The sequence below is a fragment of the Sminthopsis crassicaudata genome, chromosome 5 (assembly GCF_048593235.1).
Source record: "Sminthopsis crassicaudata isolate SCR6 chromosome 5, ASM4859323v1, whole genome shotgun sequence".
In the NCBI taxonomy this organism is placed as follows: domain Eukaryota; kingdom Metazoa; phylum Chordata; class Mammalia; order Dasyuromorphia; family Dasyuridae; genus Sminthopsis; species Sminthopsis crassicaudata.
This window is the reverse complement of record NC_133621.1, coordinates 301477574-301597650: the sequence shown is the minus strand read 5'-3', so window position 1 is coordinate 301597650 and position 120077 is coordinate 301477574. Positions and strand designations below refer to the sequence as shown.

The following is a 120077-nucleotide window of genomic DNA, read 5'->3' as shown; positions in this document are numbered from 1 at the left end:
GCATCATCTCCCAAAAATGTCCCCTTCTCTTCTCTGACCCTACCATCAATCTGATGCAGACTATATATATATATATATATATATATATATATATATATATATATATATATATATATATATATATATATATATATATATATATATATTTAAAATAATATAATAAAAATCACATCCAGAGAGAGAGCTGTGATTGTGAATGCGAAACAGTATTTTCACCTTTTTGTTTCTTTGCTTTCCTTTGGGTCTGATTTTCCTTGCACAAAATGGTGAATGTGGAAATACACTTAGAACGTTTGCACATATTTAATCTACATCAAATTACTTGCTTTCTTGTGGAGGGTGGCGCAAGAGAGGGAGGAAGAGAAATTTAGAACATAAAAGTTTTACAAAAAATGTAGTTGAAAACTATCTTTTTCAGAGACGTCTGGAGAGACTTATAAAAATTGAGACTGAGTGAAATGAGCAGAACCAAGAGATCATTTTTGTACACAGCAACTACAAGACTTTACAATGATCAATTCTGATGGACATGGCACTTTACAACAGTGAGATGATTCAGGCCAGTTCCAATGATCTTGTGATGAAGAGAGCCATCTATACCCAGAGAGGGGACTGTGGGAATTAAATGTGGATCACAATATAGCATTTTCACCCTTTTTGTTGTTTTTTTTGCTTGTATTTTGTTTTCTTTCTTGGTTTTTTTTTTTCCTTTTCAATCTGATTTTTCTTGTTCAGCAAGATAATTGTATAAATATGTGCATATATTTGATGTAATATATTTTTTTTACCATGTTTAACATAGATTAGATTACTTGCTATCTAGGAAAGGGAGTGGGAGGAAAGGGAGGGAAATTTGCAACACAAGATTTTCCAAGAATCAGTGTTGAAAAATTATCCATGCATATGTTTTGAAAATAAAAAGCTTTAATAAAAAAAGAAAACTATCTTTACATGTATTTATAGAAAAATAAAATCTATTAAAGAATATTTAAATATATATTTTAAATAATATAATAAAAATAAATGCAGCTAAGAGGTGCAGTGTATACACTGTATATTTTATATTTCATATAATTTTATATTTTACATAACTTTAGCAAAGTTGCAGGATACAAAATAAATCCACATAAATCATCAGCATTTTTATACATCACTAACAAAATCCAACAGCAAGATTTACAAAATGGAGAAATTCCATTTAAAATAACCTTCGATACAATAAAATATTTGGAAATCTCTCTGCCAAGGGAAAGTCAGGAACTATATGAGCAAAACTACAAAACACTTTCCACACAAATAAAGTCAGATCTAAACAACTGGAAAAAATATCAAGTGCTCTTGGATAGGTCGAGGGAATATAATAAAGATGACAATATTACCTAATCTATTTATTTAGTCTGTACCAATCAAACTCCCAAGAAACTATTTTACTAACCTAGAAAAAATAACAGAATTCATCTGGAAGAACAAAAGGTCAAGAATTTCAAGGGTACTAATGAAAAAAATGCAAATGAAGATGATCTAGCTGTACCAGACCTAAAAACTATATTATAAAGCAATGGTCATCAAAACCATTTGGTACTGGCTAAGAAATAGAATAGTTAATCAGTGGAATAAGTTAGGTTCACAGGACAAAATAGTCAATAACTATAGCAATTTAGTGTTTGACAAATCCAAAGATCCCAGCTGTTGGGATAAGAACTCACTATCTGACAAAAACTGCTGGGAAAATTGGAAAATAGTATGACAGAAACTAGGCATTGATTGACACATACTTAACACTGTATACCAAGATAAGGTCGAAATGGGTTCATGATCTAAACATAAGAATATTATATCATATATATGACATAGGATAGTTTGCTTCTCAGATCTGTGGAGGAGGAAGGAATTTCTGACCAAGGAAGAACTGGAGTTCATTATTGATCACAAAATAGATCATTTTGATTATATTAAGTCAAAAAGTTTTTGTACAAACAAAACTAATGCAGACAAAATTAGAAAAGAAGCAATAAATTGGGAAAACACTTTTACATTCAAAGGTTCTGATAAAGGCCTCTTTTCTAAAATATAGAGAATTGAATCAAATTTATAAGAATTCAAGCCATTCTCCAATTGATAAATGGTCAAAGGATTTGAACAATTTTCAGATGAAGACATTGAAACTATTTCTAGTCATATGAAAAGGTGCTCTAAATCACTATTGATCAGAGAAATGCAAATTAAGACAACTCTGAGATACCACTACCCACCTGTCAGATTGGCTAAAATGACAGGAAAAGAAAATGACGAATGTTGGAGAGGATGTGGGAAAACTGGGACACTGATACATTGTTGGTAGATCTGTGAATGGATCCAACCATTGTGAAGAGCGATTTGGAACTATGCTCAAAAAATTATCAAACTGTGCATACCCTTTGATCCAGCAGTGCTTCTACTGGGATTATATCCCAAAGAGATCTTAAAGGAGGGAAAGGGACCCACATGTGCAAAAATGTTTGTGGCAGCCCTCATTGTAGTGGCAAGGAACTGGAAACTGAGTGGATGCTCATCAGTTGAAGAATGGCTGGGTAAATTATAGCATATGAATGTTATGGGATATTATTGTTTCATAAGAAATGACCAACAGGATGATTTGAGAGAGGAAAGACTTACATGAACTGATGCTAAATGAAGTGAGCATTGTACACAGCAACAAGAAGATTATACGATGATCAATTCTGATGGGTCTTTCTTCAACAATGAGATGATTCAAACCAGTTCTACTTGTTTAGTGATGGAGAGAGCCATCTACACCCAGAGAGAAGACTGTGGAAACTGAGTGTAAATCACAACATAGCATTCTCACTCTTTTTGCTGCTTGCTTGCATTTTATTTTGCTTCTCTTTTTTTCTTGTCTGGCACAATACTTATATAAATATGTATACATTATATTGTTTTTAACATATATTTCTACCATGTTTAACATGTATTGGACTACTTGCCATCTAGGGGAGGGTGTGAGAGAAGGGGGGAAATTGGAATACAGGGTTTTTCAAGAGCTAATGTTGAAGAATTGTCCACGCATATGTTTTGGAAAAAAAAAAAAAAAAAGAAAGATAACTGTCCAATAAGTTGTTTGCTCTCCAGTTAAGTTCCTCTTAGCCAGAAGCAGGAGGCAGGAGCAGTCCAGGCACAATCTATGCTCCCTGCTCTGGCCTCAGTGTCACAAATGCTAAATCATAGGATTGCAGATTTAAAACTGAAAGGGACAATAGAAAGCATGGAATCCATTATCCATTTTTCTAATAGGTAAAGCGAGTAAAGCTCATACTGGTTACACATCTAGTAAGTATCAAAGGTGGGATTTGGGGCCTTCCAGACTTTAAATGCAGTGCCCTATTCACTATGCCAAGTTGCCTTATGGGTTGGAGTAAATGCGCTAGATTTTAAGGAATTTGGAAATGGAACAAGGAAGAAAGGCATTCTAGGCACAAAAAAATGAGTTTGAGCAAAGGTCTAGAGGCAGGAAAGCACAGGAAACAACATATTCCAAATATATCTCTGCAGTCCTAATTGACAGAGCATAGAAAAAAAATAGAAAAGTATGAGAAATGATTAGAAATATACCATGCTTTCTGCTGCAGCACCCTTGAGACTTGCCTTCTGCCCTGCAGCAGAACCTCCTATACTATGCTTTCTACTCTCAATCAGAATTGAAAATGTTTAAGAAACTGTTCCATTTTTTTGGTATCCTCAGTATTTAGAGCAATGAATATTTTTCCATTTCAATTCCTTTTTACAGAGGTACAAGAGAAGGAAAATGATTTGTTCAAAGTCATTGATTGAACCTCACCCCTCTGACTCCATTGATACCCTCAGATTGTGTGTCAAAATCCCCTCAACACAGTTATCAAACTGGACTAAATGGCAAAGGAGAGCAGATAAAAGGAAGAATACACTATTGTCTAAAATGAGGAAGAAGGAAGAAATTGCCATTTCATTTGATTGTGAGGGAGGAGACAACCATACAAACATGGATGAAGGGATGTGGAAAGCGGGGGTTTGATGAACCTCACTCTTACCTAAAATCAAAAAAGAGAGTTGAAAACACACATAGAATATCAACATCAACCATCTCAACCCAGAGGAGAAAAGGTGGGAAAGATTAAGAGAGAATAATGGTGGAGAGGAAGTAGTCACAAACCAAATCAATATCCTCATACTCCAAGAGATTAAAATTAAAGAGAGAAAGAAAAGAACAGAATCAGAGGGATGTGAAATGAGACATACATTTCTGTACATAGCTATGTGAGAATTTTTTTGTCTGATTGTGCTTACTTGTTGCAAAGCATTCCCTGCCTTTCTTTTTAAGTGGAGTGGGAAGGGATGGCACTTGAAGAGGAGTGAAAGAGGGTTAGCAAATTGATTGGATGCAATTAAAACATTTCTTTAAAGGCACAAAGAGTTCCGAAGAAAGTTCAAAAGGAAGTCCAGACAACTTTGAAAATAACATGTGATATAGAACCTATTATCAAATTATCTTCTCAAAGAGGGAGGTAGGGATGTAGGGAAGGAGAGAATTTGGAATTCAAAATTTTAAAAGATGAATATTAAATTTTATTTTTGCATGTAATCTCAAGAAAATAAAATACTAAACAAATAAAAAATGAAAATAATGAAAATGACATGTGGCATTTATTATGTACTTTTATTTATTTTTTGTTAAAGCTTTTTAATTTTCAAAACATATGCATGGATAATATTTCAACATTGACCCTTGCAAAACCTTGTGTTCCATATTACATATTTTTAAAAACAAAACAAAAAACCCTCAGTGTTATGAAATAGAGATTTGTGGTTTCATATACAATTCCATTTGGTTGGCAATGCTTTTTTCATGTGTTGAAGCTCAAAAAGGAAAAAAAATGAGAAAGAAAACAAAATGCAAGCAAAAACAACACAATTTTAAAACAGGAGAAAACATATTATGTACCTGTAAATGTGTAAATCATTTCCCCCTGAAGAGAATGTTCCATTTTGTCTCCAGAGTCTAGAGGCTAACTTAGTATTGCACAGTAGGCATTTAACAAATGCTTGTTGATTACCTTTTATCCTGGCTTTGCTAGTTACTCTCTATGAGTGGAGTTCTCTGTTGGCTCTGAATTCTGTGTTTCAAAATGATGATGATGATGATGATGATGATGATGATGATGATGATGATGATGATGATGATGATAAAGATCAGCTCAATTCACAGAAGAGAAAATAGAGCAACATCTCCTCCCCTAACATTGTAATCATTGACATGGAAGCAAATTGTGAATCTGATCCAACTTCTCCCACACTGGTTGCTAAGCAATGGGTGTTCCTTTTGCCCTATGAGGCTGCTGTGTGGAGCTGCCTCCAGGACCAGAAAGGATGCATCTGAAGCTATAACTTGGGCACTCATTCCTTTGGGCTTGGCAGAAGTCAACCATCCTGAGTAATGAGCAGGTCTCATCTCCAACTCCTCCCACAAAGTCCCCTTCAGAACTTCTGGCTTCGCTGTCTTTCCTTTGTACTTTCAGCACATTTTAAGGGTTTAAAAATGTTGACTGACTGGTCCAGGATTTAGTACGGAAAGTGATTCTAGAAATTATCAAGTCCAATCTGGCCATTTTTCAGATGAGGTCCATTGCTTAAGGTCACTGGGCCAATTATCAGGAAAGTTGGGCTTGGAATAAATTATTCAATCGATAACTATTAATGAAGGCTTCAGAGTCACATGAGACATGAGGGGACAGGATGGGAATAGAATGGTGATTATAATTTGTTCCAGCTGGAAGCCAGGTCCTCTAATTTCAAATCCAGTGCACTGTCCATTTAAGGGAGAGGAAGAGAGAAAAGGAAGGAACAAACATTTATTAAACTCCTAAGATGTGTCAGGTACTCCTCTAAGTACTTTACAAATACTGTCAATTGATCTTTACATCTATCCTGGAAATAGGCTATTATTATTTGTATTTTGCAGAGGAAGAAACTGAGGAGATGTGCTCATCAGGGGTCATTCAATCCAGCTGACATTACTGAGAGAAGGTAGTTAAACTTTGCCTTGTAGGACCAACTTGGGGGGGGATTTGAAGGGAATAAAGATACCTGCTAGTTCAATTTGGCCAACTAAAGATGTAGACAGTGCCAAATATTTCTCTTAGTGGCCTGTTCTTGGATTTGTGTGGGTATGTTTTAGTCACCTTGTCTATCCCTGAAGAAACAGGACAAGGCAACACAGTGAACTTGGAATTGGGACATCTGTGTTCAAATCCCAGATACCACTAGCTGTATGACCTTGGACAATCATTTCTTTTCTCTTGCTGCCTCAGTACCTCAACTATAAAATGAGCCAGAGAAGGAAATGACAAATCATTCCAAGTATCTCTGCCAAGAAAACCCGAAATAGGATCACCAAGATGAAGAGGTAAAATAAGCACCAGGAGCAGTATATAGAAATAGTTTTGGGAGAGCAATTGATTGTAAAAAGATTATATTAAAAAATAGCATAATAGAAATTCAGTTCGCAACATGGAGCAACAATGATAAGACATCTATCATAGATTACAAAGTTTTGCTATTTATTGTGTGAATTAATACACAGGAATTATCAAAGAAAGGGGTTTTAACAATCAACAAAGAGAAAGACAAGTTCCCCAATAGAACTCCCAGTTAACCAGAAAGTAGATGCTATTAAAGGGAATATACCATGAAGTGGTATTGACTGGCAGGCTAAATCCAAAAGAATTAGCTATAACATTATGCTCTCTTCAACAATGAGATGATCCAAATCAGTTCCAATTGTTCAGTAATGAAGAAAACCAGGTACACCCATTGAAAGAACTATGGGAAATGAGTGTGGTCCACAACATGGCATTTACACTCTGTTTGTTTGCATTTTTGTTTTCCTTCTTAGGTTATTTTCATCTTCTTTCTAAATCCTATTTTTCTTGTGCAGCAAGATAACTGTATAACTATGTATACATATATTGGATTTAACATGTATTTTAGCGTATTTAAATACATAAATAAATATGAGACTGTCTGCCATCTAGGGGAGGGGGTGGGGGGAAGGAGGGGAAAAGTTGGAACAGAAAGTTTCACAAGGGTCAATGTTGAAAAATTACCCATGCATATGTTTTGTTAATAAAAAGTTATAAAAAAAGAATTAGCTATAACAAAGAGAAAGATACCAGAGGCAATATGGAGGGGGAGGAAAGAAGAAAGACACCATGAGGCAAGATGCCATGGCAGGCTAATCCTAAAAGGGATTTAGGGAAGATCTACACCATGAATGGATCTTTTATGGGAAAGTATAACTTCAGGGGTTGACATCATAACTTGGATTTCTGACTGGATAAAGATGGGGTTCTAAAAACTCCTACTTGAGGTAGGACTGAAATAAAAGTCCACTTGAACCAAAGACCTAACAAGAACAAAAGGCTCACTTAAGACTGAGCTGATCCCATCAGAGCCCTTCTTGATTGCCCCAGAGAGTATCTGCTAATGCCCACCTAACTACCCAGGACCTCATGAAAGAGTCAGACAGAAGCAACAAAAACAGATTTTAACTGTTAAATAGAAAGAGTGAGATAGAAAACTTCGAAGAGCCTTTGTATCCCTAAATCTATGACCTCTGATCAGAAATACTAGCAGAAGGGGAAAAATGGGTGAATTAGATATTGAGGTTATTGATAGGCCTGGAGAAGTGATAATCATCATATTTCTGTGACTTAGAATGTGTCTTCCATGCAACCTTGTGGATTAATTTTTGACTGACATTTGCATAGTACTTTAAGGTTTGCTAAAGGTTTCTATGCATGTATCTCATTACCCCCATTTACAGATGAGGAAACTGAGATGGAAAAAGATTGCTTAGGGTAAGCAGATATCTAAGGTAGGATTCAAATTCAAATTTCCCTGAGTCCAAATTCAGCATTTTTACCCAGAAAGGCAGTTTTAATAATTCTAGAATGCCATTATTTATTTCCTATGTGAGAAATAATTCATTTGAATGCCTACTCTATTTGAATAAACATTAATCAGTTTGATATTCTAAATAAATTTTAATTGTAAGAATTGGATGAGGATTTAGTTTCCACCGAGTTAAATTTTTCAAAAATCAGAAAAATGAAACTTAAATAAGAGAAATGCAACTTGAATTGGAGAAATAAAACTGAAACCTAAGAAATAAAACCTAAAGGTTAGGCTGGTGTGGAACAAAGGAAATGAAACTTATAGAGGAAATTAGAATAAAAAACAAACTATTGGTAGGTACAGAAGGGTTGTATACACACTCAAATATGGGTAAAAGAAAATAAGGGCTGGGGTCACTGAAATATGGGGACTAAGAGTTATAATTGGGAGAGGGACTGCCAGTATAGTCACTTATGGGGAACTATGACCGAATAAGGTAAATGCTGATAAGAGACGTATATTAGAGGTTGGAATTCACATTCACCTGGAGGAATCAGGAGCTCCAGAAGGATTATAACCTCTGTAGCACCCAGTCAATGGGAAATCAGGAGAATTTTATGCTTTAGTTTGTCTGTGTCTTCTTCAAGTGTTTGCTTCTAGACACCCTTTCTTGTGAGATTATGAATAAAAATCGTTTCCTGGCTTTAGCAGCGAGTCTATAGAGTTCTTGGTAAGGCCTTTTGTTTCTTACAAGAATAGATACATTCCTTTGGGGGCCTCCATCCTCAGAAGATCAGTGCAGGACCAGGAGAGCAAGCACCACACTTTTCCCCAGATCAGATAACCTTGGAAGTACCAAAAACTTCCAAATCTACAGAACTAGCTCTGAAAGCAGCTGTGTGAAAAATCCAGAAATTTCAGACACTGCCTCTCCATTCTCCATGTACAGAACAAAACCAAACATTAACATAAAGTTCCAAATCAAAAAATAGAGTGGGAAAATAAGCAAGCAACAACAACAACAAAGAACCTGACCATAAAAAGCTATTCTGAGGACAGGGGAGATGAAGAAACAGAGGAAAACAAGAAAGTCAAAACAGCTAAAAGTAAAACCTCAAAGAAATATGTGAATTGGGCACAAGCCCAACAAGAATTCTTGGAAGAGCTGAGAAATGATTTTTTTAAATCAAATAAGAATGGTAGAGGAAAAATTAGGCAATGAAATGAAATAAAAGGAGGAAAATTATGAAAAGAATTGACAATTAACAGGGTAAAAGAGACACAAAAAATGCTGAAGAAAATAATTACCTTAAAAATTGAATTGGCAAAAAGGAAAAAGGTACAAAAGATCACTGAGAAAAAAAACTATGAAAGAAAGAACAAACAAAATAGGTGAAAATACATGATTTGATCCACATTCAGTCTGTATAATTCTCTCTGAATGTGGAATGTGAATGTGGATTTTCCAACCCAAGTTAGACAACTAATTTTTTTTATTCTCTTTTTACATTGTACACAGAAATAATAATATTATTTGACAATCTACTGTGAGGAACTTGACTCATTTTCAACGAGGTAATTTAAGACAATTTCAATAGACCTATGATGTAAAGAACCATCTGCATTCAGAGAGAGAACTGTGGAGGCTGAATGTAGATTGAAGCATAGTATTTTCATCTTTTTGTTGTTGCCGTTGTGTGCTTTTTTTCCCTTTTTTTTTTTTCCCTTTTGATCTGATTTTTCTTGAGCAGCATCAAAAATATGGAAATATGTTTAGTAGAATTGCACATATTTAACCTATAAAGGATTGCTTGCTGTCTTGGGGAGAGGGAAAAGAGGAGAGAGGAAGGAAGAAAAATTCAGAATACAAGGTTTTGCAAAGATGAATTTTGAATTATGAAATGCAAAATGGATAATTTTTATTACATTAAATTTAAAAGGTTTTGTGCAAAAAAAAAAAAAAAAAAAAAACCCAAACCCAAACCCAAAACCAAAAACAAACAAACAAACAAAAAAAAACTAATGTACCTTGAATTCAGGAGGACCGGAGTTCAAATCTGGTCTCAGACACTTAACACTTCCTAGCTGTGTGACCCTGGGCAAGTCACTTAACCCCAGCCTCAGGTTAAAAAACAAAACAAAACAAAACAAAACAAAAAAAACACTAATGTAACTAGGATTAGAAGGGAAGCAGAAAGCTAGGGGGGGAAATTTCACTTCTAATGTTTCTGATAAAGGCCTATTTCTAAAATATATAGAGAATTGACTCAAATTTATAAGAATGCAAACCATTTCCTAGTTGAAAACTGATCAAAGGATAAGAACAGATAATTTTCAGATGAAATGCTCTAAATCACTATTGATGAGAGAAATGCAGATGAAGACAACTCTGAGGTACCATTTCACACCTCTCATATTGGCTAAGATGATTAAAAAAAAAAAGATAATGATAAATGTTGGAGGGGATATGGAAAAACTGGGACACTAATGCATTGTTGATGGAGTTGTAAAATGATCCAACCTTTCTGGAGAGCAATTTAGAACTGTGCCCAAAGGGCTCTCAAATTGTGCATAGCTTTGATCCACTCTGTCTATACTGGATCTATATCCCAAAGAGATCATAAAAAAGGGAAAAAATGTGAAAAAAATTTTTGTAGCAGCTTTTTTTGTAGTGGCAAGGAACTGAAAATTGAGTCAATGGCCATCAGTTGGGGAACAGTGATGATATATGAAGGTAATGGACTATTATTGTTCTATAAGAAATTATGAGAAGACTGATTTCAGAAAAGCCTGGAAAGACTTATGTGAATTGATGCTGAGTGAAGTGAGCAGAACCAGGAGAACATTATACATGGCAACAACAAGATTATGTCATGATCAATTTTGATGGACTTGGTTCTTTTCAGCAATGAGTTTGATTCAGGCTAATTCCAATCGGCTTGTGATAGAGCCATCAGCATCCAGAGAGAGAACTATGGAGACTGAATATGGATCAAATAATAGATAATATTTTCGCCTTTTGTGGTTATTTTTGTTTGTGTGTTTGTTTTTTTCTCTTTCTCATGGTTTTTTTTCCCTCTTTTTGATCTGATTTTTCTTGTGCAGTATGACAAATGTGGAAATACGTTTAAAAGAATTGCATATTTAACTTATCCTGAATTACTTGCTGTCTAGGGGAGGAGGAAAGTGGGGAGAGAGGAAGAAAAATGTTGAACACAAGGTTTTGCAAAGGGAATGATGAAAACTATCTTTGCATGTGTTTGGAAAAATAAAATACTATTAAAAAAAAGTTCTCTTTTATATTTTTTAATCAGAAAAAAATCTGCTTTTTCTCTCTCCCATCCTAATCCTATTGAGAGTGAAAGAAAAACAAAACCTCTGTTAGAAACACATACAACCAAGCAAAACAAATTCTCACATTGGCTATGTGGAAAAAAACTTGTCTTATTCTGAAGCTTGAGTCCTTCACCTCTCTATCAGGAGATGGAAACCTATTTCATCATGAGTCCTCTGGAATCTTGGCTAGTCATACTCATTAGATTTCTTGAATCTTACAAAGTTGTTTCCTGGATAATTAGTCCTACCTATCTCATTTTGGGGTAAATTTCAATAAGTATGGTCCCAGAATGTTCAGACCCATAGATATTCCTTAAAATGATGAGAAATAATTAAAATATTTTTAATTAAAGGTTCTTATTTTCAAAACATATGCATGTGTAATTTTTCTACACTGACCCTTGCAAAACTTTATGTTCCAATTTCCCCCTCTTCTCCCTATCCTCTCCTCTAGATGGCAAGTAATCCAATACATGTTAAACATAGTAAAAATATATGTTAAATCCAATATATTTATATAATTATCTTGCTGCCCAAGAAAAATCAGATCAAAAAGGGAAAAAATGAGAAAGAAAATAAAATGCAAGCAAACAACAACAAATAGAATGAAAACGTTATGTTGTGAACCACACTCAATTCCCACAATCTTCTCTGTGGATGTAGATAGCTCTCTTCATCATAATATCATGGGAACTGACTTGAATCACCTCAATGTTGAAAAGTGCCAGGGCAGGGCTAGGTGGTATAGCAGATAGGGCACCAGTCCTGAAGTCAGGAGGAACTGAGTTCAAATCTAACCTCAGACACTTAACACATCCTGGCTGTGTGACCCTGGGCAAGTCACTTAACCCCAATCGCCTCAGCAGAAAAGAAAGAAAGAAAGAAAAGAGCCACATCCATCAGAATTGTTCATCACAAAATTTTGTTGCTGTGTACAATGATCTCCTGGTCCTGATCATTTCACTCAGCATCAGTTCATGCAAGTCTTCCTAGGCCTTTCTGAAATCCTGTTGGTCATTTCTTACAGAACAATATTATTCCATTACATTCATAAACAATAACTTATTCAGCCATTCCCCAACTGATGGGCATCCACTCAATTTCCAGTTTCTGGCCACTACAAAAAAGAGCTGCCACACTCTTTTGTTGTAGCTAGAAGCTGGAAGATGAATGGATGTCCATCAATTGGAGAATGGTTGGGTAAATTATGGTATATGAAGGTTATGGAATATTATTGCTCTGTAAGAAATGACCAGCAGGAGGAATACAGAGAGGCTTGGAGAGACTTAAATCAACTGATGCTGAGTGAAATGAGCAGAACCAGAAGATCATTATACACTTCAACAACAATACTGTATGAGGATGTATTCTGATGGAAGTGGATATCTTCAACATAAAGAAGATCCAACTCACTTCCAGCTGATCAATGATGGACAGAAACAACTACACCCAGAGAAGGAACACTGGGAAGTTAATGTAAATTGTTAGCACTACTGTCTATCTACCCAGGTTACTTATACCTTCCGAATCTAATACTTATTGTGCAACAAGAAAATGGTATTTACACACATATATTGTATCTAGGTTATATTGTAACACGTGTAAAATGTATGGGATTGCCTGTCATCGGGGGGAGGGAGTAGAGGGAGGAGGAAAAATGAATACAAGGGATAATATTATAAAAAAAAATTACTCATGCATATATACTGTGGAAAAAGAAATTCTAAAAAAAAAAAAAAAAAAGAGCTGCCACAAACCTTTCTGCACATGTTAGTCCCTTTCCCCCCTTTAGGATCTCTTTGGGATACAAGCTCAGTAGAAATACTGCTGGATCAAAGGAGATGCACAGTTTGATAGCCTTTTGGGCATAGTAATAATTGAAATCTTTATATCTTAACTCCTAATTTTTTCATTGATTCATCTACAAACATTTATTACTATCACCTTGTGTACAGATCCCTATGGGAGACAGAGTTTTGTCAAAAGCCAATCCCTGTCCTCACTTAGCTTTAAACCTAGTAGGGCAATGCCAGCCTTAATAAAAGGAGATAATTGCTTATAAATAACTTTAAATAAACAGTTCCATTCAAGTCTTACCTAATCAATCTCTTCCGGATGTTGAAGTCTTTCTGGATCATCATTATTAGTATTCTTGCAAGACACCCATTCTTTTCTGGTCCCAGGCATGAGGTTGACTAGGGTTAGTCCTGTGGGATCCTGTTCTCTAAAGAAAAGCGTTAGGTCCCCTTTCTTATGCTTTTTGGTTTGTTACATCCTCACTCTAAGGACTTAGGAAATATAATTTTAGACTTAAATATTGGTTCATACCTAGGGAGTCTCTAAAAGAAGTAAAAAGCTACCAATGTATCATATGGAGCAGGTATGGGACAGCTATTTATTTCCTCCACAAAAAAGTCATGCTAAAATAAAAATACTCTCACAAAATTGCTTTAAAAAGTAATAATAATAATAAAAAGAATTCAGTAACAATATAAAACTATGGCTATCCCATGTGTGTGTGTTTGTTGTGTCTGTCTCTCTCTGTTTCCCTCCTTTCTTCTCTGCACATTCACCTATGTTGTATGAACAGAAGAAACCAGTAAATTTGTTATGTCTGAAAAAGAAAATGACAAATGTTGGAGAAGAAGTGGGAAAACTGGAACACTAATACATTGTTGGTGGAGTGTAAACTGATCCAACCATTCTGGAGACCAATTTGGAATTATGCTAAAAGGGCTATAAAACTGTGCATATTTTTTGGTCCAAAAATGCTACTACTGGGTCTGTATCCCAAAGAAATCATAAAAAATGGGAAAGAACCCACATATACATAAATATTTCTGGAAGCTCTCTTTGTGATAGTAAAGAATTGGAAATTGAGGGGATGCCCATTAATTGGGAAATAGCCGAACAAAATGTGGTATATGAATGTAAGGAAATATTGTGCTATTAGAAATGATATGTAGGTTTATTCCAGAAAATCCTGGAAAGACTTATGGGAACTGATGTTGAGTGAAGTGAGCAGAATCAGGAGAACATTCTCTACAATGATAGCAAGATTATATGATGAATAACTTTGATATCCAGCTCTTCTCCAAGACAGTTGGCTCATTATGGAAAATGCCATCCACATACAGAGAAAGAAGTAGGGAACCTGAATGCAGATTGAACATATTATTTCTTCTTTTTAATTTTTTTTTGCTTTTTTATGGTTTTTCCCTTTTGTTCTGATTTTTCTTTCACAACATGACCAATATGGAGGTATGTTTAATATGATTGTACATGTATAACCTATATGTCAGATTTTTTTGCTGCCTTGGGGAGAAGGGAAGGAAGAAAAATTTGGAACTCAAAATCTTGTAAAAGTGAATGTTGAAAACTCTACACATATTTGGAAAAAATTTTTGTTTAATTTTTTTGTTAAAGTGGAGAAAAAAATTGTTACCTCCAAAGAGTCTACACACATGCTCCCCAAGACAGCTCTATTGTCAATTCATTCCCACTGTACTGGAAAGCCAGGTTTGGGCAAAATTGTGGTGGAACTTGAATGACAAGTTAAGTACACTCAGCGTACGCTAGGGAATCACTAAAGGGCTCCAATTAGGGAATGATATAACTGGGCTCAATTGTCAGTCACCTAACATTTAATAAGCACTTACTATGTGCCAGATAATGGATAAATTGAAGAGAGGAATGAACAGATCTGAGAGAAAGTGATAGGGATCTACTTCAACAACCGAGAGCTGGCTAGGGTGGCCATATTAGGAGTGGATTGATTCAAGAGATATGGAAGAAGCAGAATCAAAATGGACCTGATGAGTGGATTGTAAGGGGGTTGTGGTAGTAAAGGAGAGCATAGTCCCAGCTGATGCTGAGATTTTTAAGCCTTCTAGACAGGAGCAATGGTGGTGGTCCATAAAAATGGGAGTGGCAACCTATATATAATGTTCATAGAAATAGAGGAGGGAAGGAGGGAAGGGGAAAAAAAAAAAAGACAGATTCAAGCTTAGGTCTGTAGACTTTGAGGTTCTGGTCACCTGAACATCATCTAATAAGTGGTTGGAAATAAACAAGTGGAGCCCTGGGAAGAGATTGGAGCTGGAGATAGAGATTTGACGGTCATCTGCCCAGAAGTGATAACATGGGATATGGGAAGAAGAGAGAAAGCAGTTGCCTAGGATAGAGCCTTGGGGAACAATCACCTTCAATTTAATCCATCATCTCCAACAGGCAAGGCCTTGGGCAAAAATGGCTTTCTGCTTTCCTCCCCCTCCCTAAACCCTTTTCTGTATTCTCTATTATCTTCCCATAATTCAAACATCATTCTGTTATCCAACAGGGTGAAGGTCAAGAAATCCTGAATACTGAGGGCTCATTGGTCCTAGTAAGGACATTCTTCCAACCTTTGTAGTGTCCCACCTCCTCCCTACCCTCCCCAAAGTCCCAAGGCTGGGTCCGTCCTCATTGGCCCAGAAAGGAGGAGGCAGCCCAGAGGTTCCTGGGGTCCATTAGGCTTTGGTGTTTTGCTGAAGCTGTTGGTGCAAAAGGCCTCCTGTTTCCATAGCAACTGCTTGACCAGAACAACCTTTCCTGTAGCCTCTCATAAAGATTTTTCAAGTTTTTATAAAATCCATCAGGATAACACAGACCCATGTACTCATATCACCATCACTATAATATTTAGGATAATCAAGTCACAGAATGCTACAGCTGAGAGAGGTAGCCCTAGCTACCAATTTCTTTCCTGTATCTCGAGTTCAAATCCCAACTCTGTTGCTTCCCACTTGTGGTCTCAGTTTCCCCATCTGTAAAATAAGAAGATTGGACTAGAACCCATAAGGTCCTTTTCCTGCTCCAGAGCTTTGATTGTATGATCTTCGTCCTTCTTTTTATTGTTAATTCACTCAAAAGAGGAGATGAGATGGAATTAGCCAGGCTCATCATATCTCAAGGTGGTCCTCGATGGGCTCAAAGGGACAACATCCTCCCTAAAGTCAATTGATTTAACAAGCATTTTAAAGTACTTCCTGTGTGTCTGGCACTGTGCAAAGAGCTGGGGATACAAAGAAAGGTAAAAAATAATTCCTGATTGCAAAAAAACTCTCAGTCTAATGGAGGAGAAATGTGCAAATAGTCAGGTACAAAGAAAAGACTGACAGGAGAGCTTGGAAAGAGTCTGAGAGGTAAGGTGCTAGAATGAAAGGGGATTGGAATAAGGCTTCTTATGGAAGATACACTGTTCGTTGGGACTTGAAAGAAGCCAGGCAGGGAAGTCAGGAGGCAGAGCTGAGGATGGGAGAACATACCAGGCAGGCCCCAGCCAGAGAAAATGCACAGATATAATAGTCGCATTGACATTGGCTTGTATGAAAGCAGGATTTGGGGAGGAAAGATGGTGAGCCTGGCACAGAACTCATGGAGGAAAAGAGAGCATCCTGGATGTCAGTAGACAACAGCAATCAGAATCATTGATTCTTGAGGATTCTTAATCACCCATCTCTGGAATGAATGAAAAAAAGCAGCCAGTCCTTAAAGGATGGATGAGGAAGCTGTGTCAGTAGGAGAAAGGAAAAGAAGCTGGAAGGAATGGCAAAGGAAAAGATTTGGTAAAAGTCAGTTTGATACCTATGGAACATACATTCCAGAGGGCACAGGACTACGGAGATCTGGAGTGAGATGTGGTATAGTAGTTCATGGGAATGGAGATGATGAGAGGCAAATAGGTTTAAATCAGCTGAGAGTCCAGAATTTTGAGAGTATAGGAATAAATGGACTTTTCCTTCAAATAATCAGTAGCATCTATTTAAAACCAACAGTAAGCATCATATGTAATGGGGATAAACTGGAACCATTCCCAATAAAATCAGAAGTGAAACAAGGTTGCCCACTATCATCAATACTATTCAATATTGTATTAGAGAGTCCAGATTTTTACTGTATGACTTGAGGTGAGCCAATAAAGATCTCTAAATCTCATCCATAAAATGAAAGGCACACATGAGTTTTCCAGGGTTGCTTCCCAACTCAGGACCTCATGAATCAACTAGTTGAGTGAGCTGGAATAAATCACTTCACCTCTCTGAGTCTCAGTCTCATCATTAATAAAATGAGGTTGTCACTCTGCCGTAGCACCATCAACATCTTGGAGAGCTGTGAGGGGCACACGAACGGCTGCTACTTATTATAGAGTGAAAAGTGTTCTGGTCTTTGAGGCAGACATGGCTCCATTTACCAGCTATTTGATTGGGAACAACAAACTTGCTTCTGTATTGTATAGATAAGACTTGTGATTTTCCACTCAAGTCTTCCTCCAATAATTCCTCTGTGTGGCCAGTGACCCTGGCTCTTGGAAAACTTGTCCATGAAGCAGAAGAGTCCGTCCTTTCAGTCCCATCCAGTTGGAAAGTGTTCAAGGACAGATCTGGCAACAGTGTTAGAAGAAGCTCATCACCAGAAAGCAGCCTGAGGTAGGGGGTGGGGTGAGCTGCCATACTGGGTCACTGATTGTTCTACTTTAGTGAACTGAAGATAATTTTTAGAGCATATTGTGATAGAGGCAGGTTGGTAAACTGATCATAAAGAGCTTCATCAAGAGCAAGTCTCCTTTCCAGACCAACTCATTTCCTCTTCAGCAGGCAGTTACATCAGGAGCAGAATATCAGAGATAGATTTGCTGATGTTGGCAAAGCATATAATAAAAGCTCCTAGAAGTCTTTCTAGGTTTCTGTGACATTGTTCTTTCCTGGTTTTTCTGTTGCCCATCTGGACACTCTTCAGGCTGCCCTTGGCAGGACTTTACCCATAAACCCCAAATGTCTCCCAAGACTGCCTGGGACCTTTTTTTGCTCTATCATCTACCCTGGTGATCTCATCACCTTTCATGGGTTTAATTATAGTCTGGGTGGAGGATTCCCCAATCTATCCAATTCTCATCTCATTTCCTAAACTTCCTAAATGCTTTGGATATCTCCAAGAGGCATCCCAAGTTTAAGAGTTCCAAAACAGAATTCGTCTTTCCCTCCCCAGCTTCCCCTCTTCCCACCCCAATTATCCAGGGTCTCAACCTCATATTTTCACCTCACTTCACACAACCAGCCTCTAGTCAAATCCATGGGTACCTTTTTGTTTCTCTTCATTCAGAAGGTGCTCAGTGCAATAGTCTCCAGGTCTCCCTGATTCAGGGGCAGGGAGCACTGGATTTAGAAGCATCATTTTGAGTCCAACTCTAGTCTCCTTCACTAGCTGTGTGATCCTGGCCAAGTCACTTCACCCTCTCAATTCTGCATCTGTAAAATGGGCTAGAGATGGAAATGGCAAAGCACTCCAGTACCTCTGCCAAGAACGCCCCAGAGGTCATGAAGAGCCGGACACAATAATTTTCCGTTCCAATTCACTCTCCACTCAGCTCTATACCTATAGTCCTATTATTTCCATTAGAATTCTGAGCTGATTGAGGGCAGCGACCCTGATTTTTGTATCCCCAGCATGTCTGGTGTGTAGAAAGTGCTTAATAAATGCTTGTTGTGTAACTTGACGGATTGATGATAGTACAGTTAAGGGGGCTCAAGACTAATTGAATATCCTAAGCAGTAGGATTATCACCCTGAAAAGTATTTGTCTGTGTAATTCCAAAGATCTGTGCTTTTTTAATCAGTGAAAGGCATCCATGACTTGATCAATTTTGGAAAATACAGAACTGGGCTAGCTAATCCAAGGAAATTGAGTTGGGATGCAAAAAGAAATAGATGGGGGAGATCATCAGATGGAATCTAACAGGCTGAAAGAGAACAAACATCAATAAATTTTATAGTTGAATAATAGTACAGTTAAGGGGATTCAAGACTAGATGAATAATCTAAGCAGTAGGATTATTACCCCAATACCTGCCATCTAGGGGAGGAGGTGGAGGATAGGAGGGGAAAAGTTGGAACAGAAGGTTTTGCAAGGGTCAATGTTGAAAAATTACCCATGCATGTTTTGTCAACAAAAAGCTCTAATAATATACATGTATGATCACCCCCCAAAAAAGCATTTGTTGGTATAGTTCCAAGGATATGTTTTTTTTTTTGTTTTTGTTTTTTTTTTTTTAATCAGTGAAGGGCATCCATGACCTCAATCAGTTATAAATGATACAAAACTGATAACCCAAGGAGATTGAGTTGGGATGCAAAAAGGGATGGGGGAGATCATCAGATTGAATCTAACAAGATGAAAGAATAAACATCCATAAATTTCATAATTGGACTCAAAAAGTGAATTAGAGAGTGGGAAAGTGGGCTTTCAAAGCTCAATGGAAAAGATATGGTTGGTTGGTTGTTGTCCAAATGACATCATCGTGTCCCGGTCAAGACCCAGTGTGTCCGACTGTGGCTGAACAGACCATTATGTGCTCGGAAAGCTCTACCACAGCTAAGGCACAAATTGTTCACATGAACGTTTGGAGCAGAGATGTCTCTATATTTGTACATCTCCTGTTTCTTTGGAGTTACTGAAAAAATATTTGAAGACCATCGTTACCAGAGATTTTGAAACGATCCCCAAGCCGACACTGGATTACAATTAAACACTCTAATGGGGTCTTTGGAACGTCCATAATGAGGCGAGTCCAGAAGTATTTTTAATTCTGGGCACTGCATTTTCCAAAGAGCATTAATGAACGAGCTCACCCAGGAGGGCAATCACACGAAGAGGTTTGGACTACATACCATGTAAACACTTTTATTCTGGAAAAGATTAGGGCTGGGGGGCAGGAAGACGTTAGCTGCCTTCAATTATTTGGATTCTCATGTATCTCCAACCATGGAGATACTGGTTAGAAAAGCAAACCATTTTCTAACACCTGGAATATAACCACTTTTCACTATTCTGGGTTTGAATTCTGCCTGGGACGCCTTTTTGGAGTCTTCATTCATACACTATTAATCTTGGGGTAGAGTGTTTAAGTGGTTTGTGGACATGCGAAACTAGTAGAGGGGATTTTGGCCCTGGAACCTGGAAGACCAGGTTTAGAATTACTCCATTACTAGCTATGTGATCTGGAATGTCACCCTCCTTATAAAGATCCCTTTCGAGTTCAAAATCTGCAATCTCATCCAGTTACATAGAATTAGCCTCGGTTAAGAGAACGTAGGGCCTGGAAAGCACATATTCCTAACAACCATACAAAGTTTTAGAGGTATCTAATAATGTTACTATTACATTTATTAAGCACTTCCTATGTACTCAGATCCTTTGCTAACTACTGGGGAAACAGGACTTTTGTGGGGCTGCTTTTGAAAACAAAGTGTTATAGAAAGACTGTTAATTCATGTTCACATCTGCTCTCGGAGAGGCCACAGTTGTGAAGATCTCTTTGGATGGGCAGGTGACCATGTAATCTTTAACTGTGGTCTCAATTTTTTTTTTTAACCAGTTTTGAGCCCACCTCAGAGATGGACCATCTTCCAGGTGACAAGGATATCCTGAGATACTCCACCTATCTATGGTCTATCCCAAGCTATTATTAGAACTACCTGAAGGGAGGGAAAAGGCACAAACAAAAGAAAGGAACTTGGCTTAGTTCTTTTCTTATTCGTTGTATTCATCATGGATCCTGGAAGTATTCCTGCCCCAAACCACCTGAAGGCGACTCCTCAAGAACAAGGGAGTCTTAATGGTCTGGCACCCAGCAGGTGAGGAAGGTGCCCACAAGGGACTTTATAATGGCGGAGGCCAGTCTTGGAGAGAAACATCGACCACGCTATTTGCATTAGGTTTCCTAGCTGGCCAACAGGGCTACTATGCAGCACGACCACAATCACCCTGACTTCCGTTGGAGGAGAAGCAAAAATATTAAAAATCAGGTAGTCTGTCTCACACAGTTTATTTAACAATAGGTAATAAGAAATCAATTTTAACAGTCTATACAGTGATCGAAAGTTCATATTTATAAGTAATCAACTTTTAATTGCATGATTTACAACATTTGAGGGTTGTTTTTTTTTTGTTTTGTTTTGTTTTTTTGCTTTCTATTTTCAAGTTTTACAGAAAGTGGAAGAGGGAGGGAAGGAGAGGGGAAAGAAAGCAAGCGTAAAGAAACCCCAGGGACATATTTGCATGTTAAAATCATCCCCTTGGAAGTCTTACCCTCTTTTTTTATTTTTTTCCTTTGTTAGATGTAAAAATAACGAAAAAAATTCTTTCAAGAAACAAAACCACAATATATATCCTAGATCCACGTGGCAGCTGCCCCTGGATAGTCTGAAAGCATCCTTGTTGTTCTCTCTACTTGTAAGAATCGTTTTTAATACTTGAAGTTTTACGCTCAGCCTCTCATACAGAAAATGTCTGGAGGACAAAAGTGGACTCAAAGGGGGACTGGACTATTTCATCTTCTTTTTAAACATTTTTAAAAGAATGAACATCTTTGCACCCAAAGAGGAAAAATTGGTATTTTTAATATATATTTATATATATATATTTATATAATATGTATTTTTTTTTAAAGCAACATTAACCCCTTTTGTCCTCTGGTTTAAGAAATGTTCATGTGTTAACTTCTCTGCCATGGTGTCATGAGGAAAAAGAATGGGGAGAAATGTCAACCATCTGCACCAGTAAATAATAACTATCAATATTACATATTTTCATTAATTTAAAAAAAATAATAAACTGTAATGCAGGTGCAAGGAAAAAGCATGTGGCCTTGACTCTGCACTGCACACACAGGAGGAACGGGAAGGGGAGCACAGAAGGGGAAGAGGCGGGAAAAAGGGCGAAAGGGCGGGAAGGAGGACTGGCGGGGAGCGGCCATAACAAAAATAGATTCTTTATATTCTGTCATCCCTCAGGTTCAAAGTTTGCTTTTTGTTTGAAACCACAAGCTTTTGCTGCCCAGTTCAGATGTGTTCCGGGGAAAATTGTCTTTTAAGCTAAGAAAGATTCAAAAAAATTTTGTCTTCAGTACAAAAAGTCTTAAGAGAAAATAAGTTTTTTTTTGCTCCCAAAATGCTACAAGGTATCTCTAGTGTATGTCTAGTGTACTCTGTGAAAGGCTTGAATTCAAGTCTGAGCTGTCGGCGCTCAGCCCCAGGTCCGAGGCGCCTGCCCCGTGGAGACCCGCCATGCCGGGGTTGCCCGCCAGCTGGGAGAGCATGGCACTCTGGTCCGGGCTGGCAAAGTGCCCTTGCTCCATGGCGTTGGCCTGGGCAGCCACCAGTCCTGGGTGCGGGGAGCTGGTCTGTGGGGACACGTGGTGCGGGGACGGCTGAGGCTGCATCCGGGGGGAGGGGCTGGAGTGGGGCGGCTGGGACTGGGGCCGGGGGGACGGGACGGGCTGGGGGGAGCGCACTTGGCTGCTGAGCGACGGGGGGATCTGCTGGCCCTGGGCCTGGCCCGGGAGCATGTGCTGCTGGGGGCTCATGGGGTTCGGCGGCGCCGGGGAGCCCATCTGCTGCTGGAGCAGCCGCTGCTGGTAGGCCTGCTGCAGGCTGGCCGCCGGCTCCGCCCCCATGGCCTGCGGAAGCTGGCTCATCTGTCCCATGGGTCCGGGCTGCATCTGCTGCATGTGGTGCTGCATGCGCTGCTGCTGCTGCTGCTGGGGGTAGCCCAGACCCTGGGGCTGCGGGAACTGGCCGTGGTTGCCCATGGTGGGGCCCACCCCCTGCTGCTGCTGCTGCTGCCGCTGCTGGTCGAGCAGCTGCTGCTGCTGCCTCCTCATGAGGAGCTCCCGGAATTGGGCCGACATGCCCCCGTGATTCATGTTCATCTGCGGAGCCTGCGGGCTCACCCCTCCCATGGCCGGCGGGGGTTGCGGCTGGGGAGGCGGCTGCGGCTGCGGCGGGGGCAGGCTGGCCCTCTGCACGCCGGCCTGCATGGGGTTCATGGCCTGCATGGCCGGGTTGGGGTGCACGCCCTGCTGCACCTGCATGGCGGGCTGGCCTTGGGGGAGGCCCTGGGGGTTCTGGGTGACGTACTTGGCCGCCCGCTGCTTGATGAAGGCGGCCAGCAGCTGGGGGTTGGCGTGGAGGATGTTGAGCACCTGCTGCTGTTGCATGGGCGAGCTGGGGGAGCGCAGAGTTCTCAGTAGGTTCTGTAAGGCTGCCTGCGGCAGGGAGCCTTGCTTGGACTGGGCCACGGCGGGGACCTGGCCCAGGCCCGGCTGGGGAGCCATGTTCATAGGCTGCCCGGGCTGGTTCCCCGACATCATAGCGGGCCTCTGCATGCCCGGCTGGAACTGCTGTGGCTGGGGCAAGCCGCTCTGGGCCCAGGGGGGCTGCTGCTGCACCCCCGCCGGCCCCAGCCCTTGCTCCAGGTGGCCGCCGGGACCTCGGGCCATGGGGGGAGGGTTCATGCCCATGGGGGCCATCTGAGTCATCTGCGGCATCGGGTGTTGCATGGGCCGCTGGAAAATCTGTACGTGAGCCATCTGGCGCTGCGTCTCGGCGGCCCTCTGGATCTGCATGGCCATCTCCACGGCCGCCGGCGGGGGTCCCTGGACGGGGGGCTGAGAGGTCTGCGGTGGGGTGGGAGGGGTCACCTGGCCCCCTGCCTTGCCCTGGGACACGGCCCCGGGCGGCTGAGCTCTGGGCATGCTGTAGGGCGGCATGTTGTTGGGGGGTGTGGGCTGGGGCTGGGAGACGGGCTGGGGCGGGGGCTGAGGCTGCGGCGTCTGGGGCGTGGGGGGCTGCTGGCCGGTGGGGGTGGTGGGCGTGGCCGGGGTGGGCGAAGGCAGGCCCTGCTGCTGGCCCACCACGCCAGTGCGCTGCATGCTGGCCATCCTCCGGCGCAGCATCTGGGCCTGCTGCAGGCGGTGCTGCAGCTGCTGCTGGCGGAGCTTGTGCTTGATGTTGAGGCAGAAGGGCACCGGGCACTTGTTCTCCTGGCAGTGCTTGGCGTGGTAGCAGCAGAGGGCGATGAGCTGCTTGCAGATGGGGCAGCCACCGTTGGTCTTGCGCTTGCAGCCCTTGGTGTGCTGGACCACCCTCTTCATCTTCTGGCAGGAAGGCAGCGAGCAGTTGGCGTTGCGGCACTGGCAGGCGTGGACCAGCGACTGGATGCAGCGCTGGATGCTCAGCCGGCGCGAATCCCCAGGGCTCTGGGTTGCCGCCGCCTGCTGGTTATTGCTCTCGTCGTCCAGGCCCAGGCCGAGCTTCTCCATCTTGTGGTCGTGGTTCTTAGTGTTATAGCAGGTGATGCACAAGTCGTAGTCCTGGAGAAGGGAGAGAGGCCCGGTCACTGGGGAAGTCTGACTCCCAGCATCCTCCCCCCCAAAGCCTCGCCCTCATGGGGCACCAAGGTGTATAGAAATACGGGCGGTCCCGGGAGCCCTGCCCCTCTCCACCCCAACCCACATCAGGTCTGGGGGCTTCCCAGAGGCTCCTGGCACCACAAGCTTACCTCGCAGACCGTGCAGTGCCATCTCGTCTCCACGTGGTGCTTGCACTCATTGCAGGTGTAGACAAAGCGATCTTGGCTCTGGGTGTGCAGCTCTACCAGCATGCACATGGTCGACCACTGGGCCCTGCGCAGGGAGGAGAACTCCAGGTGTTTGTCTCTGGCCAGGGTGAGGAAGGCGTCACGGCCGTCCATCAGGTCACATGGGATGAGCGGGTCGGGCTCAGCGATGGGGGGCAGAGAGTTGGCGGCCGGGGCCGGCAATGAGGCGAATCACAAAGAAGACCTGCAAAAGAGGACAGCTGCCGGTGACACATTGAACGGACACTCCCACATGCCAAGTGGGCATCCCTGGTGCCGCCTCCTGCGACTTAACCCACTGCTAACAATTCTCTGGGGACTGCCTCCATCAGTGAGCTCAGGACAGCAAAGCACAGCTGCTCACTGCTCTGAACGCCAACATGGAAAGAAAGGCTCTCCTGTTCCCCCCTGCCCGAGCACGCGCTCCCTCTCTGTTCCATTGCAATCAGAAAACAAAGGTGTATAAAAAAAAAAAAAAAAAAAAAAAAAAAAAAAAAAAAAAGGTGTATAAAAAAAACAGAAAACAAAGGTGTATAACTAACAGGCTGAGACAGGAGGATCCTTTTCCAAAAAGACAGGAGGATACTCTTTCCAAAAGAGTAGAAGGACATGGAACAACACTCTCAAATCTTACAACTTGTTTAAGGGGACAAACTTCCAAAGATCTGCCTGAATTGTAACAGAATTTTGGCAAAGTGAGCAGCGCTCTTAAAAAAAAAATTCTAAACCAGAACTTTTTTATCATCATGGTTTTGGTAGTCTATGTTTACTGTGAGATCAATATTTCTCTTTATCAGTGATTTTTTTTAAAAAAAGCTTGTTAATTTCAAAATATATGTGAAGATAGTTCAACATTCACTTTTGCAAAACTTTCACGTTCCAAGTTTTTCTCCCTCCCTCCCTTTTCTTTTCTCTTGTCAGGTTAAAGGTGTGCAATTCTTCTAAACATATTTCCATTCATCATGCGTTCAAGAAAAATCAGATTAAAAAAGGACATTACTCACATCATCTTCCAGCTTGGGAAAAAAAGAATCAAATGGCAGCATGGTATGTTGGAATTTAGTATCATTCAAAGATATCTTGTCACTAGAAGCATGGGGAACACTCTCATTCTCTGTCTCTCCAACCAACACCCACACAGATACACACGCACCCACTCCCCCACCATATATATATATATATATATATATATATATACATACACACACACACACCCCCTCCCTCCCTGCTGAAATGCTGCTCTAGAAAGTCACAAGTAAAATTCCCTAACAACAACAAAGCTATTTCCTCGAAGTCAGAAAATGGACCCTGAAGATCACACAGAACCTAATGTTGTTGGAATGGACGATTCTGAAAAACAGGCATTTTCTTTGATACTTGTCCGCGTTCAAACAGGCAAAATTCAAGCTTGCCCCACAGCCACAACACCCACTCAGCATTTAATGGCCAAAGACCAAGGCCCTCAAACTGGAAAGAAGCTTTTAAAATGAAGCCTGTTACTTCTCTGTTGTGCTGAGAGAGCAGGGGGACAGAGGCAGCCAGGCAGAGAGGGGTCTCCTGCAGGAGGAGCCCACTCGTCTCACCTCTTTGTGCTTCTCCATGGTGGCGTACAACTTTTGGGAGAGGTCATTCGATACATTGGGCATGCCTGGCTTCTTCTTGTTTCCCCGGCTCAAGCTGCTTTTGTTTTTGCTGGTTTTCTTATTATTCTTCTTTTTGGCGTTCTTGCTGTCTCCCTTTGTCACCTGAAGGAAACGTGAGACAAAGGTCAAGGACTTATGGCCAGAGAAAAAGTTGGAAACAAGCCCCTCCTGCTGTCCAATGGAGAGGTGTGCTGAAGGACAGTGAACCTTTGTAGTCCTGTAGCCCAGGCCCGGGGTCCAGACTGACCCCTCCTGGAAAGCTGCAGAGCCCCACAGCACTTAGAAAAGGCTCACATTCAGGAGATTGACAGCATGGAGGGGGTCTGAGCTTTCTCAGCCGCCAAAGTAACTCAGGATGGCTCCCCCAAACTGGCACTCCATATAGCTGCAAACTCCTCAGGACCAAGGGAGCCAGCACCAAGTCCCCGACAATGACAGGATCTGACGTTTGCCCTGCTCTAACAGTCTATAACAGCGCAACAAGGAGAGAACCACCAAGCCCCATAGGAGTGAAGGCCACCCTCCAAGGAGGACAGTCCCATGGGCTCCACTGCTGCCCCGTCTCTGGGGAAGACTTACATCTGTGCTCTCATTGCTCGTGTTCTCTTCTCTCTTTCTCTCTTCTTCTTCCTGCTCTAACTCCTTGATGCTCTCCTCCAGCACGTTGGGCCAGAAATCCCCTTCAAAGTAAGGAAGCTCCTTTGCACTTGTTAAACGATCTTCTGTGGCTTGTTTAAAAATGTCCTACAAAACACACATGTAGTTAATGACCGCCCCTATGGAAGTGGGCCCACCAGCATGATGGGAGCCCCGGCCTCCGTTGGCTACCTCTGCTCCAGCAGTTTTCCCTCCTTTTCAAAATTCTGATGAGGGATGGTTTCCTGGGAGGGACATAACAGGAAATGGAGGCAATTTATTGTTTTTTTCCACCTAGCATCCAGTGAGGCGGAGGTGTCAAATGCAACACTAGTGCATCCTGGATCAGAATAATACATCAAACCACAACAGAACTGTTGTTAACGTGTATTTTTTAAGTGAACATGTGGCCAAGCAGGGATGCTTTGTCTGGGCCATTATTAGCCAAGTTTGAGACCCAAGCACTAAGTCACCATCGACAACAGGACTCACCTTGTAATCATGCACAATGCGCTCAGACACAGACTTGTCCAGCATCTTTTTGTACCATTCCTGCAGTCGTTTGGGTTTGGGGATCTTCTGATCGGGAGGATGGCAGTGAAAGATGTAGTCATCGCCTTCGCTTGGGGGGCAGGCCCAGATGTGCCCCGTGGTGTAGCTAGCCAAAGAAGGTTCTCAGTGAGAAACGAATGGATACTTAAAAGCCAAAGTGACCTAACGAACCACCACAGGGATGACACTGTGCCCATGATATCAAACACCAAGCATGACTCCGGGGGGTTGCTGGTAGCAGCGGAGCAGGAAGAAAGGGCAGCCAGGCCTTTTGGTCACCCTGTCACTGCCACAAAGAAGCCCACACCACCACAAATTCTTGTAGCAGAGGATCATTCATGTACAGCAGGAAGGTGTGGGGTATTCCTGAAAATGCCGTTTAACATGAAGGAATCAAAAGTGGAGAGAGAGGTGACTGCCATTTTTACTGGGCGCAACAGAATGTACTTTTTTAAAAGGATCATCTCATGAGGATCCCCCCACATTCAATAGGACAAGAAAACCTAAATCAATGGGATCATTATTTTCTTTGAAGGTAGGAGTGCAGTTGAAAAAATATCCTCAATGTTCATTTGATTCTGCTATTGTTTGATTTCTTGAATGCTTAAGATAAATTTATATTAAAAAAATTAAAAATAGGAATACTGATATACTTACCCTAATTTCTTAACATATTCTAAGTAGCCAATTAAGATTTCATGATAGACTGCAGTCCTGAAGCATTTGGGACGGAAAAAATGAACACTGTCGAGGTAAGATATATATACTCTCCTAAAAAGACAGGAAGGAAAAAGAACAAATCAAATTTTGCTGAAATGGTCATTCATATCGGTATAGACACTCCAGCAGGCATTTGAAGAAGAGAAATTCTCCTATCTCCAGACTACCTAGACCTATAGAAAGTAGGTTTTACATCCCTAAATGTATCTTTTAAGTCACAGCAACTTTTCCTAATGAATGACTTTTGCTACCTGCCATGATACTCTACACTGCTCTGGATGACATTCCCCCTCGCTGGCCAGACAACAATCAGCTTTAATCTCAGTGCTCTTCTGACTGTACTCAGGCCCTTTCTTTGATAAATGGAACTTCTCAGGTAACTGGAGATGCCAAAAATTGGACATTTTGAATTTTAAATCATAATATACCTACTTCAGGGCAGAATTTCTCAGTTAGAAGGAAGGGGCCTCTGGGCCACCAAGATTAGACCAGGCAGTCCCCTACCTGGTGACTTCCTTCCTTTTTTTTTTTTTTTAAATCTCTCTTTTTTTTAAAATTAATTTTATAATTATAAATTTGTTTTTGACAGTACATATGCATGAGTAATTTTTTAATAACATTATCCCTTGTATTCATTTTTCCAGATTTTCCCCTCCCTCCCCCTAAATGTCAGGCAGCCTCATACATTTTACATGTGTTACAGTATAATCTAGATACAATAAATGTGTGTAAATCCAATTTTCTTGTTGCACGTTAAGTATTGGATTCCGAAGGTATAAGCAACCTGATAGACAGTAGTGCTAACAATTTACATTCAATTCTACCTGGTGACTTCCAAGGCAGTCTTTGTGGAAGAAAGTTCTTGACACCAAATTTAAATTTGTACCATTGCAACCTCTGCTCCTAGGCCAGCCCCATCCTGGGGCCAAGCAGGATGAGATCTCTAACAGATCACAGTTCTTGAAGACAGACAAGAGGTCCACTTATTTGCCCTGATAAGCCTTCCCAATTCCTCCAACTTTTTCCCAGGGCATGAATAAGACATAGAAAGCCTTGCCCTGCCTGCTCACTCTGTACATCCCAGCATGTCAAAGGCGCCCCTTACCTCTGATTGGGTGGAGGGCAGTCAGATCCATACTCCTGAACATGCATGCCAAAAAAGCACAAGTCAACACCATCTATCTCCTCGAAGGCGAAGAGGGCCTTTGTTCGGTAAGGGAAGGATTCTGCCATTTCACCACTGTCGACAAACCTGCAGGATTCAGAGCAATGCGTGGCTGGTCAGGTGGAGGACACACATGTGCAGAATAAGGCAGAGCAATGGTCAAGAACTCCCCCCAAACCCGCCTTAAACCGAGACCTACCTTGCTTTCATGCCCGGCTTCACCTCGACGGTTTTATCTGAAGCATGAACAACCCGAACTGTGACCTCTCCTGACTCTGGGTGATTCTGCCGTCTCAGGAAGTCATTTACTCGGTTTTCGAGGAAGGTACCAAGCCTGGTGGTTGGTAACCCTAAAGAAACCAAAGTGATCATCGAAAACCATCCACAAGCACATCTCTTACAGTTCTCCAGAAAAAAGGACCATTGTCAGCGTGTGAGATTATTAGGACCACCCAAAGATCTCATACTGGATAAAACACATTGCCTTCCCCCCATTCCTATAAAATTTTAAAAAACTAAATTTTTATTGGTATCTTTTGCTTGCACATAATACTCGCTTCTAAATTTATCCCTACTGTAGGGAGGGGGCCAATATAAACAATAACAATCAGCAAAAAAAGAAGAAAAAGAAAAAAGAGAGACTCAAAATAAACCGATGTGCCAGTTCTGGAATACGCCATTCACTAAACTTGGACGACGCTGACTTGTTGAGGTTGCCCTGGCCTCTGGAATAAACAAGGTAAACGAGGTGCCCACTGGCACTGACGGTGATTCTCCACCAATAAAACCCCAAGTCTGGGCCAAGTCCAGCAGGAGTGAGGAGCTGTCACAGCATCCTGTGGTAGTGTTCACCTACACTTTGCCAGGACTAATTAGGTGAAGTTCAGTTACCGAGAAGGAGGCGACATACTTTTAGCTGAAAACTTGTTTTCCTTCCGAGTTCGTCCAGTTTTCTTCAGACACCCATCACAGACAAATCTGCAGGTAGAACAAAACCAAAAAAGATCACATGTGGTTACTGAGTCTCATACGAGCCGGAAAGGAAATTAAACAAAAAAGAGAAGGCATATTTTCCAACAGTGGAGAAGAAAAGGGACCTCCCTATTCTAGTTGTATAAAAATGGGATCCTGCAAAGGCACCACTCGTGGCTACTGGGCTGGGAGAGAACATCAAGTCCCAGCTGAACTGGAGAGGCCATGGTTTTTTACTCTTGCAATAGTCTTTCCTTCAGGCCACTTGCCCGCCAAGGGAGCGGCAGAGGGCTACCCTGTAGGGCAGTGCCAAAAACCACTTTGGGCTTCGGAGGGAGCACCCTCCCCCCCACCCCCGGAGCCCAGAGAAGGAAGATTAAGAACTCAAGATGTTACAAGAGGACACTAATCATCTAATCAATGAGATCATGAAAAGAAACCAGCTAGGAAGCAAGGCCCTAATATGGAAATAAAGAACAATGATCTAAATGAAGTGTCCCAGGGAAGGTCTGGGTCAGAATTGAGGAAGACAACCTGACCCAGGTAGTTTCAGGTGGAAGGTCACCCAGCCAAAATCTGAGGAAGAGGAGGTGTGAGAGAGCTGCTGCCTGTGGCTGAAACAGCCCCAGTCTGGTGCCTCCCCAGGCACAAACGAACTGCCAGGGAGAACCAAGAAGAGGCCTGAGGCGGGCTTCTCAATTTCAGACCATGGCTCTCCAGGGAAGGCGCATCAGGAAGTGAACGGCTGAGTCTGAAAATGTCTTTTGGATTGTGGATGACTGGCCCTAGAGGGTAGGGTAACGCTACTTGCACTTGGGTCAGACCAATAGTAACAAGGTAAAAAGCAATGGACAGATACGGCTCCTGACCCATTCTGAGGGGGCAGCCGGGGCCTTCTGACTTTATAAAGCCAATAGAACGTGCCAGCTCTGTCTCCATGCCAAAAAGTTTGACTTCAGTTCCAAGAAAAACTGCAAAGGGCTCATCTCAAGATGGTCAACATCTAGAAACATCTCTGGGAGATGGCGGGCTTCTCTTCCTTTCCTGACAACACCCCCGTCATGGTTCTAAGCCTGCTCTGGGCAGGTGTGACTCGGCCACCTCAGCATTTCTGTGACCAGAGACCCAGAAACCAAAGGTGCTCATACCCAAATGTTTCCAGTACCACATTAAAAGCCATTCACCTACCACCTGCTTTTTTTTTTTTTTTTTTTTTTTTTAAATCATTGTAGTGCTGTTCACCAGGATTCTGTAATGCTCATGGACAAAGAGGGGAACTGGATGCTAGAACCTCATCTGATAACTTGGAACAGGAGGCCAGATCTACAGAGTGGCCTTTCTCTAATGGAGAGCCACAGCAATCTCTGCTTTAATTTGGAGGTTTAGAAACACCCTTTAATTAAATTAATTTAATTACGCAGATGTCACAAAGCTGAGAAAGGCAGCGTATGTGTGTGCGTGTGTGTGTGTGTGTGTGTGTGTGTAAATATAAATAAAAATATACTCTACAAGTCAGGAAGACTCCAGTCTAGGAGACAAAATTTCACAAGGATACATACCAACTCTTACAATGGATATTTTAAAAATTGTTTTTCTGACAAGAAGACAGGACAAGCATGAAAAAGAGACAAGCTAAGAGCTCAGGTAGGTCCCATGTTCAGCCCTGTGGCCCACTTCCAACTCTGGAATTCTGGGAATGATCCCAGCTCTGCCACAACTCCCAGTGTAACCCCAGCAACTCACTAGGTCTAGGCCACTGATCTCCCACAGGCACCTCGAGTGGCAGGGGGGTCAAGAGAGGATGAGTACAAGGACAACTAACAGCATCGCAGCTTACCCGGAGGGCCAGATGACTTCGTTGTGAAGGACACAGATCTGGTGCATTTTCCGGCCACATTCTATACATTCAACAAATCTGGAAAACAAAATAGCCAAAAGTCACAACTCAGAAAACACCCAGAAAAGAAAGCCACGTCCAGGCCCACTGGTGATCGTTGTCAAGGGAGGCCTGCCAACTACGACAGAAAGTGGCCCCTTGGTTAGCTACATCCAAAAGTCAGTGCATTGTGGCCGCTAGGATTTGGAAAGGTTGGAGACGACCAAACAAGTGGGGCTGCACCTGCCACCTTGGGGCCCCCCAAAGAGCAGATACCACCTCTTGTCTCCTCAAATTCTTGGGGTGACACAGAATATCTGCATATTTCAATACCCCTCGTTTCTCAGAGTCATGATACAAACAGGCCAATTACATGAGGCCTCACTCTAGCACAATCATTTCTCAGCTCTTGATCCAAGTGAAAGCATTAATTGTAGAGCTGTGTGGTCGACCAAGAGATAGATGACAGCTCCAAGATATGCTCCAAGGCTACCAAAACATCACGTCACTGAATGGCACACGGATCAAAACACAGTTGGATCATTCATCAGTTCACTGGTGGTCTTAGCAGGTAGCTTAGTAGCAGGTTAAATTACAATTCAAGGAAGGGGTGGGAGAAGGAGATTTTATTAAAGGGTTTCTGGAAAGAGAATGATAAAACATCCATCAGTACTTACAGTTCAGGATCCAGTGTGTCATTCTTTCTTTTGGAAAACTGTTCCTTATTTATTGTACTATGGAGAGACAGAGAAAGGGACAACATTAAGAAAACACTCTTCAAAGGAATGACTATTTTTTAATCTACTCTTCTAGCCAAAATAAATAGCATAAATAGCCATCAAAGGCGGTCTGCTGAATTAATTTGTCTCCGTTTAGCATTTGTAAATTGATCCCTTCTACGGTATTTAAAAAACCAATAAATGACAGTGGAAAGTAAGCTAAAAGGATTTCAACTAATAATGATTGTATTTATGATTCCATCACTAATACCCATGATGTCAATGTTTAAGAATGACTGTCACAGAGACAAGTAATAAACGCTCGTAAACATTTAAGAATGTATGAATAAATAAGAAAATGGACCCCACATGATGAGAGTTGCTTTGCGCCTGTAAAATAACTTCTCATAGACATTCATACTCACTCATCCTGTCAGGTCCATCTTCAAAAGACCACAGGGACCAATCTCCCAAAGCAAGGTAAACAAGTCCTCTCTTCCATGTATGTATGTATGTATGTATGTATGTATGTGTGTGTGTATGTATGTATGTATGTCTCCTCATGGGAATTTTGGGAGTAGAAGAATCACTTCAAATGTACAGCACTTATCCCAATCATTACTATAAGGTTCATGATAGATTTTGCCTTAGACTTTGTTCCCCTCAACAATATTCATTGGTCTCAAAGCATTATAGTGATGTTCACTTGGACCCGGCAGCGCTCTATTCTGAATACAATTCGTGGAGTAATAAATTGAGTTCAATCTTGTTGGAAACTTTAGTTTCAGTCGTGATTTGGATCAAACCTCTGAAGATGTTAGCAGTGGCCCCTCCTTAGAGGTCATCCTCCTCTTTCCTTTCTATTTGAGTCCATGGCTCAGAGAAATTACTTTTCTGCTCTCTAGTTGGAGTCTCCGAGAGAGGTCAGACCACACTTGTTTCCAAGATAAAGTGACGTGTACAACTCACACACTGGTCTCAACACGTATTTATGATACTGACAGACAGGACTAAAAGGGATGACTGTTTTCAAATGAACGAGGTGAGATGACAACGCTTTTCCAAGTGAAACATTCACAGGCACCGATCCTAAGCCACAGATACTTACGTTTGAGGCTGGGATGGATCATCCCCCAGAGATACGCTCTCGCCCTGGATTTCATTGAAACACTTCTCACAGAAATGATACCTGTCGGCAAGAAGGCCATACTGGGGTGAACTGTTCCGGTCACCCAACACAGCCCAAGCCACGCAACGATGCCACCAATCACAGCAGGCCAAGGAGGGGGACAGGAGCAGAGAGCAGGTCATCAACGGCGACAAGGACAGTCAATGATGGAGGTACATGGGCACCCACAGTTTGGGTTTGGGTTTGGGTTTGGGTTGGTGTTTGCAATCAGAGCCAAGTGCAGACAACGACAAGCATGGGAGAAAAAAAAAAAACAACACACACGTACACACGTACTCAAAACAAACGTGGGATCGCGGGACAACGGACAACACGGGGCCAGACAAGACAACACAGAGCAGAAAGCCAAGGCAAAGCACAGATTAGCATTCAATCTCTCAAATGGGATTCCCCAAGCAGCAAATCAATTCCAATGAAGTCAACCCACACCCCCCATGCCACTTGAAGCAAAGGATCCGGTTGAGGAAGGGGAAGGGGAGAAATGCTCCTGTGTCCTTCCCTTAAGTAGGGCAATCCTACTTTCCTCTATCCCTCTTGTGACAATCCCGAGGTCATCATGGGGAACAAAGTCTGACCTTGGCCAAGTTGGGGGCTGACTATTGGGGGGTCCTTACTGAAATAGGGTGGAGGCCAAGCCCCCGGAGAGTTGTGCGCCTGCATGCAGACTCACACACACAACTTCCGAATGGGCTGGAATTTAGAAGCCAAAATGGTGTCAAGACAACATATTGGAGGGCAAGGGTGGGGAAGAGCAGGACAACGGGGAATGCTCCATGCCAACTATCATTCAGTTATTCTAGCTTTAAAAATTTCACTAAACGTAATCAACGGAGCCTCAACTACCACCAAAATGTTAATGAGAGTGCGTCAAACTTTGCTAAAGCAATCATTTTTCAAAATCAGAACCTTGGTAAAGGGCCATCACTACAAAAAAAATGTTCTTTCATTTAAATTTATTTGTTTTTCCAGTTTTGCCATCACATATCACGGCATGCCAGCATGAAAGAGAATACAGTGAGCATAGTTATACTATATGCTGGTTCCTGAAAAGGCAGACATACAATTACTACGGATAAGAAACATTTGCTGATGGCTGGTTAGGGCAAGGGGCTCTTCTCTATATACAAAAAATAAACACGCTGAAATACATATTTAATCTATCTGGATACCAAGAACTTCTCATGGATCTCACTGCAATAAACTTCTCTGTGAACAGAGAAGAGCTAGTAACATAAATTGTCTCAGAGAACACTCGCCTTTTTTTTTTCTTTTGGGGGGGGGGGAGGCAACTGGGGTGCCATGGCTTGGCCAAGGTCAAGGAACTGTTGGGTTCCTGAGGCTAAATTTGAACTCTGATGCTCCTGATATCAGGGCCGGTTCTAGCTGCCCCCAATTCTTTCCTAAGAGACCTGAACCCACCCTTTCCTAGATGTCTGGAAGGCCTCTCTGGGGGCAGGCTTACCTGTTTTGGTAACTGTAGTAAGTGGCATCTCGAGGGATTGTGCACAACTGTTTGCCATAGCAACAAAGTGTTTGGGGTGAAAACTCCAACTGCAAGGTAAATGGGACACATTGCAAAGGTTTGAATGACAAGCCAAAAGAACAAATCAACTGCTTTTAAGGACCTTCTACCCTCCAAGCTCATAACTTTAACTTCTCTTCACCTGTCTGTTGATGTTCTACTTTTAAGGAAATAAATACTTAAAAATAAATAAATAAATTTAAACACACATACACACAAATTTATATATATATAAAATAGCCCACAGCAAGTTTCTGATTTAGTACGGTGCAGTACAGTGAGGGAAAGTTATTACTAATTCAATAAGATGCAGGAATAGCGGCAGTAACACCACCAATCATCCCAATCTCAGCTATCCTCACAAGTGGCCAACCACCGGAGACCCATCCTCAGACAGGCCCACGGGAGCCCAGGGCCAGAAGAGACCCCCGAGGGAGAGCCCATTTCTCACCTTTCTGCCACAGCAATAGCCAAGGCTCTGCATGACAGGATCAATTTCTTGCTCAAAGACCTCGGCCAGCTTGGAGCAGTACTTGTACACCCTCGATGTCTTTCGGTTATAGAGCCAGGCATTGTTGAACATAAGCCATATGTCATCCACATACTGCCAGGGCTCTTGGTACTGTCCAGTGTCTAATTTCCTCTTAATGGTAGAGAGATCCATTGGACTCTTCACGATATCAAAATAATCCTAGTAAGACACAACAGACGTAAGCCATCATTATTCAGAGACTTCCAGGACAAATCCAAGGAACAAGGGATGGCGGATCACTTATCTGTCTTTATTCTAAGAGAATAAAACTCTAAAGGCAACATTGGAACTCTATCTTATTCTATAGCTATTAAGAGACTTTCCAGGCAAGAGCTGCAGATGCATTTTCCTGTTCTACCTGCAGCTAAGTCTGGATCCAGAACTCCCAGATGAACAAAACATGACTCAACTACCTTATGTTCTTGGGACAGCACTGTCCCTTTTGATGTTGTCTTACTACCTAGTGTTTTCTGCCTCATTATCACTTCTGGTCAAATGCATGGATTTTCAAAGCTACAAGAAAAATTAAAAACATAGCCTATATTCATTGAGCATCTAATGACTAATTCCTCAAATTACGGAATACCAGAGATATAAAAATAAATAAAATAAAAATATTGTAATAGTTCAGAGATAGGAGTGGGGCTAATGGGAGGGCAAAGTCACATACGTACCGGGATTCCTAGAAGCTGGGGGTCAACAGGCTGCCGGAAGGGAAGGGATTCTGGATCCTGACGGTAAAGGGCCTCCAGTGTTGGCATAAGTGCCTGACGTAATTCTTCTGGCTTGAAAACTTCAAAAAAAAAAATTTAAATAGAAATAACTAAGTGCAGATATGCACACATTTTTTATGTAAGTTAGAGCACTTAGAAAATGTGCACAAAACAAAAACAAGCCCCTTCAACCTCCCTCTCTCCTCTCTAACACAGCCCACCCCTACTAATGTAAGGAAATGACCACTAAAGCCATCTCTCCCAAGGGGGTGAGGAGTTAGCTTTAGGCAACACTACATAGAGAGGGTCCAAGACACCTTGAATTAGGTCAATTCCGTCTGTGATGAACTAGTTAGAAGTGCTCTGAAACAGGGGATGTGTCTGCAAAAGCAGGACTTATCAAAACAAGCCCAGAATGTTCAAATAATATTTTTATTAATAGATGTCATAAACTATTGAAGGTCCTAGGAAAACTTGGCAATGGTTTACGAATCTACTAAAACGTAATGACAAAAAAAGAGTCCTCAGGTTTTTTAAGACGAACCGTGCCCAGAAAATGAGAAGGGGGGGAGGGGGGAGAGGAGAATAGGAAGGGAGACAGCAGCAGGGAGCCAAATGCAGAAAGGGAAGAAGGGAGATCTGAGTGGTGGGCCTCTGCAGGCCCTCAGGCCACTCCAGACCGGCTTGCCCCTTCCTCCCCATTTTCCACAAGGGAGAAGCTGACCTAGACTTACTTTTTTTCTTCGACTGTCCTGGGGCTGGAGAAGACTGAGTGGCTGGAGTGTTTGGCTGCTCCTCTTCCTCCTTCACTTCCACTTTCACTTCTCTAGGTTTCTCTTCGGTGTCCATGGCATCCAGCTTACAGTCTTCTGCCGCAGCCACTGCTTTGGCCTGAAAGACAAGCAGGGAGTTCTGTCCTAGAGCATCCTTCATTTGCTAAGGAGGAGACACCATCGTGGAGTTCATTTAGTGAGATGCAAACAATCAGAACTGGAGTCTGAACTTGCTGCTTTGTCAAATGCTTTTTATTATATTTATTTTTGTTCTAAAGAGAAGACCAAACTCATGAGCCATGGTTCACTGCTCTTACCTCTGTCTTATCCTCTGGCTGGGGGTCTCCGGGTTCTGATGGATCCTCCTCCATTTTGGAGCCAATCTTAAGGTCCTGAGAAGGCTGCTGCTCAGGAGCAGTCTGGGAATTCACTTCCGTGCTACTAGTTGATGGAGGGTTTGATACCTGTCCTTCGATGCTCACAGCAGGCTGGGAAAGCTACAGACAAAGCAAAGGGTCCAAATTATATTGGAAATGTATGTGGAGAACACTTGTCTGGGGCATGAAGTTTCAACTTTTGTGAATTCAGTGCAGTTTCCATTATACTTTTAAACTTTTCTCACTGAACCACTCAGGTGTTTAAATTTACCATTTTAAAAAAAGTATAGACATCCAAGACTTGTAAATATCTGTTTATTTTTTCTCCAACAAGGACTGAGTATCTAGTACACAATTTAAGATAACATGCCAGGGGCCTTAGAACAGTCTAAGAGACTCCTGAAGAAGCTTCTAAATCTATGAGGAAAAAAAAAGCAAATAATCTAATCTCTCTCCAGTGAAATGGCTGCCCCAGGAGGGGCCCAAGTTTCAAGCCCATGGTGACCCACATGTGTACAAAGGCCCTTCCCCTGCTTTTGGAGATGAAGACCCCTTCCCTTCCTACACATACTCTCCCCCACCCCACAGTTTCATTATTCAACAAAGGCTACAGATGCTCTGCTCTCCTTTCTCCTCTTCAGGAGACGTCTGTCACACACAGTGGAATGTTCTACACAGTTGGTTTTCTACAATCATAAAAAAAGGATGCTAGGATGTTTTAGATCCATTAAATACATGGGATCATTTCCATAGTAACTACTATGTGTTAAGCACTACACACCTATGATATATTCATGGATCCTCCCAACAAGCCCGAGAGGTATTATTATCCCCATCCTACAAATTAGGAAATCTAGGCAGACAAAGGTTGCCTAGGTTATCCGTCCAACATCACACAGTTATTAAATGTCTGAAACTGATTTAAATCCAAGTCTTTCAAAGTCTAGGCCTCTCTTCATCTCTTTATGCTTTCTTTCCTGCATTCTGTACCCCATGACATTAAGGTATAGCACCAGGAGACCCCCTAAATTGGTGGATTAGAATGACCCTTTTCCAAGCCATTCGGCCAGTGGCTTTCCTAGTCGATGTCCTTGCTGCACCCCTCTGGCTCTCCTGCGCATGGTGGCAGGAGCAGCACAGAAGGGACATTTCCTTCAGCACAAGGACTGAAGACATTCCTGACTATTTCTGTTATCACCAAATGTACTAAATGGCTGCCGGGCAGTCTCAGGGCACCCACAACAGTCTATTTGTCAGTGGTCATGCTAGGTAGAGAAGAGAGAAAAGTCAGTTCTGTACATACTGGAGTCGTCGGCTGTTGAGGCGGTAGTGGGGCCGTTGGGGTGGGCACCGAGGGTGTGGCGCTCTGCTGGGAGAGGGGTTGTTGCTGGGGCGGCTCAACCGAAGGAACAGCAGGAAGTGGAGGCTGTACTTGGGGAGGAAGCTGTGCCTGAGGAGGTGTGGGCGTCTGTCTCGGAGTAGGGTGGAGAGCAGGGGGCTGTGGTCCAGAGTTCATTGCTGGGGGTGTTGGAGCAGGGGCTGAAGCTACTGGAGCTGGAGGCTGCTGGGACCCCATGCCTGGAGGAGTATGATGTGGTGTAGGAGTCCGACTGGGGACCGGAGAAGGTGAATTCCGATGCAGCGAGGGTTGAGGGAGAGGGGGGCAGTGAATGTGGTTCCCCTGAGAACCGGGAGTCATTGCAGGAGAATTCACAGGACAGGAAGAACTGGACATCTGTGCCTATTGAAAAAATATATATCCATTTTATAAGTTCACACAAGGAATACTTCCACCTGAATTAAGCAAGTTTAAAATGAGATGTTAAGATTGTTATACACAATAAGACTATACCGATGATCAATTCTGATGGATGTGGCTCTCTTCAACCATGAGAGGATTCAAATCAGTTCCACTTATTCAGTGATGAAGAGAGCCATCCACACCCAGAGAGAGGACCGTGGGAACAGAGTATGGACCATCACATAAGCACCCCTATTCTCTCTGTTGTTCCTTCTTGCATTTTGTTTTCTTTCTCAGTTTTCCTCTTCCTTTCTTCTTGATCTCATTTTTCTTGTGCAGCAAGATAATTGTATAAATACAAATACCTATATTGGATTTAACATATTTAACATGTATTGGACTACCTGCCAGCTAGGGGCAATTTGTAGGATTTTGCAAAATCAACAAAAAGGTTTTGCAAGGGTCAATGTTGGAAAAATTACCCATGCACATGCTTTCTAAATAAAGAAATTATTATGAAAAAAAAATTTAGTTATACCCAGTGAAATATACCAAGGGGGGGAAACAAAAGGTGTTCTCCCTAAACAACATCTACAATACATAATGGGTTTCCCAATCAGATGAGCAAAAAACACTAAGTCACTACATGCTCCCCTGAAAGTTGAAAATACAGACTCAGAACAAGCCTCATACGTACTTGAGACACTGGTGCCTGGCTGTTGGGCTGAGCCATAGGCATATTTGCAGCATTCAGTCCTTGAGAGGAAGCAGAAAACTGATTCTGTTGAAGGAACTGGTTCTGGCTGGAAGGCTGACCAACTCCTGGCTGTTGCATCCGTGAAGCAAAGGCAAGAGACTGCAAAAGAGCACACAGCCCCAGGATAACTTGAGATGATGCCGTAAGGATATGTGGGCAGAACTAAAAAGGCTTAGCTTAGGATTCATGATAGCTGGATTGGAATTTTCCCAGTTGGGCCCATGGGGCAAAATGGCTTTAAATTTTATGGAAAGAAAAACCTTCTAATGAATAAGTACAACTCTTTAAGAACAAAATGAGCTGCCCCATTTTCACTCCCTAAAAAGGATGATCAAGGAAAGAATAAATGTCAACCAGTGGAGACAATTAACAGTTTCAACTAAGTTAAGGTTTTGGGAAAACAGGAATTAAAAAAGAAAGGAGGGGGACAACTAAGGGGAAAGCGATGACAATAAAGAGGAGCCGATGTCCAACTACTGCCTCAAAGGCCTATCCCAATTGTCATCGAGGTATGATCCACGTTACTGGCCCAGGGAAAAGAGAAGGTAGGAAATACTTCCTTGAAGATCCGAAGTGATTAATGGGAGGGAGAGCAAATCTGCCAAGTATTCAGCAGCACTGGGTACAGCAGCACAATTTCTCCCCTCTAACACCACATACATTCATTAGCACATCAGGCAGGTCAATAGACTAAATCAACGATGACCTTTCTGTCCCACAGGCAGAAGCCAAGAAGGCCTCCACACGCACCTCCATGCCTGTGCACACACTATAGCCAGGGACGGCTCCAGTTTGATCCTCCCTTTTGGGGGGACGACCACCTACATTTGGTACATGACCCTACGACACTCCCCCCTTTGATTCTCTTCCCAAAGTGTGACCCCATGTTTAAAGGAAAGATCACCAAGCAGAAGGCCCCGCCCGACCATCTGGAAGTTGTGCTGATGACCCCCACCAAGGCATGGGGAGGTGGGGGTGAGGAGAAGGGAAGGAGGACTCCTTTCAGACCTGGTTCATGGGCCCCGCCTGGCTGAGCTGTCCAGGGTGCTGAAGAGGTGGCGTCTGTCTGGGTCCAAGAGAGGGCAGCTGCATGTTCATCTGGCCAAACTGATTCATTCCTGCTTAAAGAGACAAACTGAGTCTGAATGAGGGTGACTAAAGGAGCCACATAATCACAGGAACTTTCCAAAGAACAAAATATTCTCTCTGCTAAAAAAGAAGGAAATTTGCACAGGAATTGATGCTCTTTAGCTGGATGAGAGGATATGGGGGGAGGGGTGTTATAATACAGCTAGTAAGTGTTAAATTTGAACTCGGGTCCTCAGATTTCTGTCCATGGTGCCATCGGGCTGCCCCAGGAAGACATTTTACAACGTGCAGTTCTGGTCATTGGAATGGCCCTTTATTAGGGGGTGTGTGCAGCCAGGGGTTTCTCCTCACTAAGACCACTGCGGGTGACATACCTGTCTGTGGAGGCATCCGAGTCATCATCTGGGTCGGAACATTGGCACGGATCATGGTTGGGTCTGGCAAAGGACCATCTGAGGGAGAAGAGAGCCCAGATTAAGCAAACACCTTCCTCCCAAAAATGGAAATAAAAAGACTGAAAGTCTTCTAGGGGCTCTGTTAACTTAACCTTTGGTCTCAGGTGGTACCGCCCGGCCCAATTTAACAAGCTCTTTCCTGAAACTGGCCCAGCCATTTCCTTCAAGAGAATAATTATACTACTATATGGTGTGTATGTACGGGGGTGGGGAGGGAAGGAAAAGAGGCAGAGAGGGCAGGAGAGGGAGAATAAGCAAGGATTTATTTTTCAATTAGTCACTCATTTCAGTCCTGTCCACTTTTCCTTGACTGTTTGGAACTCTCTTGGCAAAGACACTAGAGTGGTTAGGATTTTCTTCTCCAGGACATTTTAAAGGTGAGGAAAAGGAGGCAAACAGGATAAAGTGACTTGGTCAGGGTCACACACTGGGGTGTCTGAGGCCGATTTTGAAATTGAGGAGAGGAGTCTTCCTGATTCCCAGCCCAGTGCTCTATGCACTGTGCTACCTAACTGGCCCCCAAAAGGTCTCCTAGTGGGATCACTGCACAACTTATTAGACTGATAATCTCATGTGTTATCGCATCCTAATGAAAAGGAAGTTACCTTGGGGCAGCTAGGTGGTGCAGTGGATAGAGCACCATCCTGAAGTCAGAAGGATCTGGTCTCAGACAAATTACAAGTCCTAACTGTGTGACCCTGGGCAAGTCATTTAACCAACTGCCTCAGGAAAAAAAAAAGTTCCCTTTATAAAATTTGTGGAACTAGAACTATTAATAACAAGCACCAACTAAAGGAAACAACAAAAGTAAAATGAATATAAAATAGCTACACACTCATTTCACCTAAATCCCTCAAATAAAGCAACCCTTCTTGCAAAACTTCCTATTATGGGAAGGAAGCTTTCCCCATCCTCCCTCTCCCCAAACCCTTCAATACTGGGAAAGAGCTACTATTTGCCTTATATCTTCCAGGATAACCATCCTCAGAATTGTGTCATGGTTTGCCGAACCTCCAGGCTACTTTTCCCTCCAGTTTTCAAATGATTTTCTTTAAAATGGGACAAAATGACAAGAACTCAAGAACACACACAAATTATGCTTTCATGACTATGGACTATACAGTGTCATTCCTTCTCTGGAACTGGACATTGAGCCTGTAATTAGTGAGGAGGGTTGACTGGATGATTTCAAAAGGGTTTTCTAGTTGTTTTTTAAAAGGCTATTTAAAAAAAAAAAAAATCCCCTATTTTCATATTAACTGCACTCCTTACCAGCACAATTGTGAAGGGAGAGATGGACAGGATTTTCTTTCTTAGCTCCACAATAAAGGTTTTTTAAAAAACATGTAAATGACTTGTGGGTCAGACAAAAGTAGGTGGTGTGCATTGCTGGTTTGCTGATAAATGTTTTAAGTTTACATTCTCATTTACCCACATAAAACTTGGTAACTACAAGAAGATATAATCCAAATTCAATTCAGTTCAATTCAAGGTTTGTTGTAACAGCTAAGTAACAAAATAGCGGCTAGCTTTCCTGTGGGGCTGGACTTCTTTGTCTTTATCTGAGAGACCTGTGGAAGGCCACTCAGACTCTTCCAGGGCACCATCACAATATTAAAAAGCATTTTCGTTTTTCACAGAGCTGTAAATCAAAGTAATTTCCTCCTGTTCCCCCCCTCCATTTTGTCCACAAGGCTATCTGACCTTACTATAATTTCAGCAAATAACATCTTAATTCATTGGTAATGAATGCCTCCTCCTCTACCTCCTCTACGCTGACTGTTTACGAAACTTCCCAGCTGAAATGAAAGCCAATCTGAAATCATTCCTCGATGATGAACAAGCATTCCCTCTATCCTTATTCCCACATCATTCCCTGCCCCCTAAGACCTTAAGTTTACTTATTTCATGCCTTACAAATTCCCTTTCACCTTTTCCTTTGCTACTTTTTATCTCCCATACTGTGCCCACGCCCTGATCAATACCCGACCACTCAGGTCTTCCCTAGGACATCATCCCTGCATTTTTCACCCCCTTGACTATTTGGTGAACCAGAGGCATCCCTCAGCTGAGCTCCTTGCCTAGAAGGTATTATCTCCCCTGAAGATGTGCCCCATCTCTTTGTCATGGCTCATTTCCACTATCCACACAAGCAATACTTTCCATCCCATCCCGTCTTCTCTAGCTGACCAGCCTCTCTGCTGCCTTTCACTGAAGGCTCCATCCTTTCAAGGCTAGTTTAATGCATTTACATATAGAGGGGGTGGGTCCTCCACTTACACCCCCCTACTGTTCTCTCTGAGGTCTCCCAAGTTACTTATAATGTCTAATCTAGTGGTGTTTTTCCAAGGCTTCCTCCTGTGAACCTGCCTGCAGCCTCTGACCCTTCAATCACTCTCTTGTGCTAGCTCCTTTCTGGCCTCCTCCCTGCCTGACCCTTCTGGCTCTGGTCTTTTTGGTGAATATGCATTTAAATCCTGCTTGCTAAGGCTGGGCCTTCTCTCTGCTCCCTCAGTGGATTCATCAGTTCCCATGGACACCAGTGATTCTCAGACCAATGTAGTCAGCCTTCACCACTTTTGAGTCTGGTATTTTCCACATAACTATACTGAAACTCACTATGTCCAAAAGTGAACTCATTATGTTGCCTCTCCCTTTCCTAATTACCTGGGTGTGAGCCTTTGTCTTTTTGCTGCCCCCCCCCCAATTCTCTGCCATGTACCATTCTATGCCCCTTCTTGACCTCCAGGATTGTAGCTCCAACTCAACAGGGGACATCATCTCAACCCAGTTGTGTCCAAGACCACTTCAATTCATTCTACTTCCCTATTCCATCCCTTCTCTGACCCCAGACTATTGTATTCCCGGAGCCATTAAAAATGATGAGTTCTGTCCTCACTTGCCAGAAGGTACAGACACAGCTTATAGTAGCCATCAATTCTTGTAGTTGTTTGGTAGTAGCACAGATAACCTTCAAACTTAAGGCATGCCCACCCAAAAAGTCAAACATGACCCCAGAGAAGCACTCACTGGCAGCCATGGTGGGCGGTGGGGGCCCCAGGCTGGGCCCCTGACTCATGGAAGGGGGCGCTAGGCCGGGGCCAGTAGGCATCAGGTTCTGTTTTTGGAGCCTAGTACGGCGTTTCTCCTCCAGTTCCTTCTGAATCTTGTAGATCTTTTCAGCGAGAAGGTGATAGTACTCAGCCTTTTCATCGTTTGAGAAAGAAAAAGAGAACGTTATTCAGTGCCAGTGAGGAAATGGGAAAATAGACTGAATAGATCTATCTAGAGGCTGACACAGGCCAAGGGAAGGAGTTTAGACCATGTTCCTTCAGAGCAGTGAGTGGGTGCAGTTTTCCCACCAACATGGCAAACACTTAGTAATTGGCTTTACAATGTGCATTAGTATTTAAATTTGGAGCTTTAGAAAGTAGCTCCATCTTCCACGTGGGATTTAGAGCACCTGAAAACACACCTAAGTGCTAACAGAAGATGCATCTGCTTTGTGCAGAAAGAGAGGTGTCTGTAGATACGATAAAGCAAACGCTCCACAAAAAACGAGTCCCCCAGAACAGGGAGGAGGGACTCAAGGGCCCGAGGGGGAGACTCACCCGACTATTCGCAGATTCATACATGTCTCCCTCCACTTTCCGAGCATAAGCAACCAGGTTCTCCATCCGCCTGTCTTTGAGAGCAGCGGGATCCGGGGTTGGGAATATGGCTTGGACACTGAGGGTAGAAATAGGAAACTGACTTGTCCAATATCAAAGATAGTATTCTGAAGCTGGCTATGAACTTAAGCCTTTTTCCTGACTGAGGCTGGCACCCTACCCACTGTACCACCTACCACTTTAAAATAGAGTACATTGGTAGAATATCAATCCAGCATTTTCAAAACATGCACAGGCGCGCACACACACAACTTAACAGAAATAATACAATTCCTCTTCTTCTGATACTGTTTTCTGTGTGGCAGGAAAGGACGAGAGCTGAAGGAAATGCACCAATCGGGCTTTTTTTTGGCTGAAGCAGCTATAAACTGGTGGTAAGGTGAGCAGACAATATAATGGTAAAGGAAGAGAAATGGGGCCAAAGGAGAGGTCCCAAAATAGTTGGGAGAGTAGCAGAGCCGGGCTGAGGCGATGAGCATGTGCTCAGTCAGGTAGCTGACTTTCCCATCAACTTACAGTTTATGAACAAGATGATTCCGAAGATCCTGGGTAATATCTTCATGCCACTGCTTCCGGATTCCAGCGTTAGCTGGCTGGTTGGCTGCTGGCAGAGCCCCCAGATTGGCAACACCAGCATTTTCATTCATCATTGGGCTATAAGAAAAATCGATAAAACAGTTTACATTAAGGAGAAGGAATAGGAAAAGACACTATTTGAGACAAAGAACTCTCCTGATGATTGCTATAATTCACAGAGAACAAATAATTGGATCTTTTAAAAACAAAACAAAAACAAAAATCCAACCTCCTCAAGTTTTGAGCTAGAAAGCGGTGCTTTCCCACAGTTTTAACAAATATGTGAACCCCTTCTCATTTGTCACTAAATAAGGTGGTGTATAGTATTCAGCAAGATACAGGTACACCAGGAAAGTAGCTTTGTCATTCCAATTCCCCTGGGACTAGGTTGAATTAGATTTTAACAACTCCTAATTTAAGAATGACTTATCTCAACAGAGAGAGTCTTCAAGTCCAAGGAACAAAAGAATCAATAAACAACCACTTATAAACCAAATATTAGGAACAGATTATGAACCGAAGTTACTTACTTTTGAGAATTCATGGTTGAATGCATCATTGCGTCAGGAAGCAGATTAGATGGCTGAACCCCTACACCTCCATTCACACCCATAGGACTGGCACCTGGTAAATAAGTCAACATAACATCATTTAAAACTGCTTCAGGAATAATCACATTAAGCTACCTTTTTCCTGCAGTTAAAAATCAGAGCTAATACTCCAAAGATTGTAGGAACATTGCCTTCAAAATATTTTACTAAAACTCAACTGCTTCAATTTTCACTTTTCCCCTCTATTTGGTCATCTGATCTCTACACCCTTTCTCAGCATACATAGCTATTAGTTTGAAGAAGGGACATGCTTACCCACAATCCAACAGTTCTCATTGCAAATTGTTACAAAGAGAGCTATTGGGGGGGAAAAAAAGGCCAGTGTCTTTCAACACAGTTTTGTTCTCAGGCAAAAGAAGCAGTGTCAAAAGGTGTAGGGTAGATTGCCCTCTGGCATACTATAGACAGCCTCTAGTGGGTCTTTTCAAAGCCAGAAAGCCAATAGAACAAGCAAGACAAGTGATATGTTGTTTTAGGTTGTGTATAATGAGGCTCACAAAAAAAAAAAAACAACAGTCAATGGGAAATCATTCCCTTCAACATCAAGAAATCTGAAAAGAGAGTATATAGAATAAAAACTGGGGAGAAAGAACAAATGAGTGAGAACTTGATGAGTAAAAGTGGAGATAGAGCTTTGCTGAGAACAATAACAACCAGATACTTCTGACATACACTTTATAAACCTCTTGGGCTCCATAGATGGATAGGGAGACCCCATTGGACTTGGTCTTTACCTAGGAATAGCTACACAGCCTAAAGCAGAGTTCTTTGGCTTGCTACTCTCTTTCCTGTGGTGGGTGGGTACCTTTATGGGTCCAGATCCTTACTAGGTCCAGCTCCACCAACCTATTAACAAGTATCTTATTAAGTGTCTATGTACACTAGTTGGATCCAAGCACAAAAATTAAACAATCTCTATTTGTGAAGAGCTTACGTTATAACAGAGGAAGTTAACAAGAACATGGGAAAATACGCAGCAGAAGTATAAATTCAAACAGGTAAACAACTGAAGGTGGTTTGGGAGTGGGACCAGAAAAAGCTCCATGCAGAATACAATGTCATAAAGAAAGAGAAGCAATGCATTCCAGGAATGGGGGAGAACCAGGGCAAAGGCACAGGGACAAGACACAGAAAAAGGGCCAATTTGGAGAGCAAGCAGAGTTTGAGAAAGGAGGAATGTCTAATAAGGCTAGAAAGATCGGTGATACTTAAAAGATAAAATAATTCATCTTTTGTGCCTGAGTCGACAAGAAACCACCAGAATTAGCTGATAGGAGCCAGACTGAGTTTTCCTTAAAGTCTGAAGAGCAGACCTTAAACAATATAAAGACTGGAGGCATGGAGACACCAGGAGGATGTCCCCATCACCACCACACTGAGGTGGCAGCATTGTCAGAGAGATGTGTTCAGACCTGCACTAGGTAATAGGTGGGAATGGAGTAAAAAGAAATATGGCAGGCGATTGGATGCTTGGAAAGAAGCACCATGAGGAGATTTGGCTAATTTACATTGGAAGAATGCAAGGGCAAAGAATGAGTTTAAATTTAGATGTTAAAAGGTCTTTGGGACACCCCATTTGAAATGCCCAATTGGCAGCTGGTAATATGGAACTGAAGTTGGGTTTGGTGTAGATGTCGATTTTTTTTTCCCCTGATGAAACCCGAGAAGTGGATTATTCTAAAATTCATTCTAAAAGACCCGATGTGTATGATGAAGCAAGAAAGTAAAGTGGGAAGAGCAACCAGGCAGGTAAGAGGACAATCAGGATCACTAAGCCTTATTAGCAAGGAACAAAAATGGTCAACCAGGGTGGATGGTGGTACCATGTAAGGTACACGAAAAGCTTGCCAATATGCAGCTGACATGGAGGAAGATAGAAGAAGGGAGTCAACATTTCAACATGATTAAAAAAACTTTCCAATAACACAGACAGGAGTGGAAGAGCCAAGAACTAGCCTAGGCGCTTAAGTCATCCCAGAAGTAGTAAAGAGAAGAATAGCACTGAGGGTGGGGAGGATAATGTAGTAACTGGATGTGGTGGGCAAAGGAGGAATGGGGATTAAGGACCAAAGGTTTAAGAAGACAATGAGGTAAGCAAGGGGTATTTCTTCCTTGGCCATTATTAATAGAGAAATGGGAAAGAACAGTCTCCAATGGAGAGGCTCTCATGGGATGATGATTAAGACATTTTTAAAGTAAAGAGGGAGACAGAAAAATGTCTTTAGCATTTAAGGGTGTTAGGAAGAGAATAAGAATTTCCAAAGGCAAAGTGAAGAAAGTCAATAGAATGGTGAACTAAGATGGGGCAAGAAGGGTGATAAAAGTTCTTTAAAAATGCTCTGTCCTGCTCACAACCTGTATGACCTTAAACAACTTCTGGTGTTCCTCCCAGCTTAAAAACCAGAGCTGTGAAGAGTGAGGGGAGAAGGAGGGAAAGAATGCTTGTCCTGGATGTGACAGGATGGATGGACTGAAACTGGGGAAGCACTGAAATGGAAGTGGGAGTGTGGGAGAGGGAGGGGGCAGATTGGCAAGCAGACAAATTAAACAACGATTTTGGAAATGGCAACGGCTCAGCTTTTGGTGGTACCTTAATATCATTCCTCAGGTAAGCTCTATTAATTTGACAAAGAGACATATCTAATCTAAGCTTCAGATACCTTGATTGACATTCTTGAAGATTTGTGTAAATCCAAGCCCATTTTAGACGTACTTTGCAGGCTCCACTGTTTAAATGAATACATGAATCTTAGTCAAGTAGTCATTATAGTAAATTTGTATTTTTCATGTTTCATATGCATGCAAGCATATATGTATGCAAAATAGCAGGCTTGTTGAAAAGCTTGAAACCCTTGCAGCGATTGCCTTTATGTTCTAAGCTCCTCACTCCCACCCTGGCAGGACTGTTAGTTCCAACACTAAGAAATGTCTTTCAAGAATTGATTTTAAGGGTTTATAGTCTGGGAACTAACTACATTTTAAGCAATCAGAAGACAATTCAGATAAAAATGCAGAAACCAGGTGTCGATAAAACGTCGGTCGATCTTAAGCAAATCAGTGATCTCAGCGAGGCTTAAAATGAAAAAGGTCAGAGAGCAGGTTGTATAGAGTAAAGGTCCCAGTGCTTCCTTAGGGACCATTCAAATTCAACACTGGACAATATATGAGGAAGTGAAGGATTTCTTCACCTGTTGTGTCCTGCACCCACTGGCAGTCTGGAGAATCCTTGGAAGCCTTTCTCAGGTTTTTAAAAATACAAATTAAAATTTTTTTAAATGCAAAAAACAAAACAAAAAACTGCAGTGGGTTACTGAGGAAACATGGCTGTGGAAAAAAAGGTCCCAGATTATGGTGCAGAAGAAAGCCAATTAATTTCTGACCTTCCCTCTAGTCTTAGCTGTATGACAGCTGGAGAAAGTTAGGATCTCTAAGGGCCAGAATGGCTTAACCCATTGCAACATATGGAAACATAATTAAAAGGTGGCTTAAGGGCCTATAAAATGTCAGAAAACTATTATTTCTACCTGAATCAAGCGAGTTCTGTTTGAATAAAGGTAATGATATAACAAGTTTGTCAAATACCCCATCCTAGCATTTTCAACAGTTTGTTCACGTAGGGTAACATAATGAGAGAAAAGGATATGAAACGTAGTTATTTGTCTCATTAACTATGGAATGACTTGCTGAACACTTAAGGAAAAAAAAAAAAAAAAAAAAGAAAAAAGAAAAACAAAATGATACAAAACAAAAACAAACAAAAAGCAAACAAAACAAAACTAAAACCCCCCAGCAAACATTGCAACAAGACAAAGAACAAGCATGGTTCCAAAGAAGGGAAAGTTGGGAAATCCAAGGATGTGGTACAAAGTCTCTGATACAATGAACATTTTGCTCTAGTAAGGGAAAAAAGAGGGGTAATAACTTTTGGTGATACAAAAATTTTGTCAACAAAAATTAACTGGCAACTATAGTATCAGTTAAGTTAGTGCCCACCTGGCATATGAGCTCCCCTGCTGCCCCATTCTCTGACCCCCCCCCATGTCTATCACAACGGACTCTGTAAATCTATGTATTCCAACAAGTATCTAACTGACTAGGCTACACAAAAACCCGATGACGACAGAGGTGTTCCACATAAGACCAGGGCACCAGGCATTTGAAGCAAGGAGGGGTGCACTTACTCAAGGCGTTCATGGGGCGCATGCCCTGGGCTGGCTGCCCTGGCTGCTGATTCTTCACCGGAGCTTGCGGCTGAGTCTGCATCTGGTTTCCTTGATAGGTTAGGCCGAGAGCTGCATATGCCCGCTCTATGGAGCTGGGATCAATCTGACTGGGAGGGTTTAGGCTGGGAGTATTTTGCTGACCCACCCCTACAGAACCAGCATTTCCAATGCCCACTGAAGCGCCGGTCAATATTGCTAAGGAAGGAAGTAGAACATGTTAAAATATCATAAGGAAGTTGTAGTTAGGACCAAATAGCCAGCGTATTCCACCTTCAATTCTTTCAAAAGTAAAAACAAAAACATAAAATCTGCCAACCTCCCCTACCTTCCTTCCCTCCCCCCCAAAAAGCACTGAGTTTTGGGGTCTAAAGAACTGATAATGGATAATAAGAAAATCAGCCTCTGGTCTGCTGGCAGATCAAAATGATATTAAACAAGTGACTGGGACCTTCTTGATGCTTTGTGATCACCAAGTGAGTGTGTATGTGTATATGTATGTATATGTGTGTAAGTGTATATGTGTGGGTGTGGCGTGTATGTGTCAGGGGGAGGGGCCCGCTAGTGATCTCCAACCCTGCTGAGAGGGACCTAAGCACCTCCAGGTGTCATTGGCCAAGGAGAACACTGAGGCTCTGCTGGTGTCAAAGGAAGGATTTGAACTCGGATCTTCCTGGCTCTAAGCCCAGTTTTCTATCCACTGTCATGTAGCCTCATAGATTAAAAAGTGATGGAGGACCAATAAAATTTGGGCTCTTCCACTTGATCAGACTTTAAAATGGAAAAAGGTCTTCAAAAACCTCGCCTCTCATGAATGCTATTTCTAAGTGGACATAGCAGACAATACTATGAGCACCCACAGGGGGATCTGCAAACTCTACACAGTAATTGTCAGTGTTTTTCCTCAGGACTTTTAATTGATCCAAAAATATCGTGTACCTCAAGGCTAGGCTTATAATAATAAAGACTGACAGTGGGAAGGGCAGGACCTAAGTGTGCCTTTGGTGGATTTGCAATTTAAATGTCCTAAAAGAAAGGTATCCTATCTTGTTCTATTCAACAGCCTCTTCTCTATTTTCCAATTTTACAGAACAATATTAGATTTGAGAACTAATTATTTAACTTGGGAAAAATATAAGGATTCCGAATTTTGTTTATTCTGGTGCCAACAAGAATTATCAACTTCATAGTGTTCAGAAATATGAAAGAAAAGGACGGTTGAAACCTAGAAAAGAAGACACTTTCCTTTCTTCAACTGTGCACAAGACTTCACAATTTAAACATCTGGACTCCTGAATTCCACATTAGATTTCATGAAAAACTATATAATAAAGAACAAAAGCAGTGAGACGGATGGCTTACATTGTTGATTTCTTTTATCCCCAGCATTTTTGAGGGGCAAACACACAGGACAGTCGTGCCTTGTGCAATTCTTCCAGTGTGAGATGATTTGTCTTGAAGAAGCACAATGTGCCACTAAAGGGAAGAAGTGGAAAGGAAGGAAGATTTTTTTAAAATAAAAAATGTCTGCTGGTTCTTTTGTGTAGTAAGCAAAGATCAAGTCAAGCAACATGGTAACTTCATGCCTATAAAGAAGGGCATCTGTCATCTACTCCACAAACATCCAAAGCCTGTAACCAATGTAGGCAATCATACAAACCTGACTCAACCAACCTCCCAAGAGGTTTTCTTCTCCAGCTACAGAAAAGCAAAAATTGGAGACAAGAAACTCCCTCAAAATCCTTATACTCTTAAGGATAGCATAAAAGCCAAGGTCTTGATCCTTAGGACACGTGATCTCCCTATTTGCAGGTCTATTACATGAATCTTATTAGAGAAAAGGAGAAAGGGGGGGAAAAAAAGCACACAACAGGTGCTCCTCTTGGTTCTCTATAAGGTTCTCCAGATCCTCAGCCATCAAGTCCCAACTCTATTTCTCTTCTCAGGCCCCTACATAGCATCCCCACCTCCATAGGGCCTCAAAGGTTCTCCCTCAGGCTTGCCAAAGTCCCTTCATGTATTCACTTTGAACTGCAGTTCTGAAAGTCTACAAGGAAGGTATATGGTATAGGATTAACACTCCTTTCTATACAGTCTTCTGTTGTCACAATTGTTATCTATTCCTTGGATCTCCCACACAACTGAATGGAGCAAATCGTCAGACTTCTTTTATTCACTAAGGGTCGGTTCAAGAAGGCATCACAACTTGAGGGACCCTGCTGGCTTGTTTCAGAAAATATTACCTGGGACCAGACCAACAAAAGGGTTCCCTCTCTCTCCGCACACGTCACCCCAGACAGTTACTAAGCACCTACTAAAGATCACCAACTTTCTTTGGCTAATTGAAGGTCTAGCCTCTACCACTACCATGACCAAAGTCAAATATTTGATTCTCCTGAGAAGCAAGGGGAGTCGTGTATTTTAATTTTCATTTCACCACATATGCAATAAGGATGACCATACTTTTGGCTTACTGTCTCTTGATAAGAAATTCATCTGAGAAAAACTAAGCCAGGAAGGTGTGATATTCTGAAACTTAGTGCGTACCAAAATTTTTACTCTGAACACATGAGCTCTTTTTCCAGCCGTGGCAATAGACATCACTGAAACCTCTAGATCAAGTAAGCATCCAGATTACTGTTTCCCCAATTTATTTTCCAAAGAAGAAGAAATGAAGAAAGGAAGGACTATTCTGACCTTGCTGTTAATCAGTAAGAAGGAAATGATTACTGACAAATCTTAATCAACCAAGTTATCATGACATCATTGAATCACCATTAAGATGCATCCTTGGACAGAGAGATGCAATGCAAAGGCAAAGGAGAGTTCTGGCTAACCATAAAGATGCAGCCGTATAGGTACCTCGATCAAAACTAAGCAAGAAACAAGCACAAAGAAGGCACCAGAGGACTGGCTGAGCAGCCCTAGAATAGCCAAAGAATTCCCAAAGAGAACCGAGGGGAAAAAAAGCGCTCTCTAGAATGCAATCCACATATCCAATGATGGTTGAAGAACTATCAGTCTCTGATCACTAGTCCTCAGCCTTCAGTGGAGCAATGGAATAGCGTGGAGCTTTCAGAAAACAAGGTATACTCGAAACACAAAAAACCAGGCCCAGATGTGGAAGTGGTGATGAGGTGAGAAAGCTGCAGACCCAGCAACCTGTCTATACTAACCACAACCCATGAGGGGTTAAGAGAGAAAGGAGATGAAAGGGAAAGGAAAAGAAGAGAGGATGAGAAGAGCGTAAGAAGCAAAGAGGTGAGAACTAGAGGCACAAAATTTGAAATTCAAAGCTCATTTTGGGGGGGAAGGGGGCTTAGCATCAGCTGTGCGAGCATGCAATGGATTTTTATTTGTACGTGTGTGGTGAGTAGAGTCAGAAGGTTTTTATAAGCGTTAAAGCACAAAGAGCTGGAGACCGTGCCCCTGAGGACACACCAGTGACGTGAGGGATGCTCAGCTTAAAGGCAACATTGGAGGCTGGTGGTGACTGTCAGGATTGTTAGTCTTGTCCCTAGTGGGATGCCCAGGGGCCCCCATGTCAAGCTGGACTAAAGGACTGAAAACCCGTAATTCCATAATCCCAATTAAAAACAAAATTCACAAATGCTTCGCTGTCCTGCCCACACCGTGAGGGCCCTCGGAGATGAGTCCTTGGTGCAGACCCCACCTCTAAGCTCTCTCTCCATCAGAGCTCTGGGTGCATCACTTCTTACCAATTCTTTCCTGGTCCAGGTGGTTTACAAACACAACCAGATCTCCACTCCTGCCACAAAGGTCATCCCACCCAATGACAATCCTGTTTTCCCCTTGCTTCCTCTTTTTGAATTCACTTCTACCTCATTGTCATGGAATAACATGCAAATACAATTTAACCCCCCCCCCCATTAAGCTTGTGGAAAAATTGAAGATTTTTTTTTTTTTTTTAACAGAAACCATATGCCGGGAACTAAGCAGACGTGTAAAGGAGACATCTTGGGGAGTGAGGAGGGAAGACCTGTGGAGGCTATTCCGGCAGTGCTTGAGAAGGACAGGCCTTGTGAGGGCTTTTATGAGGAGGGATGGGTGTGGGAAGAACTGACCAGAAAGCAGAGGAGCCAGAGACGCCAGGATCTGCTCTGGAATCAGCATCAGCCGATCCTTGCCCTCTGCTCTGCCCTCCCTCCTTACTCACAGAAGGGATGGACACCTCCAACCTCTCCTATAACCTAGGCACAGGGACACACAGCAAGGCTGGGTCTCTCGTCTGGCTGGCTGTCTAGCTTCCCGCTCTTCCTGCAGATTGCCCCTGAGCTCCCAGGGCTCGCCCCCCCCCTCCACTGCTCACTATACGTCTCATCTTCCTCCCACTCCCCTCTCCCCAGACACCTCCATCCAGCCTGCTACACCAAAGCTCTCCCCAGGCTCTGCTGTCTCCACTACTATGAACTAATTCAATGGCTTCCTGAGCACCCCAAGGGGCTATACTAGAAGGGGAGGGCTTGAGGAGAATAGGGACTTGCTCTTTCTTGCACCCAAGGTCCAATTCATCATCACCCATCTGCCAAACACTTGCCCTCCTCGTTACCAGCACCCCGGACCACCCTTGTTTTATAACCAGATGGTTATCTAAAACCATCTCCCATTCTCCCCCATCTCCATGGCTTATTTTATACGTCTAAATCTTTTCTCCACTTGGTATTATTCTCCATTGACCCACACCAGAACTGAATAAATGCTGAGTAAATTAAAGGGATACTTTGGGGGCCCTGAGAAACTACGTTTAGTCAAGCAGAGGCAAGCATGAATCCCGCCTGCTGGACCAGCCTCATCTCTTGCCCATCCTGGCTATGAGTCCAGAAGAGCAGAAGGTCCTGTTTCCAAAATTTCTCAGTATTTATGTGAACCAGACAGAAGTGGATTAGAAGAATTCAGGAGAAACCCCAAATCCAACTCAAGTGATGGACCAGTGGATCACTAGAGTAAAGTCTCTGATCGAAGACCATGACAGTCACTCCAATTGGCTTATCAATGGTGTAGCTGAAAGAATGCATCAAATACATTATGGTTTTGTAGGTGACACAGATGCCCAAGTCATTGAATGACAGAATTGGAACCAGAAAGAAGAGATGTCAATTAAAAGGTCAATGAGAAACTGACCTTTGGGAAAATTTTCATTTACTATGGCTATTCAAAACGGAGCAGGCACCTGTCTGGAAGGTGTCTAGCAAACTGAGACTCGGGGAACAAATGGGCAAAGCTGGTCACTGTGTTGCATATACCAATTGTGCAAAAGAAAGCATATGGCTTTTTCCTTGCTATTGAAATTAGTTCAGCTAACAAAATTCAAATCAATAAACACTGCAACATTCAAACTTAGATTTAAAGCTGAAGAACTGGATTGAGGAAAGGTGGATGGGTTGTTAATGTGAAAAATAATCAAGGGACTTTTGCAAACAGAAGCTATCATAAAAATCTTCTTCATCATAGATGGAATGGAAAAGGATCTCAGAAACCAAGCAGGCCAGACCTCATTCTACAGAGGATGGGACAGTCGTGGAGTCTGGCCTTTGCGTCTAGGCACTAGATGGATGGTCATGAATAATTCAGGCAGTGTGACCAAGACAGTCACTTGGGCTACAAGTGGGCCTTAGGAGATCTCAGGGTTCTGAGTAAAATGGAAGACTTGCCTCAAGAAGAAAGCATTGGGAGCAATGGGGTAGGAGATACAGAGGCAGAAAACCCTGGACTAGTAGCCTTCTATCACTTCCCCAGCCTCGGGTGGAAAGCTGATGATATGAGCCCCTCTTGTCTCCACCCCACCCCACTCCCAACATGTGGGAATCCTGGGAAAGGTGGCATAAGTTTCCTTGAGGTCTCCAATCCAAGAAGATTTCAATTTGAGGCTGGATGTCAAATTTGGGGAGTGGATGTAGGTGGGTGGATTCCTAACCAAGTATAAATGAGTTGGATTAAATCTGAGGTATCAATTTTAATGGTCGTAGTCTAGAACCTATTTACCGGATAAGCCACCAGAGAAATACCTGCGAACACAAAACTAAAACTTGGTCACTGAATTTGACTTTCAAATGATACCTCAATCAAGAGGTAGAGGGGAAAAAAATCAAATTGGGGAATACGTTTCTTGAATAATTAGCAGATAGGGTTTACTCAAAAACGACCCATGGGGCAGCTAAATGGCACAGTGGATAGAGCACTGGCCCTGGAGTCAGGAGGACCGGAGTTCAAATCCAGCCTCACACTTACTAGCTGTGTGGCCCTGGGCAAAGTCATTTCACCCCAATTGACTCTTCCCCCCTGCCCCCCCATGACCCTATGTTCTGTTTCTGAGCAAATGTTTATAGAAAGCAGTAATATTATCTAGCTTTCTGTCTACTAAGCTCAAGTGGCCACAGCAGAAATTGGAATTCGAGTTTGTTAGATGCATGTCATAACTGTGCTAGAGGCGCAGGCCTCGAAGGCAAAGCCAAAGTTTGCTGAGTGGCAGCAGGCTGTGCGAAAACCGAGGGCTTCAGCCAGCAATTCTTACCTTGGAGGTCCATGCCTCAGCCCAGGAGAGAGGCTCTTAATGGGAACTAGAGTCAGCTCTGTGCAAAGCAAAACTCAGCTCCTCTAGCACAAATGGAGAGTGCACAGGAGGGGACAGTCCCCCTAAACCCGTCTCCACACAGGTCTTGCCCCACTGCAGGACCCATCCCATCCCCTACTGCCCTGCAGGTGTGCTCATTAACAAATATAGTAACACACTCACTTCCCCTCAGAAGAGGGGCTACAGTCCTGTGCCAAAGAGGAGGCAACATTAAGTAATGTACGCTATATTTAGATATCAGTGGGATTAGGGAAAGGATGGCATGGCCTAGGGGCTAGCTAACCTCAGGACCACAGAAGCCTCCTCTGCTTTTCTGCCCACCCCCAATGCTGCCATTCTTTACGCCAACAGGGCTCCCTTCCCCCTGGGAACCCACTGCAGCCCCGACACCCCGCTTCCCTTACTCTCCACACAGCTCCTTTACCAAGAGACCCCACAGGTGCAACAGGAGCTGTTTGGCTGACAGTGTGCCTGGGAAGAGCCCCTGATCTCATCTACTGATTGCTCTGGATAATGCCTAAGCACCCACTCTACTTACCCTGGCAGGACTTGCCAGCCTGGCAATGTGTCATGTGGTTGAGGACATTCTTCATTGTGCGACAGTGGGGAAGGTTACACTGGCGCACTTCCCCGTTGGCTTGCTCGCGCCGCTGACACTTGTGGGCATGCAAGAGAAGAACAAGTTGCTGTTGAATGAGCTTCCTCTTCTCAGGATCAGCTGTGGGGGGTCCAGAACCCATTCCCTGGGGTGCAGAGGGCACCATGCCAGGTGGCTGAACTTGAGGGGCCTGCTGCTGGCCCTTAGAGAGACAAGAGCATGAACTGAGTTAGTGTCCGTTCCTTGCACCATCCCCCTCATTTCTCTAACACTACGGTGGGACTGGGGGACTCTGAGCAGCCCGTCCTGGCCCTCCCTCAGTACAAGTGAAGCTCCCTTCCCACAGGTGCAGCTAAGTCCTGGCACTGTGGATTTAGGCCTTTACCTACTTTAAGATGTAAGAGAATTTCTAGGATGTCAAAGACAACAAAGTGATAGCTCCTCGAAATGTTGTTCCTCCTAAGACTTGACAGAAAAAGTAAGATAAAATGGGATTCTCGGAAGCTAGGGACAGTTGAAGGAAAACTGAGTTTCTTTTCTTGAAATCTTACAAAATTAATTAGGTATCAAAGAAAAAATCGTCATGGTATTCATTCTCCTAAGGAAACGAGGGACCCCAAATTATAGGGGAAGTGACTGGTGTTTTGGTGACACAGGCACATTCTATACAGGTGAAGAAGTTAATGGGGGAAAAGAGTGGGGAGGGAGTGGAGAACTACTTAATCTGAGGTCAGCCAACTAGCATTTCTTTAGGCACCTACTGTATGCAGGCACTGTCCCTGCTTTCAAGAAGCTAACAGGGGAGAGAGACAAAGGCCTGGCTCACAAGTGCAGGCCAGTCCCACTTCTCTCTTAAGCGGGTGTCTTGATCCTAACAAATACGCTTCTAATGTCATTCTTGGAAGAAGAGGAGGTAGAATGAAGGAAGGATTCTTTCGCATCTGAAGCCTAAAACACTTACACAGGCACAAAGAGCAATAATAGAGTAAAAGCAAAACAAACAAAAGTCACGGGAAGACATTAAAAGTGAGGAATTCTTACTCAGTCCAACTTCCTCCCCTAAGAAAAGGGGGAAGAACACATCCCTTGACTTAATATCTAGCAGATATAGGTTGTTAGCAAGGTCTTAAAAGCTGTCAACTCAAAACGGCCAATGTGGAATGGCAAAGAGAAATGGAGTCCTAATTTGACTCACTAGTAAAATGATGAAAATAGCACTTGTAATACTTGCCTCATGGGAAAGGAAGTGCCATGGAAGGAAATGTTTTAGAAACTTTAAAGTACTATATAAAATAGGAGCAGCTTCTATCATCTATCTTGCCTTTATACCTGGAGATTTTAAACACAGTATACTTTAATTGATTGATTTAACCTGGTCAAGGCAAGACCCTTGAGGAACAAGGGAGGAGGAGATGCTATCATTGCTCCTTCCTAATTCCAACCACTGCCCCATAATCCCAGTGTGGCACCTGCCAGGCTCTGGGACACAGCACCACGCTTGTGTTCAAAGAAAAAATGAAAAAGCAGAGAAAGGCAAGTTATGCATATTTATGCACAATTCAATTTTTTCATATTTCAGAACAGGGAGATGGCCCCCTCCCCGCCCTCCCAGTGGCAAGGAGAGTGTTGGTTTCCCACCCTCAACCCTGGAAGAGAAGGCAATAATCTTAATCCCAACTTATCACAGAACATTACCTACCATGTTAGGCATCCCTGCTCCAGGAACAGGCTTTTTGTCCATTGGAAACTGGGGCAAGCTGTTGGGCATTCCAGCCTTGTTCTGCATCTGGGGTCCAATTCCAGCAGCTCCAATCTGTTGAGCAGGGTTCTGACTGTACGGTGGACCATAAGGATTGGGATTGTTCATTATTCCCATCTAGTAATGATAAAGAAGACAAGAATTGAAGTCAATGTACCGACTACATAACCATTTCATCTTTTCTAAAAAATCCCCTAATTAATGAAATCATTTTTTGCAAGAAAAAGCATTTCTTAACCATCTATAAACTAGAAAATGTTTGAGGGGAAAAAAATCTACTAATTAAAAATCATGTGTTTTATGGTTTATAAAAAGATAATCACAGATCTATAGGGGGAAAAAAATTTCTATAGCCCAACAGAGTTTAAGGCAATACATTAAATAGACTCAATAACTCCCCCTCCCCAACACACACAAAGGTACCTTGGCAGATATTAAGGCTTCATATAATCTCCAAAGTGCTTATTATTCTCCCTGTTTTCCCCACTGTATGCTTTTTTGTGCTGTGTTCACAAATCCACTTGAGTTACTCTAGGGCACAGTGACTAGCCATTCCCAGTTTAGAGCCATACCTATGAAGTCCCTTCAAACTCAAGTTCGCCATACACTAAGTGTGCAGCTAAGAAAATCCCTACAACCTCAACTTTAAGCTCTAAGGCAAGTCCAGGTGAGCAGCCAATGATTGTAAACACCGTGTACTTGGGACCGTGTATAATGGAAGGATGTGTAACTTGAGAAAAAAGGGAAAGATCCCAAGGATTCAAACAGGGAGAAAATAAGTTCAGAAACTTTCTAGAGGCTATTTAGGGATTACAGGGCACTCAAATTTGACCTGTGCCTCAAACCCTGACAAATCCAAGGGAGGAGCTGGAGTCTTGCCAAGGCCCAGCTTAAATTGGAGATCTGCTTAAAGGGTAATTGGTAATAGAAAGGGCAGAGCTACCTAAAATAGAAAGACCACTCCCATCCATGAAGAGGGAAGAGACAGGGGCCCTCTCCATGATCACGAATGTCCTGCTCCAGGAGAACGTGAGGAACGGTTCTTCTTCCCTTCTAAGTTAAGAAAGTGAATATATTCAAACTATATCAAAGGAGATCAGGGAGTAGGGGAGAAGTGACCTAAGCATTAGAAAAAAAACTATCAACAAATATTTATTTAAAGATTAAAGGTTGAATTCACATGCTAGTGCCCCAAGCCAACCAGAAATAACTTGGGGAAGGGAATCAAATAGTCAGGTGGAGGCTGGTTCTTTAATGGACAACACAATTTTAGGGTTAATCTGCATTTTTAGCTTTCTTTTTCTAATAATATTCTTGAGTCACATCACTAAAAATCCCTTTGTAAATGTTCATTCAGAATGAACAATTACTCTGAGCTGGTGCAAGGGACTCAAGCAAACCTTTGGAAATTGCCCTGTTTAAGCTGGAAATAAAAGCACTATCTTCCCCTAATAAATAATGAAGAGATTCCACCTCAAATCACAGGAACCCAAAAGAGTTTCAAGGAATTCAGAGACACAAACTGATGTGGAACCCCAAGTAAGCTATAATGATGGAAATGATAGTTCACCAAACTTTCAGTACCTGAAAAACTAAAAAGTGGGTCACAGACTAGACAATTAAGGTTAAGGTCTAGACCAGTCCTCAAACTTTTTAAATTTGGGGGGCAGTTCATTGTCCCTCAGACTGTGGGAGGGCTAGACTATAGTAAAAATTCACGCTCTGTCTCCGCCCCTCAGCCCATTTGCCATAAGCCAAAGGACCACGTAAATGTCCTCAGTGGGCCGCATCTGGCCCTTGGGCCGTAGTTTGAGAACCCTTGGTCTAGACCATCATCTATACTGGCAAAAAAAACCAAAACAAAAACAAAAACAAAAAAAACAAAAAACAAACAAAAAAAAACAACCACCCACTAAATGTTTCTTTCCTGTCATGAAGGATTTTCCAAAGGGGGGACTCCTTCTCTGCACATCCCCAAATGGCTGTTATAAAGGGCTTCTGGTTCTGTAGAGAGCCTTCACAACTAAAAAAAAAAAAAAATTACTTCCAAAAAAATGTAAAGTATTTACAACACAAAGAGGCAGCTACAAGATCTAACTACCTTCACACTCAAGGTGAGCAGGGTTCTCAAGAACCGATGATCAATTATTTAGGATCTCTTTGTTATTAAGGGGGGATGCTACAGCAATTTGAGATGGGATTACTTGGTCCCCAAGATCGATCTATTTAGTTAACAAATACCAGTTCACCAGGAACAGAAAGCTCTTCATTATCAGAGGTGGGGTCTGGACCCATTGGTTAAACTCAGTTGCCTTTGCAGAAACTATGCTCTTCAGTATTGAGTATTCAGTATTGGGACCCGATTTGGCAATATGTTCTTCAGTTGTTAGTTTTTGTTTTAAACTCATTTTCATTTCAAAATACAGCATATTCCTGTACCCTGCAAGCTGTTCTTTGTAGCATAAAGGAAATTCCAAAATCCAGTTTGAGTCAGTCTGTTAGTATGTGCTAAGAAGGGAAAAGAAGCACATTCTTCTGTGACCAAGCCTGGTCACTAATTACAGAGCATTCTGGTTGGTTTCTTCCCATGTTTGTGGTCACTGAATCTACAGTTCCTGTGCCTACATCAGTTTGACACTTTGCACTAATATTCTACTATATCCAGACCATTTAGCATTCCTTACTGGTGGAAACTTCTTTACCCCAACTCTGGTTCATAAGCTACTGATCTAAAATCCTATCTCAGAATGGCTGAGTGAGGTCAACCAACATTACCTACCCTACCTTTACTATTCTTGGACAATTTTGGGTTGTGTAGCCGTTTGAAATTCTCCGATGATTAATGTAATCTCTGAAATGGTTAACAGTTTCTTGACCACTGATAGGTAAAAAGTTCTTTTATTTTGAATAGATTTCACATTTTTCATGCTGTCACAAATATTAAAGATTTTGCCTAATTCCTTGCCCAATTTCTACTTTCTCTTCTCAACCTGGTTGTAAAACTTTTAAAATTGCATTTAAATGAAAATGTTATTGTTCTCTTTTGTGATTGTGGTTTAAGTAGTTAGATGTCTCCTCCTGGCCCCCTTATATGTCTATATTCTCTTTTTTTCCCCCATTTTGTTAAGTCCCAACTTGGGGCTCATGGTAGAAATAGAGGCAGTTCTTTCACAACAGAGCTAATGATCAATGTTGGATTCTTCCTTATCTAATCTGCACAACCATCAATGAGAGTGAAAGAGCGGACCACAAATACTTGTTACCAACAATAATTATTAAGACTGCCCTTTTGGTATCATAAATTAAATATACATCTTAAGAATCAGGAGTTAAATGAAGTCTAATTTTAGTCCCTTTGCTTATGTTTCCTTTTCTGACCTCTTTTTAATATAACAAATGGTTAATGGAAATTACATTATTTTATTGTTACTGTAAAAAGCTTAAAAACTTCAGTAGCTTTATTCAGAATGAGTTATACGACAATCTCCATAGCATTTTATGGGTTTTGCATGGCACTTTTGTAAAAAATACCTTGAGAGGCAAGCAATTAATGCATTTAGAGTGGGCAGTTTAGAAATGAAGAAAAGGGGGTTCAGAGAGGTTTTGCCTTAACTGGTAATTTTTACTTAAACTAGAACTGGGATTTAACCTTAACTTATAAGGCCATAGTTTGTCCAATTCATTATACGAGCATATGACATCATCTTTTCCAGCTCAACAGTAACTGCATTTCATGTTACATAGATCTTAAACCATCATAGTCTGAAAAGCCTTGCTAATTGGAAGGGGCAGATTATTTGGGCTCCATTTCGCTTCCTTTCTATTAATAAATACTTATTCTATCATTTTAATCCAATTCTTGTACAAGAGGACACTGGAAAGATACGGTTGTGTAGTTCCTCTAGGAAAGTTGGCCATCTGGGATACATTTCTCTAAACTTGGCTCAACCTGCCTGGCAGATACTTCAGGAATTCTGTAAAATTTCAGCGAGCAAAAACATCACTAAAGCTGCAAACTACAGGATTCAACAATTCTTATTCCTCAGGCCCCACATTGCTGGATCAAAAACCCCATTTATTACATCACCCATTACTACTATCTGCCCACCTCAACTCCATCAAAATTTATTTTGTTTTCCACAAATAACCAATGATTTTAATCCTGCAACTATAACTAATTAAATCACATAAGCAGTGCATCTGGGAAAATCTCCACTTTGCTAAATTTTCCCAAATATTTCAGTGATTAATATTGCACGAAAGGAAATATGAGAACTGACTTAATCAAAGCAAATAAGTAAATCTGCTTCTATAGGTCATGAAAAGACTGACAAGCATCTTGGATTGAAGGCCAGAAAACTGAGTAATCTGAGTTTCTGCCTTTTATACATACATACATACATACATATATATATATATATATATATATATATATATATATATATATATATATATATGTTCCTTTTAAGCGGCTTTACTATTCTGATAGGTCAGATCTCTTTCTCAAGGCCTTCCTCCTCTGTAAAGATATTGATAGCATTGATCCAATGAGTTAACACACATAAAGCACTTGGCAATGCTTAAAGGGTTAATGCTTGGGGCAGCTAGGTGAGGCAGTGTAGAGTACCAATCCTGGAGTTGGGAGAACCTGAATCAAATCTGACCCTGACTTCCTAGCTGTGTGACCCTGAACCAGTCACTTCGTCCTGTTTGACTGGGTTCTCTCATTTATAAAATGAGCTGGAGAAGGAAATGACAAACTACTCCAATTTGGAGAGTTGGAACACTGAAAAAAAAATCACTGAACATCAACAAGAGAAGCTTGGGAAGACTTAGGCCAATGGTTTCAGGGTGAAGGCAGCACAGAGACAATAATGGGGGAAATTGAATGCTTCCAAACAGAGAGAAAGTTTGGCCTCTCAAAGGAGCTCTGGGGAAGACAGCCCTGGTCACCTTTTGGTAGAAGGAGTTCCACACTTGGACATTCATACCTATGATTTTGACTTTTTTCAATGTATTGTCCAGTTCTGCTCTTTTTTCTACAAAAATATTCTATATTATGTGTGACTATCTCTCGAGGAGGTATGACCTGCCTTGATCTAATAAATCTTTATTGCTGTTGTGTTTTTTCCAGTTGTTCTTATTTAGGGTTTTCTTGGTAAAGATGCTGGAGTGGCCATTTCCTTCTTGGGCTCATTTTAAATATGAGGTGACTGAGGCAAACAGGGTGAAGTGACTTTCAGCTAGCAAAAAGATGCCATTTTAAACACCTGAGCCACAATTCCGCGTTAAAAGCAACACTGTGCTCTTGGCTTCCACTATGTTGGGGAAAAATCACATGTACACATACACATAACAGATGCACTACATGGAGTGAAGGAGGTGAAGGTTAAAGATTTGAGATGCAGTGGTGAGATGGGCTGCAATCCAGATGTGGCGAGTGGCCTGTGTAGGAGCATTAAGATGGCTAACAGTAGGTCAGTTTGGTCAGAACATATACTTTATGTTTTAGGCAAAAGCAGAGCGGTGTGTGATGAGTTTGGGGACAGCAAAATGACTAGTTCAAACCCATGTGGATACCATTTTGACAGCTGAGAGAAAGAGTAGATGTGACCTAATAATTGAGTAGTGCTAAATAATGACCCAGAGAGAGTTAAAATTAACCCCACCCCCTTACCTTGCCCAAAGCTCCTCCAGGCTGTGGACCCCTTAATCCAGCTTGTCCTCCCATCTGGGGAGAGCCTTGTTGCAGCGGCTCAGCCAGTAAATTGCCTGCACTTCCCATGCCTTGGTTTGGATATGGCATGTTCGGTCTCCCTCTGCCCGCTCCAATGGAACCGTTCATGACTTGACTTGGCATCATCCCCTGCCCATTGCCTGTAGCTAACATGCCAGGATTCATGCCAGCACCCATGCCTGTGTTCATCCCGAGTCCAGGCTGATTAACCGGACTGTTCACTCCTGGGATCATACCCGCGGCAGACTGTGCGGAAGGACCTTGATTTGGCCCGCTGGCACCCACTCCCATGTTCGGAGAAGTCAAGCCGGCCTGGCCCATGGGGCTTTTGACCATGCTATTCAATATTCCCATTCCAGGACTGTTCTGCTGGGCTTGAGTAGCCATGCCTTGTCCAGGACCACCGACTCCCATATTGAGATTCGGGGAACTGCCAGGCCCGTAACAATTCAGAAAGCTGTTTATGTTTTGAGGCAGCATCTTGTGCTATGCTAAGACTTGACTGGATCTGATTAATGTCGCCACCATTGGTAAGTCCCAATTCTGAAGAGTTGATTAATTCATCTGGTAAGTCGTGTTCTAAGTCAAACAAGGATCCAAAATCTAGAAGAGAAAAACAACAGAAAATTAAGGCTTAGAAAATGAGGAGACCCAGAACAATGGTTTTTTACTACTGAACATGTTCAGCTTTCCACATTTCTAGTCTCATGGAACCAGAACCGTAAACCAAGCCCCTATGAATGTACGGGATGCACCACATTCACTTCCTGACACAATGAGCCCACAAGGAATACACGTGAAAGACTTCAGAGTGTCATAAGTTGTGCTATTTATAACAGAGAAAAGATGAATTTAAATATTTTGATGGTAGAATGGCTAAAGAAATAGTAAAATAGACCCTGAATGACAAAGAAATGTAAGAAAGTAGATGAAGTAACACCTTGAAGATGACAAAATGCTAATAATTATTAGATTAAAAAAGGACAGCTCAAGGATGGGCTCAAGAATAAGCTTTGGGGATGGGGTCAACATGAATGCTTGTTTGCCTTCACTGAGAAAAAAAAAAAGGTAATGACAGCCAAACCAAGCACAGAGAGAAAGATTATAGACAATAAATTGTTGTAAAAAATTACACTATTTTTCCCCATTAAGTGAAAGCTAAGTTCTACATTTGCATTGTAGGGTTTCGCTCTAGATTATTAGCACTTGGTGAGGAAAAAAAAAAGAAACACTGAGCTTCATACAATAGCACCTTATATGTTCTAGGTGCTCAATAAATGTTCTACATCATCAGGAACAAACATTAGCATTCAGCAGAGATGGCTTTGGCAATATCTCATGGGAAGAATTACACACTTATAGGAATTTCCCGGCCTCACAGAAGATGGCTGGCTAGTCTGCAGAATACAGACAAGGGTTGTGCAACAGACTTTGATAGAAGAAAAGACAATTGGACTCTTGGAGCAGGCCTATCATTTTGGCTTTGAAAGCCTCACCTTCTCACCAACCACACCTACTAAGATCATGCATTCACTATGTCATAACCTAAGAAATATAACTCGGAGCTAAAAAGAAATGAATAGATGCTCACCCTCCATTCCAATAAAGATAAGACCTCTAGCCCCAAACAGACCTAATTTCTCTTAATCTACCATGCAGCTCTCAAGAATGGAGTGGAAAAAAAAAAGGAGAGAATGGGTTACCAATCAGATAATACTATATGCAAACTAAGATGATTAAAGAGTGCTTCACCTAAGTTTAAACTAATCATAACTATGACAGTAAAAAGGGAGGACATGAATATATTTCAATCACCTTGCCCATTTTAAAAATCTCTTTTTAAACATAACTTTGAGAAATATACTTAGAAATAAACATATTTAACCATTTAAAAATTATTCTTATTTATACAGCCAAGGAACCTACCTACTTGTGCCCAACACAAGGATTGGATTTAATCCAGACCAGACTTATCATCCCAATTAATTGAACCCTACAATCTCCTCTCCATTTAACTGTCTAGAGATACTGTGCTAAAAGAAGAACCTTAGCACTCAGGAGGTTGCCCTAAGGTACAACAGAATGCAAAGAAGCTATGAGATTTTTGATTTTATCATCCTGCAAATAAACTTATCTGTGGGCAAGGTGTTGTTCTAGCACAGGGGATACCAAAAGTTCAATTTTTATGTTTTGATATTCAGGTTTCTCAATTTAAAAAAAAGGGGGGGAAGAGGGAAGGGGCAGGAGACAATAACAACTACCTTCCAAGGTTGTTATAAGGATCAAATAGAACAATTACTTGTGCTTAGTGTTGGACTTTGTTGGCAACAGAGAAATACTGATAATTTATGTGGATTTATTTTGTATCCTGCCACTTTGCTTAAGTTGTATAACTATTATTTAATGATCAGCTTGACTCATATATACATTTTCTTATCCTTTGCTGTTATGTTAATAAACAGATAAATTTTTAATGGGATTTTTATTTATTTCCATTGAGCTGGAACCAATTACCATGTTTTACAACTTGGAATTTGATACTATTTGATGGGGACAGAATTTAATGTCCAAAATAATTGTGCTCAGCTGTGATTTTCTTTTTCTGTTTTATTCGGCCTGTGAAAATGCTTTTTAAAATTCATTAAATTCAGAATTAAGAGATCGATGATATGAACATTTCTTCAAAGAACTATCAACCATTGCTATTAAACTACTAATAACCACATGAATTTAGCTCTTCAGGAAATTAGCAAACGTTAAGAGATGAACAGTCAATGTTTGAAGGATTGTGGAGGGAGGCATTATTCTAGAAGTCTGAAATGATATTATTCCGGAAAGCAATTTTGTCAAGTGACTTGTCTCCATATCCTTGCATTCACTTCACAGCTAAATATCTGCCCATTCCAGGGGCCAATGAGAAAAACATTCCATATATTACAAATGACGTATAACATTGTTTTGTTGTTGTTGTGGGTGGTGGTGGTAGTAGTAATAGTAGTAGTAGTAGTAGTAGTAGTAGTAGTAGTAGTAGTAGTAGTAGTAGTAAAATAGAAACAAAGTAAATACCGAGCAAATGGAGAACACTTAGACAAATCATGGTGAACGAATATAAAGTCATATTGCTACACTGTAAGAAAAGATGAATATGATGAAGCATGGGAAGAGCAAAATCAGGCAAACAGGATATGCAACTGCAAAAATGTAAATGTTAGGGGCAGCAACAACAAAATAGAAATGGAATGTGATCAAGTCAATGACCCAGCTCAGCCCTGTAGGACACTGCAGGTGATGTCTTTTTGATATGTTGGCAAATCTTGGTGAAAGGCTTTTTTTTTTTTTTTTTTTTGGGGGGGGGGGGCGGGGGGGAAGGTGGTTCTTTTTTTTTTTTTCTCTTTTTTAATCTTTGTTGTAAGTTTACACACACACAGTCATAGTTTAAGAGTTTGGCAGAGAAATGGAAGGGAGATTTATAGAAGAGAGGCTTGTTAAGAAATTTGAGACCTGAGTGTGTTTTTAAGAAGCATAGAAGGAGTTAGTAAATAGGGAAAAATTGAGAGGGATACCTGAGAATGGAGGCAATTTCCTGAAGAAAATGGGTATAGAGGGATTGTCCTGGCAAGAGGGTTAAAATAAGGGATATTGAGGATGACAATTACTCAAGAAAAACTGACAAGAGAAGTTGAAACCACCTGGATTCTTGAAAAAGAATAAAATGATTTAGTAAATACTGCCAATGACTTAATGTACATAAGTAACACGTGCTATATAATAGCAGTACATGTTAATAACAGAAATAAACATATCTGGGTATATGTTCAAAATTTCCACTGATGGGTTGCCTAATCAAAAAAGTCTGGAGACTTTTAGATAATTGAGGACCAGTTAAGAGACTTCCCACGCTATCCAGATATGATAGAAAACCACCTCATCTTCCCTATTTTTATGACCATCTACAAGTAGAGTCTGCTTGGTGAAAAGCAATTATTTCAATTATTTCACTCAATGGCACATACACAAAGATTCTCAAATCTCAAGTTAAGCAGCAGTTAACCTTAAGGTTAAAAAAAAGAAAATCATTTTGCCCAAATAGGTGCATATTTAGGAAAACAAAGAGAAGCATTCTATCAGCAGAAGCTGGCAAGCCTGAAATTTTTGTTCTCATATATGAATTTGCTGATAAAATTTCAGGAAATTCAATTGTTTTTGTTGAACCTATGAAAGAAAGTTACTTTTCAAGTGAAAGGGTAAGATTAGGAATCAAAGTCTGATCAGTTTGACATATTATTGCTGGAAGTGATCTAGGCAAACCCTCTCAAAACTGCATACTCAATTCTCCTTGTTTAATAAAATGTTTTGGTTGGGAATTCATTCCCCTCCCCTTTTATACTATTTAATCCCACAAATACCACTGGAAAGTAAGGAAAAAACATGTCCTCAAGTAGAACTGTGAGCACCTTGATCCTGTCAATTTATCTAATTAGTATAAGAGCTGGTTTTTTCAATCCTTTTTCCTTCATTGGCTTGATTTCCATAGATATTTATTGCTCAAGCAAGATTAATTTAAACAAGATTCTGACCCAACTTTAAGGGAATTTCAAGTAGTTCCACTTAAGAGATCTGTCTAGAAACCTCAATTTCAATTGTGGCCATCTAGAGATCACACCAACTTTGATAATTGGATGACTGAATATTAAACATAATGCCTGTGCAGACAGAGATTTGTTTTGTGGAGCAATTATGTTTTTAAGAACAAGCTTTTAATCTATTCAAGGATGTCACCTACAGTTGTTTCCTCTTAAATTTAATATCAAGAATTGCTACAATTTCTACAGTGTCCCATTTCAGTCATTCAATATGCATTTATTAAATACCTACTATGTGCCAAGCACTCTGCAAAGAATTGACAGGCTCAACTTGATTGATAGGGAGACAACATGCAAACACACTAAGAATAAGCTATAGAAAAACAAAACAAAAAAAAAAAAAAAGAATTCACAAAGGGAAGGTACTAGAATTAATAAAAAATGGGAAAGGTTTCCTATAAAATCCTATAAATATAGAATTTCCTAGAAAATTCCTATAGAAAATAGGGATTATAGTTGGGACATCTAGGTACAGGTTTGGCCAATAAAAATGTCCAGAGTCAGGAAATGGAATTTTGTGTGAGCAACAGCCCAGAGTGTCACTGGGGAGTGGGAGGAAGACTACAAATAGGGGATGGGGAGGAGAGGTTTTGAAGGATTTTATATTTGATCCTGGAGATGATGGGGAGCCCATTACAGTTTCCTGAGTAGAGAGGAGGGGTGTGTATGTGTGACATAGTACTGAATGAAGATTGCACTAGAGCAGAGAGAGACTTGTGGCTACAAAACATCCTGCAGACTCCTGTAACAGTCCAGGTGTTGAGAAGGTAAGGCCTGCATTAGGGTGGTCATGGGAACAGGAGGGAAGGGGGAAGAGCATGTAGAATTCTGCAAAGGTCTTTGCAACAAGTGAGGTGTCATGGGTGACAAAAGTTGTAAGCCTAGAGCACACAGTAATAAAGAGGTTTGGAAGGGGGAAGAGCTTGGGGGAAAAAAATCAGTTTTTGACATGTGGGATTTAAAGTGTATATGAGACAAAGTCATAATGGTAGGGAAGAAGAAAGCAAAGTGGCAATAAAGGAAAGTGTGAATGAGTGGAAATATAGCCAGATGTCTAGGGATTTTAAATCTGCTAAGCAGTTGGAGATGTGAAACAAAGTCTCAGGAACGTAGATTTGAGAATCTTTAGCATGCGAGAGAACTGATATAGGACAAAAGAAGACCTAAAGAGAGTCCTGTGGATCATTTCTGTAGAAGTAGCCAGCCAATCTCTGGACAACTCTATCCTTCCCTAATATAGAGAAACAAGACTCACCTGCTCCCATTAAGGACACAGGTCTTTAACTTGGGGCTGTTGCAACCTGTTTAATATTTCGATAACTTTTCAATGTAATAGGTTGCCATAGTAATGTCATGCATTCTTATTTTATACATCTTAATAAGCGTGATTCTAAGAAGGGTCTCAAACTTCAGACTGCCTGAGGAGGCTAACACAAAAAAGAATAAAAAGATCCTTCAAATATGCAAGGCCACATATTGCTTGTTCCTGACTATCACACTGTTAACACCTACAGAGGGCAAAGAAATCACCAACACTGATCCCTCTTCCTTTCATTTTCACACAAAAGTTTCTAGTTACAGCTCTCATCCTGAGTTAGCCACAATCTCCCTAGGCCTATAAGGGAGCTGGATCCCAAGGTCCCTACTGGAATCAACCACTTTCAGGTCACTCATTAAATATGCTGACCACATGCTGGGATAAACAGTAGTGTCTTCTCCCCTCACCCACCCCCTGAGGCTGGGGTCAAGTGACTTGCCCACGGTCACACAGCTAGGAAGTGTTAAGTGTCTGAGACCAAATTTGAACTCGGGTCCTCCTGAATTCAAGGCTGGTGCTCTATCCACTGTGCCACCTAGCTGCCCCCTGTAGTGTCCTTTTTACTAGGAATATATACTTACCCCTCCACTCTCTTTACCCCCAGGGTTATTTTAGTTTTCTTGACTAGTTCCAAATCCATTTAAATGATATAGTCCATATTTCTCCACTTTTTACATTACAATAGCATGGAAAATTATCAAATAATTTATTGAAATCCAGAATTGTTTTCTCTTTCATACTTCCAAACTATTTTAGAAATCTTATCCAAAAAATTAATAAAAGTTACTCTGGCCTATCATTGTTGACAAGTCCATACTCACAAACCATTTTTTATAACATTTTAGAATCCAAGTCAAACTCACTAGCATAAAGATTAAAGATCTCCTCTCTACCCCTTTTTGGCCTCATGTATCAACATCTGGATGATGGAATATAATGAATATCATATGGTTTAAAAAGGATAAAATAAAGGAAATGCTCACTTTAAGTTCACTAAGTAAGGCTAGGAGACTGGTACTTTTTGCTTCAAAACACATGTTTGTTCTAGAAATGAGGGGAGAAAGAGCATCTCTAGCAAGATTCAGAATGTTTCAGTCCTCAATCTATAAGTGATCTTGAAGAATAAACTAGAAAGGAAAAGATCACCCACAAAATAGAGCCCCAGGAGAGGCAGGGAGTGTCTGCCCTTAAATAACTTAATTTGTACAGGACAAAACAAAAATGGTTAAAAAGAAATAGAAATAAAAGGTAATTTTAGTAGGAGAAACAGTAGATGGAGTTACAGCTGAGCTCCGGACAGAAGGTAAAAAATATATATTTATAATCTTTTCTTCCCACTGCTTCTCATCTCCACAAAGGGAAAAAAAAAAAAAAAAGAAGAAGCGCCCTCATCATTAACATACATAATCCAACCAAACCAATCCTCCAAACTAGCCATGGCTGAGAACGTATGATTTCATTTTCAATCTGCCATCTTCCATTTTCTGGACTCAATACAATGCACGGATCAGCGTTCTGATGTCTTTCAAAGTTGTATTTCTCTATAATATTGTAATTTTTCTTCTAGTTCTACTCATTTTACTTTGTTCCAATTCCTACATCTTTCTCACAAAGCTGGAATTCTAAAAGGTATAATTAAAAGGGAATTTATCCTAGGGAATCCCCATAGAAAAGTCATCCTTAAAGGGAACAAGAGGAAGCAGTGGAATAGCCAGTATGCAGAAGCCCGATTTGGATGGACTATGGATAGAGGGTAAGTGAAGGGGGAAGCAAGGAATGATATTTAAGGATAGAGTTACAGACTGGTATCAGGTTATGAAGGATTTGAAATGGCAGATGGAGAACTTTCTGGTTGAAGCTAAAAGAAGCCACTAGAGTTGACTGAGCAGTGGTCAGGTCTATACTTAGGAATGGATGAACTGGAGAGGAGAGATGAACTCCCTAGAAGAAACAATCAGGTTTGTTGAATTCACACAAAAAAATAGTGTGGCTCTAGCTAGAGGGGAGAAAGTGATTTTCCATCTTGTTTTTCTAAGACTCTCCCCTTTTAAAGGTGCTCATCCTGAGTTACCTTCGTTCTATCTTTCTTCATAGGTTTCTGTTTACATTTAAGTTGGTGAAGGAGTTCCCTGAACACCTTTGATGCCTTTAGTTAACTCCTCTGTTCTTCATTAGAAAGATTTACCTTTTTTCCCTTAAATAATTCCCTGAAAGAGCTTTTCCCATACCTCATGACTTTGGGGCCAACAAGCTTGACCCTTCTCTTCTCTCTGAAATATGCTCTTCTAAAATCGTGTCTGTGCATCACACCCCTTCTTTAGCATTGGCTCACATTAGTTCTAGTTCAGTACCAACAGTTCTGCCTCTCAGGAAGATTCCTATTCACTCCAAGGCCCTAATCCCACCCCTGTTAAGTACCTCCTCTTTCATCCCAGGTTTCAGGACTCTGATAGATCAGTTTTTCTGAATCCACTTATTACAAAAATATGCCTTAAGATTCAGGCTTTTAGTCCTTCCTCTCCCCATAATCTCTCCCTTTGTTCCCATAGCTTTGCCATTTTGTATAAGAACTACACAAACGACTCCCAAATCTTCCTGGAACAAGCACCATAGCTTGTCCACCAGGTCAACTACAGAGCCTGCTCTAAGGTTTTTCCATTTGTCCTTATTGAACAGAGACTTTTGTGAAAGCCTGTTACAATAGCAAAACTTTCCTCTTGTAGTCGACCTCCCAAACCATTGGATTGTCTAATTTTTTTTCCAAATCTATTGATTTGATCTTTTCCGTCTTCTGTACTGTTTACAAATGTTTTCATTTGCTCCCTAGTGCCACAACTCAGGACTTTTACAACAGGACACCTGCCCCCATTTCCTCCTGGTTGAGCTCTCTCCTTCCCCTTGCAGCTCTGCACCTCCTAGGCCATGACTCCCAAATGGTTACTTGTTGCCCCAAAGAGACTGGTTCCTGTGTTGCCTACTCGATGTCTATGCGCTGCCTATACCCTAACTAAGTATACCCTATATATATATATATATATATATATATATATATATATATATATATATACCCTAACTATGCTACTGAATTTTAAGGCTTTAAAATTTAGAATCTAAAACAAACACCCCCCTCCTGGGAAACTCTGCCCAGCCCATGCCTCCTTCAGGGCCAACCAAGCTGTATTCTTTCCACTTCTCCACACTACCAAACTATTATTATTACAAGGGGAAAAGATGCTGTCTTAACTCTTGAGATACTACTATACACTTTTCAGATGGGCTAAGATGACAGGAAAAGATAATGTGGGAGGGGATGTGGGAAAACTGGGACACTAATACACTATTGGGGGAATCTGTGAATTGATTCTGGAGAGCAATTTGGAACTATGCCCAAAGAGCTATCAAACTGTGCATACCCTTTGACCCAGCAGTGTTTCTACTGGCCCTGTATCCCAAAGAGATCTTAAAGGAGGGAAAGGGACCCATATGTGCAAAAATGTTTGTGGCAGCCCTTTTTGTAGTGTCTAGAAACTTAGTGGATGCCCATCAATTGGAGAATGGCCGAATAAAATGTGGTCTATGAATGGAATATTACTGTTCTGTAAGAAACAACTAGCAGGATGTTTTCAGGATGTTTTCAGAGAGGCCTGGAGAGACTTACATGAAGGGAAATGAACAGAACCAGATTATACATGGCAACAAGATTATATGATGATCAATTCTGATGGACGTGGCTCTTCAACAGTGAGATGATTCAAACCAGTTCCAATAGAGCAGTAATGAAGAGCGCCATCTACCCCCAGAGAGAGGACTGTGGGGACCAAGTATAGACCACAACACAGCATTTTCACTCTTTTTGTTGTTTGCATTTTATGTTCTCATTTTTCTTCCTTTTTGATCAGATTTGCCTGGTGTAACAAGATAATTATGTAAATATCTATGCATATATTGGATTTAACATGCATTTTCACCATGTTTAACATATATTGGATTATCTAGGGGAGGGGCTGGGGGGGAAGGGAGAAAATTGGAACACAAGGTTTTGCAAGGGTCATTGTTGAAAAATTATCCTTGCATGTTTTGAAAATAAAAAGCTTCAAGAAAAAGTAAAAGAAAAGATGAGGTCTTGCCTAAAGTTTTTACCCAGCCTAGTCCAATGCCCTCTATGTTAATAGTGCTATGCAGGGTAGCAATAAACGCTGAATTTGCTTTCTTTGAAAAGCTGTTCTGTAGAGACTCAAGTCAATTTTATCAGGCCTACTGGGGACAGCAAGGCAAAGTCTGCTGTATGAAACCTGAGAAACCGCAAAAGACAAATTATGGAAGGTGCCAAAGGTCCCTCACAAGACTTATGAGCACTTGTAGCCTTTCCTAACTCGTCCCCAGTGTGGCTAGGAGGTTCAGAACTGGGAAGAGCTTCTCCTTTACCCTCACTTGACAGCCAATATACATACTACATTATGTCACAAGAGAAATAGATGTAAATGTCAATTATGTATGCAATACCATTCCCTGTTTTAAGGATTCCAGCAACAACAACAAAGGCATGACAATCTGCAAGTTCGTTGTATAACTGGGTATTCTAATTTCTCTATTCTTACTCTTATCTTCTAATCTTATAAAGGCAAATACAGGGAGCAGAGCCCTACTGACCTACTCCTTGCTCACCTTCACATTACCTCAATATGATCATAATTATGCACCACAAGATCTAGAACCATCTTAGCTCCTGTATCCCAAGCCTAGTATAGGACACAAATCTCCATCTTGTACATGATCATAATACTAAGTTGGGAAACATGTTAATTCTGTTTTCTTCAAACTTGTGTTTAGATAGTAGAGAATGCCTCACTGCCTAAGGAGCAAACCAGATTTCCTTCCTGACAGTTGTAAAGAGCTAATGGGAATCATGAGAATTTCTTCATTTTCACATACATTTTAAAGCTATCTGCAGTGTCTGTTTAAAGTGGGATCTGCTGAGACAGCTAAGAAAAATTAAAGAGTATTGGAGAGCCGGTGTATCTTAACTAGCTCAATAATGAAGATATAGAAATAAACAATCCATTGGAAAACATCCACCTGTTCCCCACATAAGCAAAGTGCTGGGAAAATGGGAGAGAGGCTGAGACCCTCTTCAGAAGTATCCATAGGAGTTACCAGTACTGCCCCACTGCCCAAGTGCTGGCTTCTAGATATATCCCTGCCCAAATGGGAACTACATAATGATTTCAAAGGTTTTTCCTTTTCCTTCTTCCCAACTGGAGGGAAGAAAGGGCTGCCAAAAAAAGAAAAGAAGACCATTAAAATCTATTTTCAAAATGCAAAGAGAACAGAGGAAAGGCCACAAAGGAAGCAGAGACAAAGAACAGTTTTGAAATTGCTGTGAGTATATTCTAAACATAACAGAAGCAAGCTGGACATACATTGCAATTTCACATACAACCCTGTGTTTCCATTGTGCATATGCAGGGTTCAGTTTGGTTGATACATGTTAATTTTTTAAAAATAGGAATACAAAAATAAGGTTATGAAAAAAAACTGAATGTCTGAAAAGATAAAGCTCAACATCTCTCTCCTTCCCTTTCTGGACAGAGGAGATCTAGAAGCAGAGTCATTCACACCTATGGGAGGAAGAGAGAACAGGAGTTCTCATCCAACAAGTGGCAGGCACAAATCACAAATTACACAAAATGGAAAAGCTCCTCTCCTGAGGAGCCACAACCCCTGGTGCAGGGCCTGATAATGTCATGTCTGGACAAGCCTTCTAGCTGGTCTGCCATCCCATACCTTCAACTCAGCATGATCTTCCTAAACATCAACCTTTACTATGTTCTCCTTCAGGTCAACCAACTCCACTGGCTCTCTATGGCTGCCAGGATCAAATCTAAAATCTTTCATACCTTGGCTCCTTGCTCCCTTTCCAAGCTTCCCTTGCTACCAGTGACAGTGGCCTCCTGGCTTCCTCCTTATGTCTTCCATCTCCTATCCCTTTCACCAAACTTCCTTAACCTAGGGCCTTCTCTTTTGATCTACTTGTACAGAGCTGTCTGCAGATTGTGAGCTCCCAAAGAACATGGACTAGACTGTCTTTGACTTTATGTGTCATATTGTGTATCACAGTGCCTGGGCACTTGGCAGGTGCTTAATAAATGCTCGTTGGCTTATTGATGAAAATAATCGCCACCACAAAGATAAGGAAGAAAGCAGAACAAGGGGAAGAATCAGATCTACAATGACCCTCCACTAAGGGTCAGAGGTACAAGGCCCACACAGGGGAGGCAAATATAAGAATCAATAAACTAGAACCCAAGAATCATGCCCCAATTAACAAGTGGTCAAAGGAGATGACTGGAAAGTTCTCAAAAGAGGGACTGCAACTACATGTAAGATGACTTCAAATTACTGACAAGATAAATGCCAAACACCTCTGCGGGGTTCACAGATGACAAAAGATGCCTCCTATGTGGAGGAAGCAATGGACATACAAATACACTGAACTAGGACTTACTAGTAAAGCTGTGAAATGGTACAGGCCTTCTGGAAAGCAATTTGGAGCTAAAATGCTGGCAAGAGATCCACTGGCAGGACTCTACTCCAAGGAGGTCAAAAGCTGAGAGACCTCTCCTTAAATATCCAGGAGTAGTTTTTGTGTTAAAGATCTGTAATCAGAGCAGATGTCCATTAAAAAAAAAAAAAAAAAAAAAAAAAGGTACTCTATTATGATAGATTGTCGACAACATACTGAAGACAGTGAAAGGGAAGAATTCAGAGAAGCACAGGAAGAGTGTATGAGATGTTATCAAATGAAGTAAGAAGAACCAGGAAAACAACTTAAAATTTGTTACTTAAACTAAGTGACAAGAATGTGACTGAATGATGTGCAATTACAATAATCAAGGTTGAGTGTAGAAAAGAGCTAAAAAGTGGGGACTATCCATGCGTGAGATATATGTCAAAAGCTGCACCAGACATTATCCTAGTAATGCTGTAGCTAGTTTTGCTGACTGTCTTTTTCTTCTTTCTCCATTTTCTGCTGTGAAGCTTAAGAGTCTTTCAGAAGGAGAATGGTGGAAGATTATGAGCAATATCGCTTCATTACACATTGAGAAGCAAGCTTAAAGAGAGTTTGATCCAACTAAACCCAAATCATCAAATCATTGGAAGAACACAACTAGAAGACAATAATGAGAAAAGACGCTCTTGTCAAGACTTCTGTAACAAATTACATTCTCCATATAACAGAGCAGCCAAAAATTTGAACAGCCAACTATGAGCAGAAATAGTGTGAAAGCCTGGAAAAGCAAAAGTAACCAAACCAGACCAAATAAATGCACACACACAGAGTCCATCTTACGGAGGACAATTCTGAGGAATCAATTCAATAAAGGACAATAACAATGACAGTTTTTCAACTCCCAAGAAAGGTAATCTTTGTAAGAAAACATCAATAACTACAAATTTGCTTATAATTTAAAATAATATAAAAGGATTAGGGACAAGCACGTTTTCACAAATAATACTTTGCACATAGCAGACTAATAGTTTTACAATTAAAGAAAAATACAAACACACACACACCACCACCACCACCACATTTGTTCTGGCAACAAAATATTGCTTTAAAAGCCTTAAAGGATCTCCTGAGCATTAGCTAAAATTCTTAAGGATTCCTTAACAAATGAGATAAGGTAACCTTAGAAGCTCTGATTATTACAACCAAATGAGATGTAAAATGGAAAAATGAAGGCATCCCTAAAATTTTTGATACCCATGGAAACTTTCAGGTCCTATGTTCCAGTGGAAAAAATGCTTTCCCACCAGACCTCCCTGTTTGTAGAAGACATCCCCTAAGGTGACAAGAACAAAATCTAATAAGGATCCATAAGAAAGGGCCAGCCTCAACTGGTGACTACACAGGAAAGACCAATGGATAAATATTTTTTTCAGAGCAAGATATTCAGTTGTGTTTGATCTATCAAGCAACTTAATTAATTTGAGACTCTGAACTAACCTGAATTCAGAATAATATAAGCAGATTAGACTGTCCTTACTTCTTGCAACAATGCCAATATTCTCCTGACACAACTGTCTGTAATGCCTGAGATCCCATTAGTTTCTAAAGAAATTAAGTCACCCAAAGGAGATGCCTGTTAGGCATTTAATAAATTATTTTCAAGTACCAAGAAACAAGCTAGAAAATCATGTATGACCTGGAAAAGTGAGCATCACCATCAAATCACTATGGATTAGAGAAATGAAAATTAAAACAATTCCTGAAGTGCCACCTCACACCTCTCAGATTGGATAAGATAACAGGAAAGGATAATGATAAATGTTGGAGAGATGTGAGAAAACTGGGACACTAATTCACTGTTGGTAGAGTTGTGAACTGATCCAACCATTCTGGAGAGCAATATGGAACTATGCCCAAAGGGCCATCAAATTTTGATTCTGCAGGGTGTCTCCTGGGTCTGTATCCCAAAGAGGCCAAAAAAAAGGACGCACATGTGCAAAAATGTTTGTAGCAGCCCTCTTTTTTAGCGTCAAGGAACTAGAAATCCACTAGAGTGGATGCCATCAGTTAGGGAATGGCTAAATAAGTTATGGTATGTGAATGTAATAGAACATTGTTCAATAAGAAATAATGAACAGGCTAATTTCAGAAAGACCTGGAGAGACTTACATGAACTGATGCTAAGTGAAGTCATTAGAGCCAGGAGAATTTTATCTGATCAATTGTGATGGATGTGACTCTTTTCAACAATGAGGTGATTCAGGCCAATTCCAATAGTATAGTGACAGAGAGCCATCCTCATCCAGAGAGAGGGCTATGGGGACTGAACATGGATCACAACACAGTATTTTCATCTTTTTTGTTGTTTGTTTCTAATTCATTTTTTTCCTTTTTGATCTGATTTTTCTTATGCAGCATAAATGTGGAAATGTGTTTAGGATAATTGCTGATGTTTAACCTATATTGCATAACTTGACTAGGGGAGGGAGAAAAATTTGAACACAAGAAAAAATAAAAAAAATTGGGGGGAATAAATCAGCATCGACCCCAAACGTCATCTTAGGACTGCAATTCTGTAGGTCTCAATGCAGGATGCTAGCACATAACTCCTGGGAGCATTTAATCATTTCCAGTATCATTAGAAGTTGAAACAAATTAAAGAAATTTACAAGTTGTTGTTAACTTGTTGAGAGTAATTAAGATAGAAAATTTTGAATTTGACTAGCTTGCTTTAAATCACAAAGTTATTCTAAACATTGTCCTCTGTGTATATTAAACAGCAGACAAGAAACTTTGTCAAAACTTAATCCATTACAATCTTCCTGTGGTTGCCTCAGCTGAGCAGAAAGGTAATTGTAGATTCTCAAAGACCATACACAAGCTCAGCTTGTTCCTCTTAAGCTTGAGAAGGAAAGCTTTAAGTATAGACAAGTCCAGGAACTGATCCTCTCCAGACCAGCTAAGAGGTGGGCTGAACCTAAAAACCAAAGCTCTTTTAGCACCCTTTTCTGCTGATGCTAGATAACTTGAATATTGGAAATTTTGGATCAAAATGGCAGCCATACTAAAGAGCAATTCAGAGTCGTAGTGGGCCTAAGTAGGCTGCTTCATGATTTCCAGTGATGACTGACCTAAACACAAGACTTGGCATATAAGAGATGATCTAGGATATGTTTAAAGAGAAAACAGCTCAATTATTCAATGAGAAATCAAAGAATAGTCTTCCAAATATTGCACAGGGACACAAAGCTGTTAAACACCTAGCGCAAGGCCTTAGAGGTCTGAGGGTCCCTCCAGAGAAAACCCAAGATAGAACATCACAAACACTATAACTAGTAGGAAGGGGGAAAAGGGATATAATGGTATATTTACCCAACTGTGATGATATCCACATCTAATGAGCTCAATTTATCTACACATTTCTCTATACAAGTAGAAGAGTCATACTAAAGACAATAATCCAAGTCTTAAAGCATCTTACCTCACTAGTTTTTAAGCTCTGATCACCAGTTAAAACAGACCAACAAACACAAGGGTTTGCTTGCAGTTATCTGCTAATTGCTCTATGGTATGCTTTAATATAATTCTTGTACATTATTAATAAAGCAAAACTTAGCTCAGTTTTTACAAAATAAAAATTAAGCATAAAATTGTTTCTATATCAATTAAATAATTGGGCAATATGACTAGTCACCTTCCATTCTACCATTATAACGTTAAAGAATAAAATTATTAAACTACTAGCAATCTGATGTCTTGTAACAGACATTAAAAGAGGATACCAAAATAATGGTTCACTATTCGCTATTTTCACTTTTACCTTAGATGACAGGATTATTAAATAAAATACTGAGTGTAAAAATACTTGTTAACTTTACTATCCAAAATGTTAACATGTTTCTTTAAAACCCTGTCAGAAAGCAGCAGTAGCAAAATGGACTGTATGAGCACAGGGAGCAAACTGGACCCCCCCATTCTCTCATCCACTAAAGGAACTGAAAGCTCTAACAACCAGGAATGTTTCTCCTTAGCAGCTCAACATACTGATGAAATGACACCAATCTTCCTCTTTCCTTTGTAACAAAAATTTTTACATGCAACAAAAAAATCTTCATATCATCCCTATGAAGGGATGACATTTTATGTACAAGGGGTGGGGTAGAAAGGAGATCAGGAAAACTGAAGAAGACAAGGGACCAAAAATAAGCACACCTTTCTACATTTCTAATCTAGGAGCCACTAAATCATTGATTTGAGGGAGGAAAAACCTACCCAGACGACCCACACATTGAGCCGGTCAGGCAAACCAGAAACAACTTATTTAGATATCATTAAAAATTATCCAATTAACCTAAACTAATTCTCAGTCTCAATTTCCTCATCTGTAAAATGGGGACTAACTCCTATCTCACAGGGTTTTTGTGAAGAATCAGATAGCATGTAAAGGATGTTGCAAACCTTAAAAACACTTATTTTAAGTTCTAGACATGAAGGTATATTCACATGAGAACATCAAGATGGCCGGAAATAGAATTCATAATAGGGAAGGTATAAAATGTGGAATAAAGAATGTTTGAAATACACCTAATAGTTACACAGTGCAGCAACTCAAGTTACAAGTGAAGCATTATGTACTACACAGGAAAAACCAAAGAATAATGGATCCTAATTTTTTAATTTGATGAGAAACAGCCTGTACATTTTGTACAATATTACCATGAAATGCAAGATCAACTGTGAAGATAGCAGTTAGTCCAAGCAAGGTGTACTGATTGTCCTGGATGCTGCGGCTGCCAGCTGTCTACATTTATCCATTGTGAAGCTGCCCAAATGGGGCTTGAGAGGGGCTGGCTACCAATTCGGGAAAAGGTAGGGAACTGTAGCTGTGGGATTCTTTTTATGGCATAGTCTCTAAACTTAAAAAAAAAAAAAAAAAAAATCAACATAACAGCTTACTTACCCCAACTAGGAGCTGAGATGATTCGATCTGTGCTCAGTCTAGTCTAGACAATTCCCAAAAAAGCACCCACTAACACTCCATCCAAGAGTTTCTATTTTCACTTATGACCTATGTCTCCAACCTGCTCCATTTCCACAAGGGAAATCTGTATGATGCCTTCTTCTAGCATCTTACTTTAGCTATGCAGATGTGTATTCTTCTCAACACTTCTCCCTCCTCAAATTCCCCAGATTTTTATTTATTCACTGAGTGTTTAGTAGTCTAAGTCAAAAGGTGAAAGATCAGTTAATCCACTACATTTTAGTGTTAACTCTTTATTGCCAGGGGTTTTTCCCCCCTCACCACCTGTTTTCCAATGTACTTCCCTATCCTTGAGAGCCAAAGAATAAAAAAAGTTCAGCAAAACCAGCTGGATTCTGTAAGCCAGAGATCCACGGCCGACTCTCTCCCCAGGGGGGCTTGTCATTCATGAAGGCCAGCCTTCACGAATGACAAGCCCCCCTGGGCCATTGTCTTTTCATGGTATTGTTTGGTTCCTCTGGTTCTTTCCATTTCTGTTGTGAGAGATTTTGTACCAATGCTTTTATTATCTGCTGTACTTCAATGTCAAGGTAAGCAGGGTCTGGATGGGCCTGAACATAGAATGTGCTTGGAGTGTTTAAGCTAGAGCCACAGTCTGGACTTCAGAGAGTTTAATTTTTTTTTTTTTTTAAAACAAGGAAATGGTGGTAGGGGAGAATAAATATCTATAAATGATTGATGTGAGGTGGGAAGGGTTAAACGCTATGAATGAATCTCAAGAAAGAGAACTTGAATCTGGCATCAGAGGGATTAATTCAATTGACTACCGGGATGATCAGGGCCTATTTCCTCATCAAAAAAAAAAAAAAAAAAAAGAAATTATCAAATCCCTTCTAACTCAAATTCTACTCTCATGGTATCGATCAGTGTTAATTTTATAACTCCCTGTCCTTTTTCTGTCCAGTGCCTATGAAATGATCTCAGCCTCCAATTCAAAGCCTTTGCTAACCCAGGGCCCTTTCCAATCTTCTGATACCTAATTGTACTCCATGAGCTCTTCAATTCAGTGATCCTGGCCTCTGGACTTCCTTAAAAGGGTCTACCTCTGGGCTCCCATTAAAATCCCACCTTCCACAGGAAGTCCCTCTGAACATCCAGGCTTTCCCCCATTTATTGTTTCCTACTCACCCAGGACATTTGCATGCTTTGTATGCATTTGCTTTCATGTTGTCTTTCCTATTAAACTGTGAAGCCCTTGAGGGCAGGGATTAGTTTACCTGGCACATAGTGGGTGCTTAATTGACTGACCTTTGGCATCCCCAAACTGAACTTTCTGGTCTTTATTGGTTCACTTTTGCCCAAGAGCTTTCCTTTCCTTTTTTTCTCCACCCTCCCCCTCATAACATCAACAAACCCCTCACTTCCAAGCTCCAGCCCTTCTTTGACCTAGCCCATTCCAAGTTCTAGCCTCTTTGGCCCTAGGGAAATTTCATGCTGGGTACAAAGCCCTTTTCAAGGGCTCTGTATCACCGTTTATGCACAGAGTCAGAGAAGTGGACACAGGCCACCCTGAGCCAGGTGCTGCCCCCAAGAGTGCTCTGGAAAAACTACAAGAAACCTCTTGCCCAGAGCAGAACCCTCTGCTAAAGAAGTCATTCCCCCCCACCATACCGGGTCTCCAAGCCTGAAGCTGCTTTTCTATTCGAAGTCAGGGCTTCCTTTCCATCTTCAGTCAGTTCTGCCTTATCTGGATTTTTGGCTTAACTTTGGATATTACAGCAAACTGTCAGAACAATAGCCTCCCCTCCGTAAAGCCATCACCATTCCATCATTTTCCAGCTCAGAACAATGCTTCTTACCCATCACATCAATCACAAAATCCTCAAAACGGGCAGAAGCCACCATTGAAAAGTCCTTTTTCCACTCAGATTTCTTGCTAGACAACCCAGCTCAGCCCAACTGACTGAGGCGGAGTCTCTCCAACCTTGCCCGTTTTATAACCAGTCCAGCTTTGAGCTGGACTAGGTGGCCTTACCATTCCCTTCAACTCTACTACCCTAAACTCCTAATCTATGTCTTTCACTTCTCCAAAGACTTGGTCAAAATGATTCTTTTTTGAGAAGAATTTTTCAAAAACAGCCATGAAAAAGCCTCTAACTTATTAAGAGAAAAATCAATCACATGCAGACTTCACCTCATACTCAAACTGATAAAGATGGGAAAAGGTAGAAAAAGTGAGTATGGGAAAGCAGAATTCATTGATGTTGGTGAAACTGTAAATTATTACACAATGACAAGTATCTTGAAAAATCATTTCTATTTAGTGGAGAAAAGGCATTAATCTAGGGATTCCATTACTCTATAGACCTATTCCAGTCCTGCCATCCTGCAGTCCTATTGTCCTTTCATCCCCAAGTTCCCAAGATCACAATAACTTTTTTTTTTGTAATGGAAAAATTGGAAACAAAGAAAATAGCCAACCCACCAAAAAACAGAGGAATAAGTTACAGTACACAGAATACTATGAGAAAATAAATATAGGAAGCCATGACTTGAATAATTGAATAAGTAGAATCAGAATATTCACAACTATGACTATAAATGAAAGGCAAGTGAGCTCAGATTAAAATCAAATATCAATATTGCTTTAAAAAAAAAAAAAAAAAAACACCCAAAACCAATAAAAAAACCACAAACAGATAACGTCTTACTCCTCCCCGCCCCTTTAGCTGGTTGGGGATCGCATTTAGCTTATACCAGCCTTTTGGGTTTTTACAAAGGACCAGACTAAAGGAATAGGGGGAAAGAGCCATCAATAAAACTTTCAAAAAACATAGGACTTCATGTCAAGATCAGATTCCAATCCTTGTTCTGCCTTTTCTGTCAAAAATCACTTTGTTAATTCAAGCCTTTCCTGATGATATTCTTTCCAATTCCAGCAAATACACTCCCCCCTCCCCCCCCAATTCAAAGCACTGGTTCCGACTTGCAGACAAACCAACCAGGTCTGAGGAGTTCCAATGACTTGCCCAGGATCTCACCATTTCAGTTAGGATTCAGTCCAGGTCCCTCTAATCTCCAAGTGTGGCCCACTCTGCTTTCCCTGGTACATTCTTGGATACTTTACTTACACTTAAGACTGGACTTTCTCATTACAGAGAAATGTTTGTTTCAACCACCAACATATACACGCCACTACTTACAACAGAATCATCTGATATACAAAGTATTCTGCTCGCTTGTTTCAAGGTTATCCTTCCATAAGAACTGTAGCATGCAGGAGTGAACACGGCCAGCAAACTATGCATGCATCATATACATTTTCCAGCTTTTCTGTTTTACCTTCTCTGCATAGCCTTCCAATGGCATTAGATTACATGCTCCCTGTGATGTGCCCATGTAACCTTCCAGGCCCAGTGGCAGCATGGTGGCCAGCAACAAGCACAGACCTAAATGAGAGTTATTGACTGAATGGCACCAAACGGTTGTATTAAGTTAGAATCCCCTCCTTCTCACTGGGCTAAGTTGGCCCAAAGAGCCAGCCTAATGCCCATCAAGTCCCAACTATTTAGTTATTCAGGCCTTTGTTGAACCTAAACTGGAAGGAAGCCATGGTAAAAATTTCCAGTTAACAGTTCAGAGGGGAAAAGAAAGTCAAATAAAAGGACAAATAACTTCCCAGATTAAATCTTCATTTTTGTCACTTGAATTTCACTAGCACTGACTTCACGCATACAGTACAATTTCCAAAGTGCAAAACCCAAAAATCTCGATGCTGTTTTAATAAAAGCATTCCTGAATTTTTGGTCCCTGTTGGGTGTACAAACTGGCAGAGCCAGCCCTGAATTGTTTTTTATAAATACACCGCAAATGGGCATTTTAGTCGCCCACTAGGAGCACTTGCTATCCTTTCTGCCTTCCCACTCCTCTTTCCTCTCCCGGCAGCCAGACAGGGATTCTGAGGAGATCTATGGCTCTCTTTTCCCTTTAACTTGTGGCCCGCAAGGCAGGACAGTGGTCCTGAGATGCCTACTATGTGCCAGGGACTGTGCCATTGGCTAGTCATACTGACAGCTTCTACTTCCGGATTTCTTACTAGGGATGCTTTTTAGTAGATGCAGACTTCTGGGGAAAATGTTAATGGCATCTATCATAACGTCATAGTCAATAATTTTAAAGACCAATGAATTTGTACTTTGCAGAGTATTTCAAGGAAAAGAGTAGGCCATGAAGCCCCAAACCCCTTGCAATGTAACATGTGCTGTCCAGTGAGCCTCACTGGATTAGGTGGCAAGTCTGACATATTCCCAGAGCTGTCCAGAATCAGTTTCTTACCACCCCCCCCAACCCAGCACACAAACATCTACCCAAACTAAAGTTCTGAATATAAAAGTTTAAGATACTAAATATTCCAGACTCAAAGCATCCTTGGATAATTTGTAGTAATATACTAACGATTGTAAAGGCACCAGAAGTCTTACCTTGAGGAAGCTAGGTGGTGCAGTGGATAGAGTGCTAGGCTTGGAAATCAGGAAGCCCTAAATTCAAATTCTGTCTCAGATACTCACTAGCTGTATGACCCTGGGTAAGGCACGTAACCTCTCAGCCTCAGTTTCCTCATCTGTAAAATGGGAATAGAAATAGCACCTACCTTACAGGATTGTTGTGAGGATCAAATAAGATCACATTCGTAAAATGCTTTGCCAAACTTAAGGTGTTATAAGAATATTAGCTATTTTTAGTTACCCAAGTCCCAACAAATGGGTCTCTCCTTATCTTCTCCTTGCCAGGGCAAACCCATCTTTACTGGTAGTAGTGATCTTATTTCATCCACTTTCTCCCACTAATCCTCAATCTGTCCCTAAGAGCTAATTGCTCCCCTCCAGCCTACAAACCTGTACAGATTCCCTTCACTTGGATCCATCTCTCCTTAGTTCAAGAGCCTGAACTGTGTGCACATCTGGAGAACTCCTCATTCAACATCCATGCCGCCTTTTCCTTTCCTTTTATTCTCCTCAATTCTACAATCAGGCTTTGGACCTCATCATTCAAATGAAACTAACTGCTTGACCCAAAATTATCAATTACAATGATCTCTAAGGTCTTTTCTCCATCCCTTCAAGTGGATCACCCTCTTCTGGTTCTTTGAGACTGCCTTCTTTCCTGGTTTTCCTTCTTCCAGTAAAACTTCTCTTTCCTCAGTTTCCTTTGGTGGAGCTTCACCAGACTCCGGCCACTAATCATGAGCATGGGGGTAAGGATGTTTCTGGTCCCAGACCTTGTCTTTTCTTTTGGTGAACTTTGTAAGCTCCCATGGATGCAATTATTACCTCTATATCCATGACTCCAAGATCTACTTATTCAGTCCTAAACTCTCTCCTCTCTTTTCAGTCTTGCATCTTCAGCTACCTATTACACATTTTGAATTGAATGTACCACAGAGAAATTTAGTGAGTCCCAAACCAGCAATAATGAACTCATTACTACCCCCCCCCATTTTCTAACTTTCCTATTACTGATGAGGTCCACCTGCTACCCACCTATCTTCTTCCTCTTGTTTCCGGGTCCACCTCCTCTGCCTACTGGCTGCTTGCCCTCAATCTCTGCCCACTCCAATCCCTCCCCCCCAAAAGCTGATCTGACCAAGTCAACTCTGTGCTTCATCAACTCCTGTGGCTCTCGGACCACCTTAGGGATGGAAGTATAAAATCCTGTTTAGCTTTTCCTTGTCCTTTTCGATCTGGTGCCCTCCTCCCTGTCCAGCCTTCTCCTGCCTCACTCTCACAGCTATCCAGTGACACTGGACTCCCCTGTTGTTTTTTTACTAGACATCATCTCCCAATTTTGAATAGGCTCATATTTAGAGGCAGCTATGTGATATAAGGCCTGGAGTCAAATGTAGATTCAGTTGTTTTCTAGCTGTGTGATCTCTCAGTTTCTCAACTCTTAAATAGGGATAACAGCATCTGAGATGATTTATAAAGGCCATAGCACAGTACTGGGCACATAGTAGGTATTTAATTAATAAAAGCTTATTCCCTAACCTCCCTTTTACTGGAAGGCATGGAAGCCTCTTTGGATTATTGACTTCAAATCCCAGCTAAAATCTAACTTCCTACCAGAACTCCTCCCCAGTTTACCTTTAATTTCTATGCCTTTCCTATAAGGATCACTGCCTATTTATCCCATATGAACTTTGTTGGTATGTTTTCTCCCTATTAGACTAAGTTCCACAAAAAAAGGGCCTGTTTTTTTATTTTCTTTGTATGGCCGATGCTTAGTACATTGCCTGAACTCATAGCAAAAGCCTAATAAATGCTGGTTGACTGCCCAGTACTTTGGGACAGTACATCTACTCCTAGGGCTACCTTCCTGTTAATCTATGTTAGTGGTGCATGAAGTACTCATTCTTCACAATAAATGTATGCATATGAAATCCAAACAACATAGTATAAATTCAAATTACTACATCAGAGCTTTCCAAACGCTTTGATATTTTTTTTAAATGAGCATACTCTGCAGTTCAATATTCCATATATCTCAATTTTTTTCTTCGTTTAAAGCCCCCCCCAAGATTAAGATCACTTTTTCCCAATTGGTAACCTCTGTGGTGTTAAGATCAATCAGATCACCCACCACCCATCAGTCAAAGACATTAAATTGGGGTTTCCTAGATTTGAGTACCAAAGTTCCAACTTTAAGTGTCTATGATTGAACTGTATATTCTCTACCTATGAAGAATTATAAACACCATTTTAAAATACATGTAAATTACAACAAAGCTTTTTTTCCTTGGACTTACATGAAAAGACTGTAGACTTTTTTTTAGTATTAATAGCAATCATTTTAGCAACTCAGCCAAGAAAGCCCATCCATCCAAAAATCATCCAGCTCCTAAATCCACCTGTTTACCTATAGATCTAACACGAACCTTAATTGGTTTTCCATTGTTTGAAGGCAAGTAGTCTAAAAAGTAACTTAACTTCATTCAAATTAAGTAAAAATAAAAGAGAAGCCCTTGGACAGACTTCAGGTAAAAGGAAGCTCTCAGAATCATTTTAAGATCCTATTATGCTCCTGGCACTGACTGCAGATACATACATACATACATACATACATATATATATATATATATATGACAGCCTATGACAGCCCCATGCAAAGGCTGCACCATTTAACCTGGGCAGGGCCATTACGTTTTGTTTTGACCTTTGGCAAGTCAACTAACCAATATGGGCTTTCAGTTTCTTAATCTATTATCATTTTCACTTGCTTGTCAAAATAACTGGACACTAGAATACTACAAAAGCATACTTATGACAGGGTATCTGAGGGATCCAAAAAAATAAAAAAAATCTTGGCAAAAGTTCCTTCGATCAAATCAATCTCCAAATGCTGCTGCAATTATGTGTCAAAAGCAATCCTTAGCACAGGGAACAGCTTTAGTTTGTAAACAATCACTAACACAGGAGACTCAATCCTTCTAAAGTCTAATCATAGAATTTCAAGTTAGAAAGAGTTGGAAGGCATTGAATGTTAAATAAAATATTAAAATGTAAATGTAAAAGCATTTATTTTATGAATTGTTAAGTCAGGCAAATTGACAAGCTTCTTTCCTTAAGCAAAGGACAATTTGGGGGTTAAGTTAAAATCCTAGCAAAAAGGTTTCTTACCCTTCAAATGCTTGTGGGGGGTGGGGAGGAGAAAGGTGAGAAACTCAGGTCAAAACAGGAGAATGATAAAGCAGCTAAGGCAAAATAAAAACTTCACAAGGAGCAAAGATATTAGTTCAAATATTGAGCCAATTAAATTTGTAAAAATAATCTGAACATATTTAGAATTCTCTCAATCATCCAAATGGATCTAAAATGGCAATACGGATTTGCGTGTAGAAAACAGAAAAAAGGGAAAATCAGACCCTATCTAGTGTACATACTAAAATATTGAGGAAAAAAAAGTACATGAAGAGGGGGAACTTCCAGCACTCCAGGTGGGAACAGATCAACAGGGAAAAAGAAAAAAGGGAGACCATTTGTCAGATCTTTCTTTCCTAATCCAGGAATAGCTATTAGTAAGCTACTATAACTTCAGAGCTTTCCTAGCTTTTACACCTTTTGCATCTTTTACAATTGAATAAGGAAATCACTTAAAAAGTTTGGAGAAAGCTAACTAGAGAAAAACAATGTCTTTAAACAAAGACTGAGCTATTGAAAGTCAATTGAAACATTTAATGTGCCACTATTCCAGTGTTAAAGGAGACAGTTACTGTGTAAACTAAGGAAATCAAGTAGTAAGAAGTAAATCAAAGCTAATACACCTCCAATAAGTGGCTTGGCACAGAGTAGCACCCGTATAAATCACTTTCATTCATTCATTTATAATTAGAATTAGTTTATAAGAAATTTGCATTCTAACCTGCAAAAATTAAGAATTCAAATTTTTGTGAATTCAGGTTTTGACAGGATTTACTAAAATTAGACCTTGAAAGGGAAATAAAAAATATCTGTAAATGTATGAAGGAACCAACAAAATACCTTCACATAGGAGTATCTACCAGCCTACCCAAATTTTAAAGTAAATTATTTGTAAATTTGCTTCTGTGAAATTAACAAAGGCTCAATTACATGGGGATAGCCAAATGTATTCTAGGGTTGATACATGCTGATGTTTCAGTGGATGAAGTTGGTAAATTTCACGATTAGAGAGTGAAATGTGGAATGCCTTTTACCAGCAACCACTAAAAGGAAGCAGGAATGTTGAAGAACATTACACTTCATTTACAATCACGCCTTTTTAACATAAGACTGAAGGATCGGGGGTCTCAAACACTAGCTGGAACAAACCTAATCTTAATCTTTAAAAAATAATTCCCAATAGGAAAAAATCCCCTTCACTCCAATTAACCCCATCTCAAGAATCCTCTCAAAACCATTTGTAGAATGCCCATTCTCGAACTATAAAATGGTGTCAATTTTCGATAGATAAAAATTCTCTTAAAAGCTTAAGAGGTTACTAAATTCGCTTAGTAAAATAAAGGAACATATTCCATCTCCAAGTAACCAAGTGGGATAAGCCCGTCCATCTCTCCCCAGCGAGCTGATCAGATGGTCCTAAACTAGCGCCCGGTCCAGCCCGATCCTCCCCCGGGGGAGCAACAAGGTCTCCCTCCCTGTCAGAGGGCCAGCCATTTTTCCTCTCGCAGCTCCAACTACATAACAACGACCGAGGAGATCAGTGGCCATCGGGGCCACAGCTCCAGCTGGGAGGTGAGGAGACAAGCGGCTGCAGATTTCTCTACGGACCCCCAAACACACAAGCGGGGCGCCACCCCCAGAAGTGCGAAGATTAAAACCTCAAACGCGCATCTCGCCCCGGAGTCAAGCATCCAAAGCCGAACTCGCTCCTCGATAACTAAGTTCCAGGGACGCCAGTGCAAGGGCTGCGGAATCCGAAGCCTCCAGCTTCGCTACAACTTCCAGCCCGGACCTCGGGGCACCCCGATACCCGAACCAAGAAAAACCAACAGAGTAACACCGAGGGCAAGGAAGCCTCCGCCCACTCCCCACCCCCACCTAGCGAACCCCTCTCCTGCTCTCCTCCAACCTGCTAAGCCTAGAAGGGGAGCTTCAGACATTTTGGTCTGAGCGAGCGAAGAGAGGGGAGATGCAGAAAAAGCTCAGTCCGTGCATACTCCATATTGATTCCGAATGCCAAGGATGAAAAACCAGAAAGCCAAACTCGACCGCGGGATTGCAAGGGAAAAGAGGGCGAGAATAGGGGGAGGTCCCACCTCGAAAGCCCCTGATCAAGAGTACGAGTTAGGGCTAATATGAGTCCGAATTTTGCCCCCCCCCCAATCAGAGCAAAGAGGAAGGGAGAGAAAGTAGGAAGTGGGGCGAAGCACTCGTGCGGACCCCGGGGAAGGCTGGGGACGACGGACATCTCCATCCCCCCCACACCCCCCACACACCCCCCCCCCACCTCGGCCCAGGCAGGGACCGTGCACCAAGGGCCGGCTACCGCGAGGGGGATCGTGGAAGCCCGGCGCTCGGCGGGGACTGACCTGTGCCGTCGCTGGCGGCCACAGACAGGGCCGGGTGAGGCAAGCTTGGGCCGCTTCGGGGCGGGCGGCCCGGGCTCCACCACGTTCTCGGCCATGGCTGCTGGCCCAGCCCGGCTCGGTGTCGCTCTCCGCTCGGCTTCGCTGCTGAGCTCTGAGCTGCTGCGCTGCGCTGCTCTGCGCTCTAGCTCTAGGATCCGGGCGGGCACACTCACGCACACTCACACTAGCTCCCACGCACGCTCACGCTCACGCACGCTCCCCCCCTAGTGGCGGGGCCGGCGCGGCTCCCGGCCGCTCGTCGGGGCGCTGGCGGGGCTGGGGCTGGGGCCTGCGGGGGCGCCATGGGCCGCGGCCCTCGTCGCCGTCCTCATCGCCGGCCCGGGGGCTCGTCGGCGGCGGTCGGGTCGGGCCGGACCGCCGCCTCACATCGTGCTGCCGCTGCTCCGGCGGCGGGCGGCAGCGGCTCGGGCCGGAGCCGGGCTGGGCCGCGCCCGCGGGGCCTCCTCCGCCCGCCTCCGCCTCCTCCTCGGCCTGGGCCTCGCCTCCGCCTCCTCCGGGGCCGGGCCGCGCACCCCAAACAAAAATGGCGGCTGTTGTTCGTCCGCGGCGCGGCGCTCGGCTGCGCGGCGCTGGCTGCGCTGCGCGGGCGCCCGCTCGCCTCGGCCCAGGCCCCGCCTCGCCTCGGCTGCGCTCGGCTCGGCCGCCGCGGCTCGGCTGCGCTCGGCTGCGCTCGGCTGGGCTCTCCTCGGCTCGACTGCGCTCTGCTCTCCTCCGTCCGCTCAGCTCCGCTCCGCTCTGCTCGGCCCAGTGCTCCCTCCTCCTCCTCCTCTTCCTCCTCCCCCAGCCCTCCTCCTCCGCCTCCGCCTCCTCCCGCTCCTAGGCGAGCGCCGGCGGCGGCGGCGGCAGCAGCAGCGGCGGCTACGGCAGCAGAAGGCAGCGGCAGCAGAAGGCAGCAGCAGCAGCAGCAGTAGCGACGGCGGGGGGCCGGAAATGAGCCAAGGGGGAGGGGGACAGGGGGCGGGGCCGAAGGCGGGGCGGTCGGACGGCGGCGGGGGGAGGGCACCGGAGGAGAAGGGGCGGGGCTTGCCCCCCCTCCGGTGGACTCGAACAATGGGCGCCGAGAAGCCCGCAGGGGGCGGGGCCTTGGCCTAGCCCGGGACCGCCCCCTTCTCTGCTTCCCCACGCCCGTCCGTCGACGACGCGCTGGGGGCTTCCGCAAACTCCCCGTGCAAGCGTCATTCTTAAAGGGGAGGAGCGGGAAGGGGGGGGGGGGAGGAATTTAAAGTCGGAGGGCAATGACAAAGTGAAGCTGCTGGCGCTGGCCTCCGCTGGAGAAGAGAGGAGAGGAGAAGAGAGGGAAGGAGAGAAGAGGAGAGAAGAGGAAAAGAAAAAACAAGACGAGAAGGGAGGGGAGGAAGGTGCTACGCCCTGAAATGGGCCAAGTCACTGAGCAGGGACTGTCCCCCACAACCGTGAAGCCCCTGTCTGCCCTCAATCCCCCCCACCCAGAAGACTCCGCTTGGTGCCCCCTGACGCCCTCCCCCCACCACCCCGAGGCCTGATCAATAAAATAACATTTAATTATTCAGGAGCTATTACCCTCCCTCCCCCCGCCACTTCCCACTGGTCTGGCAGGTGTAGTCCCCAGGGGAAAACTGTGGCTCGAACAAGTGCACCAGCCTCAGAGCACTTTGAAAGGGTCGAAGTAAATCTAGACCTGGAAACGAGAGCCCAAACAAGCCTCTCTAGATGGACAGAGAAGGAAACTGAGGCACGAGCGGGGAGGGGGTGCGGTTTGGGTGATTTGCCCGGAGTAACTGTAGTGGAAGCTCGATCCGCTGGAACAGGAGCCCAGCGCACTTTCTCTCCCCCTCCTCCCCCCTGCCCCCACTGCTTCCCAGCTCTGGTTTTTCTTTAGACGTGGATTATCTGTGGCTCTTCAGCCGCGGTCCGCCAACACTGCAATTATACTCCGAGGTCTTTTACTTTATGCGATCCCCAGAAGGACTCCATGGGTTTCACCAGCCTGGAGTCCGGGACATGAAGAACCCTGCTTTTGACGCCGTTCCTTGTCAGCTTAGGGGGGAGGGGGGCAGGAACAAGTAGATGTGCCGCGCTCAATACTAATCCTTTACAAATACGATCTTTGTAACTGGCTTGGGATCCAGGCACAGGAAGTCGGTTCAAATCCGAGCTGCTACTATTTGGGAGAGTTCTGAGCAGGAACGAGCCTCCTCCAGAGTCAGAGGACTCTCCTTAATTCGTCCCCAACTCTCTCTGAGTTTCAGGTCAGTTTCCTCATTCGAAAGGAAAAAACAGAACCTCAAGCGTGTTGGACAAGATGCCTTGTGAAGGTGCTTCCAGATTATAATCCTTCAAGCTTCCTGCTCTACAAAATGGAGTGAGGGAACATAGTGGGCTTCCTTCCTCCCAATATTTTAGGCTTTGGTCAAAGTTGGGATAAGCACCTGACAGGTGGGTGATAGTGGGAGGAGAACGGATTCTTGAGATCGACAAGATGGTCCCTGGGGTCCCCTTCTGCCTCAGATTCTTTGCTATTGCTAGATCAAAGGGTCCTTCCACCTCCAAAGCATAGAATCCTAGCATTGTCTGCATGCCATCCAACAATGGAAATTAGCGTCCAGATAAATCAACGTTCTATGGCTATATTTGTAACCCCATTGACTAGCACATCCTGAGCGCAGGAGAAATGCTTTTCATTCCTTCATTTCATTTATACCTGCTTCACAGGGTGGCCAGGAAGTTCAGATGATAAAATGGATGTGAATTGATAGAATGGACACAAATTCAATGTGCAAGAAAAATAGAAATGTCAGATGCACTAAATATTCTGCAAGTGCTTGTTGGAGATTTCTAAGACCATTTTCTTAACTCTTTTAACATTTTCTGCCGTTAAGTCCTATCTCAAATCCTACCTTTTGGAGGAAGCTTTCCCCAATCCTCTCAATTCTAGTGCCTTCTCTTTCTTATTTCTTATTTATCTTGAATACAGCCCTTCTGTAATCATTTGCTTATTGTCTTATACTCCACACTCCTCACTCCCTGGCACTTAGTACTGGGCCTGGTACATGTTACTGTTTGTTTCAATTATCTGTCACTCTATGAGACCCTATTTGAGTTTTCTTGGCAAAGATACTAGAGTGGTTTGCCTTTTCTTTTTATAGATGAGGAAATTGAGGTGAACACTTAAGTGACTTGGCCAGGATCACAAAGCTAGTAAGTGTCTGAGGCCAGATTTAAATTCAGGAAGATTTGAATTTCCTGACTTGAGGTCTGGCACGCTTATCTACTGCAGTACCCCTGGAGACTGCTCTGCCCGACTGGCACTTAGTAATCACTGAAGAAATTTGTGTTGAATGATTGATTGAGGCCTAGAAATTGGAAGAGATTTGGCAGGTCACATACCTATTGAGAAAGAGTTGGGATTAGAACCCAGACCTCTGAATCCAAATCTGAGCCTCTGTTTACACCAATATGCCTCCCATAATCCTTTACTACAAGGGAAAGAAAGTAACAATAGCATTTATGAAGTACCTACTATGTACCAGGCAGTGTACTAATTGCTACACAATTGGTTCATATGATAATTAAAACAACTTTGTAAGGTAGGGGTTATCATTATCCCCAGTCTGAGGCAGGCAAAGAGTCATTGGACCGGTAAGTTTCTGGAACCACATTTAAACTGAGCACTTTCTGACTCCTGGCCCCACTCCACTGCAATATATATCTTCCTTAGAGAAAGAGCCTGTAAAGTAGAGAGGAAAGCAAAGGATTTGTTTCTCTGAGATGATACAGAATCGTGGTGGGGATGACCCCATTTCTTTCCTGTGTGCTCCCAAGCCTTCACTTCTCTATTCCCCTGTGAGTTTCAGGAGGCCAGAGAATCCTGACTTTTCTAAACTTCAAACTGTAGGATCATAGAAGACCCTTGGGTCCAACCCCCTCATTTTACAGAGAAGGAAACAGGCCCAGAAAAGGGCAGTGACTTGCTCCAACATCACCCCCCTGGTAAGTTTTAAAACAGTAATTCAGGTGGCACAGCAGATAGAACCTCAGCCCTGGAATTAGGAGGACCTGAGTTCAAATGTGATTTTAGACAATTACCAGATGTGTGCTAGTCACTTAACCCTGTTTGCTCATTAAAAACTAAGGCTGTGATTCATTCCAGCCACAAAATCAGTGCTTTCCCTACCTACTGAGTTGCTATTCTGTCCCTGCTCTGGTTCTGTATACAGTAGGTGCTTTTTTTTTTTTTTTATAATAGTTTTTTTATTTATAAAACATATGCATGTGTAATTTTTTCAACATTGACCCTTGAAAGACCTTCTGTTCCAAATTTTCCCTTCCTTCCTCTCACCTCCTCCCCTGGATGGCAGATAGTCTAATACATGTTGAATATGTTAAAAATATATGTTTAATCCAACACATGTATACATATTTATACAGTTATCTTGCTGCACAAGAAAAATCAGATCTAGAAAGAAAAAAAAAAAAAAAAACCTGGAAAGGAAAACAAAAATGTAAGCAAACAATAACAGAGTGAGAATGCTATGTTGTGTTCCACACTCAAGTTCCCAAAGTTCTCTCTTGGTATAGATGACTCTTTTCATTACTGAACAATTGGAACTGGTTTGAATCATCTCATTGTTGAAGAGAGCCAAGAACATCAGAATTGAGCATCATATAATTTTCTTGTTGCTGTATATAATGATCTCCTGGTTCTGTTCACTTCATTAGCATCAGTTTATACATGGCTCTCCAGGCCTCTCTGATCATTTCTTACAGAACAATAATACTCCATAACATTCATATACTGTAACTTATCCAGCCATTCTCCAATTGATGGGCATCCACTCAGTTTTCAGTTTCTTGCCACTACAAAAAGGACTGCTACAAACATTTTTACACATACGGATCCTTTTCCCTTCTTTATGATCTTTTTGGAATATAAGCCCAGTAGAAACAATGCTGGGTCAAGGGTATGCACAATTTGATAACTTTTTGAGCATAGTTCCAAATTGCTCTCCAGAATGCTTGGATCCGTTCACAATTCCATCAACAATGCATCAGTGTCCCACTTTTCCTACAGCCCCTCCAACATTCATCATTATTTTGTTCCTGTCATCTTAGCCAATCTGACAGGTAATATAGTGGTATCTCAGAGTTGTCTTAATTTGCATTTCTCTGATCAATAGTGATTTGGAGCACCTTTTCATATGACTACAGATAGTTTCAATTTCTTCATCTGAAAATTGTTCATATCCTTTGACCATTTATCAATTAAAGAGTGGCTTGAATTCTTATAAATTTGTGTCAATTCTCTATATATTTTGGAAATGAGGTCTTTATCAGACATTTTGAATGTAAAAATGTTTCCCAACTTATTGTTTCCCTTCTAAGCTTGTCTGCATTATTTTTGTTTGTACAAAACCTTTTTAACTTCATATAATCAAAATTTTCTACTTTGTGATCAATAATGATCTCTAGTTCTTCTTTGGTCACAAATTCCTTCTCTTCCACGGAACTGAGAGGTTAACTATCCTATGTCATATATATAATATAATATCATTCTTATGTTTAGATCATGAACCCATTTTGACCTTATATTGATATATGGTGTTAAGTGTGGATCGGTGCCATACTAGTTTCCAATTTTCCCAGCAGTTTTTGTCAAATAGTGAATTCTTATCCCCAAAGCTGGTGTCTTTGGCTTTGTCAAACACTAGATTGCTATAATTATTGACTATTTTGTCCTGTGAACCTAACCTATTCCACTGATCAACTGCTCTATTTCTTATCCAGCACAAAATGGTTTTGATGACCACTGTTTTATAATAAAGTTTTAGGTCAGGTACAGCTAGGCCACCTTCATTTGATTTTTTTTTTTTCATAGTTCCCTTGAAATTCTTGACCCTTTGTTCATCCAGATGAATTCTTTTATTTTTTCTAGGTCAGTAAAATAGTTTCTTGGGAGTTTGATTGGTATAGCACTAAATAGATTAGTTTAGGGATATTGTCATCTTTATTATATTCATTCAATCTATCCAAGAGTGCTTGACATTTTCCCATTTGTTTAGATCTGACTTTATTTGTGTGGAAAGTGTTTTGTAGTTTTGCTCATATAGTTCCTGACTTTCCCTTGGCAGATAGATTCCCAAATATTTTATACTATCGACAGTTATTTTAAATGGAATTTCTCTTTGTATCTCTTGCTGTTGGATTTTGTATGTATAATAATGCTGATGATTTATGTGGATTTATTTTGTATCCTGCAATTTTGCTAAAGTTATGGATTATTTCTAAAAGCTTTTTAGTTGATTCTCTGGGGTTCTCTAAGTATACCATCATATCATCTGCAAAGAGTGATAATTTGGTTTCCTCATTACCTACTCTTAATTTCCAGTAGGTGCATCTTTCCAATCAGATTGTAACCATCAGTGGATCTTTCTTTCTCAGCCGTTTTATTTCTTTTCTCTCCTCCACCCCATGTCTTTATATATGTAAGCCTTCCACATTGAAAAGTCACTCTCAGTGGGGTTTGCAATTATTTTTTTTATCATGGTTTCAGCCTACTTGGACATTTTTACTCGAGTTTCTTGACAAGCTAATCACACATAGAGACCTGGTACTGGTGGAAATCATGGGGTAGAAGTATTTTTAGGGTGACCATAGGGGTCTATGAAGGGCTGCATGATCCAGATATAGAGGAATGGTATGAATGAAAAAGACACCTAGCTGAGATTGTGTATCACATTTATGAAGGATGCACTTCATGCATTTATTAGCACTTCAAAAGTGTAATGTCTGGGCTAGCTTTCTGGAGGGCCTTGGGACCAGCCTTGGTCTCAGCAGAATAATCACCATTAGAATAGTCAGGAATAAAGGAATAAAGTCCAAAGCCTTTATGATCCCCTTCACAGTGGGATCTGTCATAGTCTGACTGAGTCTCCTCTACCAGCATTCTGCAGATGTGCCAGTCTGATCTTAGTGCAGGAGGTATGAGAGCCACCAATAGGAAGGTCAAAAATAGAATGTCTATCTTCCAGTTCATGTTAGTCCTTATACACCTTATTGTAATTATGTGTGAACTTAGAGAACCAGTACATCAATTCCTCTGTGTTAACACCTTGTTTTAAATATACTTCTTTCAAGTATACTTCTCCAGAGTTCTGGCTCTCTACACGAAAGGCTATGCTGGGTAGAGAGGAGAGGGTGTCAAGGATTTGGGGTTCAGCTCTTGACTCTGACATTTACTCCTGTTGTGACCTTGAACAAGCCACACACAACCTCTATTTCTTCATCATTTTAATGGATAATCTTTGACTCCCCTTCCAAATGAAAAGTTAAGATCTTATTATCCTACCTAGGCAGCTTGAGTGAGTCCCATAACGACCCTGAACCTCATTTTTCTTATCTCTAAGGATGAGGCCTTTGGACTAAGTGGTGGTAAGGTCCCTTCCAGTTCTAACTCTATGGCATGGCCTTGAATTTCTTTCCATGGCTATAGCTAAGATCCTGATTAATGCAAATCAAAACTCCCTTGGGGGGTAGGGGGGTTCTTCACTTCTCTGAAATTCCTCATTGGCACTAATCTAGAATTTATGATCTAATGATTTTATTAAAAGCTAGTGTGCCAGGCACTGTTCTAAGGGTTGCAGATACAAAAATAACCCCCAAAAAAGGTATATTGGGGGAAAAAATTTGTACACAGATAAATAGAAAACATATATTGAGTAACTAAATAATTGCAGGGGTTAGGGAGATCAGAGAGGGCCTCATGTAGGTGGTGGATCTTGAGCTGAGCCTTAAAAGGAGCTGGGGATTCTAAGAAGCTGAGATACTGAGGGAGTGCATTCCATACAGGAAGGACAGCTTGGGCAAAGCTAAGGAAACTGAATGACCCAATTCAGGAAACAATGTGTTAGTTATGCTGAATTCTTCATTCTGGCAATCAGTCAATAAGCATTTATTAAGTGCCTACTGCATTATCAAGCACTCTACCAGGCCCCATTAAGACAAATTGTGAACTTTGGAGTTCACATTCCAAGGTGGGAGACAACATGTATATAACAAGATATATTCATCATCTATTCAGAGTAGATGAAAAAAAATGGGAAAGGATTGGCTAGAGTTTGCGGGTGTGGAGTAGAATGGAAGATGAGGAAGGGCCCCCTGCAGAGAGTGCAATTTGAATTGAGCTTGAAGGAGATGGAGGTAAGAGAGCAGATCATAGCAGGTATAGAGAGTGACCAGTACAAAAGTGCCAAGGAAGGAAATGAGGTATCGAGAGAAAAGTACGGTAAGCCAAAATGGCTGGATGGTGATATTTTGTGGCATGGGAAGGAAGGTGTAAGACAGCTGTAAATTAAGGAAGGGGACAGGTTAGGAGGAGCTTATACACTAAAGAGAAGACAATATTTGATCCGGAGATTGGAAGAAGTCACTGGAATATATTAAGTAGAAGAAGAGGAAGGAAAAATAAGAGAAATGGGGGGAAAGAATATAGATGACCACTTGAAAAAGTCATGTTTGCTGAGAAGGGAGGATGGATTAGTGTATTGCTGAAGAAATTAACCCTGGGAGATCAGTTAAAAAATAAGTGTAGTATTTCAGGCAAGAGGTGATAAGGGCCTGCACTAGAGGGACGTGGATGGAGAGAAAGGGATGGTATGAGGGGTGTTATGGAAAATAGCACAGTTTGGCAATGGAAAGGACTTGTGGGGTGAACAAAAGTGAAGAGTCAAGCATGACCCCTAGATTGTGAGTCTGGGAGAATGGAACTGCCCTTAACAACAATAGGGACGTTTGGAAAGGAACAGAGGGTTTGAGAGAGAAACAGACTATATTTGGTTTTGAACATGTTGAATTTGACATGTCCATAAGATGTTAAAGCTGTTAAAGGGCTAATTGGATATGCTGAACCTATGAGACTTGAGAAATAATTATAGATGATAGAATTTCAATAGATGATTTATATAGAGAAAAAGACAGAGAGACAGATTGTACAATCAAGGGGTAAAGTACATAAATTAAGTCCTTACTATGTACTAGACGAAGTGCAAAGCAATAGGGATATAAAATCCAGAAAATAAGAAAATCCCTATTCTTGAAGATCTTATATTCTAATAAAGGAAGAGAAATCATAAAGAAAAGTTGGGAAAGTGAGGGGGAGGGAAGAAAAGGGCTTACATGAAAGTCAGGTAATCAGTGGAGCAGGATGAAATAGGGTGGAGGTAAACTGGAAGCAGAGATTGAGCAGTATGGCTGGGCTTTCTCAAGACATGCTGGTTCCAAGCTGGGTCTTAATATCTGGTCTTAAATATGTATTCTACAAGGTGTGATCTTCTCAACTGATGTTCCATCTGAGACTTAAAGTCTCCTATGGACTCTGCACTCTCCATACTTTTGTCGAGGGATATCACATTAAGGATGACATAAGTCAGATAACCAATTGAAGAATGGACAAAGGATAGACATTAACATTTCTCAAAGGGAGAATTGAAAACTATATGAAATCTTGCTCCAAATTACTGATTAAAAGAGGAATATACATGTGAGCAACTGTGGGGTGTTACTTTACACTCACCAAATTGGCAAAGACAACAGTTGTAAATAGTTAATGTTCAGGGGCTGTGGAAAGATAGGCACATTAATATCTTTTGGTAAAGCTGGGAATTGGTCTGAACATTCTAGAAATAAACTTGTTACTATACTAAGGAAGTGAGTAAAACATCCATACCTTCTGACTCAGAGATTTGACTATTAGGCATATACATTAAAGAGTTAAATGAATTTTAATAGCTTTTTATTTTTCCAAATACATGCAAAGTTTTCAACAGTCGTCTTTGCAAAATCTTGTGTCCCAAAATTTTCTCCCTTCTCCCTGCCCCAGCAAGCAATCCGATATAAGTTAAACATGCAATTCTTCTAAACATATTTCCTCATTTATCATGCTGCACAAGAAAAATCAGATCAAAAAGTGAAAGAAAAAAATTAGAAAAAAAGACACGCTAACATACAACAAGTTAAAATACTCTGCTTTGATCCACATTCAGTCTCTATGTTTCTCTCTCTGGATGTGAATAACTCTTTTCCATCACAAGTCTATTGGAACTGCCTTGAATCACCTCATTATCAAAAAAGAGCCAAGTATCACAATTGATCATCACATAATCTTCTTGTTACTGTGTACAATGCTTTCTTGGTTCTGCTCCCTTCACTCAGCAGCAGTTCATGTAAGTTTTTCTAGGCTTTTTCTGAATTCATCCTGCTGATTGTTTCTTATAGAACAGTATTATTCCATTACATTTATATACCATAATTTATTCAACCATTCCCCAACTGATGGGCATCCACTCAGTTTCCAGTTCCTTGCCATTACAAAAAGGGCTGATACAAATATTTTTGCACACATGGGTCCCTTTCCCTCCTTTAAGATCTCTTTGGGATATAGGCCTAGTAGAAACACTGCTGGATCAAAGTTTGATAGCCCTTTGAGCATGATTCCATATTGCTCTCCAGAATGTTGGATCAGTTCACAACTCCACCAACAATGTATTAGTGTCTCACTTTTCCCACACCCCCTCTGACATTCATCATTATCTTTTCCTGTCATCTTAACCAATCTTACAGCTGTATAATGGTACCTCAGAGTTGTCTTAATTTGCATCTCTCCCACCAGTAATGATTTAGAGAATTTTTCATATGACTAGAAATGGCTTTAATTTCTTCATCTGAAAATTGTCTGTGTCTATCTTTTGACCATTTATCAACTGGGGAATGCTTGTATTCTTATAAATTTGAGTCAATTCTCTATTTTAGAAATGAAGCCTTTATTAAGAATACTGGATGGAAAAAAAAAATTTCCCAGTTTTCTCCTTCAGTTCTAATCTTGACTTCATTGATTTTGTTTGTACTAAACCTATTTAATTTAATGTAATCAGACTTATTCATTGTGCACTTCATAATGTTCTCTAGTTCTTTTTTGGCCATAAATTCCTTCCTTTTCCATACATCTGAGAGGTAAACTATCCCTTGTTCTTCTAATTTGCTTACAGTATCATATTTTATGTCTAAATCATGAACCCATTTCAACCTTATCTTGGGACAGGTTATTGTTGGTCATGCCTGATTTCCATCATATTTTCCAGTTTTTCCAGCAATTTTTGTCAAATAATGAGTTCTCATCCCAGAAGTTGGGGTCTTTGGATTTGTCAAACACTAGATGACTATAGTAATTGACTATTGTGAATTAAATGAATATTCAAAAGATACTACATATACAGAATATTCATAGGGACCCTTTTATTTTAACAAAAAATTGGAATTAAATATTCATTGATTGGGGAATGACTAAAATAAGTTGCAATATATGAACATAGGAGTACATAAGTCCAAGGCCAGGTATGCCCAGGTATACCAGTGTGGACCAGTCCATGGTCTACAAAAGCCTATGCACACAAATATAATAAAATTTTGCTGTGTCATAAAAAAGAATGAATATGAAGAATTCAGAAAAGCAGGAAAAGATTAATATGAACTAATACAGAATGAAGTAAATAGAATCAGGAAAGCAATATGTATAATGATTCTAACATTGCAAATGAAAAAGACAAAAAAAATGAAAAATATTATTTGAGTAATTGTCATGACCCATCTTGACTTCAGAGACGAAATGACAAAATGCAGAGATCTAAGAATAAGGATGTGAAATATGCTGTCAGACACAACTGATTTGTTGGTTGGTTTTCCTAAACTAGCTTTTTCTCTCTTTTTTTCCTTTGTTACAAAGGATGATTCACTTCGTAGGAAGAACTATATTGGGAAATAAAAGTGATGGAAAATCCAAAGGCTATAAATTAAAAGTATAAAAAAAAAAAGTTAAATAAAAAGGAACCAAAGAGAGAGGTCACAAAAGACAATCAACCAAATCACCAACAAGCAGTTATTAAGCAGCTGCTGTGTTCTAGGAACTATGTTAAGCAATAGAAATAAAAAAAAAAAAAAAAATTAAAAAAAATTAAAAAAAAAAAACGTGGAGTGCCTGTCCTTAAAAAGCTTACACTCAATTGAGATAGAGAGGAAAGGAGCTAGGTAGAGAGACCAGATTTAAATCCCTGGGGTGGGGAGTGAGAGGACTCTTGAATATTTGCTCAGTTCCTATTCTTTGGTGGAGAACCAGTACTCAAATTTCCATGTTTATGTGAGGTATAGAGCTCACAAGAGCTAGAGGAAAGAGAGAGCCTAGTCTTGTGATTCCCAGTTTTGAGAGAAAAATTCGTAGTTTCAACCTCTCTTTAAGACCCTGAAAGAAGACTAAGAAACCAACATGTAGAGAATCCAGCAATCTATCATGTCTTCATCTCTAACTTACTACACTAGAGACTTGAGAGAATTTCCCCTTGTTGAGATTTTCTTTCTTTCATCTAGCTCCCAACTGGAGAGTTCATTCACTCTGCATCATCTAGTATACATTCTCCTAGGTGTATATCTATATTTTTTTCTTCTGATTTTGTTTTGCTCTTGACTTGGATAAATGGATTTATTTACTCACTATTTGCTTTGTGTGTTCATTTTGAACTGGTATCTGCTGAAAAGAGAATCAAACCTTAGATATATAGCTTGGGGCATTTTGTCCCCATTAAGAGATAGCAATCAGGAGCTCAACTTGAACCTGAAAAATATTCCATGTAGACTAGTATTTAAAGGAGCAGAGAGATAAAATTCTAGCCCAGAGCTCTGAGGAGAGCAAAGCATCCAACCTCTGGCTCCAAGCTCCTGCTACCTCTCCTAGCAGGAATCAAAGTATCCCTTGGAGAAGGATGAGCCACATCCAGATAGACTCACTCTCTCCCCAGCCAACAATTACAGACTTGGATCCAGTCAGTGTCAATGTAGACTTCTCAATAGATTGCAGAACCAGAGTTCCATGCATGTGTCTGACAGGTCTCTATAATTCTGACAAGTAGTCCCAAAGAATGCAGCATCTTAGATTTTTTCAAGGAAAGATCAAGGGATGTACAGTAATCACTCTATGATCACATTGTAGCCTTTGTCAAAGTGGTTTCATGTATTTTAGCATTACATGTGTAGATACACCGTTATCACTGGTTCCAGCATAATTTTTTCCCCAATGATGGGACTCTTAAACAAGTATTTATTTTCCATATCTATGGTCAACCAAAATTTCAGACTGAATTTATCTGCCATGTTTGACATAAGTTAAAGGAATTCAAAGAGTGCTTTGCAAGACAATTATTGCTCATTGACCATTGTATGTATATTAGAAATTAATGCCTTCTGACAGTTTTCAATAAAAAGATTCCCCAGTGAAGATGCTAGAGAAAACTTATCCTGAAATAGACGGTTTTCAGTTTTCAGGTGAAATCAAAGACATTTCATTATCTATAGGAATTGGTTACAAGACAGTTTTGGTGAACAAAGGATATTCTCAAGAACTATTCCACATATTTTTCATGTACAGGTTTCTTCTACCAATTATACCAACCATAAGATCAATGAACTTTTCTAATTCATCTCATAATAGATCAATTAGCATTTGTTGGCTCCAAACACTGGGACAACATAATGCAAGCAAACAACAAAAAGAGTGAGAATGCTATGTTGTGATCCACATTCAGTTCCCATAATCCTCTCTCTGGGTGTAGATGGCTTTCTCCATCATAATATCATTGGAACTGGCCTCAATTATCTCACAGTTGAAAAGAGCCATGCCCATTATAGTTGATCATCACAGCTGATCATCACATAATCTTCTTGTTGCTGTAAATAATGCTCTCTTGGTTCTACTCACTTGACTCATCATCAGTTCATGTAAGTCTCTCCATGCCTCTCTAAAATCCCACTAGTCATTTCTTACAGAACAATAATATTTCATAGCATTCATATACCACAATTTATTTAGCCATTCTCCAACTGATGGGCATCTGTAACGTGCTGTCGTCTCCAGAAGCTGCCGATCGCTCTCTGGGGGGAGATCTGCTGTGTCAACTCAAATCTCTCTGACAGATTCTTCTTCCTGTAGAGAACCATTGTCTCCAGACAGTTGCCGTTAACTGTCGTCCAGAGAAGTGACTTCCCTTCCTGCAGAGAGCTAAGTCAAGCCTGGTCTAAAGCAGAGACTGACTTTTTTCCTCCCGAGCTGCCCTCTTTATCCTCCCAGAGAATGGGCGTGGGATAATGCCAGGGCTTCAACCAATGAGCTTGCTCCTCCCAAGCACGCAAGCTCTTCCCCAGGAATTCACAAGTCAAACTACCAGGAAAGTACGGAACTAGAAAATTGTCAAGTACCGACTTAGCACTTAGTAAGAACCCAATATCTCATTAGCACTTAGTAAGAACCTAACAGGCATCCATTCAATTTCCAGTTTCTTGCCATTACAAAAAGGGCTGCCACAAACATTTTTGCACATGTGGGTCCCTTTCCCTCCTTTAAGATCTCTTTGGAATACAAGCCCAGCAGAGACACTGCTGGGTCAAAGGATATGCACAATTTGATAATTCTTTGGGCATAGTTCCAAATTGTTCTCTAGAATGGTTGGATCCATTCACAGTTCCACCAACAATGCATCAGTGTCTCAATTTTCCCCCAAACCCTCCAACATTTGTCATTATCTTTTCCTGCTATCTTAGCCAATCTGTGAGGTGTGTAGTGATACCTCAGAGTTGTCTTAATTTGCATTACTCTGATCAATAATGATTTGGAGCACCTTTTCATATGACTAGAAATGGTTCTAATCTCTTCATCTGAAAATTGTTTACATTCTTTGACCATTTATCAATTGGAGAATGTCTTGAATTCTTACAAATTTGAGTCAATTCTCTATATATTTTAGAAATAAGGCCTTTATTAGAACCCTTGAAAGCAAAAATGTTTTCCCAGTTTCTTGCTTCCCTTCTAATCTTGTCTGTATTGGTTTTGTTTGTACAAAACCTTTTTAACTTCATATAATCACAATTATCTATTTTGTATTTAGTAATGAACTCTAGTTCTTCTTTGGCCACAAATCCCATCCTTCTCCACATATCTGAGAGGTAAATTATCCTTCATTCTTCTAATATCTAATATCACTCTTAATATTTAAATTATGAACCCATTTTGACCTTATCTTGGCATAAGGTTATTAGGTGTGGGTCAATGCCTACTTTCTGCCATATTAGTTTCCAATTCTCCCAGCAGTTTTTGTCAAATAGTGAGTTCTTATCACAAAAGCTGGGGCCTTTGGATTTGAACATTAAATTATTATAGTCATTGACTATTTGGGGACTCTAAACTTCAAAAATATGCATATATTGATAACTGAATTTCAATATATTTAATTTCCTTTGTAGTTTTTTGTTATTTTATGCATTTTATATTATGTGGGGCAGGAGACTGGTGGTCAGCCCATGGACTTTATCAGATTGGTTGCCATTACAGATCAATAAGCTAAGAATTCTTCCTCTAGATAAATTATCTCTGACGAGCAGGCAGCGAAATAGCAATAGCTCTGCCAACAATCTGACAAATAAAATAATGAATGCCCATGATTTAAAATATTGTTTGTCTATATCTACTCATATGAAAGAGTGTTCCAAATCACTACTGATCAGAGAAATGCAAATTAAGACAACTCTGAGATACCACTACACACCTGTCAGGTTGGCTAAGATCACAGGAACAAATAATGATGAATGTTGGAGGGGCTGTGGAAAACTGGGACATTAATACATTGTTGGTGGAGTTGTGAAAGAATCCGGCCATTTTGGAGAGCAATCTGGAACTATGCCCAAAAAGTTATCAAACTGTGCATACCTTTTGACCCAGCATTGCTGCTATTGGGCTTATATCCCAAAGAAATACTAAAGAGTATGTGCCAAAATGTTTGTGGCAGCTCTTTTTGTTGTGGCTAGAAACTGGAAGATGAATGGGATGTCCATCAATTGGAGAATGGTTCGGTAAATTATGGTATATGAATGTTATGGAATATTATTGCTCTGTAAGAAATGACCAGCAGGATGAATTCAGAAAGGCTTGGAGAGACTTACATCAACTGATGCTGAGTGAAACAAGCAGAACCAGAAGATCATTATACACTTCACTGCTGTATGAAGATGTATTATGATGGAAGTGGAAATCTTCAACATAAAGAAGATCCAACTCACTTCCAGCTGATCAATGATGGACAGAAACAACTACACCCAGAGAAGGAACACTGGGAAGTGAATGTAAAATATTAGCACTACTTTCTATCTACCCAGGTTACTTATACCTTCGGAATCCAATACTTAACGTGCAACAAGAAAATTGGATTTACACACATATATTGTATCTAGGTTATACTGTAACACATGTAAAAAGTATGGGATTGCCTGTCATCTAGGGGAGGGAGGGGAAAATCTGGAAAAATGAATACAAGGGATAATGTTGTAAAAAAATTACTCATGCATATATACTGTCAAAAAAATGTATAATTATAAAATTAATAAAATTTTAAAAAGGAGTTCCTAAACAAAACAAAAAATAATAATAATAATTTTTTTTTGAAATAAAGACTCTACCTACCAAAATATTTATAACAATCTTTTTAAGTGGAAGTTTGAAACTGAAAATAAAGTTAGTTTAAATTAGTTAGCTATCCTCTATTAGCTGAAAAATAGCTAAACAAAGTCTGATAGCAAAATGTGATAGTTTTTTTTTTTTTTTTTTCCCTGAGAATTCTGAAGGAAACAGTAGGAGCATCAACATTTAAATCAGGTGGCTCTTTGAAATTTGAATACTTATCTGGATGTTGTCAGCTATATACCTAAAAACTAGAATTCCCCCCAAAATTTTTTAAATGTAGTAAACATTCTTTCCACCTTTATTTTAAGTAAGGGCTCCCAGGCAAGCCATATTCACTCCTTCATCTCTCTCTCCAGGCATCTACTCTTGACTCTGAACTTTTTTTTGCCATAATTCCCAGCAGAGACTGTTGGATATACTACCCCCTTCATCCTTCTTTTATTCATTACCTTCCTCCATTAGAATATAAACTCCTTGAGGGTAGGGCTTACCTTTCTTTTTTTGCTTGTCATTGTATCACTAGATCTTAGCATAAGGCCTGGCACACTTTAGGTGTTTAATAAATGCTTGATGACTTAGCCTAGAGTAAAAATCTAGATCTTCTTCCAGTTGGTGGGGTTTTGAATTGCTTTCAAATCTTTTTTATTTTTTTATGTATTAACCCCCATTGTGGTACAAATGCCAGAGTTAAAGCTTCATCCTATTTACTGCTAAACCTCTTCCCTCTATTTCCTGTCTTGCTCCTGTTCGCGTTTTGTATGGTCTTGGTCCTCTGGGAGTCTATTCAAGGTCATGTTTGCTGTTTTCTATGCTTGAAAATAGGGGGGCCAATCAGCTCTAAGGCCCACAACTTTTCCCCAAATGAAACGTGAGGCAATGAATTACCTTGGCAACCTGGACTTCCCAAGGAGGGAAATGTAATGGAGAATATTTTTATGAAGTTTTAAAGAAGGGAAAAAAGAAGTGATTTTGCATTGGAGTGCAAGGCAGACTACCCAGACAGAACAGGGACAGCTTGGTGGTGCAGTGGATAGTTTCATTCACCTACTTTAGTCCTCAAGTCTTGAGTTCAAATCTTAACTCAGGTACTTTCTAGCTCTGTGTTTTTTGGGCTAGCCATAAAGCCTCTGTCTGCTTTGCTTTCCTTATCTGTAAAAATGGGGAAAAGTAACAACACCTTCCTCCCAGAGTTGTCCCTGAATCAAATGAAATAATATTTATAAACTTTAAAGCAGCAGATAAATGTTAGCTATTATTAATTATTTATAATTATTTTATTTTTATTTATTATTCATTTAATAGAACATATTTATTTAATTATTTAGAATAATATCTTTATTTTTTTTAAATACATGCAAAGATAGTTTTCAATATTGATCCTTGCAAAACCTTGTGTTCTGCACTCCACCCAAGATAGAAAATAATCCAATATAGGTTAAGCAATTCTTCTAAACATATTTCCACATTTATCATGTTAGCTGTTATTAATAAGGGAATAGATGAAAAAACAGATTACAAAATCTGGCAGATAAGCAGAATATAATGGTTGTTAGGATTACCAGGTGAGAAACTCAGGTTATCTGGAAAGTGACAAGGTGAGAATTCAGGTTGTCTGGATGATTACAAGGTGAGAAACTCAGGTTGATTTGACAGTTTCTCTGGCTCAGACCTTTGGTTCGGGCCTTTAAAGGGAGTTTACACCTTAGGAATTCTAAGAGGAGCAAGTTCATTGGTTGGAGTACTTCTTCCCAGAAGCCCTTGCATTATCCCACGCCCATTCTCTGGGAGGATAAAAGAGGACAGCACTCCAGAGATAGGAGAAGTCTCTGCACTACATCAGGCTTGACGGGGCTCTCTGCAGGAAGGGAAGTCACTTTTTCTGGACAAGAGTTAAGGGCAACTGCCTGGAGACAAGGGTCTCTACAGGAAGAAGAATCTGTCCGAGAGATTTGAGTTGACACAGCAGATCTCTTCCCAGAGAACGATTGGCAGCTTCTGGAGACAACAGCACATTACAAATGGTGATAGTGCATTTCAGTTATTCAGAAAGATCTGGGAAACTGTCTCTGCCAAAAGCAAAGCAGCAAATAATTTTTGTGACTTGACTTAGCAATAATTTTCATCCTTCAAAGATAGAGGAAACCACAAAGGGAAATTCTATTTGGGTTTGATTCTCACTAGGAGGGAAAAAACTGGTTGCTAAAGTTATGATTATAGGGAAATGGCCTTTCTTTCCTAGATATTGTGATAAAGGAGAAGAAAATCTGGGTGGACCTAAAAATGTACCCCACATTTTTAGAATAGCAGATTCCAAGGAGTTCAGAGGAAAGATAGGTAGGATCCCATGCATTTAGATGTTTTCAGGGGAAATCAGAACAGGAGGGAAACTGATGAACTCAAAAACGAAATTTTGAAGACACCAACAGAAAACAATTCCCTCGAGGAGGAAAAAATGGGTATGTGTTTGAAGAGACTTAGAGATGGACAGGGGTGGGGAAGGGGGAAAGAAAAGTAATTACAATACAGGGAATACTACAGATAACATAAAATGGGACAACTAGATGACTCAGGGGCCAGAAGGGGCCAATTCTTCTTCCTGAGTTCAAATTTGGTCTCAGATTCTTCCTAGATGTGTGACCCTGGGTAAGTCTTCATCTATAAAATGATCAAGAAAAGGAAATGTCAAATCACTCCAGTATCTTTGGCAAGAAAACCCCAATTGGGATCATTGTAAAGGCCCACAGATAATGGGGGAACTCTGGGTGAGACATAAGTCCCTTCAGCCCAGAGGAAACCTGCTGACAATATCTGATTTGGCTCCCCATTTTCTCTTTGGTGTTCTCACCTTTCCTGAGAAGTCATAATTTTTTTTCTTTCTCATTTTTTTCATTTTGATTTGATTTTTCCTGTGTAGTAAGATAATTGTATGCATATATTGACTTTAACATATATATTTTACCATGTTTAACATATATTGGATTACTTGCCATCTACGGGAGGGCGTGGGGAAGGGAGTAAAATTAGAACACAAGGTTCTGCAAGGTCAATGTTGAAAAATTATCCACGTGTATCTTTTGAAAATTAAAAACCTTTAATAATAATAAAAGGAAAGCTATGAAGGAGAGTGTCTTAGTTATATTGGGAGAAAAAAATAGAGCCAGGAATATGAGAAAAGAGAAATGGGATGGATGCTTGAGATGGATGCAATGATGATAACCAGCAAGAGATAGAAGAAAGAACCACTTAATTTTCATGTGGTATCTATTTTTTCTGCATGGGAGAATGACCTTTGCCTTGGAAATGACTAATAAGGGTAATAAAAATGACTAATAGGGAGCTGATTCCCAAGACAAGTAAGGAGACTGTAAGGGAAGACCCAGTTTGTCCTTGAGGAATTCCAGTCACTTGGTATAGATGACTGTTCTGGGTCCCCAGATGGGACTGTATTAGCTTCTAGCAGCAATTTATCAGCAAGTGAAAGAGGAACCATAAGAATGGAGAAGAATATATGTTCTCCCAATGCTCTAGAAAGGGAAGAGAATAAAGCTTATACACTACAGACACATGAGCTTGACTTCAATTCCTGAAAAGATTTTAGTACCGATCATAAAAGGGATGATTGGTAAACATCTAGAAAAGGAAGACACACTTCCTCAAGACCAGGGCTAGACTAACCTCATTTCCTTCAATTATTACCTCACCATTAGCAATTCCCAAACTTTTTAAACTCTACCTAATCTCTCCCTTGGATTCTAATAACAAGAGTCATTATCACTTCCAGGATTAATTAGTTAGTCAGTCAACAAACACTTAATTAGATGTCTACTATGTGCTAAGAACTGGGAACATCAAGAAAAGCAAAAGGCAGCCCCTGCTTTCAAAGAACTCATAGTCTAATGTGGAAGACAACAACAAGCTATAGATTTACAAGCAAGCTATAGATGGATATATTGGACTATCAATAGAAGGAAGATACTAATTAATATTAAGGAACACTGGAAAAGATATCCTGACATAAGGAGAGATGTTAATTGGAATTTCAGGGAAGCCAGAAAGTGGGAACGAGAAGGGAGGGAAATCCAAGTATGGGGGGAAAGTCAGTGAAAATTCTTGGAGAAATAATGGAACCAGTGTACTGGGAGTGAGTAAGAAGTAAGAAAGATAGATGGGGTCAGGTTATAAAGGACTTCAAGTGAAAAACAGTGAATTTTAAATGTGATCCTAGAGGTGATAGGGAGCCACTGGAAGAAGAGATTGATCTGATCAGATCTGAGCTTTGAGAACATCATTTTCACAACTGAGAGTAAAATGGACTGAAGTGGGGAGAGACTTGTGGCAGGGATGCTATTGTAATAGTCTGCAAGAGAGATAATGAGGATCTGAAAAGGGGTGGTAGCAATGTCAGAGGAGATAAAGGGATGTATTTGAGAGATGCTATAAATGCAAAATTGACAGGATTTGACAAAAGATTAGAAACAGGTTGGGGGTGAGGAGTCAAGGATGATTCCTAGGTTATGAGCCTGAGTGACTGAGAAGATGATCCTCTCACTGCTAACAAGAAATTTAGCAAGTGGAGAGGTTTATAGGGAAAGAGGTAAGGAGATCAGTTTTAAAAATGTTGCATGTGGACATCCTGTTAGACATATCCAATAGCTACTTGGACATGCAAGAATGGGAGTTAGCAGAGAGATTGGGCTAGAAAAGTAGATCTGAGATTCATCAGCAAATAGATGATAATTGAATCCATGAGAATTGAAAAGAAACCCAAGTAAAATTGGATAGAGAGAAAAGAGAAGGACAGGACAGAGCCCTAAGCAAACCACATTTAGCTGATATGATGACTTGAACAAATATTCAGTAAAGGAGATTGCGAAGGGAGCAGTCAGAGAAGTAGGAGGAGGACCAGGGGAGAGGAGTGTTACAAAAACCTAGAAAGAAGAAAATGTTTAGGAGAAGAGCAAGATCAACTGTGTTACAGGCTGAAAAGAGGTCAAGAAGGATGAGAATTGCATAGAGACCATTGGATTTAGCAATTGAAAAAGTGTTGGTGCCTTTGGATAGAGCTCTTTCAATTGGATGATGAGGTTGGACACCAGATTATAGAGAGTTAAGAAAGAAGTAGAGAGATCTATTATAGATTGACCCAAAATGGAGGAGAGATAGGAGTGGTAGATATGGGAACCAGGGATGGATAAGAAGGGAATAAGCATTTATTAAGCACCTACTATGTGGTAGACAGTGGGCTAAAGACACTTTATGATTATCTCCTGATCAGCACAACAATCTTGGAAGGTAAGTGCTCTTATTTAACATATGAGGAAACTAAGACAAACAGAGGTAGATGGCATGGCCAGGGTCATGCAGCTAGAAAGTGTCTAAGGCTGGATTTGAAGTCTTGAAGATGGGTCTTCCATCCCAGGTCTCGCACTCTCCATCATGGCACCTCCTATTGGCTACAGCTTAATGCTTAGTAAGTTCTTATGCATTGGCTGACTGGCAATTTTGTATCCTTAGCAGGAAATACAGTAGGAGATACTATATAAATGCTTAGCACAGTACCAGGCACATAGGAGGTACTATATAAACGCTTGTTCCTTTCCCTTCCCTTGAAATTGTCTACATCAATTTTTTTCAACTAAGGCACAAACTCAAGAGCCTTCATCATCGTTGGTTGCCTTTCCTGTATGCTGTCTTGATTATCAGTGACATTACAAAGATATGGGACCCAAATCTGAACACAATACTCCATTTAGGCAGACAAGGATAGGCTAGAGTGGAATCATTTTCTCCTTATTCTAATCTATGCCTCTCTGAATGGAATCACCTTTTCTTGGTTACCCTAGGGAGTAGAACTTTCTTGGTGATTGAAAGGTTCTCACATTAGAACAGTTTATTTAATTTTGCTAGGTTTTTCTTGTGGTGTTTTTTTTTTGTTAGATTAAATAGATTAATAATTAATTAATTAATTAGATTAATAATTAAATAATTTTCATACTTTGTTAACCTGAGAGCTTGAAAAGAAACTATCAAGTGCTGACATTCATAGGGAGAAGCCTGAATATTTTTGTGGGAAATAGAAGCTGAATAGCATTTTTCTTTTCATTTAAAATTATTTTTAATGGTTATATATGTATAATATTCATTTTTTACATATTTTCATATGAGTCGTGTTGGAGAGAAAAATAAGAACAAAAGGGGAAAATCATGAAAAAATAGGAAAAATTAAAATAGTATAGTTGATTTTCATTTGGTCTTCATAGTTCTCTCTCTGGATACAGATAGCATAAAGTTTATTGGAATTGCCTTGGATCACTGCATTGCTGGGAGAAACTAAGTTTACCATAGTTGATCATCATACAATCTTGCTGTGGCTGTGTACAGTGTTTCTCTGGTTCTGCTTGTTTCACTCAGCATCAATTCAAGTAAGTCTTTCTAGGTTTTTTTGAAATCAGTCTGTTCATCATTTCTTTCTTTTTTTTTTTTTTAATTTTACTAGTATTTTATTTTTCCAAATACATACAAAGATAGTTTTCAACATTTACCTTTGCAAAACCTTCATTCCAAATTTTTCTCCCACTTTTCCTCCCTTGCCCCATCCAAGACAGCAAAGCAATCCAATATAGACTAAACATGTGCAATTTTTCTAAACATGTTTCCATGTTTATCATGTTGCCCCCCCAAAAAAAATTCAGAACAAAAGGGAAAAAAACACAAGAAAGAAAAAAAAAAGTAAATAAACAATACAAATAGGGAAAATACAATTCTTTGATCCACAATTCTCTCTCTCTGGATATGGATGGCACTTTCCATCACATGTCTATCAGAATTGCCTTGAAATTGTTGAAAAGAGCCAATTCTATTATAGTTGATCATCACATAATCTTCTTGTTAGTATGTATAATGTCCTCTTGGTTCTACTCCACTGACCATCAGATGCAGTATTTTTAGGATTTTCTGAAATCACCCTACTGATCATTTCTTATAGAATAATATTCCATAACATTCATATACCATAACTTAGCCATTCTCCAGCTGATGGGCATCCACTCAGTTTCCAGTTCCTTGCTACTGTAAAAAAAAGGGCTTTTACAAACATTTTTGCACTGTGGGTCCTTTTCCCTCTTTTATGATTTCTATAAAATAGAGATCCAGTATTGAGCCAAATAGTTTTTGTGAGAGCCATGAATCAGATACTGATGTTCCTTGGGTTTCTCTAGGTGGGAGTATAAGCAGAGAGAATTTTGTAGGAGACCTTATTTCCTCCACCCCACCTCCACCAAAATTATGACTGGATTTGCCATGTCAAGGACCAAAATCCACATGGCACACAGGTTACAGATATAAAGTAAAATAAATTATAAAGCATTATGCAGATAGAGGCTATTCAGTCAGTCACCAAATATTCATCGAGGCATTCATTTCCTACTCCTTGGGTATACCTTTGTCTGATCCACACACATCAGCTCAGTAAATCACTTCTGGGTCCTTGAAATCATTTGTCAGGCCCTTCTGTCTGTACAACTTAAGTGAGCTTTTAATCAGCAAGTATTTTTTAATAGCACAAACATCGTCCAACAACATGGATGATTGGGAGTGATGACTGTTCTCTTCTCAGTGTTATTTTCTAAGCATCATTTCCCCTCATATGAAACCAGTCTAATATGGAAGCAAGGGCAAGCTTATCTAGTTCAATTCAACTGAACCTTCTAAGTACGAGGCTCTGGAAATAACAGAGATTGACAGAAGTCTGTTCTTGGGGAGCTTATTATCTAACTGGGGATGGGGGAACGGTTGCTAGGGATTCAGGTACAAAGACATTCAGGTGCAAAACAATCTTTGCCTCCATGAGATTCCAGAATATAGGGGAATATCACCTGAAATAATTTGCAGAAGAGGAGGAAGAAAATAATAACTAGAAGAATCAGTTTCTTATAGAAGTCACCAGAGCTGAGCCTTAAACAAAACTAGGAGGTCCTAGAAGCAAAGGTCCTAGAAGCAAAGATGAGGACAGAATCTATGTCAAGTGTGGGGGATAGAGTGGTCAAAGATTTCGAGCTAGAGTGGAACACAGAGTGTATATGGGCAAGTAGGGACAAGAGCCCTGGAAAGTTGGCCAGAGATAAATTATGAATGGCTTTAAAAGCCAAGCTATAGAGTTGTATTTTATTCCAGGGACCGTAAGGAGCCCCTCAAAAGTTCTGGAACAGAAAAGTGATGAGGTCAGATGAGAATGAGGGAGATGGTTTGGGCAACTGTGAGAAGGATGACTTGGAGATAAGAGATAAGAATTGGGATCCCACTTGTTGCAATAGTCCAGATAAGAGGTGATGTAGACCTGAAAGAGGGTGGTACCCTTGGCAGCAAAGGCTATGAATTTCAGAGCAGGGGCTGATATTATTTTAGGGGAAAGAATTTCCTCTCCAGGAATGAGTTCTTAATGGGAGAACAGATCTGGTTTAAAAAAAAAAAAAAAAAAAAAAAGACAATTATTTGGCTGTGGAAAGGAGGGAGGGGGTGACCCTGTCCATGGAGCTGGAAAATGTTGTCCATGAGCATCAAACTCAAGTGTCTCCTAAGCCCAAGTTAGCTCTCTTTACTTGGTCAAATATATACTGCACACCCCACATGGAACATAAAAAGGAAGAGGCGGTTTGCTTTTATCTTTGTATTAATAGATATTACGCACACAAGATTTGGACTCAGATCTAATAGAGCTCAACAAATGTTTGAGATACTGCTTTTAAACAATATAATGGAGAGTGAACGCAATACATAGAATTCCAAGAGAAAAGCATGGAGAAATTTGAGCAGGGAGAGAGCAGTCAAAGGCATCTGGAGAACAATGCAGCTGCGGTGTCCGATGGGAATATGGAACATGGGGGAGTGAAGTAGCCCACCTTGGAATGCAGTGATTAGAGACAGGGTGGCTCCAGATGAGGGGACCCCACCAGCCTCCCATTTTTCTGGAGTATTTTGTCTTGCTCTCTTCTCCCCCACCCAATTCCATTCTACCTTTTCTCATCCTTCTCTTTCCCTCTTCCCTTCTTTCCTTTCTATTTCTAGCTAGCTAATCATTTATATATATAAGATACCCCCAGGAAAATGTAAACTCCTTGAGGACAGCATTTCCTTTTTTCTTTTAAAAATTTTCTTTTAAATGGTATTTACACACATGTATTGTATCTAGGTTATATTGTAACAAATGTAAAATGTATGAGATTGCCTGTCATTGGGGGGAGGGAGTGGAGAGAGGGAGGGATAATTTGGAAAAATGAATACAAGGGATAATATTATAAAAAAAATATAATTAAAAATTTTTCTTTTGTTTTTCTTTTCTTTTTTTTAAGGAGTTTTTAACTTTATTTTAAACTCAAGTACAAAATAAGGAAAGAAAGCAAAGTACAGCAGACCCAGAGAATAATCAACACAAAATAATAAATGTCCATTTCAAGAAAACCCATACAATAAACACTACTCATTGTTTTCAAAGATGTCCAGCTTTTCCTTATTTCCTTATAGGTTTTCTTTTATTCCCTGCTGTGTACTTCTTACTTCATTTTTCTCCTCTTTCCCCCCAAAGGCTATAATTAAGCTTGGATATCTATAAACATACACATATATTCATATATGTAAGAACACTATATTTATTTTCACTTGAAATCTTTTTCTCTGAAAGTAAATAGTATATTCTTTCGTAAGTTCAAGTCTTTCCATGTTTTTTAAATCAGCCAGATCATAATTTCCTGCACGACAGCATTATTCCAACTCAGTCACATTCTATTTAAGAGATTGTCTATGAAAGTTCCCCCTCCCCCCATTTTCTGCATTCCTTCTATTCTTGGCTGCATAAGTTTTATTTATGCAAGGAAATTTTAATTTAAAATGATAAAAATTATTCATTTATACTTCCACAAAACTCTTAGATTATAATATTGCTTAAGGTCTGAGATTAATGAATTTGCTTTTTTTATAGCTCTTTTTTTCCCCCATTTTAATAACATGTATGTTGAATTGGCCAGAGCAAGATCAATAAGGTTGCTGGGAAGGCAGATTTGGAAGAGAGG

General features: G+C 41.0%; 1 protein-coding gene across 1 annotated transcript; it reads right to left on the bottom strand.

Annotated features, from left to right (window-relative positions):
- Window positions 1-22124: 22124 nt before the first annotated feature.
- Window positions 22125-93668, bottom strand: EP300 (EP300 lysine acetyltransferase). Its single transcript, XM_074271798.1, is given in 34 exon segments — window positions 22125-24451; window positions 24640-24891; window positions 24893-24922; window positions 26301-26462; window positions 26940-27104; window positions 27489-27654; window positions 28206-28319; window positions 29374-29520; window positions 29633-29783; window positions 30344-30411; window positions 32243-32320; window positions 32959-33015; window positions 34109-34189; window positions 35652-35740; window positions 36163-36402; window positions 36918-37036; window positions 37691-37847; window positions 38047-38226; window positions 39410-39847; window positions 40545-40703; window positions 41613-41722; window positions 42068-42145; window positions 45179-45353; window positions 45760-45877; window positions 46336-46473; window positions 46926-47019; window positions 51188-51424; window positions 52589-52702; window positions 58357-58618; window positions 60116-60292; window positions 65853-66347; window positions 66349-66515; window positions 93429-93462; window positions 93464-93668. Coding segments are annotated over 34 exon segments (7299 nt in total). The 5' UTR covers window positions 93524-93668; the 3' UTR covers window positions 22125-22264.
- Window positions 93669-120077: the final 26409 nt, after the last annotated feature.